Source organism: Triplophysa dalaica, chromosome 9 (genome assembly GCF_015846415.1).
Source record: "Triplophysa dalaica isolate WHDGS20190420 chromosome 9, ASM1584641v1, whole genome shotgun sequence".
Classification (NCBI taxonomy): Eukaryota; Metazoa; Chordata; class Actinopteri; order Cypriniformes; family Nemacheilidae; genus Triplophysa; species Triplophysa dalaica.
The window spans coordinates 3,760,675-3,903,745 of NC_079550.1; the positions used below are offsets into that span (position 1 = coordinate 3,760,675).

The following is a 143,071-nucleotide window of genomic DNA, read 5'->3' on the forward strand; positions in this document are numbered from 1 at the left end:
TGACATCTTTGGCCACTTCAGCTTGAGTTTGTCTCAGATTGCAAGCATGTATGTAACCCTTGATCTTTGTGTGTGTGTGTGTGCGCGTGTGCGTCTGCGTGTTCTGTGTTCCAGTTCCACTTACTCATTATAATTTGTTCTCCAAAATATTCAACACACTATTCAGTTTTAGCATGAAGAGAACAAACCATTTCAGCCTATTAACAAAAACATTTATTTAACAACAGTGGTATGCACGCACAGAAACATACTGTATCTAGCTGAATTGTTAACTTTTTTTAATAATTCATTTCTTGTACCTTCAGTTACAACAATGGTGCACCTGCTGACACGCACACACCCGCTCACGGGAAGGGTTAAGCAGTGATGTCACGCAAGCCCGAAACTACCTCTCCTCTATTTTCACAAACAGATGAGATGAAAAGGAAAAATAAGAACCAGATAAGCAATAATGAAATCGAAAAAACATTAAACTGTGTGTTTGTGTACGATCAGAGAGCACTGTCAAACTGTGCAAAACAGTTAGCCACCCACAGCAGTCGAGTGGATTTCTGAATGAAAGAGTCTCCTGCGTGAGATTTCCCCTCCTACAAGCTTTTGACAATCTGCCAAAAATACGTTCACTTCAGAGATATTCTGCTAGGCAACCATCCAGAGCTGATGGGCAGACCCTGTCTTACCCAAACATGCCACGTCACTTCACATCAAACCATATGCATTGACTCGCATCTCACTGTCAGATTAAAACCGACATCCTGTCTGTCTCTACATGTTCCATCTCACACACACACACACATCTCTCTCTCACACACACACACACACATCTCTCTCTCTCCCCCTCTGCGACACTAGCAGGTGACTCATCGTTCGCCAGACTCTTTACAAGAGGAGTGAAATCAACATGACCAGATCCCACACCCATCCAGCTCTCCCTGACACACGCTGCTGTCCCATGTGTGTGTGTTTAAATGAGACTTTAAATGAGAGAAAGAGACAAAACAAACAAAATGCAATGAAAGAGAGAGTTTTATGTTAATATATTTGTCAAAACATCAGATTAATACAAAGACGCATCATAACAAAGACAGCCCATTGTTTGGTTCTAAACTAGTTATTATCTAATAAAACACGAACTCCTCTGTAGTGCACTCAAAGCGCGCAGCTTTAAACGAAGTATCATCGTTGTTCAGTAATTGACTCTTATTATAACATCACAATCACTGAACTCAAGAGTCCTCTCCAACAGAAGGTCATTATGAGTGGGTTTGCTTTTTTCTCCAGGGGCTGTTTGTCACTGATACATCTTTTCAGATCTGTTGTTAAGCAACAAAGACAGTTGCACTTGTGTTGGCGTACAAAATTGGTAAGCAGTGTTTTTACCATAGAAGATATTATTATAATTATTTTTAAAACATACAAACACCACAGTTAAACCGCGTTTCAATTTACTGAGAGTTTGTTCTAACCCTTAACAATTATGAGAAACAACGAACCTTCCACATTGACATAAAATCATTAATGTCGAGTTTGTCCAGCAAAAAAACCTTGACTAGCCTGGAGCGCGCGCGCGTGTGTGCGTGTGTGTTTGAAACCGGTTTTGCGTATGTTGTCTCAGTGACGCACGGATATAACGGGAGGAGCTGTCCGTGGTGCTGACGCGAGAGATATTTCGCGCACGAGCTCACAGTGCAACACAGCGGCAAACACACCGACAGCGCGAGAGCGATGCGCAGCGCACTCACGTTTCTTCGTTAAAGCAGACCTAGAGCAAAGGTAAGTGGGGTTTTGCTTTTAAACACTCTCAACGCGTTCATTTGATGTAAAATAATGGTCAATCACTTTTCTTTTTTCTTCGGAAACACGTATGGATTCTTTTTTAAAGCAGCAACCTGCTGCATGTTCCCGCAAGATGCACACGTTCCTACATGAACGGCATACAGACGAAAGCAAGGGATTTCCAAACGCGTTTTTCAAAGTTTAATGGCTTTAAATAAGAAGGATTAGCAAAACAAGCGGGACATGACGCAGACGTCATTCTGACGCATCATTTAGGAAAATGAAACATGCATGATTTTATTATTGTGAAAAAAGTCAATTTGCATTTGTATTATAGTTTTACCACAAATAGAATATGAATAAACTATAGTTGCTGTGATAGCTAAAAACATTGTTAATTTTAATACAATTTGAAACATTTCAGTTTACGCTAATAATTCGACGGGAATGGTAAAAACGCCGAGGGAAACGTGTCTTAATTTAAGTCATACAAAACAAACGACACTTAAAAACTTAAAAACAAAATGAAAATGTTAAAAAGCACTGAAGGTTTAAAGACCGTTTGCTGTCCAAGAGCAATGCGGATCCGCGCGCGGTCTCCCGTAGCAACGAGCAATGACTCATTTAGTCTCGGCGGCAATTTAGAAACGAATGAGATTTTCGCTCTCTGAGTGCTCTACAATTAAACACCCATCAACGCAAGAAGTCAAAGATAAAGTCTTAAGGATGAAAATCGAACTTATTCTGTTATCTACACACATGTATTTATTTAATTTTGTCTCTAATTTGTTTATTTATTTGCTCTTAAAGCATAAAAGGCCTCATAAAATACAAGATCAGTCAACAACATGTCTCTGTTAGGAACAGACAAAAAAAATTAAACTCACAATTCACTTCAGCCCTGTAAAGATTTACTATGACTTCAGTCAGATTCACAAATTCTTTGGTAGTATTGTGGCTTTTTGGGTCAGATTTTGTTTGTATGAACTGTTGTTCGATGTAAACAAAATGTGTAAAGATTTCTATAAAACAATTTGAGCAAATCACAATCTCTCTCACCTTTCCTCTTTCATTTCTCAGGTAAATCATGTTATCCATATCCCCTGTTAAGGGGATGTCCATCTTACCCTGCCTACACCTTCTCCCCCTTTTCCTCACTCTTGTTTATGGAATTCAAGGAGCCACATTACGAGAACATCGCCTACGCGAACCTGGATCATATGAACTCGGGTTCCAGCTCCGTCCTCCTCCAAGTGCCGAGATGGTCAGAGCGCTACGCTACATCCAAAGTCTTAGCGAGGGAACCCTGCCCGAAGCCCCTGCGGGCGATGAACAGCCGGTGGACAAAGACATCAAACCACATGACATGGAGACTGTTCGTTCAATGCTCCGACTAGCAGCTCCTGCCCGAGGATCCACGGCGACGGAGAGAGATCTGGAAGAGAGGGAGGATGACAACGACAAAGCTCAACAGTGGTTGCAAGCGGTGCTAACTACACTACAAGAGACAGAAGAGCAAATGGTGCCCCAAAAGATGTCTTGGAAGGTCACCGGGCACACCTCATCACCGCCTCGCCCTCGCTATCCCATCCAGCCGAGACCAAAACAACAGCTGGAAGTGGAAACCTCTAGCGATGAGAATTACGAGAGAAGCTCATTGGGAAATCCGAGCAACCAGAGGCGACACCGACAATACCCGCTAATATTTGAGGAAGACCAAGAACAGCCACTGAAACGGACCAATGAGAACGCAGAGGAGCAGTACACACCCCAAAAACTGGCCACGCTTCAGTCGGTGTTTGAGGAACTGAGTGGAATTTCCACTGCGAAAACCAACAGCAAGCGTGAAAGTGTAGTCGCCAGCAGGGAGGATGATGATGATGATGACTTGTACAGGCAGAGGAAGATGGCTCTGGAGGACATCTTGGGAACAGACGAATGGGAACCTTCAGAGGAGCAAAAAGAGATGGAAGTAGAACAAAGAGAGAGACATAAATTTGATGATGATCAAGTCAAAAGATCTAACCAACCTGATTTTTTCACAACAGAAAAAGAGGAATCCGAAAACATCGCAAAACTTGTGAACTTGCTGAAACTTCTAGAAAGCAAAGAGCAAAAACATGAAGATGTGAACGACGTGGAACAAGAGGAGCAAGAAACGTATAGAGAGGTAGAGAAGAAAGATGCAAATCAAGAGGACGAAGAGGAGCAGGAAGAGGAGAGAGATGAAGAAGAGAGAGAAATCAAGTCTGTGCGTAAAACATTCCCCCAGACTATATCGCAGCTTATAACAATCTCACAAAAGCTCCAGATTCCACCAGCGGATGTGCTCGACCTCCTTCAGAACAACGCAAGGAACTTTAGAATCCCGGCACAGTCGCAAACCCCCACACGCACCTACACACCACACAAGACCTACGCCACTGCACCGCACCAACGTCCACTGCAGACATTACAGAGGAACAGAGTCGCACAAGACATCATGAGCATTCTCGAGCTGGTGAGCGCGGCACAGCAAAACAACAAACCTCCCCAAAGACCCTCTCAAACAAAACCATTACGTTACTACGAGAAGGAACGAGACCTCCCGAAATATGGGTCTCCTGAAACCAGCAGGGACGACTATGATGACACCACAGGCGAGGAAGACGAACTTGCCAGTTTCCTAGCATCAGAGATGCTCATGCCGAGGCGTGCACATCTGATGCCCTCCCTCGAGCAACGATCCGTCTACGGTACGCTCGAACATGCAGTCCAGGATTACTTGGATAAAAACGCAGCAGAAAAGAGATCGGTGGAGCGCAAGAGCACCGCCACGAGTTTAGACAACGAAACAATGATGAGGATCCTGAGATACCTGGAGCCCGAGAGCAAAGAAGAAACGGAGTCTGAGAGCAAAACCATCCCCGAGATGTAGACATGTAAAGACTGATTAAATTTATTGTTTGAAATTCGAATTGTCACATAATAAAGTATTTTGAAATATATATATATATATATATATATAAATATATATATATATAAATATATATATATATATATAAATATACAGTATATACATTCCTCGATTGTGTTTAGTCAACATAGTGTTTAGATTTTTTCTTATTTTGTGTTCTGTAGAATAAAACAGTATTTTAGTAAAAGCAAATAATTTTTTTGTTCAAGTCGTTTTTTCAGTAGCCAACGATGTAAGTCACTGGTGAACATATGAACACACACACACACACACATTTCCTCCAGATATAAGATGTGTTTTTGTGCGTGTGATGAGTTCAGAGGTCAATAAAGCACTTGAGTGTACACTGCCCTCCTCTGTTTGTGTAGTTTCTCAATGACATGCATCGCCCAGTTCCATTCATACGGTCCCATAATAAAAACTTTAAATAAATGCAACTCAGGATCTGCAATAATTTAATTGAAAATCGTGGCTGGGGCTGCTTGAAAAAAACAGACCTGACATCACAGAAAAGTATTTTGAGTGGATCTCTAACCACTTATTTTATGAAGAATGAGTAAGGAATGACTAAGGCATTTAAATAAAGCAGTTTTAGTCTTTTCACCATAGTAATTTAATCAAATGAAATGTGTACATGGATCACCATTCCTGCCAAAGAAACAGGTCGAAACTATAACTCATCCCCCAAATAAGAGGAAATAATATGTGGTTAAAACCAACATACAAACTGCTTACCCAAACCTAAATCTAAACATAAAATCCTAAATCCTGCAATCTGACAGAAATGTTGTGAGGGAACAACAATGTTGACAATGTCTCACTTTGTTGAAAAATGGGGTATATGCACAACAGAGCGATGACGTATTTCCTCTTAAATCTCAGCCAGCTCTCAAATCCGGCGTCCGTAATGTCCATTAACATAGGGAACAATGACGTCTTTCACTCAGTCGCTTCAAGATGTACAAGGGCAATTCCATGCAAATGAGCTTTATACCAAAGGTTTTTACTAAACTACCAGTACAGATGTCAAAAAGTCTGTTAAAAAGTTTTTGAAGGATACATTTTTTTCTGTGCATGATTTTCCATCATCCATTAAGTGCCACTTTCTATATCTTCACATCCATAAAGGTACATATCCTCATAAAGTAACTATTTTATGTTCTATGAAGAGACATCCCTCCTTCATTTGTAAGAATTTTTGCTTCTGGTTTGTGCATCTTAATTAACAGAATTCCTATAAAGTATGTCGTCTCTCAAAAACCATATCCTTTTTTTGTCACATTGATATTGCATGTTTATTTCCCGTTTCTAAACCAGAAAACTCTTGCATGGACTGATATTATTCTGATGTTCAGACTCTAAACAAAATTTAAACAGATGGTTCAATATATTGGTAACAAATACATTCTCTGAGCGTTTTTATGTCACATCCAAAAAGCAAAATGTCACACCCATAATGCTGGAATTTCCCACATAGCATTATGATTAACGACCCTAGTCAAATTATCCAAACATTATGTCATACATCAACAACCCAAAAGGAGAAGCACTTCAAGGGATCCTTCACCCGAAAATGAAAATGTTCCATATCTGTATTAATTTCTTTGTTCTGATGAACAGAGAAATATATTTCGACAGGTTTTGCCACCCATTGACTACTATAGTAGGAAAAAATACAAAGGTAGAATTACCTCAGCGCTAGGCTGCGATTATAACAGAAGTACGTATCGCCCCGTGTGCATATAACCCATTACAATCACTCTATTTTAGCCAAAATACGCAAAAGTGGAATGTTTTGCGGTTTCAGTCCATGAAAAAAGGTTCACATTGATCATGAGTGTCCTTGTTCTGGACTGAAGGTGTGTTTTTCAGTATGTGGGTTTGTTCATATACTCCTCCATTGTCTGCCAAAAAAATAGACAAAACACAAGTTTCCAAATTGGCATAATAGAAAAATAAAGGCTGCACACACAAACACACAAATCTGACCTCCTGAAGAGAATCCGCCTCCTCTAGCGATTTGGCCACAGATGCTTTAGATGTTTCCTGCACCTCTCCACAGATGACAAACTCATCCAGAATAAAATACGCCTTCTCGAAGTTAAAGATGATGTCTAATTCACACACCTACAACAAAACACACACAGCATAAGAACACATGTGTGCACTAAAGGACCACAGTATAGAGAAAATACAACTCTCATCAGTCTTTATATTGACATCACTGTGTGCAAACACATCAAAATCACCAATGAGATGAATGACAATACTGTGAATTATCATAACAAACACACCCACTTCACAATCTTTATTTACAAAACCACCTCTTCAAAACATGTGTATAAGTCAAACACTGTCATGCTCAATCGTGCTGCCCGTTGTGTGTACTATAGGATTTTCTTTGCCATTTTTAAAGTAATTTGCTTTTAATTTTAAACAACACAGCGAGCCAAAAAAACACTCTGAAGATATCAGCAGCGCAATGGACACCAGCCACAGCAGTGTCACATCGTGACAATGAGTTTGGCACAGAAAAGCAAGTCTCACTTAGTTTTCAAATACATCATGAACAGTTCTTACATTGCCGAAGTTTTGATCCAACAGCTCGACGTATCTGTGCAGGAGCTCCAGCGTGATGAGCTCATTGTCCTCCTGCTCCAAACCACAACAGAAATACAGACTCGCATACCTGCACGGCACGACACATCACGAGAAAACAAGAGGAACAGGGTAGGGCAACTTTCTGTTTTATATATATTTCATTTATTTCATTTTTAAGAAACTGTCTCTTTGAAAGAAATTGATACAGGATCATTAAATAGATTTTATGTGTTGTCTGCTTTCTGCTTTCTTGTTATCTCTACCAAATAAATGGTTACAGACAAAATAAAAATCTGATAAAAGTCTGTTAAGGGCCAATTCTGAGAAGATATACATGTAATTGTGTCAATTTCAGCTAAACTTAACCTTGAAACTGGGAATTGGGTTCTTTCTGGTTTTAATGTCACATTAGATGTTAGTCGTACTTTGTCTCTTTGAAAGAAATTGATACAGGATCATTAAATAGATTTTATGTGTTGTCTGCTTTCTGCTTTTTTGTTATCTCTACCAAATAAATGGTTACAGACAAAATAAAAATCTGATAAAAGTCTGTTAAGGGCCAATGCTGAGAAGATATACATGTAATTGTGTCAATTTCAGCTAAACTTAACCGTGAAACTGGGAATTGGGTTTTAATGTCACATTAGATGTTAGTCGTACTTTGTTTTGTGTTAATGGAACTTTTATGGCCAGTGAACTAGACTTTATGTGATTTGGAACATTATTCAGTGTGCTATGGATTGTGAAAGTGTGTGTGTGCCATAAAGAAAGGGCTGGACTGCTGATTATTAACTTCAAAGGTGAAAGATTGTGTTAAACTATTCTACTGGAGAGAATAACAGAGTTGGAGAATTAAAGAGAAGAGAAAGAGATGGAGAGAGGCAGGGGTGACGTCTGACCTCCGATACACAATCTTTAGATCTCTCCACTGTAGGAAGTTGCAGGCCTTGGGAGGTCGTGACAGCACTAGATGTGTGATGTCTCTAATGATTTTCTTCTTGTCTCGATCGCTGAGAGCCGTAAACCATTTCTGCAGTCGCAGTTTTCCCTGACGACTGAATAGCAACAGGAATCGCATCTGCACAAGAGACACACAGACGTCCGTAGAGAGAATCATCATAACATGCTAATGAAATTAGTGTATTTTAAAATGTTTATCTCAATATCAGTTTTTATATAAAATATCAAACAAATGTTCGAAAGCTTTTCTTAGGAAGTAACTTAACTTTTCTGAAACATTTGTGCGATAATAAATAAGCAGCTGGTGTCAAGATGATTTAGACACTAAATACCAATGGCTCAAGTTTGTTTTTGTGTGCATATTTTGGTGGATATTTAACACATTTCAGGACCTCACAGGTATTACCAAAGCATGTATAAGTACTTGAGCCTACAACGTGGTCAAAATGTCAAAGAAACAGTACTAATTAGTCTGTTAAACTATAACTAGAGATACTATTTAAGGGTATCTGCATGCGGACTTCAAAACACACACACCCACAAAACAAGCGCGCACGCACGCACGCGGACGCACGCACGCACGCAATGACATAACACACACGGTTACCAACCTGTCTACATAAGAGCCGATTGCAAACTTCTGTTGTTTTTAAATGAATGATAATATATTAACCATAGCTCAATATAGATCTTAATAACACAATATATAACATGGCTTTAAATATTCTGGCAAGGTCATGGGTTCGATTGCCAGGGTTCTGATAAAACGTATACAAACAAGTGCAGTTGCTTTAAATAAAAGAAAGAAATGCATTAAATGTAAATAAAAATCACAGAATAACCCAATATTTTTAAGAACGCAGTGGGTGGTGACCAAAGTGAAGGTGAAGCAGCACATGCAATGTCACTAGTGTGTTATTAACCAAGCATAGAGATAAAAGTCACATATGCATCATTGTATATTTGATAGGAAATACAAAGGCTCTTGGCTCAAATCGCTATCCCACAGCTTTAAAATAGGAAAAACACACAAAGCTAGTTCTGGCCTGAAAAGTCTTTCTTTGAGATCGTTTCAGGCAAATTTAGTACGAGTTACGTTACAAAAACATTCGCACGCGTACTTGCAAATCTCACCATCCTGACAATCCAAACTTCCGCAGATCTTCTAAAAATTCACGCGTGGATTTCTGCACGGATTCATGTCCAGATGATCAGAGGCCGGCGTGGGTTACTCTCAGCTCGACGCAGGTGCTGTTTTCTCCGTGCGTCCTCACAGGTACGCGACCTCAACAGGTGCGCGCAGAGGGCGTGGCGGAGACCTGTGCGCGCCTTTGATTGGTGGACATCTGATGGGTTTACCTGATCGGGTGTAATGTGATCATATTTTCCACTACAACAAGTTTCCCTAATTTTCACACATTTTTTATATATGTAGCTTCCCTTGACAGGGCTATGTTTAAAATTTGCATCGTATGAGATTATTCAATACCGATATAATGAATTCATAATATTAACATTAATACAGAATAACTGTACCATGCATTTAGATTAATGACAGAAAACATGATATTTAAGGTCCAAAGACTTGACGATTTCATAGACATTATCATTGATTACAATGTGCAAATATAATTTTCTTATTTTATTACATGGGTGTTGTTCCTCTCATCACATGTAGATGGCGGTCTGTGTGGTCCACTCGGTGAGTGGTATGGGGCTCCTCGTGCACTCATGTGACCCCGGTGATGGTTAAAAGCAAGGGCCAGCATCCACGAGCTCAGCGGGCGGACCTGTGCGTCGATTCGGTGTGTGAGGATGTCTCTGTACCGAAACTCTGCGTGGTTTCTCAAAGGACTCACAGAATTCACCAAGTAAGAGATGCACTGCTTTAAAAATATCTTAACACTTCTGAATAACACAGCACATGATTTTTGTGCTAACCTTAACAAACATTAAACATATGCTTTACATATTATTAGCTAATTTGCTTTTAAATAGTTGATAGAGGATAGTTTAAAGAATACACAAAAAGGATTTAGTGTGTTAACTTCATTATTATATAATTCAAGAAGATTTAATTCTTGTTTTGTCCATTCCTCTATTTCTAAGAGAGAACAGGTAAGGGCATGAGAAACAGTAAATTACAAAGGAACTAAATATAAAAAAGGACAAATCAGGAGTAATAATATTTACACAATTATTAAAATATACAATACCACAATAGACAACACACAAAAACCAAGACAATGTATGAATTATAAATGTTATGCAACGAGAAAAGCTGCAGGTCAGATAAAGTGATAAAATAACAAAAGTGATCTTGCAATGCATTATTTAACATATATTTAGGATAAGCACTTTCTGCACATTGCAATAATTATTGTTTTGACATTCAATTTCATTGTAAATCAACCTCCAGTGTGTGGCTGTACAATGTTCTAAATGTTGTATTTAAATGATTTGAATGAATTTAAATAAAAAGAGCCTGACTGCATAACACATCTTTATATTTAAAACAGTATTTTGTTCACCGTGTTCAGTATGTTTTGATGAAATGCTTGATTCTGATTGGCCAGTCGAGACATTTGCAGGCTCGTTATTCCCAGATAACAACCTCTCAAAAATAATTTTGACAGTTCATTAAAAATGTTATATAGTTATATATTTTACTATCATATATGACATTATATTTACAAATGATTAAACCAAATTGCCAGTTCGTGACATTTGAACATTGTTTCTTACCTTACAACCGAAACAACTTTTCATTGTGGAAGGTCTGCATTCGGTAAAAATGAGCAAAAATTATTTCAAATTCACATTTCATGTCCAGTTTTTTCTCATGTGAATATTAGCGGGATAATGTACAAGTAGCCAGATTCTATCGCAAATAAGCCTCTTCACATTGTCAGGGCTTATTTCTGCGATAACAATGGCTGCCCGTACATTATCCCTTACAGAACACGTCATTTTTAACACATCTGAGATATCTTGACAACACACTAAAACTTGTGTTATTTGCTTTGCAAAGTATCCGACTTAATACAACTTAATATAGTATGTTGTTTTACATTACTAACATTGTCCACCTTTGCATCAGTTATTCCTCTAATCCAGTGACCCACTAACGCCCATAATGCCTCACACATCACTCTTAACAGTACATGCATTTACCCAGAAAAGCTTGTTTTCACCCCAGCATCTCTTTGTGTCTCTTTATCTCTCCACCCCGGTGGCCACTGGCCTGGCACGCACGGACAATGCCGGTCTTTGAGCTTTGGTCAAGAGCACAAGGGCCGCTGATACCAGGAGCGCCTGAATCAGAGACACCACTGATGGCTCATGCTCATTAGCTAAGCGATGACGCAAGGCCATACTTCACAAAAGAGATTCTCAACCACTTTTACTTCAGGAACCAGATCTTACACTTGACATTTGTGTTCATACAATGGAAGTCAATGGAGTTTAATATCGTTTGATTATCAACATCCTTTAAAACATATTCTTTTGTGTTCTACAGAAGAAACAAACTCATACAGGTTTAGAAAGACATGAGTATGAGTAAATAATGAAAGAATATTTAATTTCTCTTAAGACACTTGTCTGAAACGTAGGGCTGCATTTTGATTCTCCACCTTGAGTGCGACATTAAAACGTTTCAGATTCGAGCACACTAATATGTGAGCTAGTTAGTCCGCTGCAGTAATTAGGCCATGTTTTTGTGCGCTAAATAGATGTCACCAGGTTCACAGCTGTCACACTTTAAACTCCAGATAATTGCAAAGGCCCGTCACACATCACAACTAATCAACCAATGTGTTCTAGGGGGGCGTTTGTGTCGGAGTCTAAAAACTTTGTGGAGAAAGACCTGGAGACATCGGTGGCTGGCCGGTCCTTCATGATCACTGGTGCAAACAGCGGCATCGGTAAAGCGGCTGCCATGGCCATCGCCAAGAAAGGTGCGTTTGTGATGAGAGCAAACATTGGAGTAACATTAAATCATGTTTTCTTGAGTGATTATTTATTTTGCAGGCAAAAAAATCCATATTGCTTTCTGTATTAGACTTTGAATATGACTTCTTGATCTTGCTTTACATCCAGGTGGTACAATCCACATGGTCTGCAGAAACAAAGACAAAGCAGAAGAAGCCAGAGCTGAGATTGTCAAAGATTCTGGAAACAAAGTATGTGTGTGTATTTGTAAAGGATTTTTGGCTTATGATAAACATTCAATGTACATGATGGGCTGATAAACCGAAGGTTGTAGAACCAAACAGCTACAACCTTTGCACAACCATTTACTTGTGCTCAATTGGTACAAAACCTTATTGAAATGCCTCACGTTTTTATCTTCATGCAAAATATATGTTCACATGCTGGATGTTCTGGTAAAGTATGCCACAATTCTATTTCAGGAAATCTATGTGCATATTTTGGATCTGTCCGAAACCAAGAAGGTTTGGGAGTTTGCTGAGTCTTTTAAGAAAAAGTACAAAACCCTCAATGTTCTGGTGAGCACTTACTCTACACTCCTCTGTTAAACGTTTATATAGATTTAGTCTTTACTACAAGACCAGCCAAAAGAAGTGATGATCAGTTTATTGGTTGATATATTGATTGATGGACTGACAATTTGTTTAATTCATTTGTTTTGAATGAGACAGATCAATAATGCTGGCTGTATGATGACCAGGAGGGAAGATAATGGTGAAGGTTTGGAGAAAAGCTTTGCAAGTAATTCCATGGGTGAGAAAACACACACAAACAGCTCAGGATCATGTCATAGTGTGTAAGAGTTTAATCATCACACCTGATTTCATATGTCTGTGTGGTGTCGTACAGCTGTGTACATCCTCATCAAGAGTCTCATTCCACTGCTGGAGAAGAGTCCTGACCCTCGAGTGGTGAGTAAACCATAAACGCGCACACACACAGAGAGGATGAGAAATCAGCAGCATCCCTATCTCTCTCTCCCAGATAACAGTGTCATCCGGTGGGATGCTGGTGCAGAAACTACGGACAGGGAACCTGCAGTCTCAGAGGGGACGATATGACGGCACTATGGTGTATGCACAGAACAAGGTACACCTATACATCTTTATCATCATCATGTGTTTTTTAAACCCCCCAAAGCCTCACACACAATACTGGAATTAAATAAAACATGCTTCCGACTAATGAGCCAATTTATGAGCCTTTATGACAGGGGTTCTGACTCCAAGGCCCTCCATTCAACAATATTCAAAGGCACCATTCCCACTCACAATAAAATAATAATTGAACAGCTTGTCATTAACTGGAAAAACGTTTATTCATTACATAAATGGCAAAATAATAAGAAATATATTGTTTTTATGTTTTTTAAATGCATTTCTATTGGTCTCGTTTTAGTTATGACAGATCTTGAGGCCCTGAGCATCCACACCAACATCCAACACCCATAATCCTCAATCCAACCCTCCCCCCATCGATAATCACTGTGCTTCTTATTAAATTTCTTTTAGTATAGCACTAAACTGTAGTAAACTTTAAAGTAAAATTTCTGTGTGGTTCAGTAATGTTAGTAGTTTCTTCAGAGTGAGTTATTTTAGCAGTGATTTAAGTGTGTGGCTGTTATTTCAGTGATATCACGCCTAGCACTTTATGTTTTCAGAGGCAGCAGGTTGTGATGACGGAACAGTTTGCTAAAGCTCATCCCAACATACATTTCTCTGTGATGCACCCCGGCTGGGTCGACACACCAAGTAATCACATGCACACACACCTTCGTTTTTTGATCTTTTATTTTAAAATAGCCGCTTTCATCATTGGGACCAAAACATGTCCCCACAAGGTCAAAAATGACTGATATTACAACCCAGTCCCAAGACATCTCGTTGAATAGGCACAACATTTGGAATCTATTGATTCGTGTTTATTGACACGAATTTCCAATTTTTTTCGTCTCACTCAGCACGACTTTGAATACACCGACCGCGTGTGTATGTACACTGCAAAACATTGCTATAGTTTTGCAGCAAGTTTGCCAGTAGCTTACTGTAGATTGATTTACTTTCCTATTAGTACTTTTTCAATTTGGGTTAAACTTCCATTAATCAACATCTAAAAACTTTGACTTTGAGATTCAATATGAGCAAGAAAAGACTGGTCTCAGTACTGTCATTAGCACAGCAACACAGCAAAATTACTTTTTCATCTTGTTTTCTAGTAAAAAAATATTTAAAACGTTTTAAATTACGATAAATTAACATATCAAGAAAAGTGACTTAAGATATTCGATCTTGTTTTATGAAAGAAATTATAAAAAATATGTAAGTTTATGTTTAAAAAAAAAACTGTAAATTAAATCTACAGCAAAGTTTTAAAGTGTACATTTATATATTTATAACGTGATATCAAAAGAAGTCATATCTTCACCCTAAACCCTAAAAGCAAAAACGCGAAAACAAAACAAAGATAAACGGCAACTCTAACCCCCCCACTAAACCCAACGACACAGGGGTAAAGTCAAATCATTACAAAACATACTAATGAGATCATAGGAAATAGGATTGTGTTGATACACTATTTATACAAGTAAAAGATACACTGTATTTAAATACATTAGATTAAAAGTCGTGCTGGGTGACACGAAAAAAGGAGACATTGGTGTCCACGGACATGAATTAATAGATTACAGTTCGTGACAATGTCACAAATTCATGTCAGACTGTATTGGATATTACTACCTGTGTGGAGGTTTTGACCACAAAACGTAGGGTTTACCAGGACCACGCAATCATTTTTCTTAAAACTTTATCTAACATTTAGCAAATTTTAATACAGCTGACTGAGGTGGACGTTAAATACAGACTAAAAACTAGTCAAAGAAACAAGTGATTTATTTGTATGGTCTTTTCAGTAAACTTACAAAGGCAGTTATCTCTCTCTGTAGCTATTGCAAATGCAATGCCTGACTTCCACAGCTCCATGAAGGAGCGTTTACGGACACCAGAACAAGGGGCAGATACGGTCGTGTGGCTCGCTGTGTCTGAGGCTGCTGTCAAGAGCCCCAGCGGGCAGTTTTATCAGGGTGAGCAAACAAGCACCCCCCCACACACACACACTGGCTGTGACCCAAGACATGGTGAGCGGCATCATGTGTGACTGATTTGAAACACTCCTCGGAGGCAGCAACTTTTTAGGGAGCACAAATAAAGGTTTTTATATCGACACACAAATGAGTAAAATATACATTTTTATTTAGGCTTATAAATACCTTGTTTTTAATAAAAGGTTATGAAGCTGCAGTCTTGAATGTATATTAGGTGGCTTATGACTCCTTCGTAGATAGCGCAATGCATTTTGGAACGGAGCTTTCCCAGCATTTCTTCCAGTGGCATTTGTGTTTCAAAATACAGTGAATGAGTCTTTCAGGAGACAAGTATCTGATGAAAGATGCTGATGAGAGAGGAGGAAAAGCAGAGAGATGACAAAGATAATGACAGCAGTTAGATGAAGAATGGACAGAGAGAGCAGAACAATGAGAGAAACTCTGAGATGAGGAGAAGAAGATGAAAGGAGAAAAGACAGAGATTAAGAAAGAGAGCAGTGTTGGCGTCTCTCCAGGGCAGCTGCCGTGGGCGGAGCTTCAGTACCAGACACGGCCGGAGTGAACACCACCCTGTGGCACAGCAAACCAAACAGAGTGGTTCACTTTGTCAATTTATCAAGATGTTTACAGAAAACTTCAGTAAAGAGTTAATATCAATAAACTAAACTCATAAGCTTTGAGATGACACTTGTAAAGTTGACATTTTGTGACGGAATTATTGAATGATTCAAAAAATCTGAGTATTTAGGACTTGGAGCACAATAGAAAGCTTTAAAAAGAGCTAGATGATATCAAATAAAAGGTTCAAACATCTAAAGATCAAGATACTCGCAAAAAAATAAAGGTGCTTCGTGAATGTGCTTTCAAAATGACTTCAATTCTGAAAGAATTGGCTGAATGGTTCCACAAAGAACCACGAACAAACATCTAAAGATCTTTATAGTGGAGAAGAAGGTTCTTTAGACTATAAAAATAAATAAATGTTTTCATATAAAGCTTTGACTGAATGGTTCTTCTATACATCTATGTGATGAACCTTTTGTAGCACCAAAGTGTGCATTTCTTTGTGTATACAAATTATGCAATGCTCTAGAATAATTTCTTGGGTATGAATTGTGCAACATAATTAATCAACTTGGAAGCTTAAATTAGGTCTTAAAAAATGTTTAATCTTATATTTTCACTTGAAAGTGAATGCTAATTTTACTGGTGAAATCTTACTGTTATCAAATGTACAACCAATATGATTAAAACCTCCGGATGACATGACATGATTTATACCGTATTAATCCCTGTGTCTTTGTTTTTTGTGCATTAGATCGACGGATGGTGTTGGCTCACCTTCCTTTGGCCTGGACACACAGTTCACAGCTGGAAGATCAGAAGTTTATGAGCGTGATGGATGAACTGGCCAAGAGCTTCCAGCCTCACTAAATCTGTCCAGCACACAAAACTACAGATGTAGAACACTAACACACAAAGTCCTGTATTGTTTAACTGTCTAATGTGTAAAAGACGTGTGGATGTGCTTACAATAAAAACCTCACATCAACAGTTACATGAAATGACCTGCAGAACTCTGAAAGGTGTGAGAGACTTTCAGGTTGCTCAATAAATTCTTAATCATGCTCAAGCCTGTTATTAAACCGACTAGGTTGATATTTATTCACATTCTCCCCTATGATTGGTTCCTGCAGACACAGGATTGGTTCTTTTCCAACAGCTTACTAGTCACAGCACTACGTGATCAATCTCAGCCAATCGCAGTGCGCTTCTGCTCACACTGTGCCGGTGACTTCAACGAATCAGGTCATTCGGGTGGGAACCCGTTCTGACCGGAGTCACCCCAGCTGTCAATCAATCACTCACAGCCAATCACCTGGTGGTGTCTAGGAAGCTGACGGGAAGGGACGGTGTCACCTGATGTTCCACAGAATGAGGAAGTGATTGTGTTAAAAAAAGAAAAAAATCATTATCTGTCCTGATAATAACATTTAATGACATGTCTGAATAAACAGACTGGATAATTATTAATTATAACATGACTGTACTTTGACACATTTCTTGTCGAGCCTTAATAAACATGTTCAAGGTGTGTTTAATGCGTGTTGGTGTATTGGCAAAAAGGAAAGGGCAAAGGTTATACATTTTTGGTCCATTTTTCATTTATATAATATTTAGTGTATAGTAAATTGTAGTATACATATTTCAGTAATTAGTATATTTTGTTAATGTACACTATAGTATTCTCTAGCATTTACTATAGAAAACTGATGCAGCCTACTTACTACTGTGGTATATGTATTTGCAGTTAATACAGTTCTACGGAAAAAACTAAAGTATACTTCAGTGTTTTTTTGTGAATTGGCAACCGATATTCCCACCAGAAGATATAAAACAACATTAATTTACAATATAAATGGAAATTTCAGTGAAGAATCTCTCGCATAAGGTACAGCGTAGAACTTTAATGTTATATTTCGTTCAATCTCTGGGCTGAAACTACCAGCCGGCATAACAATTACTTTTTCGGCATAACAATTACAGTTTTCATTTTAGTAACATATCCTCATATGAAAAATACAGATGTGTGAGCTTTCCAGCATAAGAACACAAGTACGAATACAAGTATATACGTAGAGAGAAAGAATAATACTTTATTACTGAACTACTGAATAAAGTCTTGGAAAAGGACATAGAAAAAAGTATTTTTTAGTAATTTACAATGTTAGTATTTGATCCTTAGTTTGACAATGTTCTCAACGTATAAAGGCAAAAACAATACTGAGTGTTTGAAGTGTTTAAATGTCAGATGTGTTTGTGATTTCAAGCAGATCGATGTGACTCACCGTAAGACACTTCAGTAAAACTGTAAGGAGACAATGAAAGGTTAAATAAAAATGTCATCCTAACTTTTTTTTTTACCGAAACTAAAAATAATTGTATTATTTAAAAAAGCCTTATTTGGTTCCACGAAGCGTTTTTTTGCATTGTGACAATTTTCTTGCATTTTACGCACATTCTCAGTTCAAATGACCAATGTTACTGTGACACAGCAATGTCAAAACGTGTGAGGTCACCTGTTCTCTATGACATCACAGCAAGGTAATTTGAGTTTAGCAAGACTTGCATTTTCTTCTTGCTCTATTTTCTACAGAAATTAGAAAAGTTGAAGATTCTTATGACAGAAACAAAGTTATTTACAAGTGTCTAATGTGTGACGCATAATAAAATGAAACCCAGACAAAGCAAGTGAAACACACAAATCATGTGTGTACTCTCAGATCATGAACAAACACAGTCTGTGCGATTTAGTGCAAGGAACGAGAGATGCTTGAAGACAATGAGATGCTACAGATGGGTGAAAAAATGTTTGGTTGGAGAGAAAGAGAGAGTTTTGGAGCAGGCTGGAAACATCACTGAACAGTAAACCATGAACAGTATTTACATTTCAAACATTTTTAGAAGCTGCTCTTTAAGTTTCTTTTCAATCGATTTTTACAGAAATACACATTTAATTAGTAATTCACTTTCAAGGTTTTGTAACTGTTTCCCTCATGCCGGTCCAAACTAAAAAAGATGTTTAGCAGAATGTTCAGCAAACTATACTCGCTGAATACCATTTAAACCCATATGTCAGCTTTGTGAGAAGACCATATTTTTACTCATTATTCACTGATAATATATCCAATATGGCATATAGCATGTTTGATATATAAAACCCTTACCGTAATATTTGAGAGCAAATGAATTTAAACATGCTTATCACAGAACATATCTATGTGTAAGATATGATGAGATCAAGGGTGAACATCTTACAATATTTGGTCCACATTAGAGCAAGTAGACATTTTAGGTAGATTCTTCCTTTTTCTTTTCCCTACATTACAGAAATAAGTCGGTAAGTGCTTTATAGAGTGCTTTATGAAAGTAAACACCAGTACATTATTTACTAACCTAATGCATTTTAATCATTAAAAGGCTCCTCAGATTATATATGCTACATTTATCCTCACCTACTGAACCCCAAAACAGCTGTGTGTACATTTGACCTTTAAACTCTATTTACTTTGTTGTCCTTTTGCTGGCAATGTTGAGGAAAAACACCAAGTTTCTCCTGTCATTGTTCTATGCTAGTTGCCATGGAAACATAAGGAACATAAGGGGCAGTTACTATGGGCAGTTGTGGCACTCAAATGAAACTGAAACAAAAAAGCGAGTTAAAGAAGAAACAGGATGCTAGATGAAAGAAAACTCAATAGGAATTGTGGGCAAAAGGAGCATGTCAAACGTCCAAAATGTCAGTAGCATTTTGTTTGTGAAAAAGCCAACACGCAGAGAGAAAGAGCGCAAATATTGTGCTTGTAGATGTACCTTGAGTTCACGTTCACTAAAATCCGTGTGAGAAGAGTCGACAATGACTCATTCAGAACGGTCATAAAAATGTCAACAATACACATTCATGTACACACTTGGAGCTGGACTGTCCGGTGTGGACTGTTAGGTAGGTGAGCGTTTTCATCACGACGACTGGTCCTCAAACAGTCTCTATTACTCGAGTGGGGGTGGTGTTTTCAGGGACAACCAATCAGTAGGGAGAGAATCCTGCCGCTATACTGCTGCCAATCACCTGTGTCATATCCCAGATCTGCACAAAGAGAGAATGATTATTTGGGTGGAAAAATAAACACCCGGTTGAAAAAACACCAAATGCTGGGTTAGTTATGTTTTGATTCTGGTTTGACCAGGTTAACCAGCATTAAAACATACCAAACCAGCATATGCTGCTTTTTTCAACAGTGCATGCAGACATATGCTAGCATGCTAGACAGAATACTAGCATATTGTATATTGAACAATATATACCGTACTAGTAAGCATCACAGTGTGTGAAGCATAAAAGACAGTTGGGTTGCTTTTGATAAAAACACATTGAATTTCAGAATGGAATACTAATGTGTTGACTAATGCATACAGCAATTTGTTTACATCATTCTATCACAACTATCTATTTAACATGCATGTAAATAGTATGCGACGCATCATGAGTTATGGAACAAAAGATTTTTTAAATTTCAGTATAGTATGTTACATTCAATAATAATCTCTACACATCACAGAAATTAAACAAGTAGCATGTTAGTATGCAATACTGAAAGTATACAGAATCACAAAAAATACTAAAGCAGAATAGTGTGTGACCTTTACAACACGATCGCTTCCACACGTGACCATCTGTCCACGGCTCGGGTCCAAGTCCATGTGAGCGATGTTGTGTTTTCCCTCGTGAAACGTGGCCAGAGGTGCTCGACTGCATGAATAAACAAAGATCAAATTCATCAGACTCAATAACACTGAACAACCACAAGAGACAAACAACCTCCTGTTTAGGAGAAACTCAGTTTAGGATTAAAGGCACAGTTCAAATAAAAATTCTTTCATCTTTTCTTCATCCTCATGTCGTGTCAAACCTTTTAGAGTTTCTTTCTTTCGCAGATCACAAAAGAAGATTATTTTAAGAATGCTGATAACCAAACAAACCTGAACCCCATTGATAAACACAAAACCACTGAGACATTTCTCAAAATATCTTCGTTTGTGTTCCACAGAAAAAAGAGTCGCATACAAGTTTTCAACCAGATGAGGAGAGTAAACGATGAAAGGATATTGATTTTGTGTGAAATGACAAAAAACATGACATTTCAACAAAATACAGCAAGTTTTGTCAGATGGTACACAAGAAAGAAAATAATGAACTCACTCTTCTTCTTTGATGGTGTTGTAGCAGTCGTCACACATGCGCACCTGGAACTCAAAGCCCATGATGGGGTACGTAGAGCGTTTTGAACTACATTTCCCACAGATCGCCTTACCACACTTCCTGCAGTGATGCTACAGACAGGACGTGACATGAGCACTTCAATAAAAAAATGAACTTCCTTGGAGTCCAAACATATATGCACAAGTCACATATTTGACACAAACATTAAGAAATAATTAACGGATTCGCATTGGTTTAAACACAGAGCTGAGAGTGCTATGCTCTTACCAGTAAGTACATATATGTCATTTTTGAGCATGCAAGGCTGAGGATTGAGAGAATTGTATTTTTTACATAGCATGGATTGAACTTGTGGAACATCTGCAGGCACAGATTTTGTGTGGGCCAAGTTTCCACTAAAAAATCTATTTCTCTGTGGAGATTTAAAAGGCCCCATTTATTTCCATAAGCCTGTCAGGTGCTGTACCTGTCTGAGGCCGAATGTCTTCGTGTCCCACATCTGTTTAATATTCCAAAAAAATGGCTGTTGGCAATTCTGACACGAGTCGCTGTCCAACCACTGTGGCGCCTGAAACAAAAGAGTTACACAGAAAGATTTACAGAGCCCGTCTCCTTGACATTTCAGTTTATGTCCGTCTCTGGTCCCCATAGAAACGGATGATTGCTTAATGACTGATGCAAGGGTTACGATGGTAACTTGGAGAAAAATCTGTCATTGATCCACACTCATGGACTCATTTAAGAATTGCACGCCTGTGTGTGTAAAAGCACTGTATTAAATTGTGAACTTTCAATTGTTTGTGATTTTTTTATTTTTTTCTGTCGTGTGTGTTTGTGACCTTGTGCAGTAGATGTGGCTTTACTTAAAATAAAAAAAACACCACTTTTACCTATGTTAGTGTTGAACATCTAGTCATTCAATACATAACTTTTCCTTTAGATGACATAAACACACCTATAGTGCCCTGGTTTTGTGCTGGTGGGCTTTGCATGGGGGAAAAAGGTTCAAAACTTCTTAAAAAAATAAATAAAAATCATGATTTGGAGATGGTGGTCTAGTGGGTTAAACCACTGAACTGGTTATCAAAAGGTTGCTGGTTCGATCCCAGCAGCCACCACCAGTGTGTCCTTGAGTAAGACACTTTACTCCACGTTGCTCCAGGGGGATTGTCCCTGTAATAAGTGCACTGTAAGTCGCTTTGGATAAAAGCGTCTGCCAAATGACTAAATGTAAATGTAATGATTTATGAGCTCATATTATTTATAGTTATAGAGATTTTTTGGAATCTTTTTTTTTAATTATTGTACTTTTGCAAACCGCAGGACTATTGAAATGACGCAGTGCTGATGAAGGTGAATATGTTTGTGTGTAATAATGACCTCCTCACGGCTCGCGTCCATATTCCAAACTGTTATTCCTCCATCAGCAGAGCACGACATCAGCTGATGGGTCAATGGAAAATACCTCAACGCCTGGACCTTCTCACTGAAACACACAAGAGCAAACAAGAGAGAATTAAAGGACATTGGCCATGTTTACATGTACCCACTTTTTGTCAATCCGAATATATATATATATATATAACATATAAACATGTACATTTTATATATTGCGAACATAACATTTGCGCAAGCGTGCAGCTAGGGTTGCCAGATTTGCGTAAAACATATCCAGTCTAATGGACATTATAAATTATATAAACACTAGCTCAAACGACCTCGCATAGCCCAAATATCAACATCTGATGAACAGATCTGATGATAACCTGCGGGAAGGAAACAACCGCCAGAACCGTTTAAAAACTTCCTGCTCATCCATGTACTTAAAATGTAGCGGGACCTGGCAACACTGCACACGCTTCTAACATCTCACTTCAAATTTCGTCTCTGAATGGATGTACGATGTCGATATAGTCAGTATTTTTACATTTGGAATGAAAACTAAGTTTTCTAATAATAATAATAATAAAAATAATAATAATATGTTCTCTCATTGCTTTTTGTAATGTTATAAAAGCACACACAAGCCCGGCAGAACATACATGTCTCCATTCCCTTAATTTTGTGTGAGCCATTGAATGGATAAAATATGTTCTTGTGGTGAGTTTTGTGTTTTTCTAATATTGGACGTAAACATAAGATGCACATGTGCAGAAGGTATTTTTAAATCCGACTGAGAAAATACTCTGATTTAGTCGTTTACATGCAAAAACAAATCTTCCTTTTTTCTAAACGTGCCCATTGTGTTGTCACTCGTATGATGGTAGATGTATGTTTTTGTGTGTGTTCTTACTGATGTCCCTGTAGGAGTAACGTGCGTCCCTGTCGACCACCGATGTCCCACATGATGACACTGTGATCAGACGCACCGGAGAACAACCACCTCTGAACCGGATCCCAATATATTGCACCGATACTACCTACAAAGAAAGAGACGGATAGAAAAAAATGAATTTTAACTGAGTGATGTTAAATGGAAACCTCATGTGTGGAAAAACAAGACACATTTGGATGTGTGGTGTTACCTTCATGTCCCTTTAGCGTGGTGATGACAGAACACGTCTGTTCTTCCAGTTTCAGCAGAGTTATCTGACCTGAATAATCTCCCACAAAGGCATGCTGGGTATCACTATCAAATCTAAGCAATTCATCAAGGAAACAACTCTAAACTAATGTTAAATACAAAACAGTTTGATGTTTATTTTAAAATGTGTTTGTTTACAAAATTTCACAATTCTCGGATCTGATGGTAAAACATTCTTTTGAGATCGTCATCATGTAAATCGAGCATGCACATATGCTGAAATTAAATATTTGTGGGGCAGTATAAGGATACTGCAAACAGGACGCCCATGAGCCGAAGCCGTGTCGGCCAAGCATAGAGCCGCTCTGTGTGCTCATCCAGCTGACGGTCTTATCATGACTCGTACTGATCACCCACTGACACTCCAAAGAGAAGAGCAGATCTGACACACGGTTCTGATGAACTGAACACACACACACAAACACACACAAACACACAACACACACAAACACACACAAACACACACAAACACACATGGTTAAGATAAAGATTCAAATACTTTTTAGCAGATCAAACACTGGAGATCATCCAGGTGTTCTATATATAAAGAAAATGAGCATCCCAACCATAGTCTACTACAAGATATTTCAATTATAATATAATATACTTCACAATATTTCAATTTAGTTGTGTTCAACACACACACAAAGGCACTTCTGGTTTTCTGTATTTTGAATGCAGAGATGTTTGTGTGATGATGTCTTGTTCTTACTGTTGCAATCATTTTGTGTAAATGATGTGTGAAAAATTGCAACGCAAAGTGCAACAAATTCAAATAACCAAGTCTACTACTAAAACTAAAGAATACTTTCTCTCACACACAGACACTTTCCTGGCATTCTGCTCTTTTCACCAGACACATTTTCCAGAGCTGCGCTGACTCATCTAGTCATAATCATATTGTGTGTGTGTGTGTGTGTGTGTGTGTCTACTGAGAACTCACGGGGGATTCTTGGCCCCAGGGCATGCTGGGAATCACAAACAAATTGTAAATGATAGCAAGGGGCCAAAATAAAGTACAGTAGTCTGTGTATGTTTCTTTCATAAGAAGACACACAAACACATATCAGAGCTTTGCTGTGAGAGTAAACCTAACCTAACTGGTTTTACCTGGGTATGTTTTCACATGGTTCATTTTGTTGAAGTCTTCAGAGATAAGAAACTCCTGTAAAATTAGACATTATAAACATTAGAAAAAAATACTTAAATACAAAACTATATTTCTACATATGTCTACATTACATTGGGCTCCATAGTTAATACATATACATTGTATATGGCTACATTTCATATACATTTCATTACATACTGTATGACTTGGTTACATAGTCATACAGTTACATTCACTATTGAACTCTGCTCCCCACTGATGCCACTACCCCTCATAACTTTAACTGTAATGCTGCTATTACATTGTTTACATTGCACTACAGGGCTGCCATGCATGACTGAACTGTACACACCAGTACTTCATGTTATCTGCTCTACCGGACTGTTTACACACACATAGCATCATTTGCACTCTATTCTGCTCACTTGCACACCAGGAATATTACACTGAATGCTCATTGCACTAATGGACTACTCTCATAACTGCATTACCTCATCTACTGCACTGTAACTTTCATAACTGCATTACCTTGTCTACTGCACTGTAACTTCAATAACTGCACCAACTTCTCTACTGTACTCTAACTCATCTATTGCATTACTGCATCTATTGCATAACTAACTGCATCTACTCATCTATTGCACTATAACTTCAATAACTGCATTAACTCATCTACTGCACTGTAACCTTAATAACCGCATTAACGGATCTACTGCACTGTAACCTTAATAACCGCATTAACGCATCTACTGCACTGTAACTTCAATAACTGCACTAACTCATCTACTGCACTGTAACCTTAATAACCGCATTAACGCATCTACTGCACTGTAACTTCAATAACTGCATTAACTCATCTACTGCACTGTAAGTTAACCTTAATAACCGCATTAACGCATCTACTGCACTGTAACTTCAATAACTGCATTAACTCATCTACTGCACTGTAAACTTAATAACCGCATTAACGCATCTACTGCACTGTAACTTCAATAACTGCATTAACTCATCTACTGCACTGTAACCTTAATAACCGCATTAACGCATCTACTGCACTGTAACTTCAATAACTGCATTATTGCATCTACTGCACTGTAACTTCGATAACTGCACTTACTCATCTACTGTACTGTAACTGTATAACTGCATCTACTCATGTATTGCATTATAACTTCAATAACTGCATTAACTCACGTACTGCACCGTACCTTTAATAACCGCATCAACTCATCTACTGCACTGTAACTTTAATAGCTAATGTCTGTAACTAATGCACACTCAAGTCACTTGCACTATTGTATAGTCTATATTGTTATCTGTTCATAACCACCTGTACATTAATGTTCACAGTATATAGCCTTCTGTTTATATTGTTCATAGTACATACCGACTGTCACATTTTCATAGTACATGCCCATTGTATAGTATTTTCCTAATATTGTATTCTGTATTTATTCACACTGTATATCCTGCACTTGCTAATTGCACTTCTGGTTAGACCTAAACTACATTTTGTTACACTGTACTTGAAGTTGTGTAATGACAATTAAGTTAAATCTAATCTTATCTAATAAATTATATGTGACCCTATTTTTCTTCATACATCTTCATTACATGACTGCCTATCACATTCATTGATTATACAACTATATTTCATATATATGATCTCAAGACTCCATTTTATATATGACTATATAGATCCATTACATATGAATGTATACTGTACACATGTCTACATCATAAAGGGCTCCATATCACATACGCCTGGCCTGTATTACATGATGAATCTATATTACATACATGTATATGACTATATTTTATACATCTACATTAAATTAGGACTGAACATTACATACATAATATTTGATTATAGTTCATACATCTACATTATACAGTATATGACTTCATTTTATATATGACTATATACATCTATTACATATGACTCTTTACTGTACTTATGTCTACATAATACTTGGATGTATACCATATATGCCTGTAACGCATAATGAGTCTATTACATAATTCTACATTAAATATGACTATATTACATACACCTACATTACATATACATCTGTATTACATATGTCTTTGTGAGATATAACGCTACACTAAACTTAAACGATTGTCATATAATATTAGTCCTGCCACTGTATTCTTGATGCAGTTGTATGAACATAACATGTAAAAAATATGTAATTAATGGGAAAACATTTGAAATGTTTCAAACAACCAGCTTGGAGGATAAACTGTGGCTTTGGCCCTCGGGGGCTGATAAAGTGAGGCTTACCACAACAGCTCCATTGTCCTGCCCTATGAAGATCCGCCTGCTGTCATGGTGATACGACACACAGGAGCAGGGAGCTGGAGGAACACAGTCAGACAAAGAGACAGTGAGAATGAGATTTCATCCACTTCAACAGAGTGGAAAACGGATTGTTCTGACCCCAAATTCATGTGTTGGCTTCAGACAGACGTTTACACAAGGTAAACAGAGTTATGCCACACGACCACTGTGTTTTCATGATTTACTTGAGAAAGTGCTCAAGCTGCATTTTAAACTGGGACAGGACAACATGTCGATTTAAATCCGAATTAATCCTATGAACAATCGAAAAATTGCATTCGGACAGGTTTCGTGAATTTGAGAAAACGGCAGAAATTGGCATCGTGTTGTGACACAGAAGCGTGTTTGGTTGAAACCTGCACACACGCTTGCTGTTGATGGTGACAGATGTTTGTGAGGTAAGAGGAGCTGGCGGTATAGCTGCTATGATAACAGACACAGTTACTATAGTAACAGCACTACACCTTAGTGTGTGAAGACTGTGTATTTTAGCTGGAGTTAATTTATCATACGGCTGCATTTATTATCAGAACAGATTGCTCCAAACCACAGATATCTAGACTAGTGTGTGTGTGTGTGTGTGTGTGTGTGTGTGAAACCCACAGGACACAGTGTGGAAGATGCTGGGCCAATACTGTCCACTGTCTCTCTTCAGCCAAACTCGAATCGTCCTGAGACAAACAAAAAAAGAAGAAATAAAAATGATTATCTCATGACAATAACTAGTAAAAGCTGAGCCAAACCCCCCAAAACACTTCAAAAGAGTCGTAATCATAAGCAAACACAGAAGCTTCTCTCAGTTTCCTCCTTTCAGTTCCTGTGAAAATCTCAACCGTATCACGTGTGAAACTGAACACATCTAGGTCAACAGCGCACATATAACAAAGTTATACCAATAACAGGATTTGTAAGCGCAGAACAGGTGCAGAGACGGAAAAAAGTTAACTTAAACTTTTGGACAATTCAACACGGATAGTTCCACTAACTCATTAAAAACTTCTAGATCATTCTTTTTCAACTTAATTAAACTTTGAGCTGTTTTCTAGCTCATAAAAACTCTTGTTTCCCTTAATGAGCATCAGGAGAAAATGTGTATACCAGGCAGATGCTTCAAATGCGTTAGCACTAAAAAAATGTTTAAGACTGTTAAGAAAAATCAGTTGGAATGACAAATTAGAACAACCATTAGAAAATATAAGGTGACTGGTTTATTATATCTTTATGATAAAATTCATATTACAGTTTATGCCGAAACTGTATCAACACACAATATCATAAACATTACAAGTTTTTCAAATAATCATTCCTTTTCTGATTTCCTTTTTTATGACATATAAACCAACTTAGCAAATTTTGACATAAACAATAAACAGCAACATGATAGGCTATATAGCTATGTGCTACAAAATTGTATAGCTACCTACATGTTAAGCAATAATGATAGTATGAATATAGTCAAGCACCACGTCGAAAGTTTCAAACAACTAACAGATAGTGCTTACATTAAAAACATTTTGATGTCCCATGGTACACATTAACCTTTATTTACAGATGTCACGGTATTATGTTGCTGTACATTTTACTATGTACAGCAAAAATATATTTTGGCAATTATTTAACATAATATATTTTGGCAATTATTTAACATTCAAACAAACATACACTTAATAAATGAAACAAATTATTATATAAAGTGTAAGATCATTGTTTGGAGACAGACTGCGACAGTGCACTCAGGTAATGTAACGTTACGTTACCTGTCCTCGCCGACCGTGATCACTCCGTCCTCTTTTGGGATGAGCACGGCGGCGTTGACTGTGTCGCTGTGTCCCTCAATCTTATTGAGGAGAACGGGTCTGGAGTTCTGAGGCCTAGAGTGGATCTCCGCCGCCATCGCTGTTTTTCTCCTGCCGATGATCTCACGTCAGCTGAGCTCAGACGAACTTCAACAGCAGCCCAGAATACCGTAAACAACTGTCAGAATGCGCACATAAAAACTGGTTTCTATGAAATAACAATAAAACAAAACAATTCCTACTGTGTTTTTGCAGCTGGGTGAAAACATGTATTCTTCTAAAATTTCAACAGGTAATGTATACAACATTTAAGCCTATTTACATATAAATATCAAAAAATAAATATTAATTTATATTAACAAAAGTGTTAAAAAAACTAACACATATGGCTGTACCCATAATGTTAATATGTACGTATAAATAAAATAAAACGTTTTCAAATAATTCACATTAATAGTTTTCCATTATGTCCATATTAATTGTTGATGACGTCAACGGCCTTTACCGTCATTGATTTCAGTGGCACGACGGTCGGACACTGTTCGCTTGGGAAAGTAAAATTAAAACTAGTTTATCTTCGGGTATTTTTTTAAGCTATTTAACGATCTATGGATACAAAGTGCTCAACATTTGTCATGTTTTGCTGTTTTGAAGTGAAATTGTATCGGTGTTGGTTTTATATAATAAGTATGCCCCCAGTGCCTGTTTCGTCAATTTGAGGAGACAAGAATTGTAGGTGAATTCACTTTTTTGAAGAAAATAATTCATAAACTCAAAGTGGTAGAGAATCATGCTCGGACACAACACGGTGAACCATGTGGCTTTCACTCAGGTGTGCATCAGGTAACTAGACAGATAATTGTTTTTAAGGGAATTAAAATATTTGTTTGAACAATGTTCCTAAATGTATTCATATAATATTTCCTTTAGCACATGAAGGACTAAATTATAACATACACTTTTTCACATTTAGGTCAGTTATCACAAACAGAGGCTTTATTTTATTGAGATCATAACATTTGCATATAAAACAATTGAGCTTATTTTGACTGTCTTTACAGGCTCTGGAATGAGACAGAAGAGACTGACGGGAAAAGAAACATGATGAAGTAAGAGCAAGAGCAGATAAGATCACTGACATGTTTATTAAGCTGAGCGCATTCACTTTCTGCCAAACAAGTTAAAATGCTTTATTCTTAGAATAACTAGTGCCAACTGCTTTGACTAAACCGTCCAAACACCAAATTCCTTGCTTTCAAGGTTTCGTTTTCGTTGACATGATGAATTTTTTGGACAAATTTTGAATCAATCAGACATAAATTCTTAATACAACACAACAAACATTTGTAAGTTAACAGAACAATTGAGGCATATATGAAGTCATTTTGAACAAATGAAGAAAGACACAAGGTAACACTGTTTAAGTACCATATTTAATAAAATGTCACTAAATTATGTAAAGCATAGAATTCATAGGAAATGAACTACAACTAAAAAATGAACTAAGGACACTTTAAAGGGTTAAGTTCATGAAAAACTGATTTTATCCATGATTAAATGCTAAACTTGGGTCTCTTGTGCATCTGCCAACTGAGAAAAATTACAAATCATTAGCTTTTTTTATGTGTGCCTTTCTCTGCAAGCCTGTGAGAAAACGAGCGATTCAGAAATCGCTCTCTTAGTGACGTAAGTAGCCGTTCATGTTATAATATTTCCGCCCCTTGTTCTGAACGTGCCCACCCATTGCGCCGCTGCCATTTTGTTTTTGCATGTGTGAAGCAACACCATGGCAAAAGTAGCAAAGCTTATGAACTGTTCAGTTGTTGGCTGCACAGACCAACACAGAACAATGTTCCCAGCCTCACGGGAGACAAGACAGCAATGGATTTATTTAGTTTTCAATGGAACTCATCCACTCTGAACGAGGCAAAGCTGAAAATAAAGACATTGTAAGTACCGGTATTTTTTAAGTTATACCACAGGGACCTATGGCAACTTAAAAGTAAAATGTCACTGCTTTCTGATAGTGAACAGACAAACATGTCACAATGTATGTAAACATGCGACGGGATTGTCCTGTGTGACGTTAATTTGATTTAGAGTAATAGCGATGCGTTTGTCTTGAGTATCTTAACTTCAGAAAATTGTGTATGGTTTGTAAACACGCGACGCGGTTCTCTCTCCCGAATGGGGTCATGACCAGACCAACAGGGACCGGAGTGGCTTTGCGAATGGTCTAGGGGAAACCGGTGTGCTTATCGAAAACAATGTGTTTGGTGTTCAAAGACGAGACCTTGTTTCTCGTTTGCTTTATGTGACCCTACTTTATCGTTTTGTCACTGTAAGCACAGACTCACGTTTTCTGCTCAAAAGGGGGCGGAGACAGCTACCTTGCACTTAAAGAGACACACACCAAAACTAGAAGAAAAAAAAATCACCCCTTTAATACAAATAATAAAAATCGCAATGCGAACAACAATTTAGTTGAATTGTTTTAGTCACAAATTTTGAATGTTTTGCATTTGACAAAAATTATGAACTATGTATAAAACCTTATAAAAACCCAATAGTATAAAGAGGAAAATGAAGCATTAAAAACACTTAAAAGACAACAAGAGTTCTGCGGGTACAGAAGATGCAGTCCTAGACAAAAGTTTATATGTTTGTGTGTGTTGATGCATGTTCATCAATTTTAGATTTTTGCCTCAAGGTTTGTTGATCAGGCCAGCAAACAGAACAGTGCCTAAAAAGAAAATAATACAATATTAAGTATTCATTTCACACTTCTACTGTATCTTTGTACAAAAACCATTGTGTCCATTAGCTTGCCCGTTTAACTTTAGTGGTCTGTGTGTTTACCTGTGGAGTTATGTCTGATGAGGAACAGGAACGGTCTGTCCACACTCAACCATGGAGGAGAAGATCGGGCGTGCAAGATTGCAGCTTGAAAGACAGCGAGATAAGAAAAGAGAAACGCACATATTTTAGGTACACTAGCACAGCTGAATGGTCTTCCTTAATTAAATTCTCTTCACATTTGACCTTAAACAACAGATTATTTTGTTTTATTTGCCCTGATGAAAGACTTATTCACCCATGCAAACCTTTGATTGCCAGACATTGTTATGTGGCTGCTGGGGTGTTCTGGATGGTTTTTAAGACCCTCAAGCCTCTATTTGGCTCCTGGATGTCTCGGGTTCCTTCTTTAACGTTAGTCTATTTTTCATGTAATGTATAATCTGATTACACAAAGATATTGTTCAAGTGCATGAACTCATCCTTGTTGAGGAAAGCAGAAGTTTAATACTTTGAGTAACTTACTTGTTGCGGCAGAAGCTTTAGTTCCATCTTCATTTACTTCTATCTTGGCTTTCTGCAGGGCTTTGGACACATAGACAGGCTCTGAACCTGACACAAACACATACACAAGGTCTTAACACTTGACTCTTTAACCACTGAATAACATTAGCGGAACTGAAGCACACTGCATGTTTGCAAACATATATTTTTAATGACAGTGTAAATCATTTGTAACCCTGCCTACGAAAACAAGGCAAAAGTCTCGAGCATCAAAGTTTGATATCAATCATTAGTTTCACTATGATTGAAATTTTTGAGATGCTCCTAGTCAATATTAAATATAAAAACGATTATATCACAGAATGTTCTTAACATTAGGGTGATTTTATGTAGAAAACAATATATCACAAAATAGACTTTAGCTAGACTTTCACAGGCAGGGTCACGTGTGTTGTTCTTTCTGCATGTGCTTTATCCTTTAGGTTGGATTTGTGACTGTGCACCCCTTCTAGTCAAATATTACTCTCAACCCGTTGTGCTAATAAAAAAAACAAAAACAAAACAGTAGGATAATGGACAGTGATGGCATTACATCTGATCACCACCAGAGGGCTCTATCTGTATGTTGGATTTGTATTGGTTAGTATTGTATTGTTTAAGTTTATATCATATTGAATGCCTAATCTGCTTTAATACATCACCATTTATATACCCTAAATTTTTTTTCTTGCAGTAGCTACCATGATTAAAGGAGTAGTTCACCTTCAAAATTAAAATGATGTTATCATTTACATATCCTCCTGTCATTTTAAACCTGTATGACTTTCTTTCTTCCGCAGAACACAAAAGACGATCTTTTGAAGAATACCGGTTTGAAACCAGGGTGAGTAAATGATGACAGAATGTTTGCTTTGAAGGTGAACTGCTACTTAAAATAATAAATTTACAGCATTTATTAATCTGACATGCATGTATAAACACACAGTAATGCATTATGAGTAAACATTAAAAAAAACGGTATTTTTAAATGAACCTAGATTCATTAATACTGTAAAAACTGTTGTTCATATCCTAATGTTAAGAGATGTAAGTGAAATGTCCTTGAAATCCAACTCAAGGTGGTTAGATATCTCAGTCAGTTCTTATAATGAAGAACATCTGTTTACAGATCAATTTAGAGTCTCTGGATGGTGATTCATATATTCACACTCCGCTGTGAGGTGTGATGTTCACGGTCTTGTATTTCACAGTCAACAACCAACATGTCATTCCTTGTGCTGCATGCTGCAGTGCATGACTAACAGCTGTCACTCACTCATATGTCTGAAATCAGCTTTGGCCTCTTTGAAAAGATCTTTGATTCCCATTGCTGTAAGAGGAGCCTCCAGATCCACTTCTGCCTCAGCTGTGAACCTAAAATGACAAAGAGAGAGAGTTTAGTGGTGCTTGAATGTGCAAATCTTAACTTCATGGTACTAACACATGGTGAGTTCAACAATTCTTAAAAATATTTGGGTCATTGGATAAAGCAAGGACTTTCTTCAGTAGGAATTTGGCTTCATGGTTAGATTGTTTAAAAGGAATTTATATAAACATAATGACTTTTCATAGTGACTTGACAATTCACATGATGAATTCACATTCATCTCCAATGCACTAAAATTCAGGTTTGTTTAAATCCCTAACACTCCATCTGTATGAGCACACGTCATTTATAGGTCCACAATACAAAAATTATTATTTAATAATGTAAAGTCAGAGAGAAAATAAATTAATGACTAATAAACTTGTTTTGACTACAGATGTTTGGCCGTGTCTCACTTTGGCATCAAGAGGCGCATTCTCCTCTGGGCCAGCAGTTTGGTCCAGCTTCGGATGGTTGCTGTGGAAATATGTGGCAACATGGCAGACAGTGGAGTGGCGTCTTCTGATGGCATTGCAATGAACATACTCATGCTGTTGCCATGATAGGGCAGTTCAATCACTGCGTACTTCACACCGTCGGGAGTGCTCGCTTGACCTGGAGAGAGAGAAAATTGAAGCACAGTCAGTTCTGCAGTCCCAGCCATAGATATAACATAAATGTTTTTTTTTTAAAAGCTGAAATTGTATTGTTCAGCTTTACGCAGTTTCTGAAAGTCACTGAACGGCTAACAGCTAACACAATACTGTTTAAATATGTATTCTGCTTGATTTTCGTGACTGTGTGTGAAAGAGTGGTGCGGTTTGAGTGTACTGAACCTGAGCGCATTGTGCTTGTGAAGTATTTAGAGCCAGCGTTTTCACTGCACATGGACACGAACACATAAACAAACACCATTTGCAGTGATCCATCAAAATAAAAGTCCGGTTAACTTGAACAAGTTATAATACACTCACATTTTACCACATCACCCCCTCAAATTTTTAGAATTAGACCACAGAGTGTATTGTTTACATTAGCAAACTGAAGTAAATGTGCTAGTAAAATTGTGCTACTTATCATAAATATTTATACAGATTTGGAACAAATCAAAGGTGAGTAAATGATGACAGAATATTCATTTTTGGGTTGAAGTATCCCTTTAACATTTAGTTTGGTTTTTGGGATCGTATCCCAGTAACCCTGTGAATCTCATTACTGCACACACTCACGCTGTCTATAAATTTTTTTATTATTTTCCATCTTTCTATCTAAATTCAATTAATACGAATTTTAAAGTTTCAGTCCTGTCAGCAAGCTTATGAGGAACTGTTCCCAACCGTTAAAATCTAGCCACATTTTTATAGTATTCCTGTCTTTGGAAAACAAATCCACACATACCCAGACAATGACACGAATCTTGGGTCAAGGAACATTGCCGTCTGTTTGCTGATAACATCTTACCTATGTTAAATACAGAGAGCTGAGACATCATGGGTACTTTGTATGATTTTCCGTCCGCTGCGGTGAAGCTCCTGAGTTTAGTGTATTGCGCCTGGAATCGTGATTTCCACAGGCCTTTAAAGTAGATGGAGTTTACCGCCACTAACCGGGTCAGAGTTGGATCCAACATATCTGGCTGAACAAGACTGGGAATATGGCCTGATAAAACAGCGAAGAATATGCTTGAATTATTATTGAATGTATAATTCAATAAATTCATATAATGAGTCTTAATGAGGGTAAGACAACCAAGCATTAGTTCAGAAATATTATGAATGATGACATCATCAATGGAAGAAAAGGCAGGATTTTATATTTTTTAACTGAAATTGCATGAAAAAATATACAAAACAAATAAGAATTATTAATTTGTTCAAGTTGAATTATAGACCACTTCGCAACATGTAAACACTGGTTAAGAAGCACTTCCATTTACATTTGGATTCATTTTTAAATCTTACATATTGCATATAATTAATTCTTAAACATATTTGCATAACATTTTTATTCTGTTATAATTGTTCTGTTGGTTTTATTTTGTAAAGTTAAAATAATGATAATTCAGTTCACCCAATAATTGGAGCAGCAAGAGAATGAGTAAATGACAATAATACATTTTTTGTGAACTATACCTTTAATTTCATAAGTTTAATAACTTTTAGAACTGTACCTTTGGATTTGTTCTTCCCCCATTCATTTATGGCCTCTGCAGCCTTCTGCGGATCGCTGTAGTCAAGGTTTTGACTCTCACACAAGAAGTTCTCTCTGATGGCTGTCAGAAAATCTTTATGTAAACTGAAACCGCTTTTGGGGAACAGCCCGTTGGCGATCGTCACTATATCAGCGTTGGATTTGGTCGTCAGGGATTTATGGAGTTTTTGCAACATCTTGTACGGACCTACAAGAAACACAAACATTCATGAACAAATTTATTTTCCTTTGAACGCTTTGAAAGTAATTTTCCTACAACTAAGCACTGAAGACCACAACAAAGAAGTAAAAGACACAACTACGCACCCGTCTTCTTGTATTTGAGACCCACGAGTAATTGGCGGCGAGTGTCCCCATGTGCCCCTTGGAGCAGCATGCCCAGAACAGAGGCCATGCCGTGAGGGGACAGCACCACATTCTCCTGAGGTTTATTCTGGACCAGACGCAAAAACACCTGCAGGCCCAGATCAGAACCTCTCTCTCCATATGACGGAGACTGAGACACAACACTGCTTATACAACACACCATCAACAACACACACACGCGCAAAACGACACACATTGTGAAGGACACACAGGCGATTCACCTAAAGGAGAAAGAGAAACACAGTTAAGAGAAACTAGTTTTTCTGCAAACTCAAAGCATTATGTTTTAATAGCACTTTTATCTGAACTCATCTCAAGCAAACAAGACGCAACACAAGAGATCTAACTCCAAAATGTTATTGGATGAGCTGTATTCGCTGTAATTTACCATCCAGAGCCTTCCCAGATGACTGACCCTGTGGCCGGACCTTTCACTAAACACATTATACAACATTAACCAAACAACATCAGAGTCATACCTCCAATAAACCAAAGTTTTTCTTTATTAGATTTAATCAGTATTCTCCTGAGGAAAACGGGTTTCCATGCATCTTTTCAGACCACGTTTGAGCAAACATTTCTCTTTGAAGAGCAGCTTCAAGAAACACAAATTTGCACAGTCCGGCTGTATCCTGGATTAGCTCACACACAGTCCCGTGCTATTGTGTTTCCCATTACAGTCATGCAGCTCAGGAATTTATGTGATTAAAGAGAGAGAGAGTAGTGCTGGTAAATCCTGCATTGTATCCCCATTAAGATAATACCAGTCATTTTGGGGAAAACAGCTTAAATCAAACTAAATCATGTTTATTTATAAAAGCGGGAAAAAAGCATTCTTTGCTTAGGATAGATATATATATACAACACTGACAGCAACATCATTTGAAACACTGAAACTCCTTTCAGTAATCAATGTGTGTGAATACTCAAGACATCCCATTAGAAATGATCTCTGGTTAAGATTTAAAGGGATGACTGAGAAATAATTTACATTATACTTTATATTTACTGTACTGACAACATACAAACCTATAGCCTATGCATTCTTTCTCCTGGCTGTGGCGTCATTCTTCACACTTAATAATTATTTATGCGTTAAATATAGTACATGAATCCATGTAACATACGTCTTCACCATGAGGCTACAACACATTGGTGGATATGACAGTTAAAGATCTGATGTTAATTTAAGGACAGGACAGTTAGTACAGTCCGAGTATACTATAAACAGAAAGAGTAACACGTTATAGTTCCCGATGAGCGCACTAAACTTAGCATCTGTGTTTAATAATAAACTTTAAAAACGCCGTCTGCACACGAGCGGGTGTCTGTAACTGTTACGACAGCAAGTCATCTAAACACATGTATTGTATCCATACATAAAGAGAACTGTTATATCTATCAAATTAACACAGTGAAGACTAACGTTTCATCCGGCTATAAACAATTCCTGCTACAAACTACGCACATCTTTACATTTCACGCTCCAGTAACCAAGTAACGCACCTGGAAACCTTTAGGAATTCTGGTAAGAGTGCTCGTGCCTTCCCGTGAGCGTCCGTGTTCATGTGTTCAGGCAGCCGAGCCACCGTTTATTTCTGTCGGTCCGCAGTGATAGACTCCGCCCACTCATAAATGCAAAATCTACTACCGTAAGCGTTATTGCATATTTATTAGGTGACCCTGACGTCACATGGTGGACGAAATAATAAAGAAGAGTGACGCCTTCTCTCGGTTACGATTCGTTTACGCGCCGAGTGACAGACGCCTACGTCTCCCTTTCAGGCAATCAGACAACAGCACTAAAATAGTCATTTTATTCGTTTAATATTAATGAGCTGAGCGTTTGCTTTGCTGGGAGTGGCACATCTGTGTAAACAGGAAACTGTACCAACGCAAAATGACGAAGATGTTTTAGTGTTGCGTATAAACTAAACATATTAAGAATGCTTAAGTGCAGAGCTCTTATCCAACATTAATACTTTTTTTGATAATAGTGAACCACGGAATAGCGTTTCTTTATGCACGATGCTATTATAGTTACATATAAACTCTATTAAACTATATTATCTAATAATTATTCTAAACCCATGGTATTTTTATCCCAAACAAAAAACAATTGTGAATGGTACCACAATTATGTTTTTTAAGCTTATTTACAAAACATGGCTCTCTTTACAAAGTATATAGGGTAAAACCTCTATGTTGGTATAGGGGTCTGAGAGAGTGTAGTTTAGTTAGTGTAGTGTAGCTTTTTTTTTTAACAACACAGACTAAAGGAAAGAAATACTTTCTCTCCATGTGCACATTGGGTTCAGTGTCATGATGGTTCTTTTGAAAATAAACTCAGTGAGAGGTCCACACAACCCTGCGGTGTGTTTGTGAACAGGATACACGTGGATTTAAATATCACAATACAGCTGCAAGTTTAGTTGATCACAGAAAATCTCAAAACAGTAATTTTCCAAGAATAAACAAACAATATAAAGATAAAGTACTTTATTTTTTGTTCATGTCATCAAGGATGGTGAAAATAATGCTAACTAATAGGCAAATGTTAATTTATTGCCGCCATAAAGCCAAACCATCACATCCTCAAACTCTTAAAATCAGCTTTATTGAAAAAAATTCTGTTTCAAAATATTCAAAGTTGATTCAACGAAAAACAGTAATTTACACTTTTATAAACAAAGACATTCATTGTGAAATCAAGACTTGTCACATAGTCAGATTTCAAAAGAAAGAAAATTCCTTTGCATTATATTAATACCATGACATATCCGAGTCAGAGGAAAAAGATACCTGATTGGTCATTACATGTTACATGATGTGCCAGTCATCAAAGCTGTTTATATGAATGGCTACTTTGATTGTCCATCACTCGGCCAGCCACTTTTGGAGCAGGAGGAAGATGCGGTCCCGTGCCAGACCCAGCTGAGGAAGGTCTTCTGTTCGGGCTGGGTACATGTTAGCACAATGTGCCGTTCCTAAGACAAACAAAAAAACTGTCAATAAAGAGAGACATAACATTTTTAACAGTGTGAAACAGGTCCTATAAAGGTTTGACCTCTGCTCTGACCTTTGATGAAGACTGAAGGAAGATCATCCGTGATGTCCTTAGTCACCCCGAGAGCATGCCAGGGATCAATCGAACCATTTGGGAAAACAATCCTTGTGGTTCTGATGTCATATCCTCCATATTCCTCATTGGTCTGCTGAACTATTTCATCCAATGAGGTGCTCAGATTATATATGTCAGCACACTGCTGCAGGAAACATCTAAAGTAAGAGATATAGGTGAAGACACCGCAGAGGGTGCGTAGAAAAGATGAATTTAAAACTTTACATGACACATTTCACACACTCACTGTAAGGGAAATCCACTGAAGGGCTGGTTTGGTGAATCTGTGCTTTGATAAAATCCAAATTCAGTGCAAGTCTGATACACCCACTGCCGCCCTGAACATACAGCAATAAATTCATTCTTCTTACTTTTAAGATTACTAGAACAGTCCTTTTTGTGATTCAATTTTATATTCTCTTGTTTTTGGGGAAAAGTATGACCGAAATTTCTTCATAACATTCACTTAATAAAATGACATTTTCCAGCTCATGAACAGATCAGAGGTGAAGAGAGGAAAACAAAAAACACCAATGGGTGGAAATGAGAATGAGACACCCAGATACTCACTTCTCAACACAGCTCTAAAATAAAACAGCAAGACTGTACGTAAACAAGAAAAACACACCTCCTTCAGCCGCTGGGCCACTCCAGCTGGTGTTACTCATATCCTGAACGTAGGTTTTGTACTGGACGTCAGTGCAAGACTCAGAGAACATCTCCTGCATCAGACGGACCAGCGCCGCATAACGGTCGTATGGGTCACCCAGGGATGAGTCTAGCATCACACCACACAACACTTTAATGGTGATGTTAGTGCCCCCAGCACCCTGAAACACACAAAGACACACATCTAAATGAAGGTACATTGGAGATGAATTCATATTTTAAAGCTATGGTCTAAAAGAAAAAAAGTACATGAAAAAGTGAATAGTTTTAATGTTTAAAGGGGGTGTGCAATGGAGTTTTGTGCATGCTGACTTCCTTACAATGTTAAACGTACTGTGTTCTCATGCTTGACATGGTCAACTTGTCAAAAGGAGTATAGATGTATGATGTAGTATTTCTGTGCTCGATACACTCCACCAGCTTCCGTTTAGCTATTATCGAACTTGAAAATCCGTTTCGTATCAACTTTCTTAGTCCTTTATTGGACAATTTTTTGGAAAAGCATGCCCACGGGTCAACACATCAGAGTCAGAAAAAAGAGCATGCCCACGTGTCTACCAAGGAGAGCGGCAGAAGGAGCATGCGCACACGTCAACCAGCTGGAGTAAGAGAGAGAGTTGTTTGTTCACTCCATTTCAGTGATGGATGTTATATAAACAGTGGATATAACGCTGGATTTGGAGATCGTTTAAAGCTGATAGATAGAGCAGTCCCAGAGCTAAAAAGACGCCGGATATGAACCGCACACGGTAAGTTAATACGTTTGTATTTTGTTGGCAACGGATGTGCACATAGTTTAGTTCCGCCCACTTACACGTCATATGTTTTCAGCAAAAAAAATCAGGTGTTTTTGTCTTTTATAAATCTGACCAAACTAAAGACTAGGGATATTTGAAGGGTGCGACGGAATACTATTATGCAAGTACTCAAGATAAACATATGCAGAAACTGTCTAGGAAATCCCTAAAGCAGTGGTTCTCAACTCTGGCCCGTGAGGTCCACTTTCCTGCTGAGTTTAGCCCAAACTCTGATAAAACACCTGAAGAAGCTAATTAGTGACTTCAGGAACAGATGCGTTCAATTTAATGTTGGGTTGCGCAGATTGTTTGGCATATCACATTTAAGTACCACGAGAGCGATTCAAATGCGTACCGAGCAACCTGTCCTTTATTCGCTCTCTCAATTAAGTAGCGTTAGATAATGAAAATTACATTTCATCCAGTGTGTTATGTTGCCGTGTTTGAAATTAAGCAGTCTGCCAAGTTGTAAGTCCGAAGGTGACTAAATAACGAAGTTATTGGCTTGTAAAAAATAGGAGTCGACTCCGAATCAGGCAAACGAGACGTGAGCTATTACAGCCGCGTATCAACGTCACTAGAAATAGTCCCCGCCTACGTTTTGCTGGGACTGCCGCGAAAACATCACTCTCTTGTCCCAAAACACTGTCGCTCGTTTGTGATGTGCCAACAAAAACCTGTGTTCTACGTTGTGAAACTAAGTGCGTCTTATTTAAACTACCAAAAGAAAAACTTCTGAGAAAACAATGGTTACTATTCATTTTCAAATTACACCAAAGGAGTATAACCCCAGGGTTTTACTGTGCGTACATCATTTCACCGAAGATTGGTTCAATAATCTTGGCACGTTCACTGCAGGATATGTTAAACGACTATCCTTGAAAGAGGGGGGAATACCAAACTAATTTGGACCGGTTAGCTCCACCGAATCCCAACCTGTAAGTTGGGTTCATCACAACCTTTCCATTCAACTGGGCTCATCAACCATCACACCTTCCAGAAAAGCAAGAAACCTGGGAGTGGTGATCGATGATCAGCTCAACTTCACTGATCAAGTTGCCAGCACCGCCTAGTCCTGTAGATTCATCCTCTACAATATCAGGAAAATTAGACCCTTCCTATCAGAGCATGCTACACAAATCCTTGTCCAGGCTCTTGTCCTGGCCAGACTGGACTACTGCAATGCACTACTGGGAGGACTTCCAGCTTGCACAACCAAACCTCTACAGATGATCCAGAATGCTGCGGCAAGAGTTATCTTTAATGAACCAATGAGAGCACACGTCACTCCTCTACTCATTAAGCTACATTGGCTTCCCGTAGTCGCTCGCATCAAATTCAAGACTCTGCTCCTGGCCTACAAGACCACTACTGGTTCGGCACCACCTTATCTTAAATCGTTAATGCAGACATATGTACCCGCCAGATCCCTACGCTCTGCAAATGAACGACGTCTTGTGGTGCCATCCCATGAAGGTAAAAAATCTCTCTCGCGCACCTTCTCCGGATCTGTTCCACCTATGTGGAATGATCTGCCCACTGCTACTAGATCTGCAGATTCTGTAGCCATCTTTAAGAAACGCCTGAAAACACATCTCTTCCGCCAACATCTGACTGATCTGCTCTGACTCTTTTCTTCTCTACTATTTAAAAAAAAAAAAAATGTATGAATGAATGGTTCAGTATACTGTGTTAGGCTATATGAGACTAGTCCTCTTTTTGATTGCACTTATGCTTTTGTTGTACTTATGCTGTCCTAATTGCTTCCATTATCTACCCCACTTGTAAGTCGCTTTGGATAAAAGCGTCTGCTAAATGACTAAATGTAAATGTAATGTAAATGTAAATGTGACTATTTATTTTTGTCTGAACTTCAATAAATATGTGTACCTTATGTCTGTGTTTAGCTAATGCATTTAACCTTAACATGTACCGTTATTTCTGGGGTATCACAGATTGTTTATCTAGCTATGAACGCGGCTAGTTTTCAATCTATTATCATCTATCTATTAATACTATCGTCTTTGGATGTTTCTTCGTCAGACTAAGACTCAAACTGGCAAAGTCAAATCCCCGCCATTTCTATCTATACACTGTAAATAATATATAACCTGTAAACCGTAAACAAGCAATGATGGTAGGCGTTCAATTGCGACACATAATGAACGCTGTAACAAGTTCAAGGAATGGAAAGGAGGCGGTCATCTGCGAACGTTCAACAACTTTTAATAAAAAATATACAAATGCCGAAAGTAAAACAAAACGAAAGTAAAATGCCAGCAGCACCCGCACAGTCGACTGCCGGCCACTCAAACATAAAAAAACATAACATAAAATCTGTGCCTGGTCCTCTCTCGTTGTACACTCCCATCGCTCATCCTTTTATGCTTCCGATCTCCTCTAAAGAGATGCGATACCAGTGCAACACACCTGACACTCATTATCGTCATCCCTCAGGGCTCTCGTCCCACATTGCTCGTTACAAACACATTTGACCAATCAAAGCAGACTGCACCATCAGAACAATCACTTGATACTAGGCTAGCGAATAGGAGAGGATTAGACGGATGAATCGCGGAACGAATCATTTGGGAGTCAGTCAAGAAGTAAGGTAAGAAAAATTACCTATTATTATGACATAAGTGTTTTTACACCTATGTACATAAATTTGTTGTTGGACACTCCATAAACCAAAGTAGGGCCTTAAAAATCATATGCTACTTACTCTTCAAATGTTATAAAATAATAGATTTGTGCAGCGCCCCATTAAATAGAACGTATCTATTCAAAAGAAGTTGATTTAGCTTGTTCAGGTGTTATATATCGTCCGTATATAGAGTCCGGGCTAAACTCGGCAGGAAAATGGATCTCGCCGGCCAGAGTTGAGAACCACTGCCCTAAAATATAGAATATGTTTACACACTTTTAATACAAGTATTTCCTATACATTTTTAGGCTTTGCATACTGACGACAATGTAGTCAAAGGAATCTCCATTCACAGAGATCCGGAAAGTATTTTTCGAGTCCCAAAATCCAATTGAACAGCCAAAATGTATAAAACTTTTTTTCCCCTGCACTTTCAGTCCTGAAATTCCTATTATAAAAGTAAACACTCAAAAAGAAAAGGCAATTCAGGACAGAAGTTTTGGAGTCTCATAAAATCAGGATGTAGACGGTGATCTGTCAGAACCTGAGGATAAATTCTCCAGAACATTCCGTGATTGGACTCTGGTTACAGAGACACACCTCTTCATCTAAATTCCACTTGAAGGCTCAATACCTGCCTTGATCGAGCCAGGATTGAGTGTGTGTTATTGGCTTGTATTCACAAACCGCATCGGCATTAATCTGGAACAAGAATTCACTGGAATGTGAACAGAGTTGTCAATTTCTGCCTACTCTGATAAAGCATGTTAATCCAAAAACAGAGATTTAACAGATTATTCATAGATAATGTCTGAATCCCAAATAGTTTCCAGCCATCAGGAATAGTGCAGCTATTATGTTAGACAAGACACAGCTCATTTTAGTCAAGTTAATCTAGTAGATTAGAACTGTTCTCAGTAAGACTGAAAGTGCTTGACAGATCCAGATGTGTTCATAAATATGGCTATTATCCACAAATTATATTTTCTCTCTTTCTTTCTCTTTTTCATTGAGTTTACATCATTCTCTCTTCTCTGAAAGTGGATGTAATTTAATCCTTCACTTCTAAAAACTTTGCTATTCTGAACCGCAGCGGTTTATAGGTAATCTGACTCAAAACTGCCTGATGACACATGAGTGGTGTTCATTTAACAGTTCCCTTTGAAGAAATTAATCCACTATATATAGTTTATATTATGGCATGGTTCTGATTTGAAGAACTTAAACGATTTTGAAATCAGTCTAGATATCGATTCATCGCACAAAAACTTTTGATGTGAACAGATCTTTACTTTGCACATCCGTGTCTGTCTCACACACCTCAAATGCCCTGTTGTCCTCATTGTATTGCACTACATCCATGAAATTTCCAGCCAGAGTCTCCAAAAGATATGCAGAGTCCATCTTGGACTGAATCTGTAGCTGAGAGCAAAACCTAAGAAAGAGAATGTGAGGGAAAGACTGTGTAAACGGCGACTATTCAAATATATTCACCTTTGTTATTTACACAGTACATCATTTGCAGAGAAACACACACTCTCTACTTCAACCATTAGACTCCACCCACACAATTAATGACATCATCAAGGCCGGGCAGTTAGTTTACCTAAGAACAGCGCTATATTCTCCTAAAAGCAATCGGTGTTAGAGGATGAATAAATATGTGAAAACAAAAAATATGCAGTATACTGTACATAGTTTAACAATTTTTTGCATGCATGGAATATTTGGAATGACGTGCTTCAATCGCTAAACATGCAGAAATTATGTATACTGAAGAGTATGCAGCATGAATGTATTTAATTCTCAACTTAGTCAGACATAAAAGCAGAAGGTCTGCGGTCTGGATGAAGGCTAAATATGTTTTCTTTCTGTGGGCCGAGATCAGATTGGTGTCCCTGGTCCATGTCAGTGCTATAAAGTGCAGGCAGTATTCCAGGATATCAGAATTCCATCAGAAACACAAACTCTAAGCCGAACGGAACTAAGAAGGCCACTGAGACCAGGATAGTCACAGTCCATTGGCTGGAACTCCAACAGAAAAGGCCTTTTGAGTACTTCCAAAACACACACATACATTCATCATACGCAATCTCATGTTCCCATGCTATTAAAACTCCTGTAATTACCCAATTTCAGGTTAAATAAAACAATCTTGAAATGGTTGTACTTCATAACTCACTCAAATCTCCCTTTTACATACAATTTAAGAATCTATGTTATTCAAATGTTTGTTTTAATAAATCAAAATATTTGAATTTTCAGTATATAAAATTGCTTTTCTGCTGACATTAGCATGGCAATGTGGGGGATTTCCATTTAAAAAAAAGATTAGATTGGATATTATTAAATGGGATGCATGTAGAGTTTAGAAAGCATTGTTATGAATGACACCAAAGTTATTGCTCACCCTAACACACACACTCGACTTACATTCGAGCCTCGACCAAAACAGCGACCAAACATGATTCAGTAACATCATGTTGAAAAATGAGCGCACATAAACACCGCAAACTTTGGATCTTCCTGTCAAAAATGTCCCGATTAAATCTTTCACATATAAATCTGTCCACAGGCTTTCCACACCCTGGATAGCTGAGCTTGTTTTTAAAAGATTTAAAACCTAAAAGATTTACATTAATACATGAAAATTTACACCTTTAGTATTTTAAGCTCATTTAGTATTATCATAGCTAGCTTATCACAGTCCAATCCAATGCCAGCACATGAAACATGAAATATCCAGTTCCGCATGAAAATATTACAGATGTTTGATGCGTTATGAATGCTGTTTTGCTCTACATACAGTTGAAAGAAAAAGTATGTGAACCCTTTGGGCTTACTTGGATTTCTTCATAAATTGTAAAAAGTAAAGTATGTGAAACCCTAGGCTAATGACTTCTCCAAGAGCTAATTGGAGCCAGGAGTCAGCCAACCTGGGGTCCAATCAATGTGATGAGATTGGATGTGTTGATTAAAGCTGGCCTGTCCAATAAAAAACACACACCAGTTTTGAGTTTGCTGTTCTGAAGAAGCGTTGTCTGATGTGAACCATGCCTCGCACAAAAGAGCTCTCAGAAGACCTACGATCAAGAATTGTTGACTTACATAAAGCTGGAAAGGGCTACAAAAGTATATCTAAAAGCCTTGATGTCCATGTGTCCACGGTAAGACAGATTGTCTACAAATGGAGAAAGTTCAGCACTGTTGCTACACTCCCTAGGCGTGGTCGTCCTGTAAAGATGACTGCAAGAGCACAGCGCAGAATGCTCAATGAGGTGAAGAAGAATCCTAGAGTGTCAGCTAAACACTTACTGAAATCTCTGGCACATGCTAACATTTTTGTTGACAAATCTACAATAAGGAAAACATTAAACAAGAATGGACTTCATGGGAGGGCTGTTTGGAAAGATCACACAACGCTTTGTGTGGAGAACAAAAGGCACAGCACACCAACATCAAAACCTCATCCCAACTGTGAAATATGGTGGAGGGGGCATCATGGTTTGGGGCTGCCTCAGGCCCTGGACGGATTACTGTCATCGATGGAAAAATGAATTCCAAAGTTTATCAAGCCTTTTTGCAGGAAAACTTAAGACCGTCTGTCCGCCAACTGAATCTTAACAGAGGATGGATGATGCAACAGGACAACGACCCAAAGCATAGAAGTAAATCAACAACAGAATGGCTTCAACAGAAGAAAATACGCCTTCTGGAGTGGCCCAGTCAGAGTCCTGACCTCAACCGGATTGCTGTGGCATGACCTCAAGAGAGCGATTCACACCAGACATCCCAAGAATATTGCTGAACTGAAACACTTTTGTAAAGAGGAATGGTCCAAAATTTCTCCTGACCGTTGTGCAGGTCTGATCTGCAACTATAGGAAACGTTTGTTTGAGGTTATTGCTGCCAAAGGAGGGTCAACCAGTTATTAAACCCAAAGGTTCACATACTTTTTCCACCCTGCACTATGAATGTTTACATGTTGTGTTCAATAAAAACATGAAAACGTATAATGTTTGTGCGGTATTAGTTTAAGCAGACTGTGTTTCTCTATTGTTGTGACTTAGATGAAGATCAGAACACATTTTATGACCAATTTATGAAGAAATCCAAGTAAGCCCAAGGGGTTCAAATACTTTTTCTTTCAACTGTACATAAATAAAATAACATTTACATAAGACCTAAAACATTAAGCTTCCTCGCACTGTATACTTGTACAGGTGTGCATAACCTGAAATCTTTGGTGATGTTATCGTAGGTTTTTGGGTCATGGAGTCGTGCCACCAACGTGTCCGATGCTTTCTTCACCAGCAGGGGGCACTCCGGGTTTTCTGCTGCAAGCGATCTCCACACCACCTCCAAATATTCTGAAACCACAGAGGAAGATAAATTCCATTACACTATAAGTCAAACACATTTGTTAAAGAAATTTATAAAAAGGGTATTTCATCATTTCTTTTCGTTCATCAAGTCTCCCGATAATGAAGAAAAGTAATAGTACAACCCATCCATCCATCCATCCATCCATCCATTTTCTTCCGCTCCCATGCCCAGACTTCCCTCTCCCTAGACACTTCCTCCAGCTCTTACGGGGGGACATCGAGGCGTTCCCAGGCCAGCCGGGAGACATAGTCTCTCCCCGGGAAGACGTCAAGGGGGCATCCGGAAAAGATGCCCGAGCCACCTCAGCTGTCCCCTCTCGATGTGGAGGAGCAGCGGCTCTACTCTGAGCTCCTCCCGAGTGACTGAGCTTCTCACCCTTTCTCTAAGGGATCGCCCAGCCACCCTGCGGAGAAAGCTCATTTCGGCCGCCTGTATCCGGGATCTTGTCCTTTCGGTCATGACCCACAGCTCATGACCATAGGTGAGAGTAGGAACGTAGATTGACCTGTTAATCCATCTTCACCACGACAGACCGGTACAGCGACCGCATTACTGCAGAAGCTGCACCGATCCGTCTGTCAATCTCCCGTTCCATCCTTCCCTCACTCGTGAACAAGACCCCCAGATACTTGAACTCCTCCACTTGAGGCAGGGACTCTCCACCTACCTGAAGTGGGCAAGCCACCCTTTTCCGACTGAGAACCATGACCTCAGATTTGGAGGTGCTGATTCTCATCCCAGCTGCTTCACACTCGGCTGCAAACCATCATCCGACAAACCATCACGACATCCTCCGCAAAGAGCCGAGATGAATTATGTGGTCCCCAAACCCGACACCCTCTGGCTCCTGGCTGTGCCTAGAAATTCTGTCCATAAAAATTATTAACAGAGCCGTTGACAAAGGGCAGCCCTGCCGGAGTCCAACATGCACCGGGATCAAATGTGAGTTACTGCCGGCAATGCGAACCAAGCTCCTGCTCCGGTCGTACAGGGACTGGATAGCCCTTAGCAAAGGGTCCCGAATCCCATACTCCCAGAGCACCCTCCACAAGATGCCGCGAGGGACACAGTCGAATGCCTTCTCCAAATCCACAAAACACATGTAGATTGGTTGGGCAAACTCCCATGAACCCTCCAGCACCCTATATAGCACAACCCTGCTGTCATTTGTTGCATAAATTACTTGGGGTTAAAAAAATCACTAATCCCAAGTATGCGCTAAAGTAATTGTTTGGGGGAGAGAATCCAAGATGAATAAATGAGACAAGAGAGGATGAGAGGCTATTGTTCTGAAGCAAGAATGATTTAAGCACCGCACACACAAATACACTCAATCCTAAAGGATTATTAGGAACTTCAGAACGACTTCAGAACTGCCTTAATTCTACATGCCATTGATTCAACAAGGTGCCAAGGCAGTAAGGGGCATAAAATGTCACACCACTACACCATTACACCACCACCATAACTGCATTAATGAGAAATTGAACAGGTGTTCCTAATAATCCTTTAGGTGAGTGTAAATCCTCTGTGAAAGAGCCCATTGCCATCGTCACTATCTACTTTCCGTGGAGCAATGCTTGACTCGAGCCAGAACATTACTGCAGAGCAGCGCACCGTCCAATAACCACACACGCTAGACATGGAGTCATCCGGTGCCATTTCATGTCTCACCACAAACATGGAGAGGTTGAGACGAAAAAATATATATTTATCATTTCGGCTGTATTCACACAGAGAGTCTTGTGTCTCTCACAATGACAGGGTTGGAGATACAGTCGTTCATCTATGTAATTAAACCCTTGTATATTTGTATAGTTCTGTACTGCGTAAATATGACCAATACAGGCATAATAACCTCCTACTGGAGACCATGAGCTGTGTGCATGTATGTGTAGGCCAGCGTCAATGTTCAAAGTTGTTTTGTTGTCATGGTGACATTCAGCTGTTATGCTCAGGGATTGAAAGAAAGCAAGACTGGAAGAGAGAGAGAGAGAGAGAGAGAGAGAGAGAGAGTAAAGGAAAGAGAAAAAATAATGAGAAAAAAAGAAGCATGTTTTAAAGGCAAACAGTGTTATTTTTACATTTGTTTTTTATTTTGTATGTATTTGCCTACTAAAGGAATAGTTCATCTAAAAATGAAAATTCTGTCATCATTTACTCCCCTTCGAGTTGTTCCAAGAGCCATTGAAAGAGAGAGTCGCATCAACTCCATTGACTACAATGGATCAGTTTGTTCACAGCAATGGCGTGCATGAAGGCTCTCAATAGTTCCCGGAAGTCAATAGCTACTCATGGTGCTGCGACTAAACTGACCAACTGAGCTAAACTTCTAACCAATTTAAAGACGAAAGCCATTTAATGAATAAAAAGTTAAAGAAATAAATCATTTAAAGAGGATTTAACTTCCTGGAACTATCTGAAGGCTCCATGAATGACGTGACGCTCCAGCGTTTTGGACTTTCGTTGCCAGACCTCTCTCTCTCAATGGCTCTGGTTGTTCCAAACCTGTTTAAATTTCTGATGAACACAGAGAAAGATATTTGCAAGAATGCTTATAACCAGATAGTTCTTGCCCCCATTGACTTCCATAGTAGGAAAAAAATACGATGATAGTTAGAAGTACCCCAGAACTACATTCTTCAAAAAGTTGCTTACAATGAAAATTGTAAAAAGCGCTATATAAATAAAGTTGAGTTGAAGGCAGATGAGAAATCCATGAAAAATATTCTGGCATATGTATTTGGATTATGAAGATGAGGGTATTATTCAAGAGGGTACGTGAGGCATCCACAGTGCTCCGATAGGGCCGATAGGCAAACCGCAGGGGGTCGATTGATTTCTCAACTTGTGAGAACAGTTCCTTGCTTAGAATTCTTTCCATTCATTTGCTCAGGACTGATGTGAGTGGAATTGGGTGAAAGTCATTTAACGATTTTGCATGTGGCACTTTTGGAACTGAAGCAACAATAGTGTTCTTCCATGCCGTTGGAACAAAGCCAATATCCAAAAACTATCCACTATCTGTTGTGTTCAACAGAACAAAAAGTGTTTCTTTCCTATTATGGGAGTCAATGGAGGGAAATATCTGTTTGGTTATAAGCATTCTTCCAAATATCTTTCTCTGTGTTCATCAGAACAAAGAAATTGATACACATTTGGAACAACTTGAAAGTTGTTGATGACAGAATTTTCATTTTCGTCTATCCCTTAAATATTAGTATATAGTGATATTTACGGTGGGTAAAGTAGGTAAATAAGAAGATTATATTTTCTTTTCATTCTAACTAACTATGGTAAACATGCTTTAGTCTTATCCTGAACAATCACTGTGACTGTGTGTGCATTAGATCACCTGGAAAGTTGACTGTTGCGTGTACAGGTGCGCTGGTCGCCACTGCTGCGTGGACTAAATGTGGGTACTTAAGACGGAACCATGCAGCTAGGGATCCTGGGTAAGAGCCCCCAAATGCAACCCACTTGCTATAAGTCAAACCTCGCACTGCTGCTGTGACCGTGCGAAAGTGAGCGAGATCGGCCAATGCCTGCCGACTGCTGAGAAACTGTAGATTGGCATTGCTCAGGTTCCTGATAACACAAAACATTTTATTCATAATAGTTGAATCATAAGAAAAGCTTAAGGCATTGAGCCTTGAATCTTAAAGCTTTGTGTTTGTAGTTCTGCGTCTCAATTGAACAGGTAGATTTCATATAGGAGGGATAGACACAGACAGATTAAATCAAGCTTCATTTTTATTTTTTACGGATAACGATGTATAGTTTAAGGTGTGTGACACAGAGGTTAATGTCTAGGTTCAATAACTAAACAGTTGCTCTGGTTTTCTCTGGGGTCACCCAAAAAGAATAGGTTAGCCAAAAATCGGTCAACATTTATGTTCAAACCCCTGTAGAAACAGTACAGAGGTGACTTGTGTCTAGCACCATCTGGTGTTGATAACCCTGAATGACCCACTCACTCTGTCGGGTGACTCTTCCCATAGAAGCGATGCTCCAGTAACAAACACAGAGCACCCAGTTTCTGAGCGTACAACAGCCAGGTCCCATGCTGCATCCAGGCGGGGTTTGCCGGACCCTCACCTCCGATCATCAGAAACACCGGACCTCCAGGTCTATAGAAGCTGTCATTTATGAAATATCTCTGGAGGGGGAACAAAAAGATTTTATGAACTTCATCTTTCACTGGCTTATTGTCATATTATTGATGGATCAATTTAAGATGTAACATAAAAATGTACATGTATTATTCTAGCCCAGTTTTATATTATACATTATACTACTATCAGTTTTGCTGTATTTCCAGAAGCTATAGGAAAACAAAGATATCCATAGAGAAAGAGAGAAGGTGAATGAAGAAAGAGGAAACAAACAAATGAAGAGGTTGGTTGAAAAATTAGATAAATCTGTTTTAAAAATAAATCGAAAAACATGTTTTTTTAGTGCATTCCAATAAAAGGTCTGATGAACTGTGCTTGTTTATTGTTTTATACTGTTATACTCTACTTATGACGTTTGCATGGTTTTTTTTTATCCAAAAATCATAATCAACAAGTAATAGGCTACTTTCTACCCAGGTTTTGAGGCCAGATCTCAAAATGCTTGGTTTTAATGGGCATTGAAGACACTTTGAAGTAGATGCTGAACCGCTTTGTTTTCACACTACATCAGTATTATCTGGAGACCTCAGGATATTTATAAATGACCTCCCCACATCAGCATTTCATGTGACGCATTCGTAACTGCATGATTTTACTCAAATTTACAGACTTATTTCCCGGATGTGATGGCAAGGCTTTGCGTATGGTTTGTACAGCCTATAGTTGTTTTGCGTTTGATGACATATGACCGCACCTGTCAGCATTTGAGACCAGTGATCGCGAACCGGACAACAGATCACCGCGATCGCGGGTCTCAAATGTTACGAGAGCTTCCATAATAAATAAACAAACAGGAGACTCCCGGTAACTAATGGATATCACCCAGAACCAGAAATAATACCAAAACACTTCAAAGCCTCCATTGTTCGCAAATGGTGTATAAAACCTTGAAAAATTATATACGATCCCACCAAATCACAGAGATGGCGATTCGCTAGGGCTTAAGATCACAGACAACCCCTTCAAGTATTACAAATGACTGAGGTACCCAGGTAATACTAATCTCGTGCGATTAGTGTTCAGGGGACATCAAACGATCTCTAACAAAGCATAGTGACGCATTGTACACAAATTTCTTACTCGCATAAGATTGCTGCGCCATTCTTATCGGATCCAATATTGAAGGCACAGCACTGCTTTTAATTTTTTATTTCATTTTAACTTGTTCACGAAGAAATCCTCGGAGAAATGAAACGAACAAACACTCCATGTTTGTCCCACATGAGCTGGAACGTCTTTAAAAATAAACTGTAACCCTGCATTCCTAATATCGGAATCCGAAGGAAGGTTATGCAGCGATTCTTACACAACCAGGGGTGGCACAATATTGTTTCTATTGGTCCACTGGTTCTATCATGCGCGAACCAGTGTGCGGGGCTAGAGAAGTAGTCCTTGATCTTTATCTCTTGAGGTGGTGGGCGTTTTCAGTCCTGACACTTACATGATGTTCGCTTGAATACGATTCCATCTTATATAACCAAAACTTGGGTTAAAATTGGGATTTTAGTTCATGTCTCCTTTCATATCAATCACACTGTAGTTGCTTGGTTTTGATATGAGCCATAATAACTAAAAAATACAGCTAACTAACACAATAACACAATAAAAAACATGATAACATAATAAATAACATGATTTTTGAAAAGATTTTAAAGACTCTTGCTCAGATTTTGCCCAGATTTTCAGTCAAAAATTGTTGCAGAAAGTCTCAGGCAGTCAGCAGATTTGATCAGTGAATGTGTTTCTATCTGAAACTTTCAAAAATTCTGCAAGTGCATTCAATTCAATTCAATTCAAGTTTATTTATATAGCGCTTTTCACAATGTGTATTGTTTCTAAAGCAGCTTTACAGGGGCAAACAGGAAAAACAGAAAAGTTTAAACATAGCACAGTGCATGGTATTTATACAACGAGTAAGATCATTCTAATAAATAATATCTAATTTCTAATTAAATAAATAAATGAATGAATGCAGTCTCCCGGTGAGCAGGCCAACACTGTCCTGCTGTGGCGAGGCAGTGGCTGACACGCTGTGTATGTCAAGTGTATGTCTAGTTTAACCAAAATCTGTTTGGATTTTTAAAGTCTTGCAGTGTATCCCAGCCATTATACTATATACTGCTGCTGTGGCAAAAATAGCCATATTTTTTGTGCTGCTGGTGTGAATACTAGGGTAGATGCATTTACCATTATATTGCATGGTATTATTACCATCTGTAAAAGTAATGCTTGCATCGCAGTACCTGTTTCCAGACTCGAGTGTCAGCTCCGTTAAAATGGTCCAGTCTCTGGATAAACCACTGATCCTCTGTAGCTTCTGAAACACGCGCGTGACTCTCATATCTGTACATTCGTCTACACATAGCAGTGCGTGAAAAACACAACAAAATAAACACAATTAAGAGAGTCGCTGTGTACTTTTTAGACCTGTTACACTCCAAAGCCATTTTGAAACAGAAATGTGTCATGTGATCATGTGTTTATAATCATGTGATTTACTCGCCTGAATTACGAATCCTACTACAGCCAGTTACTAGATATGGATAATAGGCAGCGAGTCCTTGTTGAACGTCCAATAGTAATGTTCTTTTCATGAAAATGAATTATGTAGACATGTACTTCTAATTCAGTATGATTTTAAATAATAAGAATCGAGCCTTTGCCATAGTATACCCTCCACCACACCCACAGGTGTATTGATTCATTTCATTTTTTTCGTGTACGGTCAAATAAATATGGATTCGGGAAAGTTTAAGTGTTAACAGACAAAAGATGTTTTTATGATGATAGTTCAGTTTTATCTGATCTCTCAGGTCGTGTTGTAGGCAGAAGAAGACGCCCTGTGAAGTTTTGACTCGGCTCCTTACGATTGGTTCAAACACTGAAGCGCTTCCTCCATGGGTCTTTCTTAATTAATTGCTTAAAACATAACAACACATCATTGTCATCAATCTACAAATCATACAACAATAAATACCATCCACGGTCTTTCAGTCCAGTTCGAGTGCAGGGCCTTAAACAAATCCATTGCTTTAGAATTTATGTATTCGATAGATTCTGTTTGTTTCAATATCATATTTAATCTTTTGAGAGAACACTTGCATGGATAAAACCTTGAATCATTTTAAAGGTAACCTCTTAGTCTTTGTGGTTTTATTTTTTGGGGTGTTTAACAATAGATGTTCATGTTTCTAATAAAAAACGCTTTATATTTTACATATTTCAAGTCTATTATTCACCACTGTCCCTCTTCTAACCAAACAACTGGTATTCACAATCGTAGCACAATTCGGTTATGGGTCACTGTTAAACTTCAGGTTCCTTTCGAACAATAAGTTTCTTTCTGTGTTTTGGATTACCCTTAAAATCAAATCAGAAATAGGTTGGATGTTGTAAGAGAATTCTTCTGCAAATCTGGGAGCACAAGAACTAGATAAAGGCATCCAGCTTTTGAACTCATTTATTTCAGGGAAGACGAATCCTTATATAGTGCACAATAAGACACCTGTTACAAATAAGGTATAGAAACTATATGGAAGAAACATCTTTATATAGTGCACCATAAGACACCGGTTATACCAAATAAGGTATAGAAAACATAGCATGTCAGACAAAGAATGTTTAGCTTTAAATAAATCCTCTTCCTCCAGATTTAGCCAGCTGTTCACTCAGCTAGCAGCTATTCATTCTGTGAGCCGTAAAACCATACATAGGCTACACCAGTGGTGTAGTCTACGTGATACGCAGTTATACGCCGTATACCCACTAGAAAAGATCAAGAATTTCAGTATACCCACTTAAAAAAGCGCAAGGTTACGTAACAACATCGTTTGTGTCAGAAAAGTGCGACGCACTGACTTTTTGACACTATCAGTGTTATCGTAAGCCTGCCCCCGAAGCTACCAATAGCATCTGGCTGCAGACGAGATGCACTGTCAGACGCGCATGCGCACTCGTCACATGCACTCTCAGCCGCGCATGCGCACTCGTCCCATGCACGCTCTAACGTCTTTCACGAGGTGAACTGTAAGATTCTATTAATAAAATGTTAAGGTTACTGCTTTTTAAGAGTACCGTGAATACTGGTGGTTCAGTTCAAGGCCAGGTATTTATTATAATTATAGCTGAAATACATTAATGAGCATCTGCACTAATAATGAAAATACATAACTAAATAAAACCTTTTCTTGTACACGTATTCTTCCACCCTAAAATTATAAACAAACTCACATATATACATAAATGTCTCATTCTACAATAAACAGGTGCTTGTTAATCAATGGTTTAATGATAAAGTTTTATTATATAGACATACTATATATATATATATTATAGTTTATATATATAGTTTGTTTATATAAAAATATTTGTTCTAATATTAATTTGTTTTAATATTGCAGGTTAGTTTTGTTGTTTGAAATAAAACATAATTTATTATACAAAGAAACGTGAAGCATTTTAGAAATAATACTAGGGAAGTTGTTCATTTTGTAAAAATAAATCTTGAATAAATCGCATCGTGAGCTGAGTAAATCGTTACATCCCTATATTTGATAGATTTCAACTTCATATTAAATAATTTTGAGAAACACATTGTCTAAAAAATAACTATATAGTGCAGGTCACCTACAAACTTTCCTGTGAGTTTTCAAGCAACGCTACAAAATTAATTTAGATAACGTTAGTTCTTCAATAAATTACTGTATGAAGAACATGTATCGTTAACCAAGTATCATAGATGCGATATATCTACCATTGATTATAAGGATTAAGTTAGGTTTCGAAAACATTATCTTATATATTAAAACGATACTTTACATCTATCTAATACTGTATGAATGAAATCAATATACTTACAACATTCGTCTGATAATGTTAAAGAACGTTTTCGATTATATTTGTCAAATAATTCATAATAACACTTTTACTTCGACTTAATCTTGTATGAGAATAAATAAATAAATAAATTGAATATTTAATAAATATACTTATAATTGGCCTGTAGGTGCATTTAATTCACACACGTGTCTGACAGTGCGTTTGTTTGAGTGCGCATGCGCGGCTGAGACTGCATGTGTCTGAGTGCGCATGCGCCGCTGACAGTGCATCTGGCCTGAGAGTGCATCTGGTCTGCAGCCAGACCCTTCTCCAATAGCATCTGGCGTTTCGTGCAGCTGCAGCAGGTGTTACACATATTGAGCCCGACGAGGCTCATGCGATGCTATAGGCAGGGCCCCCACTCCTCGCGTTAGTGTCCCGGGGTCGCAATGTGCACGCTGTTCGCCCGTGTATTATAGGCTACTTATTATACTTAAGCATATTTGTTATCATTAACAAAACTGTAAGTCATGTTGACACTGTTGGCATATTAAATTGTATCTAACTAGCCAACTTCACAAACGTTAGTTTGTGTGTTGAATCAATACATGAGGGAGAAAGGGAGAGATAACTTATACTACAATGTTTATAATTGTTTTAGATGATAAGAGATGAGAACTCCTTACAAGCCTTGTGAAAGTCAAGCTAGAGACACTGCCAGCAATCTTTAGGTGCAACAGGTGCTTGATAAAACTGCACAAATGTTCATTATTATAGTTAACTATAAATGTCAATAATAGATGCAACTTACACACATAAAGTGTGTGAAAAATCTAGTTATTAGGGACGAGTATCAGAGTTTGATTTTAACCTTTTTTTTTCAATATGACTGTAAGTCTCTGACTTGGCCTTAGTCAAACTAAATCAAAATCCAAAGTTTATACTTTCACAAGATATTCTTTACATTATGTAGTTACCTTGCTTAAAAAACAATAGAACCCTGCCCAAAACACAAGAGATGCAGATGGGAATCAATAGAAAAGGCATAAAATAAAAAATGATAAAGAAATTTGTTTCATAATGGTATTTAAATGGAAACCACTAGAATGTATGTAATTCTATTTTTAGCAGGATGGGTTTATGTAGAAATACTTAATAGCTTTTCCCGTGGATCATTAATGTGCATTGAAAATTGCCAGCTGATAAAACCTGTGCATAGTGACTGTATACATAAATAAAACTCTTAACTGACTGATTTAAAACCAGCAAATCCCACCAGCTGTCATTGGCTATTGAAATCTTGCTTGCAATAAATCTTTCTTGATCACATATAGAGGCATACTCTATCCTTGCATTCGTGAGTGTGGTGGTGCTCATGGGTTGTCGACCTGGGAGGGACTAGTAGGCTGGGGGGGAATCAGAGTATACTCACTACAAAAAACTAGACTACACCACTGGGCTACACGTATTCATTCATTTATGTGGGCTTATTTATCTATGCGGAAAATAATATCTAACAGTCACCATCCCTGACAAATAGGTCATTTTCTCTTTATCAGTTACAAACATGCGGATCCATCGAAGTGTAAAGGAGGTCTGCTAGTGCATGTGCAAACCTCAATCTGTGTTAGAGATCACAAATATTTGTCCTACTATGGCGAGGGACATAACACCGGACCTAATTGCGTCAGACCGGTTATATTAATTAACACTTATAACAGAAGCGTTAGTTTTGCCTTTTTATATTGCATAGATTTGGGATAATAAACAAGCAGAGACATTTGCAAGCAGGACTTCAAAGGATGTTTCAAAGAAGTGTTAAAGAGGTAAGTGCACACACAACATCAGTGTATAAAACAGAACAGCTTTCACAGCCGATGTTAAAGTCGTGGAAGCTATTATTTGTCCGTTGGTTATCTAAGAATGTGTGTAGCTGAATTCTTATAACCAGCTGTAGGACTGTGATGAAAGTGAAAGTAGTCTAGCTCATAGCTCAGTTAAATGTGTAGGATCTCTGATAACCGAACACTACTCCAGTGGCTCTTCCTCTTCTGGGAAGAAGGAAGTATGGTCTTTAGTTTGATTCTAGCTGTTCGCTGTAGACCTTGAAAAGCGAATTCTGACTTCCGGTTCCTGTTTGCATCGCTGCCGAAACCAGATGATTATATTACTTTAAATTAATCTGTCCCCCAAGATTATTATTATAAACACGAGCCTCGTCTAAAAGGCGGAGGTGTCGTTGCACCTTACAATAATTATTTTAGCATCTCCCGGAAGACTAATTTTAAATACAATTATTTTGAAGTCATGGTACTTCTGTATCACCATTCAATACTAAAATCCTTTTAATCAGTAGAAACATACTCACAACAGTCACTGTACAGTAAGCAGAATTAGCCCGCAGCTGTTACATGCATAAGGCCTTAAACAGGTTAGCTTGTTAAAAGGCATTTCTTGTCATTTAATAAGTTGTCAATAACCGAGTAGTGTTCCGCCTTTAAAAACATGACCCAATAAAACAACTCAAAAGCTCCAAAGAATATGGACTGACCGCAGATTCGAACTCCTCTCATTAAAAGCGATATAATAGAGCTGTTATTCGCAATAAAGTGAAAACAGGAAACGGTATTTAGATCGACATTCTACTTCACATGTCTTTCTGTTCATTGGAGGGGCTGGACTGTGTAGAAAAGAAAATCGCCGCATTTTACAACGTCGCAATTTATGGCGCGTGCGCTACAAAACACCGTTCTTTGCGCCATCTGTATGGCTTAAAAACCGTAAAAACCAGGCGTCTTCTGAACACCAGCCATCTGATTGATGACGAAATATGACCCAAACTCCTTCCATACACCTGCAGGTTGTGAATGCGGACGTGTTATCAGGTTCCAACTTTGTCTGAAAGGACGTCCGGGCACGCCTACAGTGGGAATGGAAACGAGAAAACCAACGCCGCCGCACTGGAAGTATCTGGACCCCCCAAGTTTGTGTGACGTGTTCCCAGCTAACAGGGAACGTTCCCGTAACTTTGGCTAACGTTCTCTGAAGGTTCTCTCAAAGTTATCAAAAATGTTCTTGCAATAACGTTTGTAGAACGTTTTCTTAACGTTATCTGCAATTTATAAACGTTCTTAAAACGTTAGCATTAAAAACGTTATAGTTGCATTGTTAGCAAAACGTTCTTAAAACATTTGCTTTGAAAGCGTTGCTATTGTGTTGTTAATGTAACGTTCTTAAAACGTTAGAATTAAAAACGTTATAGTTGCATTGTTAGCAAAACGTTCTAAAAACATTAGCATTGAAAACGTTACCTTTGCGTTGTTAATGCAACGTTCTTAAAACGTTAAGATAAAAAACGTTATAGTTGCATTGTTAGCAAAACGTTCTAAAAACATTAGCATTGAAAACGTTACCTTTGCGTTATTAATGTAATGTTCTTAAAACGTTAGCATCAAAAACGTTATAGTTGCATTGTAAGCAAAACGTTAAAAAAACATCTGCTTTGAAAACGTTACCTTTGCGTTGTTAATGTAACATTCTTAAAACGTTAGCATTAAAAACGTTATAGTTGCATTCTTAGCAAAACGTTCTAAAAACATTAGCATTGAAAACGTTACCTTTGCGTTGTTAATGTAATGTTCTTAAAACGTTAGCATTAAAAACGTTATAGTTGCATTGTTAGCTAAACGTTCTTAAAACATTAGCATTGAAAACGTTACCTTTGCGTTGTTAATGTAATGTTCTTAAAACGTTAGCATTAAAAACGTTGTAGTTGCATTGTTAGCTAAACGTTCTTAAAACATTAGCATTGAAAACGTTACCTTTGCGTTGTTAATGTAATGTTCTTAAAACGTTAGCATCAAGAACGTTATAGTTGCATTGATAGCAAAACGTTCAAAAAACATCTGCTTTGAAAACGTTACCTTTGCGTTGTTAATGTAACGGCCTTAAAACGTTAACATTAAAAACGTTATAGTTGCATTGTTAGCTAAACGTTCTAAAAACATTAGCATTGAAAACGTTACCTTTGCGTTGTTAATGTAACGTTCTTAAAACGTTAAGATTAAAAACGTTATAGTTGCATTGTTAGCAAAACGTTCTAAAAACATTAGCATTGAAAACGTTACCTTTGCGTTGTTAATGTAATGTTCTTAAAACGTTAGCATCAAGAACGTTATAGTTGCATTGATAGCAAAACGATCAAAAAACATCTGCTTTGAAAACGTTACCTTTGCGTTGTTAATGTAACGGCCTTAAACCGTTAACATTAAAAACGTTATAGTTGCATTGTTAGCTAAACGTTCTAAAAACATTAGCATTGAAAACGTTACCTTTGCGTTGTTAATGTAACGTACTTAAAACGTTAGCATTAAAAACGTTATAGTTGCATTCTTAGCAAAACGTTCTAAAAATATTTGCTTTGAAAACGTTACCTCTGCGTTGTTAATGTAACGTACTTAAAACGTTAGCATTAAAAACGTTATTGTTGCATTGTTAGGAAAACGTTCCAAAAACATTTGCTTTGAAAACGTTACCTTTGCCTTGTTAATGTAATGTTCTTAAAACGTTAGCATTAAAAACGTTATAGTTGCATTGTTAGCGAAACGTTCTAAAAACATTTCGATTAAAAACGTTACCTTTGCGTTTTTAATGTAATGTTCTAAAAACTTCACACCCACCACCAGACGTCTTTTTGACGACTTTTTGCAGGTTGGGATAAGCATTACAAAAGCTATAATTGCATTGTTAGGGGGACATTCAAAAAACATTAGCAATGAGTGCCATCGATCAGCCGGACTTGGTTCTGTGGTGCAGCGCCAGGACAGTCCTCATAGTTGAGGTGACTGTACCTTGGGATGAGGTCATTAACAAAGCATTTGAAAGAAAGAATCTAATGCCAACTTGTCAGCGAAGGCTGAAGATCGGAGCTGGACATCGAAAGTGTTCCCCGGTGGAAGTGGGCTACAGGGGCTGTGTTTCCAATTCCACTATAAGGCTGCTTAAGAAAGTGGGGATCAGAGGAAAGACCAAACGAACACTAGTCAAAGAACTTGCCACTCTCGTTGAGAGTTAGGCCACTGGCTCTGGTTGAAACAGAATGACGGAATATGGGCTGCCAAGTGACCACATAAAAAAATAGTGTTGTTTTATGATGCCATATGGGACCAGGGGCTCTGAGCTAACATTAACGGAGCCAGTGGGGCTATAACAGTCTTAGCCAATGGTTTGGTGTATTTGGTTGCGTTCATTTTGGTAATGTGTTGTAATGGTATGCCATACAGGACTGTGGGGGACTGAGCGCGCATTAACGGTTTGGGTAGTCTTGGCCTAATGGTTAGAGAGTCGGAATCGTGACTAGAAGATTGCCGGTTCGATTTCTCAGGGCCGCCAGGAAACGACTGTGGTGCCTTTGAGCTGCTGTGATAGCTGCACACTGCTTCTGCCAGATGACCTTGTAACAACACACCCAGGTCTGATTAATCTGCGGTGGGCCTACCTTGGCTGAGGGTGTCTTGTGATAAAGGGCTGAAACACCCAATGAGGCTGAGGTGCACAACTGACGATGTGTCGCATTGATGGGAACCATACAAAGGGCACTATCAGCAACACCTCACCAAAAGGCATGGTATTGTGATGAAATTGGGACACACAACTCATGAGATGTCTCTCTGATAATGACAAGGAAAGGTAAGTATGCTATGTATTATAATCATTTATGACCAGACACAGAGGATGGCTACCTGACGAACCAGTGCAATCTCAGACATCCTTTCCTCTATTCATATTCTTGACTGCTTCCCTCTGTATAAGGCATGGGAAATGTCTTATTGGGCAATTCAACTGTGCTGTAATGCGATCATAACAACTAGTCCTATTAAGCGAATCTGTCAGGAGATTTCTTTCGCTCATTTTTGCTCATTTTTGCTCATATTTCTGATCCGAAATCCAATTCTCAAAACTACTTATTCAAACTCCACAACATTTCTCAGCAGCGGAAGTTGTAGTGAATGGGAGAGTACCACAAATATTTTTTTCCATTCCCATTTGCTCAAATAGCCAAAAATAGCCACAAAATAGGAAAAAATATAGAACTGAATGCAGTCAGCAGAGAGAATGAAATCAAGTTTACAGAAGCTGCATAAGAAACACCCCCACATTAGCATTAACTAGTTTTTTTTCTTGTAATTTGATACAAAGGCAGTATAATACCAAATATAATCTTATAAATGTACATTAATTTAAAAAATATAAATACATATGAAAAACTTTCAAGGATTAACGATGCTGATGACCGTGATAGTATGGGCGTGGTTTAAGAGAGCACACCACGTGCGTTTTCAAACAGCGGGACTAACGGACGGACGACTTCAGAGCTACTTCGACATTCAGGTAAGCATAGATACATTTGCTGATTCTATGAAAAATACTTTAATAACAATGTTGTTAATCTTCGTTTTGCAGCAGTTACTATTGTTTTAATGAGGTTATGCTTGGGTTAACCGTAGGATTGAATTATCTCGAAAACTGCGGCCGTTATTCACAGAGCTGTTAGCTATAGCTAAAGGCTAACGTTATTTACAACTAAGGAATACAGTCGAATGTCGTTGATAAATGTTTTTGCTAAGGCAATGTTTTTCCCGAAGATTTAGTTCACTCTTTTGATTTATCGAAATGTTTTTCGTTGGAACACTTTCTTGATATTCAAACCAAATCGGCTAAGAGCATCGTCGGTCCTGGAGGGCCGCGTTAGAGTTTATAGCTCCAACCTTAATAAAACACACCCTAAAAAGCTAATCTGTGTATTCGGGATTAACGTTATTAACCCAGATAGCAAGACTTGTGTTTGATAAGGGTTGGATCGAGTTAAACTCTGCTAGCGCGGATCTCCAGTAGCGACGTTGCCTTCAGTGGGCTAAGATTAGATGACCGGATGAACAAGCCGCGCAATTTTACCCAAAGAGTTAAAGTTAGTTTGACGTTTGATATTCATTAGACATTTAGGCATTTGCGCGTGTTATGTTTTCATATACGGTACTGAATCCATGTTTTTATGTTTAATATGATGTACTTCAATTAATTTAACTCTGCCACCGTTTCAGATAAAGTTATCAAACCAACTGTCAAATTATCAGAATATTATTCACTATAACGCATCAGGCTTGTTTTATTTTCAGATTAATTAATTTGTCTGTTTTTTCTCATTTCTTTAACAGTGGCAATTTTACAAAATATATCCCTCATGGAGTCTGACCGGGACTGGGTATGACCATTTTGTTCCCCCCTTTTAGTTTTTTTATTTATTTAAATTATTTTTTATATTTAAATTCAATTATTTTCAATATTTGCCATGTTAAAAACGTCTTTAAAATATTATTTTGCGCAAGGTAGAAAATTGAAACTCTTGTCAATAAATAATATTTTTAACGATACAATAGCAAGACTATTTTGATGCAGTAATGCTCAGTGTTTGAATATTAGTTGTAAATACAAATGAAGAGTTTGGTTTTCAATTTTCAAAAATCATGTTTTTTTATTATGTTTCATTGTGTTAGTTAGCTGTATTTTTTGAGTTAGTATGTCTTAAATCAAAACAAACAAACTGCAGTTTGATTGATATCACTCAATTGGAATGAACAATAATTTTTTTTAAACATAACTTTATTTTGGAATTATTGTTATCTCATTTTGGAACATACTCTTCAAATACTAACTTAAAGGAACACCTGTCCATAACTCTGACTAATCATTAGTTCATAATACTTAAACAATAAAAAAAAATATTCGCTCCTTTTTTTATAAGATCTTCTGCATGAGCAACTACAGTGTTCCAGTTATTTTATACTAAATCTCACCTCACTTAAAGGAGAAGTTCACCCAAAATTATACTTTGTGTGATTTTTTTTTTTTTTACTCACCCACATGACGTTAAACATGTTTATACAACTTCCGGCATCTTTGGACTACAAATAAAGATATTTAGGTGACATCCGAGAAATTTCCAGGCCTCCTCATAGACATCATGGTGCTAGTTTTGCTAAGGTCCAGAAAAGTACTACAGACATCGTCAAATTGGTCCACCCGTGCATTGTGGCTCAGTTGAAATTTTTTGAAGCGACGAGAATGCTTTATGTGCGAACAACACACCAAAATACAGATTTAATCAATATATTCACCTCTGTCTTTTCAGTGTATTCACAAGAGCACTTCTTCATCTTCTTCTTCTTGGATGAGAGCACATTGACGCATGCGTATTAGGTTTGTGTGCCGAACAACGCATGGGGATTGCCCCTATTGGGCATTCTTACTCATAACACGGAAGCGCAACTCTGTGTTTCTTCATGCAGAAGAAGTGCTCTTGTTAACGCGTGGCATACACTGACATTCGTCAGACACTGACACAAAACGGTAGTTTGTTTTGTTTTTCAAACATAAAGCATTCTTGTCGCTTCAAAAAATTCAACTGAGCCACTATGCACGGGTGGACCAATTTAACAATGTATTTAGTACTTTGCTGGACTTTGGCCAAAACTGACACCATGATGTCTATGAGGAGGCCTGGAAGTCTCTCTGATGTCACCTAAATATCTTCATTTGTGCTCCAAAGAAGCCGGAAGTTCTCTAAACCTGTTTAACGTCATCTGGGTGAGTAAAAAATCACACAAAATTGATTTGAACTTCCACTTACAATACTGTTGTCTTTTTGTCGTTCCAGTATCTCCCGACATTCTCTGAAGCTTAGGTCCACTAAGATGTCCGTTGATTGAAGCTGACATGGAGTCACAGTGACATCCTTAAAAACTGTTGTCATGTATAATACATCTCTGCATCTTAAAATATTTCTCTGCATCTTTAAATATTTGTTTTTTTTATTTTTTGTCTATGTTTTAGATTTAAGTGTTTAAGCTGTTTTCATGAAAAAATATTGCCATGTCTACCTTTTTTTTATGAATGTTCTAAATATTTTGAATAATTTCAATCCATTTAAAAATCTTAAAGTTCTTAATTTTGTTTTCTTTTGATTGTTTTTCATGTTTTATATTGATGTGAACTGGAAATACTGTTTGATCTGCAAGTTAATTATATTATAAACTCAATATAACTAAAATATAAAGTATACATTTAATTGATTCTTTGTACATGTCATTGATTTTGTATCCATAGTATCTATACATTTGACCCATACAATGTATTGTTTGCTGTTGCTACAAAGAACCGGAATAGTATTTTTAGTTTCCTAATGTTTTATATAACGTTCTTAGAACATTTTTATAACAAGAGACTGGAAGGTTCTTAAAAGATTTTAATAACTTTCTTATAACCAAACAATAACGTTAATACAATGTTTTAAAACTGGTAGTTTTGAACGTTCCAAGAATGTTTAAACATATTGTTTTTATAATTAACTGTGAACTGTAGGAAAACGTTCTTAGAACATTAATATGATTGCAAATGGAACGTTTGAATAACGTTCTTACAACCAAACAATAACGTTAATACAATGTTTATAAAACTGGACGTTTTGAATGTTCAAACATAAACGTTTTTAAAACTTTATGTGAACGTTAGGAAAACGTTCTTAAAATATTAATATAATGGCAAATGGAACGTTTTAATAACATTTTAAAAAACGTTCTTGGAACATTACTATAATGGAAAATGGAACGTTCTTAGAACGTTAAAACATAAACGTTTTTAAAACTTAATGTGAACGTTAGGAAAACGTTCTTAGAACATTCATATAATGGCAAATGGAACGTTTTAAAAACGTTCTTAGAACATTGTTATAATGGCAAATGGAATGTTTTTATAACGTTTTTAAAAACGTTCTTAGAACATTAATATAACAACAAATGGAACCGTTCTAAAAACGTTTTGAATAACGTTCTTATAACCAAACAATAACGTTAATACAACGTCTAAAAAACTGGACGTTTTGAACGTTCTAAGAACGTTAGAACATAAACGTTTTTAAAACTTAATGTGAACGTTAGGAAAACGTTCTTAGAACATTCATATAATGGCAAATGGAACGTTTTAAAAACGTTCTTAGAACATTGTTATAATGGCAAATGGAATGTTTTTATAACGTTTTTAAAAACGTTCTTAGAACATTAATATAACAACAAATGGAACCGTTCTAAAAACGTTTTGAATAACGTTCTTATAACCAAACAATAACGTTAATACGACGTCTAAAAAACTGGACGTTTTGAACGTTCTAAGAACGTTAGAACATAAACGTTTTTAAAACTTAATTGAAACGTTACAGGAATGTTTTTATAACGTAAAATTGTTAGCTGGGTTTGCACAATCCGAGAGGAGGTCTCAGATAGGATGTAGACTCCAGGACACGTGAGCCTGGAGTGGCATGGACATCCAGACTATAAAATTGGACAAATGTGTGCGGGGAGGACCAGCCCGCCGCATCACACACTTGCTGCAAGAGAAAAACTCTTGCTAAGTCCATAGAAGATGAAACCCCCCTTGTTTAATGAGCTCTGACTACCAGAGGTGAAGCTTGACCTCGCGCCTCATAGGCCAGAGCAAAAGCATCCCTCACCCAATGTGACATGGTTTGCTTGGCGGCAGACTTTCTTTTGTTGTGACTCCCATATCATATGAAAAGCTGCTCAGATTTACGCCACTGGCTAGTGCGGTGGACATAAGTCTGAAGAGCACGTACTGGACACAATAGGTGTAATCTTTCCTGCTCCAACGTCGTGAACGGCAGAGGGCAGAAAGCCTCAAGAACAACCGGATGCACGGTGGAGAACGGAACTTTAGGCAGATTAGCCGGGTGAGGATGCAGAATAGCTTTGATCATCCCAGGGGCAAAAGTTAAACAGGAAGGCAAGGTCAATAGCGCCTGCAAATCTTCGATTCTCTTAAAGGTACAGTGTGTAGGATTTTGAAGGATTTATTCACCAAAATGTAATATATAATACAAAACTATGTTGTGAGTGGTGAAGAAATACCTTACAAAATGTACCGAAATGTTTATATTACCTTACAATGAGCCATTATGTATATACACCGCGGGCACAACCTAACATGTAATTTATCAATGTGCACAGCCATGTTTCTATAGTAGCACTACACGGACAAACTAAGCGCGTTTCGTAAAACGAAGGATGCACGGGACTAGTTCTTCTTCTTCGGCTGTGTTTTGAGGCAGCTTGCAAAGTGACTACATAGAAGGATTAGCAGAAGAAGAGGAAGAACAATAACAGCATTTACTTCTCGTGTTTTTTATTAGAAATATAAACGTTCTTTGTTGCAGTAAGAAGCAAAATTTGCGATAATGGCGGACCACAAGCCGATAGCTGATAGAGTGTCAATCTGATCGTTCAAAAAAGAGAAAATACGATGCAGCAAGGCGAAGTCGAGACAAAAAATGCCAGAAAACCCGAAAAACAACATCGGCGTGGCTTTTCCCAAATGGAGGGCACTCAAGCAGAACAAGGGTTTGCTAAGCGACGCCGAAGTTGGCAGCTTACTGCTGGACCGGTAAGTTTGTCTAATTTCCGCTATATAAGTGAACTCTTTGTTTGATAGCTTTAGCTAATAGATGAGCATGGGCATCAAGTGAGTTTTTCCTTGTTTTTAGCACTTTGTAATTGTACTATAATTCCTTTTTGCATGGCCGTGTGCAAATCAAGTTAGAAATAATTTTTACAATCATAATTTGCATAAATTGGGTGTAAATTATATTATTATACTGCTTAGCTTCTGTGCATACAAATGTGTAATTTAATAATTGATAGGATAAAATCCAAACTTCCAAGTTGCATAGTTTATCAGCAATACAGTGTCAACGAAGATTTGAGAAGATACAATTGATCAATTGGGGTGATGCCAAACGTCTGCTAAGGTTTTCGCGGTTAGATTTCACACCTTTAGCATTAGCAAGCGGTTTCAATAGGCAGTAAATTACGAACCAAGTTACCGTACCAAAAAATGCTATGCAAAATAGGCGAATACATCACTGACACAATGCTAAACTATTAACAATAATAGCCACTATAACGATTACAGAAAATAATGAATTAAGTAAATTTAATTTATTTATTTTTCCTTTGTAAATAATCCTTGTCACTTGACTTGCAAAGGTTACTCTCTGCTGTCTCAAACGATGACATCTCTGTCCTGTGTCCGTAGCTTCGGTCTGTCGTTCGCCTATGAGACGTAGATTGCAATTATCAACACCACCGATAATGGCCGCTATCATTTACGGAACCCTTTTGTCCTGTGACGTCAACCGTAGCTTTTCTAATGGGAGGGAGAGGAGGGTATCGGAGCTGTAGGTTGCAATTTCCTACATCGCCAATAGTGGCCTCTGAAACTTACACACAGGACCTTTAAGAGAGGTGATTTCCATTAAAAAAAAATTTTTTAAGCTCAGAAGCCTGACAGGCGCAGAGTCCATAGGTTTAGAAAGGGGCGCTTTATTGTTAAATCCCATGAAGGGACTGCTTGTCTAGGAGGCATCAGCCACCTCACTCCACGAATAAAGCGTGCGACAAAAGGTTGTTCTCCCACAGATACCCCCTCAATCAGGCTGAAATGTAGGCCACATTAACCCTGAGAGTACCGGGGCTTGTCCCTGAGGACAGTTTATCTTTGTGAAACCAACACTGAAACAATCTGTCAATGAATTGGGTCTGCATGGTGTGCCATGCACCATCTTTCAAAAAATGCTCCATCTAAGGGCGTAGCTCCTTCTAGTGGAGGGAGCCCTAGCACTTAGAATAGTCTCTAATACATCAGCCATAAGTCCAGCACCTCTCAGCTGGTGCCTTTCAGGGGCCAGGCATGGAGGTTCCAGAGCTCGGGACGAAGATGAAACACTGTCCCCTGTGCTTGACACAAAAGTTCTTTCCTGAATGGGATTCGCCCATGGCAAGTTGTCGAGGAGGGATACTAGGTCCGCAAACCAGATTCTGGTTGGCCAATGGGTAGCTATCAATAAGTCGCAAACCCTGTTGACCCACCTTCGCCAGGACTCCCGGGAGCAGAGCTATCTGGGCCATGTGTGGGCCATCGCATCCAGACCCAGGGGAGCTGGATGAGTCAGATAGAAGTAGAGGGGACATTGTGCCATCTCCTGCGTAGCAAATAGTTCCACCTCTAGTGGGTACGACCGAGGGAGGTGCCGAAGACAAGGGGTGTGGCTAGGAGAATAAAGGTGCCCGGTAGGAAAGAGTTGATAGAGTTGTATGTTTCTGGCTGGCAGGAATGAAGGTGACACACTGACTCGCATGTTGATGTTGCGGTGCATAGTGCGTGTCCTGTGAAACACCCGGAAGCGAATATTGGAAAGGTAATTCGCCTGTTTATTAAATTGATTAGGTTGTTGGTTTTAATATGTACGAGAAGGTTTTAATGGTTGTGTATTATAGCGTGTGACTTCCGAAGTGGACGGATGTTCATGCCGGAATCGGAGGAGTTTGTTGGTAGTGACCATGTGCGAGGGTGCACATTGGCGGGTCTCATTGGACTATTGAGACAGATACGAAGGGTTGTTTAATTGGGGAATGCGTGATGAGGGTTTTACTTTGGTTTGGCAATGCCTAACCGTTGCTCTTGTTTATTTCTTATTTTTGGTTTAGGGTTTCTTTTGGTTTCTTTTGGTTTTGATGATGCTTTTCTAGTCCGCCTGATACGGGAGGGTGTCTTGGCCTAGAGAGGAGGCCCAGGCGTGACTAGAGTTGTTTTTGTTTGTTTGTTTGTTTGTTTTATGTTGAGCCTTTCCCACTGCATGGCTGCCACGAGGACGGAAGGTAAACCGCTGTAGGCAGAGATGAGACCTTAATCATTTGTATGTATAGAGTATCTCACCAGGGTTTCTTATGTGATTTCTCATGCTGTGTTTGTGTGCATATTTTTGGTTTCTTTAATTTGATTTGCTGTACTGTGGATGCATTGTAGAATCTCATCTCTGCTGAGGTAATTTGGGGACCGTCCTCGTGTGTAGTATTTGTGTCAATGCCACCAATAAACTCTGGCAAACTTTTACCTGAACCTGTTTTGTGTAAGAGTATTCATTGAAGAGAGTACTGTAACATTTTGGCATAGTCGGCTGTTCTTTGTTGGTGGCATAAAATTAAGTGTAGTGGGAATTTTTTTTTTCTTTTTTTCGGGATAACACGAGCAACAATAGGCTGTGGTGTACTGAGGATAAAACTTTGTGACCGCATCGTGGGAAAAGATTGCAGGTTGCGCTATGGACATCGAGCAGCAAGGACGGGAATTTGATGCATCAGTCTCCCCGGGGACTTCAAGTGGAAATATGGACAATGCCGATTCACCTGTAATGGACAGAGGGCAACAAGTGCTGTTGATTCAACAGGCTGAGAATGTACCAAAGTTCTCAGGGGTTCTGAATGGGACAGATGCTGTTACCATTGAGGAATGGATTGAACTAGTTGAAATGCATGTTCAAACTAAAGCTACGATTAAGGAGAAAGCGTTATGGGTGTATAATCATTTAGAGGGTGCTGCTAGACTAGAGGTTAAATATCTTCCAAAGGTGGAAAAGGAATGTGTGGAAAGTATATTTTGAGTGCTAAGAGAAATTTATGGGTTTTCACATTCTCACATTTTCCTGCAACGTCGTTTTTTTAATCGTAAACAACAGGAGGGAGAATCTATATTAGATTATTCCCATGTTTTAATGACTTTGACTGATCAAATTGTGAAGTCAAACGAATTGGCTGAGGCTAAGTCTCAAAAAGATCTTTGTGACCAATTTTGTGATGGGGTGAGAGATCCCACATTGGGTGTGAGACTAAGAGATCTAGTTTGGTTAAATCCTAATTGGACAATTCGTGATGTACGTAGGGAAGCAGTTCAATGGATAACACAATGTGAGGGACAGTATGTTAAACCAAAGCCAAATTTTCCAATGAGGCTCAGATTAAGGGGTTTTATGAACAGAAGCCTATAAAGCAGTCGGAGTATGCAGAATTTAGAGCTCTAATAGAGGCACAGCAGAGTCAGTTGGAATTATTGGTAAAGGCATTAAGCCCAGTGAAACCGAGTGTTACGGCTTTTATCCCTACTCCTCCCTCTAGAAATAAAAGGGATGGAGAGCGAGTTCAGATGTTTTCGGTGTGATCAGTTGGGTCACATGGCACATTATTGTTCTGCTCCTCCACAGCCTAGGCCGAAACAAGCAGGAAAGGAAAATCTGGCTCAAGAGGGAAACTAGAACCCGCCAGTGTACAGAGCCACACGCTGGTGGGGAAAACATCAGGCTCAGGTATGGAGACAATGCGAATACTTGTAAGCCATTGCCCAGTAGTAGAAGTGAAGTTTGGGGATAGGATAATTCCTTCTTTGTTGGACACTGGGTCAATGGTTACAACTATAACAGAGAGTTCTTATAATATGTTTTTTCCCCAACTTCCGTTAAAAAATTGCTCGTGGTTAGATCTCAGAGCGGGTAATGGGTTAGAGTTACCTTATTTGGGCTATTTGGAATAGAATGGTCATGATTTTGGGTAATTGTATGCCAGGCATGGGCGTACTGGTAGTGAAAGATCCTAAAGACCCACAGATGCAGTCTAAGAAACTAGGAACCCCAGGGGTACTAGGAATTAATGTTATTAAGGGATTTTATCAGGAGTTGTTTCAGCAACATGGCACTAGCCTCTTTGACATTCCAGTTGTACAAGAGTTGTCCTCAGGATGGAGAAGAGCTTTGAGGCATTGCCTGTCATGATCCCGTTCGTGTCTTTGTGTTGTCTGGCTTGGGAGGTTTATGTTTGTTTTGTCGAGCGCGTGCGATCCGTGTTAAGGGGCTAGCACGCGCTCAGTGTCTACGTCATTTTCCACGGCCTCGTGTTTTCCCCGTCAGGGCTTTCCCCTCACCGGTGTCTTGTTGGTAATTATCACGTTCACCTGCCTTCTATTACCTCCCTTTAGAATTACCCTTATAACCCCTCTGTTTTCCCTCATTCCTTGTCTGACTGTTGCGTGTTTTGCCAGCTCAGACTGCCTACTGTCTAGCGTGTTCTAGACGTCTTAGCCTTTGCCTTAGCCTTTGCCTTAGCTTTAGCCCTTGTCTCTAAGCCTTAGCCTTAGCCTTAGCCTTAGCCTAGTCTGGTCCTAGCCTTTGCTCTTCAAGCTATCTACCCTTCTTCGTTTTCTGCTGCCCTGCCTTGTAACCTCTCCCGCTGCACTTACTACAGATCCCGTTGGCGTCCCGGACTGCGACCTCCTGCTTCACCAGGCTCCACCATTGCTCCTGGATTCCACCTGTTACCAGGCACAGCAGATTCTCTCGCCTGGCGAGCTCCGGGTCGAGCCTCCTCCCCGGACCCAGTTCTCTTCAGATTCTCTCGCCGAGCGAGTTCCGGGTCGAGTTTCCTCCCCGGACCCAGTTCTCTACAGATTCTTCCCCGTGGCCCGCAGGGGGTCATCTGTGGTGTGTGTTTTTCCGGACAGTGGTGGAACTATTTGCCTGTTAATAAAACGTTGTTTTTGCCCCGCATTTGAGTCTCCCTTTGTCCACCATGACAGAACGGTCAGACCAACAACACGACTCAGCGGGGCTGGAGCAGCTTAGGACCGCCCTCCAGCAACAGGGCATCATGCTTGGACAACAGTCGACCCGCCTCGCCGCCTTCGCGCAGGAGGTAGACGTTCTTCGTGGTCAATTAGCTACTTTCCGGCTTCAGGTCAACAAGCACCTCAGTGGAGCGACCCTCTCTGGGGAACATTCATCCTCTCTCCCTCGCGGGAATCATGGCGAACCGGAGCCTCACGCCAACAGCCCTCCCCTCTATGATGGGGATCCCAATGCCTGTAGGGCGTTCCTCTCGCAGTGTGCTTTAGTTTTTGCTCTTCAACCGCGCCGATACTCTACTGAGGAGACTAGAGTGGCGTTCATCCTGACCTTGTTGACTGGACGAGCTTGTGAGTGGGGAGTCGCAGTCTGGGAAGCTGAGGATCCCTGTTGTCGTTCGTTTCGTAGCTTCCGGGAGGAGATGGCCAGCCTATTTGATAGGTCAGCACAGGGTGACGAGGCCGCCGCACAGCTCTCTCGGGTCACGCAAGGTAGAGGCACTATCACGGACTACTCGATTCGCTTCAAGACGATAGCAGCCGCCTGCAATTGGAATACAGGGGCTCTTCGCTCCCGCTTCCTGGATGGACTTAGTCCGAGCATCGCGGATGAGATAGCCGCGTTGGAACCCCCCCGGGACCTGGAGGACCTTATTAACGTCTGTCTGCGCATTGAGAGTCGTGTCAACGCACGCCGTCGCCGACGTTCTCCGCCTCCCTCTTGGCGACACCGGGACAGCAACCGAGATGCCAGCCGGGACGTTACCTCTCCCAGTTCTTCCCACAACCCCCCATCAGAGCCAATGCAGCGCGGTCATTCACGTCTTACTCCGAGTCAGAAGCAAGAGCGAGTTCTTCATGGCCTGTGCTTTTATTGCAGGAGAGCGGATCACACGGTGGCGGTATGTCCATTAAAAGCTGACGCCCATCCGTAGAGCGGAGAGTCCGGGTGGGCGCCATCTCCAGATCCTCTCCTACTTCCCACACACAGATGTCTTTCCGTCTTTCGTTTGGACAAGCCACGCACTCCGGCCTTGCTCTCATTGACTCGCCGGCTGAGGGAAATTTTCTTGATGCCTCCACGGCACAAAAATGGAGGATTCCCATCTCACCTCTCCATCGACCCATCTCGGTCTGGACGCTAGCGGGAGGACCATTCACCACTATCACTCACGTTACCCCTCACGTAAGCCTTTTTCTTTCTGGGAATCATTGTGAGAGAATTAAGCTGTACATCCTCGATTCCCCCAATGACCCTCTCACATTAGGGCATCCTTGGTTGTCACAGCATAATCCTCACATTGATTGGGTTAACAGTTCTATTCTTGCGTGGAGCCCTTTTTGTCATGTGTCTTGTCTTGGTCCTGCTCCCTCTCCTGTTTCTGTGTCTCCCGTGTTTCAGGTGGACACTGCTGATTTGGCCGGGGTCCCGGAGGAATATCACGACTTGGGATCCGTCTTCAGCAAGCCACGAGCTACCTCGTTTCCACCTCACCGGCTTTACGACTGCGCCATAGATCTCCTTCCAGGCACTTCTCCGCCCAAGGGCCGCCTTTATTCCCTCTCCAGTCCAGAAAGAGAGGCTATGGACAAGTACATCCGCGAGTCTCTGAATGCTGGACTCATTCGTCACTCCTCCTCACCGGCCGGTGCGGGTTTCTTCTTCGTGCAGAAGAAGGACGGCTCCCTGCGCCCTTGTATTGATTATCAAGGTTTGAACGAGATCACGGTCAAGAATAAATACCCCTTACCGTTAATGTCGTCTGCCTTTGAACTTTTACAGGGAGCCCGTGTCTTTACTAAACTAGACCTACGCAACGCCTATCATCTTGTTCGAATCCGCGAGGGGGACGAGTGGATCACGGCATTTAATACACCATCTGGACATTACGAGTATTTGGTACTCCCGTTTGGTTTGACCAATGCTCCTGCCGTCTTCCAGAGCCTTTTGTCTTTGTATACCTGGATGATATTCTTATCTTTTCCCCCTCTCTCCAGGAACATAACCGACACGTTAGAGAGGTTCTCCAGCGTCTTCTTGAGAATCAACTGTTCGTCAAGGCGGAGAAGTGCGAGTTCCACTCCGATACGGTTTCGTTCCTTGGCCACGTAATCTCCCCTCGAGGCATTGAACCTGACAGTTCCAAGATCAAAGCTGTTGCCGAATGGCCCATCCCTGACTCTCGTAAGGCTTTGCAGCGGTTCCTGGGGTTCGCCAATTTTTACAGGCGGTTCATCCGAGGATTTGGCCAGGTGGCCACTCCGCTCACTGCATTGACCTCCACCAAGATCCCGTTCTCTTGGAATATACATGCACAGGTAGCCTTTGATAAACTTAAGTCCAGATTTGTCTCTGCACCTGTGCTCTGTTTTCCAGATCCCGAACGGCAATTTATTGTTGAGGATGATGCTTCCGACGTCGGGGTAGGCGCAGTTTTGTCTCAGCGTTCCAGTCATGATGAGAAAGTGCACCCTTGTGCTTTCTACTCACACCGCCTCAGCCCTGCTGAACGAAACTACGATATCGGCAACAGAGAGCTGCTGGCGGTTCGTCTTGCTTTGGGTGAGTGGCGCCACTGGTTGGAGGGGGCGTCACAACCTTTCTTGGTCTGGACGGACCATAAGAACTTGGAGTATGTCCGTTCAGCCAAGAGGTTGAATTCGCGTAAGGCCCGTTGGGCACTCTTCTTTGGCAGATTCAACTTTACCCTGTCGTACCAGCCTGGTTAAAAGAACGTCAAACCGGATGCTCTCTCTCGTCTCTTCGAGTCCCCTGGGGGGGAGCCCTCTACGGATGCCATTCTTCCCAGAAGGATGGTGATCGGGGCTCTCACCTGGGACATCGAGAGACGAGTGGCGAGGGCCGGTCGTGGGGTACAAGTGCCAGAGGGGTGTCCAGCGGATAGACTGTTCGTTCCGGCCTCGGCACGTTCTGAAGTCCTCCAGTGGTGTCATTCATCCAAGTTGGTCGGCCATCCAGGAGTTCAGGGAACCGTGGCGTCAGTGCGCCAGCGGTTTTGGTGGCCGTCAGTATCCACTGATGTCAGACAGTTCGTGTTGGCTTGCCCGGTGTGCGCTCAGAACAATACGTCCCGCCGGCCACCCGCTGGTCTTCTTCGCCCCCTTCCCATCCCCTCCCGCCCCTGGTCTCACATCGCTCTGGACTTTGTTACGGGCCTTCCCCCCTCCAGAGGAAACACTGTGATCCTCACGGTGGTGGACCGATTCTCCAAGGCGGCCCATTTCATTCCTCTTCCCAAGCTCCCTTCCTCCCTGGAGATGTCTCAACTGATGGTGGACCACGTCTTCCGCATTCATGGTTTTCCGGTCGACGTCGTGTCCGATAGGGGTCCTCAGTTCACGTCCCGTTTTTGGAAGGAATTCTGTAGACAAATCGGGGCTTCAGCGAGTTTGTCTTCAGGCTTTCACCCTCAGACCAATGGGCAGTGCGAGCGAGCCAACCAGGATCTCGGACGGAGACTCCGCTGTCTGACATCCAACAACCCTAGCTCCTGGAGCCAACAGCTCTCTTGGGTGGAGTAAGCCCACAACTCTCTCCCCGTCTCCTCCTCAGGTATGTCGCCATTTGAATGTTCTCTTGGTTACTCACCCCCTTTGTTTCCCACCCAGGAACTCGATGTGGCGGTTCCCTCGGCTCTGGCTTTCATCCAACATTGCCGTCGCACCTGGACGAGAGCCAGAGAGGTTTTGGCCCGAACCTCCCTGAGGACCAAGGCCGCAGCTGACCGTCACCGGTCCTCTCCTCCTACCTATGTGTGCGGTCAACGGGTATGGCTTTCCACCAAGGACCTACCTCTCCGGGTTCCCTCTCGCAAGCTGGCTCCCAGGTTCATTGGTCCATTCCGTATCGCCAAGGTGGTTAATCCGGTGGCCGTACGGCTCAAGCTTTCCCCTTCTCTTGGTCGAATTCATCCCGTGTTCCACGTATCCAGGGTTAAACCAGTGGTCACATCTCCTCTCAACCCCGCCAGTTCTCGGCCCACCCCCCCTCCACCGCGTCTCGTGGACGGAGCCCCGGCCTACACTGTCAGGAAGCTTCTTGACGTCCGCCGCCGCGGCACGGGTTTCCAATATCTAGTGGACTGGAAGGGCTATGGCGCAGAAGAGAGGTCTTGGGTTCCTTCTCGTGACGTGCTGGATCGATCTTTGGTCGTGGACTTTCACCGGAGATGAGGTGAGCCCCTTCCCTAAGTGCCTAGGGGCGCTGGTGGGGGGGGGGTACTGTCATGATCCTGTTCGTGTCTTTGTGTTGTCTGGCTTGGGAGGTTTATGTTTGTTTTGTCCTCCTGCTTCACCAGGCTCCACCATTGCTCCTGGATTCACCTGTTACCAGGCACAGCAGATTCTCTCGCCTGGCGAGCTCCGGGTCAAGCCTCCTCCCCGGACCCAGTTCTCTACAGATTCTTCCCCGTGGCCCGCAGGGGGTCATCTGTGGTGTGTGTTTTTCCGGACAGTGGTGGAACTATTTGCCTGTTAATAAAACGTTGTTTTTGCCCCGCATTTGAGTCTCCCTTTGTCCACCATGACAATTGCCAGGTTGAAGAAACGATCTTGAACTCACCCGAAGCCTATAAGGTTAAAGTGCGGGGAGGATCCTCAGTGCAGGTGGCAGCAGTGGCTTTAACATCTGTCCCCGTCACATGCCCTAAGGTCCCTTCGCAGGGGCATGTTGATTTTCTGGTGGAGTCGTTGGATTTCGAAGAAGGCGGGTTGCCAGAGGGGTTACTGGTATCGTCAGCATTTATTTCTTCAGAAAATGGAGTGGCATATATACCTGTGACTAATTTTAGCCATTCAGATGTGTGGTTAACACCACGGAGGGTGGTGGCACGGGTGCGGGTAGCCAATGTAGTTGCCGAACAGGCTTTACAGAATGAGTCTCTAATGCCATCTAGGAACAGGGAGAACACAAGTGTTGCAATGTCTCAGCAAGTTGAAGTGGTGGAGGGAGGTTGGAATCTTCCTTCTTTTAACGGGTTAAGTGAGTCTGAACGGTTGCAGGCTAGGGCACTGCTGACCAAGTACCGCACAGTGTTCGCAAAGAACGAATTTGATGTCGGTTGCACTAACCTAATAACACACAAAATTCCCCTTTTAGACGAGACTCCGGAACGGCAGCCCAATCGGCGAATTCACCCCTCACAGTATGAGGTGGTAAGAGCTCATATTAAACAGCTGCTGGATAGTCAAATCATCAGGGAGAGTAGTAGCCCCTATTCATCTCCTATTGTGTTAGTGCAAAAGAAGGATGGAGGCCTGAGAATGTGTGTGGACTATAGACAGTTGAATGCAAAGACAAGAAAAGATGCTTTTCCATTGCCCCGGATTGAAGAGTCTTTGGATGGCCTCACCGGAGCAAGATGATTCTCCACTCTGGACTTAGCCAGCGGTTATAGTCAGGTGGAAGTGGCTGAGAAAGACCGTGCTAAAACAGCTTTTTGCACCCCGTTTGGACTATTCGAATTTAATAGAATGCCATTTGGGCTATGTAATGCGCTGGGTACTTTCCAGAACGTTTGGGTATGTTTGGGTATGTTTGGAGACTGTCGGTACCAATCAGTGTTATTGTACCTGGATGATTTAATTGTTTTTTCATCGTCTGTACAACAACACTTGGTGAGGTTGGAGGAAGTTTTTTGCCGGTTGCAGAGACAGGGCTTGAAAGCAAAACTGTCTAAGTGTAACTTTTCCAGACACGGGTGAAGTACCTCGGCCATGTGGTCTTGACGGAGGGGGTGGCAACAGACCCCGATAAGGTTGCAGCGGTAAGGGACTGGAAAACTCCTAGTGATTTGGCAGAGCTGCGTTCCTTCCTTTGTTTTGCCAGTTACTATCGCAGATTTATCGCTGGGTTTGCAAAGATGGCAGCACCATTACAACAGGTAGTGGCACAGTTAAGTTTGGCAAGAAAGAGGGGAAAGACCCCAAAGAAGCCTATTGACTCATGTTGGAGTGCAGCATGTGATACTTCATTTAATCAGCTGAAACAAGCTTTGATTTCAGCTCCGGTTTTAGCTTACGCCGATTTCCAGAAGCCATTTGTGTTAGAGATGTCAGGGAATACAGAGGATGAGCTATACTTGGGTGTACAGGCGGAAGTTTCGACTTTCCCAGGGTGCTCGGAAATGGATTTGGGTAGGCTGCAGGAAAAAGATCTAGTGATTGGACCATTGATGTCTTATTTGAGGGAGGGGCGGTTCCCCAGCCCAAAGGAGCGAGCAGTGTTTGGGGTAGGGACAAAGGAACTCCTTAGGCAGTGGGAGCGCCTGAAGGGGAAAAATACAGTGATGTATCGTGGTCTGCACCCTCCAGATGGAGGAAAGGGGGTTTATCAGTTAGTTTTACCGAAGTGTTTGCAGGAAGATACACTGTGTAGCCTCCATGATAAGCATGGGCATCAAGGGGTGGAGGGAACTCTGCAGCTGGTGCGGGGACACTGCTATTGGCCTGGTATGACAAGGGATGTGGAGAAGTGGTGTCAGGAATGTGGTAGATGTATCTTGACAAAAGCTGTGCAGCCTAAGGTTAAGCCTTTTTTGGGGAGCGTCCAGGCGAATAGGTCCCATGAGGTTGTAGCAATAGACTTTACTGTATTGGAGCCAGCATCCGATGGCCGAGAGAACGTACTGGTCCTAACAGATGTCTTTTCCAAGTATACCCAAGCCATCCCGACCAAAGACCAGCGGGCTAGCACGGTGGCGGCCGTGTTAGTGAAGCACTGGTTCAATCTGTTTGGTCCCCCTAGTAGGATTCATTCCAATCAAGGCAGAAATTTTTAGAGCAGTTTAGTACGTCAGCTGTGTAAAATCTATAACATTCAGAAGAGTCGCACAACACCTTACCATCCACAAGGTAATGGCCAGTGTGAGCGGTTTGACTGTACCCTGCATGATTTGCTACGCACTTTACCCCCCGAGCAGAAGAGACGCTGGCCGCGGTAGTAACCTCGGATAAAGTTATTTTAAACCCACCTTCCACCTAATGAATAATAAAAACATATAATATAGATAAGTTAAATATATGGTTGACAGGCCCTGGAACCAGAGCATCATTGGTGCATGGTGCCTTTCAGAAAACAATGCACAATGTGCAAATGTTTTGAAGTGAATAAATATATTTGTTGTAAGTGACAGTTTCAAGTTGGTGGCACTACAGCGAGAACTCACAATATCCACAAAACATACAAACCCATGAACAACCACAAGTCTTAATGTGGCTGTCCGTAACATTGGAAACATTGATTTCTGCCATGAATTTGTTGATGATTTTGGCTTTCATCAAACATATTTACATAATTTTGTCCTCACTAAATTATTCAGACTGCATAATATAACTTAAGACTTTTAACTTGAATATTTTGTTCTTCGAGATCTAATACAGTATGATTTAAGTGCTGGCTTAATTATTTTGAGCTAAGGTCAACTTTGTGCTTTCCTGTAGCTCAGTGGTAAGAGCATTGCGTTAACTGTGGGTTCGATCCCAGGGGATTACAAATACCTATGTAAAATGTATAGGATAAAGCAATGTAAGTCGCTTTGGATAAAAGCGCCTGCCAAATGCCTAAATGTAAATGTTGTGTTCTTATCTATCATGTTTATCTTTTGATCATTATGAATAGAGCCTTTGTTATAGTAACTCATCACCACACCTATATATTTATTTAATATTAAAATCACAGAATCCTGGAGAGAAAAATAATGTTTCTAAACCCACAATAAATCATACAAAATATCCTAATGTTCACATTTAACTCCTTTTTTTCTGTTTTACATTATAATCCTATGGAGTAAACAATATTTTCCGAAAAGTCCTGAGGGTTTCTTTAAACGCCAGTGCCGGCGTCTTTTCTGCAGCCAGAGAGTCTTTTACAGTTGAGAAAAGTTCAACTTTTCTTGAAAAAAAACGCCCGACGTCAAGCAACTATTTCACAGTTAACAAGCGAGTAGTTCAATTCAATTCAAGTTTATTTATCAGATTCAGAATCAGAAAGACTTTTATGGCCAAGTATGTTTGCACATACAAGGAATTTGTTTTGGTTACAGGAGCATCCAGTACACAGAATCAGCGACAACACACAGAGAACATCAAACAATAGAAAACAGTTACACAGATAATTTATATAAGGGCCTATGGGTGTAAAAAATAAGAAATACAATACAATAACATAAAGTAAAGCTATAGAGTGTAAAGATATGTGTGTATGTAAATATGTACAAGTAAAAAATAAGAATAGACTATTGCAGTAAAAGGTATGTGTTATATACAGCAGAATTAAATATAATTTACAGAAAAAGTTGTATAAAAATAGATAGTGGATTATCTGCAGGATGTGCATTGATCCAAAGCAGCTTTACAGGAGCAAACAGGAATAACAGAAAAGGTAAAACGCAGCACAGTGCATGCTGTTTATATAACGAGCAAGATTATTCTAATCAATAATATCTAATTAATAAATAAATAATTCAGTCTTCGGGTGACCAAGCCAACACTCCCTGCTGTGGCGTGGAACCCAAACTCCAATGATTGATTAATGGAGAAAAAAAAACTCGGGAGAAACCAGGCTCAGCCGGGAGGGCCAGATCACCTCTGACGTGTCATAGCTGCACTCAGTGACCCCGACCAAAAGCCACTGAGGAAATATCCATGAGGAAGAGGGAGAGCCCACCATCCGCAACCCAGGAAGTCCCACTCGCCGAAAACCGTGGAGGTCCAACCCGATCCCACTCCACAATCGACACAAGAAAACAGAGGAACAACCAGGGAAAATAGTTATGGCATGTTGTAACTTTATTCCTCTGTTGTCCAACATCGACCACAAAACAAGACCAAACCAGAGTCACACAGCCCCAACAATTGAATCCCCCCAACTACAACCAACGAGCCCCTCCACTCCCCGCAAACAATCACCCAGGAACCTCCAATCAGGGCCACTGAATGGAGCTATAACTTCAAACTGCTGACATGTGATGTAAGTTTAACATTAAATACCAAGTATTGCAACTTCAGCATTAATGTGACAAGTAGTCGGTCTTTGCAATTGGTTGGGGATGGAATGGTCTGAGCTGGGATTGTCAGATGGTCGTATTTCTCTTGGGTGGTGGAGGAATTGCCTTAGATGGAGCTGGGATGGTCAGTCAGTCTGCAGCTGTAGTTGGCGTAATCTCCAGTTGGGGATGGTCATATGTCGATCTTCTGGACCAGGCAGAATTTCTCCCTACCTCGGGATACAGAATAATTAGCTTAGCTGCTGTTCATTAACTATGCATTAAGTGAACGCTTGGCTGAAAAGATGTGTATTTAACCTAGATTTAAGTTAGGAGAGTGTGTCTGACTCTCGAATAGTATCGAGAAGGATATTCCAGAGTTTAGGTGCTACGTATGAGAAAGCTCGACCCCCTTTGGTGGATTTAGTTATTCTAGGTGTCATCAAAAGTCCTGAGTTTTGAGATCTTAGAGAGCGTGATGGGTTGTAATGTATTAAAAGCTCTGTTAAGTTATTAGGGGCTAAACCGTTTAAGGCTTTGTAAGTAATTAAAATAATTAAAAAATCAATACGATACTTAATGGGTAGCCAGCGAAGCGATGATAAAACTGGGGTTATTTGATCGTATTTTCTTGACCTGGTAAGAACTCTGGCAGAGTCCCTCTGAACTAACTGTAGTTTGTTTATTGATGATACAGGACAACCACTAAGTAGAGCATTACAATAGTCAAGTCTTGAGGTCACAAATGCATGAATAAGCTTTTCTGCGTCAGCAACACATAAAATATTTCGTAATATGCCAACATTTCTAAGGTGGAAGAAGGCTGTTTTTGTGATATTTGAGATGTGATTTTTAAATGAATGGTTGCTGTCTAATATAACGCCTATGTCTTTAACTGTATTTTTTGGAGTAACAGTTCAGCCTTCAATGTGCAGGTTGTAATCTGAGAAATTCCGTTTACGTGTTTTTGGTGCTAGAAGTAATATTTATGTTTTGCTAGAGTTTAAAAGAAGGAAATTACTAGTCATCCAATGTTTTATGTCTTCGATGCACTCTGCCAGCTTGAAGGAATCATCTGGTCTTGATGAGATATATAGCGGAGTATCATCTGGATAACAGTGGAAGCTAATTCCATGTTTTCTAACAATGTTGCCAAGGGGCAGCATGTATATGGAGAAAAGCAAGGGTCCTAAAACCGATCCCTGACGTAGTCCATAATATACTTGCGTGAGATTTGACGATTCCCAATTTAAATAGACATATTGATATCAATATATTAACGACACACTACAATAGTATTGTGTCATTTCCATCAAGCCCATCATTCTGCGTCCAGTGATTATGTTTACGTTATATTCATAAATTGTCATGTTTTAACATTTTAAACATTACTTGTAACTCAATCGATTGTGATGTTTTTATTGCAACTTTGCATAGAAAGTTATGAAGTTACATCAAGTTATATAACAATTAATTACAAAACTATGTGGATATAGGCAATTTTACAAACAACCATTTGAAGTTAACAACTAAATAGCTAACATTTGATCAGTTAAATGTCCATTTTCACAGTTTAAATCAATTTATGCACTCTGTACGGAATATCATTGTAAGCCTGGAATACTGTTAACCCTTATCGTCTTCTGAACATGTGTGGAGGAAGTACTTTTCCCCACTTTTATAAAATACTATTGGTCCAAAAGACATCAATCAAAGTCTAAACTGTATGTAAACAGGTGCAAATAATGGAAGGGAAGAAAGGAGTTGGGGTCGGCGTGGCTGGGAAAACTTGTAAGAATCTCTTTATTACCAACGTACTTCCGGGTATTCACTTCCGGCTTCAATATACAAATTTCTACACAATCTTTCTGGATCGTAGATTCCTTCTGGTCAGCCTTTTGGACGCAACGTCTCTCGGCTCCGGCACACACACAGGTTTTCCCAGCCGCTCTCTCTCTCCCGCCTCTGGATCTGTCGATCCCTTTTATAGCGTCTCCTCGCCAATTACTAGAACGAGAAGCAGGCGTTTTCACTAAACCGTTGATCTGCCTACTCACCGTCTTTCTCCCGACACTCTCTTCCCGCAGACCGTGCTGAACCACGCCCACTTCTCCACACTAATTTGCAGAATGGATCGGTACAACGAAATAGGTGAATATCCGGTAAGATGACAAAACAGATGGAAACTTATCCGTAGTGTAACCAAGTCTCTCTCTTTATCTTGCTGATAAAGCTGATGATGAATTCTTTTGCAGGCGGGAAGTTGATTCGCTGAGAAGATCGGGATAGTAGGTAGGAATACAGGTACGTATGGTATAGAGTCTGTGTCATGTGTAGACGAGATCAGACAATGAGTGAATGTTGGTCTGTGGTATAACTGGGTGCACTGCTTATGAGGTCCAGGTGATAGTGATTAGTAATCGGGTGACAATGAGCGTGTGAATGACTGAGTGGGCGGAGTGAGGGAATGAGTGGAGTGAGATGGTGATGGAATCCTGACAAGAATGACCACACAAACATGCTTGTCTGGCTCTCAACAACTCAACAAAGTAGGGGTCGCATTTATAATTCAAACAGCATTCTATAACGCTGCATATCAGAATCAGAAGAGCTTTATTGCCAAGTGTGCTTGAACACACAAGGAATTTTCTATTGGGTTGAAAGCATCTAGTACACACATTAAAGTTATTGAAAAGACAAATTAAAAACAGTGTAAAACGATTAAAAAATATATTCATATATAAAATACTATTGTATGGGAAGCCTGTCTAAATATGTTTCTCTGATATGCATTCGCTCACAAATGCTTTCTCTGAAGTCATTGCCAGCTGCCATTTGTAACCACAATGATGCAAGCATTGTTTATGAAAATGCGCCATTGTCAACTTTTACTTGTCAAATGGCATAAAAAAAAAGCTTTTTTCTTCACAAGTCTATTTTATAGCACAGTTTCAATTCTTCATATTAAATCTTTAGTCTAATCTATTAAATGATTTGACTTGTCAGACTTTAACATGTACAGCCAGAATATGACCAACAGCTGCTTTTAAGACCATTACCTGAACCAATTCTAAAATTGGTTGAATCAATTTTTCTGGTAGATCTTTGTTAGACAGTGATAAAACGCTATAGGACCTCTGAGTGTCATGTCACTTAAAACCTGAAAGATATTTTGAGAAATGTCCTGTTGTTTTTTTGTCCAAAGACTGGATGTCAATGGAATCTAATGTTGTTTGGTAAGCGAGATCTAACTTAAAATTTTGACCAGTCCTTCGTTTTGATAGGAGGCTTCACCCTTAGCTGAATGGAAAGCTTCAGTAGAAACGTGCTGAATTTGAGAGGAACACTGACATAGTTTTGTCTGCTGCATTAAGAGCAGCAGTAGTAGATAGTCAAAGCAAAATGTTGTAAATACTAAAAGGGCATTAAAAGGGCAAGGACTGACTTTAAACAACGTTACATAGCACATACAGTAGAAACGTTTTACAGTGCATGTTTCTCCAAACAAAAGCTCATATCATAAATGTTCAATGCAGTTTGTGTTCACTGGAATAGTCCATCTTCAAAAAAACACATTACTCTGATACTGAGGACTGGTTCTGTTTGATCTGATAATATCAATTCATGTTTACTCTCATTCCTGTTTTTCATTCTGATTGTAATCAAACCTGTACTTTATAAACCATTAGGGGAGTGTTACTAACCTCAACTGTTTAAAGCTGCCCTGCAATGGTGTTTCATGCATTCTGACTTCTTTACAATGTTAAACGTTCCGTCTTCTCATGCTTAACATGGAGAACTTGTCAAAAAAACGATTTGGGCATTTTACGTAGTATTTCTGTGCCCGATACACTCCCCCAGCGATCGTACGGTTCGCATATTGACTATAAGCAAAACTACTTCAGATTTACAAAATCTGAAAACAATACATATTATACAAATACATAGCACTACCTGATATTTCTTAAACTTGAAGTGGCCAAACAAAAGATAAAAAGGGGAAGCAAAATTAATAACTGATCAGTTCAATGGTAGTCTTTGTTAGTCTTTAATCTCATGCAAGGAAAAGTAATGGCTATGGGTTTCCTTGCCATATATATGTTGTACAATGTTTGGCGAACGATGATGGATTGCGCAACGACATTCCATCAGAAGCCGCTGATCGGACACGACAGAATAACTCTGCGGATAATACTCATAAAAAAAATAATTTTCCTCAACTTAGGTGTTAAACGTTTTGGTTACGTCTGTAACCTCAGTTCCTGATGGAGGGAACGAGAAGTTGTGTCGAGAACGACAGATGGGGTTCGCCCTTGAGAACCAATCAACTCTGACTACTATAGAAAAGGCCAATGAAAGGAAGCTAGCGCCATCAGGAGGGCCGTCTTACTCGTCAGGTGAGGAAGATCGGAAACTCCGAGGGGCTCTTGGGGGGCCCAGAAAAGCTCCGCCAGGACCCACGTATGGAGTGGAGATTAGGCGGATTCCACCCTCTGGCGCCTCTAAGGAACCTGGTGACCAGGTCTTGCAGCCCTAGAAACTTTCCATCAACTGAGTCGTGATGAGTGGCGATAACGACTACATACACATTCATTGTGGAGGGAAGATGTTAGTCTCCAGTCTCTCCCGATCAAGCACCTCAGTGGGTCTTCTCGTTGAGAGAGACACCAGGACGAGAAGAGGCGCCATCTAGAGGTGTATAACCACCTAGTAGATAAGGCCCTAGCCTGGGTGATGGTCTCCGCCATAGAGGGGGAGTGGCCATCTCAGGATCTTCTCGTCCCGTCTAGAGACCAGACATGGAGGTTCCAGAGGTCTGATCTGGGAGTCCAGAATGTGTCCTCCCCCTGAGAGAGCAGGTCCTCTGTCAGGGGAATGGGTCAGGGGGAGTCGCTGTCCAGAGCATCAACTCTGAAGCCAAGTGCGGTTAGACCAGTGCGGTGTAACCAATAACACTTGGTGCTCCTCCTCCCTAGGAGGCTCCTGGGGGGTGGAAGGTGTGTTTCCGCCCATCCCGTGGTCAGCTGTGCCGAGGGGGCCTCGGACAGGGAGTACCAAAGCGGGTAATGGTGGTGTTGCCGGAGGCTAAAAGGTTTACCTTGTGACGGTTGTACGCCCAGTGAATGTCAAAAGTTTAAACCTTGTTCGAGCGCCAGACAGTATTTGGCCTGTCAACCAACACGAATGAAAAAGAACGTTACTATATTTCAGTCAGACAAATTTACCATTCGTAACCCATTTTTGATGAATAAATCATGAGAAATTTTAATATTTCTGACACACAAAAACGAATGAACAATATATATAAAGGTCTAAACAATATGCACGGTTTCAAAAAATGTATATATTTATATGCACACAATTCAAAATATAACAAATAATTTTCTAAGTAACTGAGGATGCTTACTGTAACGAAATCACCAAACCAAAAAATTCAAAGATAAACGTCTAACTCAAAACATTCAAGAAATCCATCCATCCATCCATTTTCTACCGCTTATCCGAACTACCTCGGGTCACGGGGAACCTGCGCCTATCTCAGGAGTCATCGGGCATCAAGGCAGGATACACCCTGGATGGAGTGCCAACCCATCGAAGGGCACACACACCATTCAAGAAATCAACTCACAAAAAAATATCGAATTTAACTTGGAAAAGAAAAATTAAATGCAAGGCGCAAACTCTAAACTCTAAAGGCAAAACTTTAGTTTTTAAACTAAAGAGAATTTGGGGAGCGAATTCGTAGATGTGCGTGTGTGTGAGCTTTACCCAACAACCACGAATGGCGGAGAGTCTTTTCAGCAAGGTGCATCTCAAGGCAGCAGGCCTTGTGGAACCTCCCGAACTTCACTCGCATTCGCTGTGCCATTGCAATCTCTCCTCAACTCTTCGCATTCTACTTTCTTATAGCGTCATATTGCTTCTCTTCTCAAGGCAGCAGGCCGTGTGGAACCTCCCGAACTTCCCTCGCATCCGCTGTGCCATTGCACTCTCACCACACCTCTTCGCATTCTGCTTTCTTATAGCGTCATCTTGCTTCTCTATCCGCTCCGCTCCACTGCAGTTCAGGTTCCCCTCTGGTAGTTCAAACGCGCCTTATTTCTCCCTTCCGCTACAGCTTTATCTGATTTCAGTAATTACGATATCCCTACATGGGCATGGGCGGGGCCAAAGTTCCGGTCGTCCACAACCTGGGTCTGTCCGAACAGCATCCAAATGAGCTGGACTACGGGGATGGAGTTGCCACTTTCCGCGAGGTGTATACTGATGAGAAAGCGCGTTGGCTGTCTGGTTCAGATGCCCGGGATGTGTGTGGCCCGCAGGGAGCGGATCACCTGTTGATTCCACAGGTGGAGGCGTTCGAGCAAGTCGTGTTAGCCGCCGTGAGCGTACGCCACACTGACGATTAATGTACGCCACAGCTGTAGTGCTGTCCTTGGACCAGCACGTGCTTGTCCCGCACGAGAGGCCACAGCCTCCTCAGTGCGAGTAGCACAGCCCACAACTCTTGGCAATTGATATGCCAGCACAGGCGGGGGTTCGTCCAACGCCCCGCTACTGCGTACCCATTACACACTGTACCGTACCCCTGCAGGGAGGCGTCCATCGTCACCACGACGTGCCTCGTACCCTGCCCGAGGGGGTCCACCGCTCTGAGAAAAGTCATGGAAGATCAAGGGGTTAGGGTGCGTTGGCAGAAGGGCGTCATCCCCATGTGCCTGCTGCCGGTGTGCCACGCTGTCCTCGGAACTCGACTCTGTAGCCAGTGTTGAAGCGGTCTTATGTGCATCAACCCGAGGGGTAGTACCCCCGCAGAGGACTCCATGTGTCCCAGGAGCCTCTGAAATTGTTTGGCTGAAAAAGTGTTCCAGGCAGTTCAACACCGACTGGGTGCGTGCTGCGGACAGTCGCACCATCATGGTGACAGAGTGTTTGGGCACAGGAACCAGAGCCGATGTCGAAGGGCACGTTAAAATGTGGCTAATTGCCACTATCTGCTTCTTCACCGTCAAAAACTGCTGAGCGCAGTCCTCGACGGTGTTACCAACAACCCACCCTGCGAGACGGCTGCATCAAGAACTTGGACTTTCTCTGTGTCACTCTTCTGCGCAAGGTACAGCCGGGGGTGTCTCTCCTGGACCACTACCGTGGAAATCGCTTGACCCAGGGCCTGTGCCGACACCTTGGTCACCCGTAGAGCGAGATCCTGCATTACCTGCATTACCCGGGTCGGCCTTGCCCTCGTGGAGCTCTCTCAACGCCTTGGCCTGGCGGATCTGCAGGATGGCCACGGCGTAGAGAGAAGAGGCAGCATTGCCCGAGGCAGCGCAAGCCTTCGACACCAGTGATGCCGAAGTCCTACACGCTTTGGGCGGTAGGCGTGGCAGATTCCCCCAGGTGGCAGCCGTCTGCGGCACAGGTACACCACAGCCGCACGTTCCACCCGGGGGATCTCGACATAGCCTTTGGCTGGCCCACCATCGAGGGAAGTGAGGGAGCCAGAGCTGGTTTGACTGGAGCGGGCCGTGAGTGGAGCGCTCCAAGTTTTACACAGCTCCTCATGCACCTCCGGGAAAAAAATGCCGCCCGGGTTAGCATGGCTGACATCACTTCTGCTTCCTCCTGAGCTCGACCCCCCTGGGGGGAGCTAGGATTCGTCAGAGTCGGATGCCAGTCTCCCTCCGATGCTGCGAGCGACATCTCATCTACGTCACGCATCGTTTCCGAGTGCTTGCCTGAGGATCCGGACGGTATGCCACCGCCGGTTGGGGAATGTTCAGAAGAGCGAATCGGGGTGCGATCGGCCCGTGAGCACTTGGCTGGCGGGTTTACATTCGCAGAGGTCTCCACATCAGTAACGCTGCAAATACAGGCGGACTTTGGGGCCGTAGCCACCGATGTCACTGCCCGGGTAGCAGACAAAATCGTGGCTGGTTCCCGTAGGAAAACAGCCACCAGAGACCGCAACTTCTGAATGACAATCTGCAGTGGGGTCTGCACCTGCAGTGCGTGCAAGATCTCCTCGATGAGGGTGCCACACCCAAGAGAACAGGGGACATGCCGCGCTGGAGAATGCTCTGTCCTGAAAAGGACCTTTTAGAAAAAATCTCTAACACATCCGGAACCGCCGAGACGCCCAGGGGAAGGTCGCTGCAGGTAGGGACAATCCGCTCCTCTACATCGTAGATCCGGCAATGTAGAAGAAGAATTTGTTGAATTTGTTTTGTTCGTAGTCATGAACGAAGGCTCTGAAGAACAAAAGGTAAATGAATGCTGCACGCCAGCTTCCTTTTATACCGGACATCCGGGGGCGGAGACCGACATTCAAATTTCATTCGCTTAATTTCATTGGCCTTAGTACTCAGAGTTGATTGGTTCTCAAGGGCGAACCCCATGTGTCGTTCTCGACAAAACGTCGAGAGACCGACAGAAAGGGATCTTTAGGTTATTTTCGAACACTGTTTATTTCTGTTTTTCGGATTTCCCTTAAAATCAAATCAGAAATACGTTGGATGTTGTGAGAGAATTATTCTTCAGATCTGGGAGCACAAGAACTAGACATCCAGCTTTTGAACTCATTTATTTTAGAAACTACAAGTCGTTTTATATCTGGATGGTTTCATATGTCCAGGGGTTCACAGAATGACAAAATAAGGTATAGCAGGTAAGACAAAAAATTTTTGGCTTAGAAGGAATACCCACATATAGCCAGAGGGAAAACCCTTCCTCCAACTATCTAGCCAGGAATGTATTCAGTAAGCTTAACAACTTCACAATTCATTAGTATGCAGGCTTGTATTCATTTATGCGGAAATTAAATCTAACATTAGGCTACTTAAGGAGGCAGGCGTGTGTTGCTTAGGTGGCCGATAAAGTGCTGTGGGAAACACTGAAGTAAGATATTCCAGGTAAAACAGAAACTAAATCTAACATTAACTTTGTGAATGTAAAGTCTAACCTGACGTTAGCTAGCTTGCTGGCGTTAGCTAAGAAGAAAAAAGCTCCAAACTATTGTTAACTGTGCTGTTGTCGCCTCTCTCCAGAGATTCCGCCTTTGGTGACATATCAAAAGTATTCCTGGCTCTTACCTTCATAGTGTTACTTTGAGATGCGAGATGTTGGTCTAGTGGGTTAAACTACTGAACTGGTAAATCAAAGGTTGCTGGTTCGATCCCAGCAGCCACCACCAGTGTGTCCTTGAGCAAGACCCTTTACTCCATGTTGCTCCAGGGGGATTGTCCCTGTAATAAGTGCACTGTAAGTTGCTTTGGATAAAAGCGTCTGCCAAATGACTAAATTAAATTACTTCTTGCCCTCTTAAAGCCGAAGTCCCTCAGGCCAAGCTGTCCATGTCGCTTGGCCATGATGCTGAAAACATGTCACTGACGTCAATTTAAAACAAATCGTTGTGTCATTATATGTGCACGTTACCCTCGTCCACAGTATTTAAGCCTATTCTATATTCGCAAAAACTAAATGTTGAAATACTGCTAATATTTACACATTCATTGATAAGATAGCAGGGGATGGGTAGTGGGGATGGCCGTTTTAGAAGGGGGAGGATTTTGACCATCTTTACTTCAACTCGAGTACTGGTTACGCCCACTTCAGTAGGAGGAGGTATGCTGTAAATATGTCATCTAAACTATGCTGCCGAAACTCTCAAGTTCCCTTAACTGTTCACTTTGTGAAACAGCATCTTGACTAATCTCCAAAATAACACGTGGATACATAACTGATGCAAATTCATATATAGACTTCAGGTTCTGTTTGACTGCGTTGGAGTTCACATGTATGTAGCAGCTCATACATCTGCAGACGATTTTAAAAACGCTCTGTTGCAGCTCTTCATGTCTTTCTGTGACATGCTTTTGTTGATATACTCCTCATTTGAAAGTCACTTTGCATAAAAAACCTTTGCTAATTGTATCTGCGTCAACTCTCATGTTCTCAGGTGTGGTTTTATTGGACTAAGTATGATCTGTGCTCATGAGTTGTATTTGTAAGTTAATGCACACACAATCAAAAGATAATAAAATAATTAAAAAAAGATATGCTTTTCAATTCTATTGAAATGTACTGCACTTATTGCTCATTTGAGATTTATACAGAGAGATGGACATTTTTAATGAAGGGCTGAATCATATACAGAGTTTCTAATATAATGTTTGTTAAAACTGAAACAAACATGTCAGCGTACCGAGATTCTGTGTGTTTGCAGTACTCTCTCAAAATGGTTACTGAACGAAATTCTTTTTTGGCTTGTATAGTAACATAAAGAACCATATATTCACAGTTCTTTGTGGAAAAAGGGGTCTCCAGACTATAGAAACATAAAATAAGAAATAGCCTTACTCTGGCTTTGAATTTTCTCCACCTTTATATTTTGAGAGTGTACTTCCCCAAAACTTTTCTAGCAGATATGTTGAAAACTTCTCAAAAATGTAAAGGAAATGAAGCAAAAAAGATATTAAGCGTTGACATTACTTGTCTTAAGGGCACCAAAAATTCTTACAAAATATAGGCACGTGTGATTTTTCTCTTGATTTTGAGCTGTATCTCGACCGCTTTTGTCATTTGCTTTGCTGCTGATCGAGTTCTTTGATCATAATAAAAAACAATACAAATGTGACCTTTAGTAAGGACTCTATTGACAGCGGCGTGTTTGCAAAAAGGGCGTGTGTGCGTACGATTGCGTTAACAGACTAAAAAGAAAGTAAAACCTGAGATCATCTACTGTGAGCGGTTCCCACGAAGATATAGGACGAACCTGATGAGCAATAAACTAAACAATGATTATTTGAAATTATACATGCAGAAAGATTTCTGTAAGGGTTTGTGGCTGTGGTTATTGGCAGGGAATAGAAAATATTCTTAGGTCAGTATAAAAACAATAGAAGTCTGTAATAAATTGAAAACGAATATACTAAATAAAATATTTATATATGGAAGAGTGTTTACGGTTAAGAGCAGGGGGCGGGGTTTAGCGCAGGTAAGAGACTCGAAACGAGGAAGACCAATAACTCATCCTCGAATCGCGCAGTTGAGCTTTGAAATTCAGTCTATTCTTCCATACAGTCGTGCGCAATGAAATCGTTTCAGAAAGACGAGTTTGAGTTTAAATTCGAAACTGAGTCGACAGTAAGGAGACAATCGAGCTCGTCTGAATCTCATCTGAATTTTTGGGAGCGAATGAAGAGCCCGACACTCGAGTTTCCCCCCGGAATCCCACTGCAGGATGGACTCTACATGGACTCTAACTTTTATTTCCAGCACATGCTGATTTCCCCCGACGTGGTTTGGAAACGACCAAAGGTAAATTGACATCTCCTAAGAAACGGCACAGACGTTTCTCCTCTAGTCTCGTTTGTTTCTATTTTTATTTCTATATTTTCAATATATCCACAGTTAATATGAAGAGATGCCAACACATTTAAGTATAAATTTAAGGTCGAATTTAAATAATTGACCTCAAACATTGCCTAAAAACAGGTTAGTTATCCAGAAAAGTTAATCAGTTAATTTGCAGATGTAGATTACTTTTAGGATCACACTATAAGGCCACAACTACAGTGATTCTTACTTCAAACAGTACAGTGATTTATAACATAAAAATAGTTTAACTTTCATGATTTTTATGAAATGTTTATATAAGATGCTGTAGGGTTAGTTATTGAGTAGATGCACACACCACAATAGATGCCCGAGCACAAACTGCCCAGAGAAAAATAATAATAATCAGAATGTTGGAAATTCTGTTCTCTCAGGATGTTTTAAAAGAGCTTCTTCACACGCATTGACTTAGAAAAAAATTGCATTTATTTCTTAAAGGTCCAGTCAGTGAAATCTAGCGGCAATGTTGCGAATTGCAACCAACCCTCACTCCACACCTCCCCCTTCCGTTCAAAACACTATGAAGGCTGACAGAACATGTCGAATTATATGCAAGGGGACCCGCCGTTTATGTAGATAGAACCCTGATAGCTCCACACATACATACGTCTATTTGACATCTGCATTTACATTTTACAGACATCTACAATACATAGTTTGCTCATCTGCAATACATCTCGGAGATGTCTGCTGTCAGATGTCATATAGACATCTAGAAGACGTCTGTAAGATGTTTATGATTTAGAATGGATGTAAAGCAGCTCTTTCTAAGATGTTTAGCAGATGTTTTTACACAGCAGTTCTCCAGATCTTTAACAGACGTATGACAAACGTTCAGACGTCTCCGAGACATAATGCAGATGAGCAAACTATGTATTGGAGGTATCTTGCAGATGTAAATGCAGACGTCAAATAGACGTAAGCCAGATGGATTGTGCTATCTGGGAAATAGCTCATTCTAAGGTAATAAAAACATAACACTATATTGTGTAAGCTCTTTAGACACCTTTGAAGACATAGAATTTCTGTCAATAGATCCTCCAAAAATTACACACTGGACCTGCAATTCATCAAAAACCAAACACACTTTTGACTACATGCTTGAGTGTATATGAATCTTTGGATATTCAAGGAGTACATAAGTAGTGTCACGGACACTCAAGGAGAACCAAATTGCAGGCAATGACACAGGAATCAAGGGGTTAACAAAGGGATTTATTAGACAATAAGAAACAAAAACCCATGATGGGGTATAATTGGAGAGACAGGATAATAAACGGATGTAGACTAACTCACACTAAACTAAACAACACATGTCATAAACTAAACTAAACACGTACTATACTTGACGAATCAAAAGAGGAACACGATCACAAATAAACGGGTAAGTACAAGATACAAGACTTTGGTTACGCCCAGATTTAGAAGCACTCAGCAACGGATACTTGGGATGAGTATCTCCCATGAGCCCACGGGACAGAATACCATGCACTGCCCGCAAAACAGTTTCAGCTGACTTTTCATGTACAATTAAACATGGGGATTTTGTAAAGCTATTGTAACATTAACATTGACCTTGCTTTGTTCTTAAATTGACCGTGTTTTATATTGTGCATAGTTTTAATTCATAGAATTTAAATACGAAGCCTGAGTCTATTTTCTACAGTTGATTTTACGTTTGTGTTTTATATGTATATTACTCACAGATATAACAAAATACATGATAATTATTCACAAGATCATTATAATCAGGTGATATTAATTAACTTTCTCCCTTTACAACTTGGCAGACAGTTTACTTTCAAACACGGCAACATTACTCACTGCATGAAATGTAATTTTCATGATCTCATGTTATGTACTCTTTAAGGAGTTATTGGTGTTTCCGTGTGGAGATGCGTGCTAGGTTAGAGGTGAGGTCGGTGCCAGACCACCGAAAAGATACGAGATCCGGAGCGCCAACGGGAACTGCGGGGCCAAAATAAACTAAAAAACAGGGTAGGCACAGGAAATCAAAGCTATAACCAGAGTAGGACAAAAGGCTGAGGCTGAAAGATAATGTGGCTATAACAACGACTAAGACAAGGCTTTAACAGAGCTAGACAAGATTGTCAGAGGCAGTCAGCATATGCTGTTAAAAAGCAACGGTCTGACACAAGACGAGGGAACATGAGGGACTAAACAGGGAAACCTAACGGGTAGCAGGTGAGATAGAGAGAAGTAATTTTATAGGATCAGGGCTCTAGAGTGCGACCAATTTAGTCGCACATGCGACCTTATTTTTCAATGGTGCAACTAAAAATTATCAGAGGTCGCACCGGTGCGACCAGCCGTTCGAAGGGAAAAAAGTCTCCGCAATTCTGAAAGTCTTCATGTGATTCATCAACAGACACACATCAGGCACATATCGTGGTCTAAACCAATCAGAGATAGTGAATGGCAGACACCCCCTCTGATTGGCCGTGGTCCAGATATTCCTGCACGTGTGTGTACCAGAGGTCGCGTTAACTGAAAATTCTCGAAAAATCGGAAGGCCGTCCATCATTTTGCCGGATCACAATGAGGGCAATTTGTAAATCCCCGTTTCCCTTCAGCGTGATTTGCTAGCGAAGCGTGTTTTCACCCTCATTGTTACGGACTAGACATATGATGCGTTCCGGGAAAACCTGTCGGATATCACGCTGGGACGCGGGAAAGACAGTTCACCTATCCAAGTAAACCACATAACATGAAGAATGGATGAGTATCAATGCACATTTCCCGCCAGTCCTGTGAAGACTATGTCACGCAAAGTTATTTTACACCATGTTTTCGTGAGTTAACAGAGATCCCAGTCTGCAGCACCGAGAGTAAGAAGCCGGACCGCAATTGCAAAACATACAAGAGATGATCAAAAGTCCAGAAACTGCACATGATAAACAACTTAAAACTTGCTTCACTGCTTATTATTTGTTAACCGTAATGTTTGTTAGTTTCCTTGTGTAGTGATAATTGCAGAGCTCTCATTCTTTAAGTGTGCTGCACCATTTTCCTTACTTTCGTTTTATTCAAACGGTTTTGTACAGTATTTTTATAGACTTCAACACTAGGATTATTTTTATAAATTGTTAATAGAGTAAGACTCTCACCACTGTAAAGTGACTTTTATTTGTGATACTGGACTGTTGTGCTTTCAATTTCATCACTGAAATTTAAACACGATTTACTACAAATTCCGTTCCTGAAAATCACAGCGCTTCAGTCGACCTCAGCCATAACTTTTGTTACATACACAAGATATGAGCAAAATAAAAAGTGATTTGGAAAGGGCTTGAATATGCTATCAAAAACTGTAATGGCTTTATTGGGCATTCAGTTGTATCACAATACAACAAGTTCCGAGACGCCAGTACAGCGTGATGATGTCACGAAGATACAAATTACCACCTAATGCCACCTTGAACCATAATGACGGGAAATAACAGATTATGACAGATTTTTTACAAGCATGTCACTGTCAGTCAAAATGACGGACAAAAAAAAACTGTAGCGCAACCTCATGTGTACGTTTGAAAATGCGTGTGCTGCAGACAGAGAGGTGAGCAGCCTAATGCTGTTAGTTAAACAGAGTGGATGTAGCAGCGGATGATGAGAGAAGATGAAAAGAACAATTCACAACTTTTTCGTGAATAATGTTAAAGTTAAAGGTTAAGGCCTCATTAAAGTTAAGGCCTGATCCGTCCGAAAATCAGAAGCAATGCTCTGACACGGAGCCTTCAAGCCCTGGTCCATTTATCTTGAGATCCTTTAAGTTTAAATTTCACTTCACTGAAGCACTTTAAGCACCAACACTTTTTCAGTAAGTTACCTTTCATGTAGATGTGTGCTTCAAATGAAGAACTTAATGTTAAACAGTTTGTAAGATAAAGATTTACAAGTAATTTTTGCCTATGGTCATTAAAAGAAGTGAACTGGTTAAAGCAGGAAAATGTTAAATGCGTTAAATGCGATGCGGTCTAAAACTTAGAGAAAAAGTTAGGCGCACCAGTGCAACCAGTGGAAAAAGTTATTCAAGAGCCCTGCTGTGTGTCCGTCCGTGTGTCTATGTCGATGTGTCTAAATATGTGTGCATTTTTTGTGTATGGAGCTGGAGCTGGACTTCAAAGGATGAAAAACGATCTGTATCCACGATATGACAGCAATAACAGTTTTTAAAATTCGAAGCCAGGCCTCCACCTCAGCCGAAAGGACGAGGGGTATTTAAAAATTGTAGTTACTGGGCAAGAGATCTGAAAAAGGACTCACATCGTCCGGAGGAAGCCAAGTCTCCGTAGCAAATAAGAAGTCGAAATTCCCGGAAATTATAAAGTAATTCAAAATAAACGTCTTGTTCCCCAGCGATCTTGAATTCTCCAAGAGTTACTGACTGACTGTGGAACCTGATGGAACCTGAGGTAATCCTCAGGACACTGGTCAGAGGTGCCGCTGAACTACTCCACCCCACCGTAGATCTAGAAGGCGACACCGCCGAGGCTGATAAGCCGGCTTCCCTGCCAGACAAACAATCTATTGGTATGGCATCACCGATGACGGCGTATACGTCGTTCCTATCCCTTTCCCCGTGGATGCAGCATGAAAGACCATCCCGACCAAACGCTAAATTTAATCTAGCAGCTCTACCACCCCGTTTTCCTCTCCTTCTCCGCTGTTTCCTTAGAGTTAATGCACGCAGCACACAGCATAACCATGCAGGGAGAGATGTTAAGAAGGGAGGTGGCGGCAAGCTGGCAACAGCAACCGAAACGCCAGTGGTAAAGCCACCATCCATTGAGATCCCTATGTTAAGGAACGTCCGGCATTCAAACAAAAATGTAGTCGCAACATGTTGAGCAACTCTATGTAAAATGAATGGGAAAAGTAAACCCAGCGAAGACAAACAAAATACTAAATGAAGGAACAGAAGGCAAGCCATGCACAGTCTTGCTTCTGAATTAAATAGTGATGATTTTAAAATACATCCTATCAATACATCCTCAGGGCTCTAGACTAACTTTTTGCACTGGTTGCACTGGTGCGCCTAACTTTTTTTCTTGGTTGCACCAGCACAAAAGTTAGGTGCACCCAAATTTTAGACCATCATTATTGATCAATCATCACTTCATTATCTCATTAACTTGTTCATGGGTTCAATAGGGAGACATCTAAAATATTCTGTCAGATGGGGCCTGAGGACTGGAGTTGAGAACCACTGGATTAGACCACGATATGTGCCTGATGTGTGTCTGTTGATGAATCACATGAAGACTTTCAGAATTGCGGAGACTTTTTTCCCTTCGAACGGCTGGTCGCACCGGTGCGACCTCTGATAATTTTAAGTCGCACCATTGTAAAATAAGGTCGCATGTGCGACTAAATTGGTCACACTCTGGAGCCCTGCACAGACAAGCATGCGCACTCGCGCATGCAGATAAAGGAGAGAGAAACACAAGTCAAATATTATACAGACCATACATTTATATATGCAATATTAATTATGTAAAACTTCTGAATTCTAAAGCAGCCCCCCAAGCCAGGCAAATAGTGGAAAACAGTATGCAAACGGTGGCGAGGAACCCAAAACTCCAATAGGGAAAAAAACCCAACCAGGAGATTCCAGTTCCCCTCTGGCAAAAGCTGCTGCCTCTGCACAAACTCGACAGTGCTTGCACGACAAGGCTAAATAAAAAATATTTTACTAATAATGTAAATTATAGATTAAAGATTATCATTAATAATCTAATAGCATTTGAAATTTTGTAGTGAAGTCGTGTCAGGTCGGCACATCCTTTATCCAGCTCTATCTTCTCTAATCATAGTACCGAATCTGCACTACTTAGAGTTGTTAATGACATCTTACTTTCTGTTGACTCAGCCGACTCTGTTATTTTAATGCTCCTGGACCTGAGTGCAGCATTTGACACAGTTGGTCATGCCATTTTACTGTCTCTTCTTGAGCACTATATGGGCATTGGTGGTAATTCCCTAGAGTGGTTCAAATCTTTTTTGACGGACAGGACATTTTCAGTTGGCATAGGTAGTACTGTTTCCTCTACAGCCTCCCTTTCTTGTGGGGTGCCTAGAGGTTCCGTCTGGTCTCCCACTTTATATTCGCTTTATATGTTACCCCTGGGTTCGATTTTTAGAAGGCATGGCGTGTCCTTCCATTTATATGCGGATGACACCCAAAGTTTATCTACCGTTTAAGCACACGGATAAGAAAGGCTTGGACTCTTTGCATGCCTGTCTAAATTATTTAAAATCTTGGATGGCCTCAAATTTCCTTTTATCTCGGCTGGACTACTTTAACTTTTTATCTGTCAGTCTACTTTATATAGGCTTCAAATGGTGCAAAATGCAGCAGCCAGATTTTTAACAGGAGGCCGAACATTTCATCATATTACCCCTATTTTAAAGGCTTTGTCTCGTCATTTAAATAAAAAACTTTCCCCGCCAAAGACGAGTTGTTACGGCAATCGGTGTTTGTACTGTTATACAGCAGGTGTTACACACCTTTGGAAAAAGTACAGAGGCTCTGAACCTTAAACGTATATGTTTGATCTGTTTTTAATGATTGTTCTTAGTGTAATCTGGGTGGGGTCTTTGACCAATTTTATTTAATTATCTCAGCTGTTTAATCAAAGTGATGCATTTTTGAAGAAACCTACCCACATCTAAGGGGTGATAAAAAAAGAACAATTGAAGATAGAAGAATACAGTTTCTTTTGTTTGAAAGCTGAGACTCTGTTCTTTCATTTGATATATTGTTTGTCCATAAATTAATTACAGAATATTTAGTGAAAATGTAAAAAAACGCTGGCGCTGGATGGCAAGTTTTTTTTAAAAAGGCTGGCGGGGAAAGAGTTAATGGTCTTGCTCCCTCTTACCTGCCAGTACTAATGCACTGGAACACCTCGGGCAGGTATCTGAGGTCTTCTGACAACTACTCACTGGCTCAGCCAAGGACCCCCCTGAAAGCTAGAGGTGCCTAGACTGTGGAATGCGCTGCTGCCCTACTTGAGATCCTTGTCCTCTGTCCGGCTATTTAAATCTAAACTGAAGGTGTATCTGTTGTCTCGACCCTATACTACTTAGTTATTTGTGTTCTTTTCTTCGTGTTTTGTTTTAGATTGTGTAAAGCACTGTGGTCAACTTTTGTTGTGTTTATGTGTGCTATATAAATAATAAACTTAACTAAACTAATAACACTTTTGGTACCTATTTGTGATATCACCCCAAAATTGACCCACTGCCAGAGCTTTCTGCCAAACATGTGTTTCCCACGGAAGAAAAAGTGTTGTGCTTTTACTGCATTTAAGTATGGTCTTCTTCTACTCTCTCACCTGCAGGAGATCTGCGAGTTTCCTCAGTTCATCGTGGATGGAGCCACACGATTAGACATCTGCCAAGGATATCTGAGTGAGATTTGCTATAATCATGAATCATTAAACCAGTAACAATCTCCAGGTGCTTCAGGTCTAAGTGAAGTGGTTCATAAAAGCAGCTGAGATATCAGACAGATGTGATTTTATGTACAGAAGTGCTTCTCCTGTTGTACTGTGAAAAATGTTTATTTTTGTTAACTCTAAGGTACTACTCATGGGTCCTGAAGCACACCAGGTTTGGAGCAGATGGAAATTCATTAAGCAGAGAATGTTATTGTGTTGTATTGTTGTGTCACAGATGACTGCTGGTTCTTGTCGGCGGTGGCGTCCCTCTCACTATATCCGTCTCTAATGGAACGTGTTGTCCCACCGGGTCAAAGCTTTCAGCAGGGATACAACGGCTGCTTCTTCTTTCAGGTTTGTGTCACATGATAGCAAACAGTGTGAAGATGTTCTTGAAGTTCACATGTTGTAACCGGTGCGTTTGTGTCTGTAGTTTTGGCAGTATGGCGAGTGGTGTAAGGTTCAAGTGGACGACCGATTGCCCATGCGTGACGGTCAGCTGATGTTTCTGAAGTCTTCAAACAAAAACGAGTTCTGGAGCTCATTGCTGGAAAAAGCTTATGCCAAGTCAGTGATAATAGGAGAGACATGAATGCACATCAACAGCCTTTATTTTTTGTGTGTTGACTGCATCATCTTGACCTCATCTCTCTCTGTCTGTCTGTCTCAGGCTGAAGGGTGGATACACCGCTCTGAACATGGGTTTTCCTCATGAGGCGATGGCGGACATGACCGGTGGGATTACAGAAGTCTTTATAGTGGGGTCTCTGCCACGGGATCTGGGCTCTTTCTTACGTCGCCTGCTGCAGAAAGGAGCTCTCATCAACTGTGCCAACTCTCAGGTGTACTGTCTCTTTACGACGCTTATTTAAAGGGACAGTTACCCAAAATGAAAACATCTGTTGTTTCAAACCTATGTGACTTCACTCACTTTTGAGCTAAAAATTAACCCAAAAAGCATTGAAACGCTGCTTAATATGTGAATCAAACTTTTTTCAGAAGAACACTATAGACATCTATCACCTTTCTCTGTCATACGTGTTTTCACAAAGTGAAGTAAATAAATGATCATTCATAAATACTATTTAGTTTTGAGCCCATATGTTGGAATTGAATGCAATATTTGGTTCTGATATTTATCCTGCTGACCTTTTAAGTAAAGGCTGCAGATATATCAGGTGCATGTCTTCATGTTTGTCCTTGTTGTGTTCTTACTAAAAGGATTTTAACTGCATTTTAAGAAAGACAGATTTTCCACCTATTATTTTTGTGTCTTGTGTAGGGTGCTCTAGAGAAAAGCAATGACTTTGGGATTCTGTTCAGACATGCCTATTCTGTCACTGGTCTGGAGACGGTGAGACAAATATTTTACCTATTTTGCTTCACCCTCCTCAGCCATATAATAAAGAAAGAGGGTGTGTGTGACTTCAAATGCATACTACTGTTTCTAAGTACTATGCTCTATGTATGCTATTATACACTGCACATATTTTTTTTTTTCTATGATGCTGATGCTAAAATTTGCTCTATACAACAGAGCACACTGCTGTATCCCACAATGCAATGTGCTTGATTCATGAGCTTCCGTTTCCCGTTGTGTCAGATTCATTTTGAATCATTATTTGACTGTAAAAGAGCTATATTTATATCTGATTCAGACACTGAGGAATGTTTGATGTTTGATTGTATTTTTCAGATACAAACTAAAACTGTTCCTGTTGAGCTGGTGCGGGTTTTCAACCCGTGGGGTAAAACTGAGTGGGAGGGACCCTGGAGTGACAAATCTGGGTATTTAATACACACTGTATGTGTTAATGCATATGTGTGTCCTTGTTGATTTGTTTGTGAATGTGTAATCCTGCTTTAGTTGTATCTTTGTATGTGTTTGTATTGAGGTTGTGTATTTGTGTGTAGGATTGAGTGGTTTACGGTGAGCAAAGAAGAGCAGAACCGAGTGCAGAGAATCAATCTGGATGATGGGGAGTTTTGGTGAGCTGGGTTCATCGCTGATAGGCTGATTAATACACGGGGCGTTTACATGTGGTTTTCACAACCTTGTCTTCTCTATCTCTACCTGTCTGGCTCTCTATTTTCATCAGGATGGCTCTGTCAGATTTTCGGCACAACTTTGACATCATGGAGGTGTGTCACCTGAGCGATGACACGTTGAGTGCAGGCAGTGCCATCAACCGGCCTTGGCACTGCACATCGTATCATGGAAAATGGATCCCTTTTCAAGGTACATAACCACGAATATGTATACATACCCAAACTTACAGATACACCTAATTAATTTGTGTGTGTGTGTCTGTGTGTGTGTGTGTGCAGATCCGCCGCATTACAAGCTCACGTTGCTAAATGAGGACGATGACCCCAGTGACCCCGAGCTAACATGCTCTTTCCTGTTGGCGCTAATGCAAAAACAGACTCGTAAGAGTGGACAGGTGCTGCCTGTTGCTTTGCTGATATACAAGGTACATGTGTGTATTTGTTTATATTTTTGTGTATATTATTATTATTATCTCAGATGGCGCACACACGTGATGCTCTTAAAAATGGATATTGTTTGTGTGTGTTGTTATCAGGTGGGATCTGAGGGTGAGCTTGTGTCCTCACGGGATCTGTCTCACATGATACCTGTGATCAAACACAGTGATGAGCAGCGCCGGGAGGTTGTGTTGCGCGGTTGCCTGCCACCCGGTCATTACATTGTCATTCCTGCCACGTCAGAGGCCAATAGGATGGGAGAATTTCTCCTGAGAGTTCTGACGGAGAAAGGAAACCACACCGTGTAGGAGACGCTCACGCTCACATCTCTGTAGACTGAGTGAGATCAAATGAAAAGCATTCAGAAGTTGTTATTTCTCCTATACATCAACCAAAATCTGAAAGTTTTGCTGAAGTCTCACCTGTGTCTTGGATACTTCTCCTGAGAAAAAGAGTCAGAATGGCAAAAATGTCTCTGTCATTAAAGTTTCAGAAGAGATGTCAACATTGTCTCCAACTGAGATCAGATTTGTCAAGTCTGCAAAGTCAATATTATTGAAGATCCCAATATGAACTCAAACATTTTGCATCAAATTAACTCAAATCCGGATTATTTGTGTTTACACAACTACACTCTCATTTGATTCTCTTTTTATTTATCATGAGATGTTGATACTTAAATGAAACACAACTGAGAACTCCATCCAATCTCCTGAGCTATGAAAGAGCAACATCTCAGCAATAACATACTCCTGCTTAAATGAGAAAGCTTTGATCTCACATTTTTCTGATGGTTTAGTTTTTCAGCATCATAAACTGGATCCGGATTTGACCTGTAAAGTGAAAGTTTTACCTACATTAAATGTTGTTGAATGTGTGTGTTTGCAGGCCTATTAAGAAGCCTTTAACAGACGTGATCTCACCCTCGGAGGTAAAATAATGAATTCATATGGCATCACTGTTTTGATTAAATTTTTATCAACATTTTCGCATTTCTCATTCTTTAATTATATGTATATAGCCATTGTCTCCACGTCTGTCAGGACTCCCATCGATTACTGAAGCTAAAAATCTCTTCATGAAACACTGTACCAAGGTAAAACATTTCATTTGCACATGTAATGCCTAATTTGCAAGATAAAAGTTATGGTTTGTACATGTGTGTCTGTAGGGATCTTTCTGTAGGCCGCTGGATCTGTATAACCTGCTGACAGAGGCCATTGCGAAGGGAGGTGAGAAGTGTGTTTTTCATCTCTGAACTGTTGTTCAGTAGATTTGCATATTATGCATGAAGCGAGAGAATTCAGGGTTACAGTTCCGCTTACAGTTTTCATATTAGTACAGTGAGAAGTGAACTTCTCAGGACGTGAAGTGTTAACCAATGAGGAAGTTTCTTGACAGTTTCTTTTCTCTTTTTCTTTTGGGTCAGTCTTCGCAGGCAGTGAGAAGAAATTGAGTTTGGAGATCTGCAAGAGCTTTGTGGTGCTCATGGACGTATCCTGCATGCTATGTCCTAACAAGTGTACTTGTCACTATGACATCACAGTGTTGATTTTCACAGAAAATAATTAGGTTTGATCCCTTGTTAGAGATGTGCACAGCAGAAATAAAATTTGAAGAGATAGCTTGGAATATTGCCAGTGTCTTATCTCAGTTGCGTGAGGTGTGTGAGTGTGCTGGTTTATGGCGCGTTTGAACAGATTGTTTGGGGATCGGTATGTCACCTTAACTGCACCAATCAGAGCAAAGGAACGGGTCATCTCGACTGGACGGAATTCTTGGCATTGTGGGAAAAACTCACCAAGTGGACGGTGAGGATGTTTCTTTGTTTGGAAAATTAAAGTATATTTTAACATGTTGAGGGATAGAGAGTGGGTTTAAAAAAAAAGGATTTCAAAACACTGTGGTGTTGTGTGAGGAGGAGTAAACCCAAATTCATTGCTTCACCTTTAACCTCTGATCTGTTCACTGCTCTGCTGTGAGTTTGTCCCAAACACTGACCTGATGGAAGAAAAATGCAATGCATATTACTTTATATGCACACTTTTTTTCCAAAGCTCTTACAAGGTTTATATCAAACAGTCAACAATGCAAATCATTGTTTGATTCAAATTTATTTCCATATTGTCTTTTACAATATTGCATTACATCAAAGCCGTTTAACAGTAAATACAGGGAAGTGAGGAACAGACGAAAATGAATAAGAACAAGAAAAGATTGTGCCACTATCTGCTTTTCTGTCTGTTTGTTTTCTAGGGGATTTTCATGACAGTTGACAAAAACAAGAATCACACGCTGGAGTACCAAGAAATCCCACAGGCTCTGACAGCAGCAGGTGAAACTTACATATTTATATAAATGTACACACACACCTCTAATTTAACCTTTTTTGTGTTAACACACCTTGCTGTCAGATGTCGGTTCATTCATGTGTTGTGTTTCTCTGTGGTCATCTGCTCTGGTCTAGGCATAAAGGTGGATGATTTCATTCTGCAGCTGATCAGCCTGCGTTACACAGAGCCAGATATGACCGTCAGTTTCCCAGGATTCCTCTTCCTGCTCCTCAAACTGGACTGCATGATCAGTAAGAGAACAAACACAAATCAAAGAGAAATGAACACTTAATGCACAACTGTAAAAAATGTGCCAAAATGAAAAAATGTGGCTTTCATTTGATAAAAGATCAACAAATGATGCAATGAAATGTATTTGGCAGCAGTATGCATATTTGTGTTTGTCTTTTTCAGCCAAGTTTCGGTCCTTTGATATTGTGGGAGTGGGAATGATTACAATCAACTGTCCACAGGTAAAAAAAAACCTTCAACACAAACACATTGTATTTTTCCTTCCTGTAAAGTTCTTTGATGTGTGTAATCCAGCACTTATAATTCTTCGTAACTGATTGTGTTACATGACAACATTGAGTTATGAAGCTGAACAGATGTATCGTATGTAACATCTACATTTAAAATATTCATGATATCCTTCCTTTTTATTTGTAGTTCTTGACAATGACCATGTACAACTGAAGTCATACCAGCTACATTCCGACCAGCTGTTGGAAACTACTGTACACAACATCTTCATCTGGTCATGTTCCCGCCGAAGTTTCGGACTATTAACCTTAGTTTACATGTCAGGGTCTACAGTAAATCACATAGCAGATGAAAGTGCATAATAAATGTGCTTCACTGTATCATTTTACTATGAAAATGAGGGTCCTTAACATTCATTTCTGCACGTTGACACGAGTTTCTATTTTTGTTTACATTTTTTTATTTCTGCATGTTTATCTTTTTTTTTTCCTCAGATTAAATAAAATCACAATTGTGTACGTAAAATAATGAATTTGATGATGTGTTTCCCTCCTTGTCTGTGCCGGTGACCTGACCTGTTCATATGAGCCCTCCTTCACAGCATATGACAGAAAATTATGTAGTGAATTCAATGAGGAACAGAATTATTTAAACACTATTCGTCATCAAATATGTAAGAATTATCATGAGCTTTGATCACAATTATAAGTAATATATTCTCCACCACCCTTTGTAAGGGAAACAAATATCAACCCAAATTGGGATGAATTTAATTAATAATGATCAATTATAATTACCTGGATCAAATTCATGATTTGGGGAAATCACTTAGCATTACGAGCAGGTAGCAAGAATCGGCATGTTTAGGGACTCCGTTTTATGAGCATGAACTACAAACAACATCACATGTGAAATAAAACAGGAGTTTATTACCTAGACTAGACACATACTAATCTAACATACAAACACATACAGTTAAGCATTGGAATAAGGTTGAAGTTGAAGCAGAGAGAAGAACAGAGCATAGATTAATGGCAGTATATGATATTCAGAAGATCAATAGCCTGAACTATACATCAGTTTCTTCTTGTAAAGCACCTTTGTTAAAGGATTAATGTTGCCCTGTGCATCCATTAATAAGACAAAGTTTGATACTTGCACGTCTTGCCCATCACAAGAAAGAAAGTGTCCTGATGCAGTTTGTTAATGCTCCAGGTGATCTTGGGTGAAAGTGATCATAGAGAACCAGTTTTATGCAGAGGATCTGTATCTGCAAAGAGGAGGCCGCAGCCTGGCACAAATTTAAGAGTTAAAGGTGAAGTCTTCTTCTAGTCCATCCTTTGGAGATGCAGAACGCAAGGAGATGCAGAACAAACCCCCACAAACTGCACACCTGAAGAACAACTCCTAAAAACCTCCACCAACACACACACTCACTCTAAAACAACTCAAAGAGACTCTTCTCGTGGTCTCTTTTAAACTGTAAGGATGTCACATCCTACAGAGGTGACTGATCCAATCAGGAGATGGGAATTTTGGAGGGAAAGTTAGTTGTCTTTGTCTCTTAGATGGTGTTTTGCATGTGAAAGCTGATTGGATGTTCACTAAGAAGACTTCTAAGAGTTTGATAAAACTAATATGAAAAGAGTTGGCAAAACACAACAAACATCAACATTAAGGATATCACAAATGTAGCTCATAGACACCAAACATGAGTTACTGAAATGAGTTACTACAAATCTAATAATTCCAGTAGTTAAACACACATTCATGGATACTTTGGATTAATGTTTAAAACAGACATAACAACAAGAACATTAATACATGGAAATGTTACAAATAAATATATGTACTTTTCCATATAAATGCATTTAGGATTGTATGTCTGTCTCCAAAGTGAGTAAAAAGAGTTCAGCTCCCTACATTCCATTCAGTCGTAAAATACTTCTATCTTGATGGATTGGTGTGAGTTGCTATGGTCACCAGAGATCTTGTACTGCCCTTGGTGTAAATTGCAGATTGGGGGTAGTTCCCCAAGCAACTAGCTCGCCGGTGGGGTGAGGGGCGTAACTGCAATATTTAAGAAATTTAATTAGTTATTGCGTGTCTGATCGGTCTCAGGTACTACAATTATGACAAGTAACAAGATTTAGAGCATGTCACAGTACAGAGACTGCTTTGATCAGAGATACAAATGATCTGCTTTTTGCATCTGACCGAGGTTGTATTTCTTTATTGGTGCTGCAAGACCTTAGTTCTGCATTTGACACCATTGACCATGGCACACTCCTACATAGACTCGAAAATTATGTCGGCATTAACGGAATAGCATTGAAATGGTTTATGTCTTATTTATCCGACCGTTTTCAATTTGTGGCAATAAACAATAAGGTGTTATGCAAATCGCAAGTCCAGTACGGTGTACCACAGGGCTCAGTCTTAGGGCCTCTGCTTTTTGCATTATACACGCTACCTAGAGGAGATGTAATAAAGCGACACAGAATTAACTTTCAATGTTTTGCTTATGATACTCAACTTTATATATCCTCGCAGTTCAACAGAAGAATGGAATGCATAGTCGATATAAAAAACTGGATGAGTAACAATTTCTTATTACTGAACACGGACAAAGCAGAAGTGTTACTTATTGGACTGAAAACCGCCGTAGGTAGCAACCAAGAATACTGCTTAACTATTGACAGATGCTCCATAAAACCCTTCTCATTAGCTAAGAATCTTGGCGTTCTATTGAATAGCAATCTGTCATTTGAGAGGCCATGTATTTTACAGTATTTTACAATATAATAATTTTTCAACACTTGTAAAATTGCGTTTTCCATTTTAAGAATATATCTGAACTACGTCATTTGCTGTCACTGTCAGATACAGAGAAGTTAATTCAGGCATTCATGTAATCAAGACTAGATTACTGTAATCAACTGGTAGGTGGTTGCCCTGCAGGCTTATAACAGAAACTCCAAATGGTCCAAAACGCAGCAGCTTGAGTTCTTACACGTACAAAAAGTATGAGCATATTAGCCTGGTTCTGTCAACCAATTAACTCTAAGATGTTGCTTATTACCTATGAAGCCCTACATGGTTTAGCTCCGCAGTTTTTGAGCAAACGTCTATTGTATCACAGTCCTTCACGTGCATTACGCTCTCAGGCATCCTGTCAGTTGGTAATACCTAGAATTTCAAAATCAAGTTCAGTTGGTAGATCCTTTTCTTATCTAGCGCCTAAACTTTGGAATAGTCTTCCCTGCACTGTCCAGGAGGCAGACACACTCTTTCAGTTTAAATCTAGACTAAAGACTCATATTTTTAATCTTGCATACACTACACTTTCATAATATAAAAACTGATGTACTTGTTGCATCAAAGAGTGCAGAACAGTACTCTACTCTCAGCCTTGTCTCATTGTTCCATGGTTACCGCAGGATGCCGTTCATGCCCAGACCTGATGGCAGTGTGGAGAATGGGAAGCGGTGACCTGACAAGAGATGATAGAGCTGGATAAAGGATGTGCCGACCTGACACGACTTCACTACAAAATGCTATTAGATTATTAATGATAATATTAAATCTATAATGTACCTTATAAGTAAGTTTATTTATTTATTTTATTTAGCTTTGTCGTGCAAGCACTGTCGAGCTTGTGCAGAGTCAGCAGCTTATGCCAGAGGGGAACTGGAATCCCCTGGTTTGGCCTGGTTTCTCCTGAGTTCTTTTTTCTCGATTGGAGTTTTTGGTTCCTCGCCTCCGTTTGCATACTGTTTTGCACTATTTGCCTAGCTGGGGGGGCTGCTTTAGAATTCAGAAGTTTTACATAATTAATATTGCATTTAGAAATGTATAATCTGTTTAATATTTGACCTGTGTTTCTCTCTCCTTTATCTTAAATGTATGCTTTCACTTTGGGTGCGTGTCTGTCTGTGTGTTGTGTGTGTGCGTGTGTTTGTCTGTGTGTCCGTCCGTGTGTGTGTCTTATGTCGATGTGTGTAAATATGTGTGCATATTGTGTGTGTGGAGCGTTTGTATTTGGGTATGTCTGTCTTCTGTGTTTTTACCTTTCTCTTGTTTTAACAGGTATATGACTTAGTTGTTTTGCTTATAGTCAATGTGTCTCATGTACAGCTGCTTTGTAACAATGGAAATTGTAAAAAGCACTATATAAATAAAGTTGAGTTATTGTGCACTATATAAAGATGTGTCTTCCCTGAAATAAATGAGTTCAAAAGCTGGATGCCTCTGTATCTAGTTGTTTTAATCCCAAATCTCCAGAAGATCTACTTGCTCATCTATTTCTGCAAACTTTTATGAAGGGCCGATCACAAATCATACCATGCACACTGTTGGGGTTTCAGGGACTGAAGTTATTTGTCACATGACACCTGCAATTTAGGTAAAGGCCCTTAATCATCTGCCTTTCTTTCCCAAATTTGTAATTACTCCAAATTCACTATCTTTTGGGCAGATATCTCATGCATAAACTTAGCATTGATATTGTATTTTCAGACAACTCTGTTAATTTTTGTGCTTTCAGGGTTATCGAAATGGCCGTTTTGACCCAAGAGCATAGTGACAAACCACGTCCTGTTTCTTATTTGTCCAGACAATTAGACCCAATGGTCTATGGAATGCCTGCATGTCTTTGTGCTGTGGTGGCGGAGATGGTAAGAATGGCTGAGAAAATTGTTTTATCACATCCTTTGATTTTATACACCACTCACCAGATGGGTTTAGCACAATTTGAAGACACAGCACATGCCAACCCAGAGGAGGTCTGGGTATGAAGCAGGGCCGGATTGGGACTCATTTTCAGCCCTGAAGTTTCATGCCTTAGACCGGCCCACTTTAGTTCACGACTGACTAGATTTAAATAATGATAATTAAAACCTCAGAATATAAGTCTGCAATAGCGCACTGTTCTCTACAGCCTTTTAATTCATTGTATTTTTCAAAAATATCATAATTTCCAATTCAGTGAAAATACAGTAGCCTAAGTTTTGCTTCACAGTGAAGATTTATTAGAACAGTAAATAGCAGGACAGTATCAGAATCTATTTCTTTAAGAATTAGTGTTCATAAATATCCGAACATTGAAATGAGGAAAAAAATCTAACAAAAACATAAAACAAAATAAATTAAAAAAGATTAAAAATAAAATGTATTGCACTGTCTAATGACACTATAATTTCTTTTTCAATGATACGGCTGCTTTACAACTTCAAATATTTTTCACAAATATGAGAACATTAGTTAAATAATAAAAAAAGTATTGCACTGTTATCTGACTTTTGTTCACAGTGTAACTTTCTAATGATTGTTTCATCTATTTTTCCTCTGAATAAACGCCTGTTTATAGTCGAGCCTGGCTCCTTTCCGCGAGCCTCCGCTGTCCACGCGCGCAACTCCCCAAACGGACGAGACGTTTATACTTGACGCGTTTGCCGTTGAGATATTCTTTGAAACAACAGTGGGCGCACAAACGAAATCGTCCTGTAAATCCGCAGGAAGTAGAAGAAAAGTAGGAATTTTACCGGAATTACGTCAGATCATTCAGAACGGCGTCTTGCGAGCAGCTGCTCGACAAGGAAACGTAGGAGATTTTGTGTTGTTACTACTATCAAAAAAAAGGGCTAAAAAGGAGATGGAATATTCACCCGCTGCATGCCAAAAATCGTGGAGATGTAGAATACATCGCTCTTGTGAAGGAGATGCGTGTGATGGACGTTGAAATGCATTTCGAACTATTGTTTGTTGATTTAATAAATTTTTTATAAAAAAACTTTTTGTCCAATCTTTCTTTTCTGTGCATAATGCAGACACATTTCTACATATTGTTGGTTAGGGACTGCTAAATGTACATTGCCATAGATTAACCTATTGGATGTCTTTATGTTATATAAAATGAGAAGATATAAGAACAGTTCAAAGAGCAATGTTTATAAATATTGTTTTATTCTGAATACAATATAAAACAGACACACTGATGATTAAAGATGTCTGTACAGGGGTATCTGTTAAGTCTAAATCTCTTCAAAGCTTTCATGTTGACTGCGGCGCTGCGCAAACTGTTCGCTCGAGTCACAAAAAATGTTGAGCATCCGGCCACGCGAAATGAGCTCGCGCTCACCCAAAGCTTACCGTCTGGTCGTCTTTATTTGTTTTGAGAAAAAATGTGGTCAGCTTAGAACATTTGGCCGCGTCAGTTTCCAGAGCTTTCTTCTTTTTATTCTGGCCTTTTCAGCACCGTCTTTGCGCTTTCTGTTATCCATTTTTATTTCTGACGGTTTTCTATTTAGAGCAACTTGCAGTGTCGCTGTCGGGGGCGGGGCCAGGGAGTCAAAAGATAATCACGTCATCATTAACCCTCAGGCTGCACTCTGAGTGGGGCTGCGAAAAAACATTAAATAAAATAAATTTTACTGCGGTAAAATAATAAATATAAAGATTAGGGCCGCTGTGAGTGCAGGCAGCCTAGGAACAATAGCATCCACATTTCAACCATGCCATGACAACACCGGCCCTCATTGCCAAAAAAACAGACCGGCCCACCGGGAATTATCCCGGTGCTCCCGATTAGCCAATCCGGGCCTGGTATGAAGCAAACATACAGTTAAAACTAAAAAATTAACCATTAAGCCCACTTTGGTTTCTAGCCCAGCAATTCAGTCACAGTATGGCTGTATCCACATTGATAACTGAAACTGTACCTTATGATTGCATGAATGATATTGAGCGCTCCACTTCGGGCAGGGTCCATCTGAAAGATACGCCCCTGGACAGGGGGGGAGCATTTATATATAGATGGCTCATGTTCAAGACCATCTGACCATCTGTATCTGTGTGTGTGTGGTGAGGAAGGCGTGACAAGAGCCGTTGGGAAATCTCAAGGAGGAAACCGTGAGCATAATAGGACGAGCGACGGGACTGCTGACGAGAGAGGACCGGGCCCGGACATGTGTTAAGTTTGTATTTATGTTCTTGTGACCGGCAGTCGACCTTGAGGTGGCTGCCTGCCTTTTTGTTTGTTTATTTTTAAGTGGTTTGAATGTTCGCCAGTTCCCGCCTCCTTCCTTCCCAACTATTGAATGCTTGTTACAGTGTGGATATGCCATTTTGATACAGGAGGGTGAGAGGGTGGAGGCATATCGCCTGAACCATAACTCGGCACAGGCTGCGGAAATAATTGCATTAGCAAGAGCCTACGAGTTAACAAACGGCAAAAGAGCTACCATCTATACGGATAGCAAATATGTGTATGGGACCATTCAAGACTTCACCGAACTAGCTGTAGTGAAGGTCAAGGGACATGTGTCAGGAGATGGACCACACGCTGTTGGCAACAGAAATGCTGATGAAATGGCCAAATGGGCCATGGAACATGCAGAGTTTTCCCCATATCAGAGAGCGCTGAGTAGAAACAATGATGTTTGCACATGTATCATGCGTTCCTGACATAGATTTAAATTTTTTGCAAAGTCAACCAAACAGGGAGTTGTAAAACATTGGGCAGAAAATGGATGAGGTTTGAGAGAGATAAAAATGGTAGAATCGCATTACCAAAGCTGTCCTTGGTAATATTGATAAGATATTACCACTGTATTTTGCAGTTCGTCTAAAGTTACACAGATGAATAATCGACTGTATTGTATACAGGATACAGCAAAAATGGTCAAACTAATTGTTGACTCGTGTTTGATATGCGCCAAAACAAACCCTCACAGAAAAACGCCACACAACGCGTTACCGTTTCCAAAAGCGCCTTTTCAGTGCCTTCAAATAGACTTCTTTTCCCGTGGGGGAACCGAGATATCTGGGGCCAGCTGTACTTATCGCGGTAACGAGAACTTGAGTGCTAACGGATCATGAACCGCAGTGGATTCACGCATCAAGGCTGAAGCATCTTCCAACATCCGCATCACCAATTGACACTGTAGGGCCTAAGAATCCTACCCAAAGTGTGTGACAGGGCACTGGTGAGAGGGCTTGTGCCAGACAGAAGATCCTTGCTCTAGTAGTGGGCGAGGGGGCTGCCTGTCGGCTGAACATATAGCCTGGGCAAATTTTGCCCAATTTATAGCCTCCCGATCACCTCTGAAGGTTCCCCTGTTCCACATTTGAGTCCAAATTGTCCAATATGTCAGTCATATTTCTGGTATTGATCCTGCAATGATGATTTGCAAAAGCAATTACATTAATAGATGAAGATGATTCATGGTTAAACCAGGACGATCCACCACATTCATATGCCACAAACATGTGGTGGAGATTGGCTACTTATGTTCCAGATAATGATACCCATCAGGGTTGCCAGGTCCAATAAAAATTTCCAGCCCAATGGCAACTTAAAACCCGCCCAAAACTAATCAAAACTAGCCCATCTTTCTCGTGTCCAATCACAGTTGACCACTGTGTGATAACCACAAAATGCATTAAAATATATGTTTAGCGTTACTTTTTATTTATTTTACTTTAGTCTTGTTTATATTATATTAGCTTTGGCTTGCTTATATGTATTGCATAGTATTACATACTACACCCTGCACCTACCATATATGAACAAATTAAGATGACTTGTACTTACATTTTCTGCTCATTTCACTGCTCTCTTCTCATTCTTATTTATTCACTGTTATTCTGTCAACACACAAGCATCAATGTATTTATATTTGTATTTATATTATGTTATGTTCGCCGGCGGTCGTCCGTGAGGGGCCGCCGGCTGTTATATTCATTTATTAAATGTATAAAATGTCTTCCGGTTCCCGCCTCCTTCCTTCCATTTTATTGAGATTTGTTACAGTGGTGTCGAAACCCGGGAGGAAGGAGTCGGGAACTGGCAAACATTTAAACATTTAATAAAGTAATACAACAGCCGCCGGCCCCTCACGGACGACCGCCGGTGAACATAACATAATATAAATACAAATATAAATACAAACATAACATAAGTTCGGGCCCGGTCCACTCTCCTCGATGGTCCGGTCGCTCGTTCCTTTTATATGCTCCCATCTCCTACGTGATTCGAGCCCGGTGTGCGCACAGCTGGCGCGAATTCACAATTACTCACCGGACTCGAACCACGGTCTCGCCCCGCCAACTCTACCACAGTTGCCTTCTTTTTTTCAGAACTTTTATTAAACGTTATACTGCAAAACTGTGCTGCCTCCCTTTTATTACAGCTTGAACAAGAACTATGTACAGTCTTAGGGGTGTTTTCTTTTATAAATCTGTGCTCTCCTCTCTACCCTCTTCAGCCGGTGTTTAATATATTTCAGAAGTAAAGAGGGATAGCTTGCTTGGTGATGGTTTAAATTCATGGCAGCAGATTTTTCTTCTTTGCATATAAGCTTGGATCCTCATTATATTTAGCAGAGAAGTCTGCTCTAACCTGTTCCTGAGCTTCTCCTTTATTAGTGACATTTGGGAAAAGGCATGCTCGACTGCTGCATTGCTGAATGTTAAAGCAAGAAGACACAATGCAAAATTGCCAAGTTCTTCAAAGCTTCTGTCACCTGCAGTATCTGTATACCCAGCGACTTCTATCCAGAAGTCCTCAGTTTTGGTATCCTCTTTAGTTTCCCACTCTAGAGTATGAATTATTCTCCATTGTTGCTCTGCTTTTCCTACATCTCCCTTGAAGAGGTAGAAAAAAGGTAGATCATCAAGCATTGGCTTGCTCAAAGTCACAACATGTCTTGGTGACAGGAATTTGAGTGTAGAAAGTCTCAAGATATGGAAGGAAGGAGTCGGGAACCGGCAAACATTTAAACAAAGATTTAATACAAATAATAACAGCCGGCGGCCCCTCACGGCCGACCGCCGGCGAACAAAACATAAATACAAAACACGAGAACATAAATATAACCTTAACATGTGTCCGGGCCCGGTCCTCTCTCTTTTACGGTCCGGACCGCTCGTCCCTTTTATATGCTCCCACAGCTGGCGCTCATTCACAATTACTCACCGGACTCGAACCACGGTCTCGCCCCCCCTACTCTACTACAGAGAGCCTCTAATTGTTTCATGTTGTCTGGAAGTCTCTTCCTAATCTCCTTAGATAACTCCAGCATGTAGTCCCTGCACCTACGTTTCATGTCCGGTTCTGCATGTTCGCTTATTCCCTTTGATTCAAGCAATGCAAGGCGGTACTGGACCCCAAAGTCTACTGCATTGAGGGGCAAAAGATTCTCATTAGAAAGGTTAAACTCCATTACGTCTTGCCAGTTCTGAAATGTCTTTGGCAATGCTATACGTTCAAGAAGGGACTGGTAAAATGTTAAAAGTTCGTAAGGAGTTTTGCAGGATCAGGCTTGTCAAGCTATTTTATTAAATCTGTTTAGCTCAGACACAATCGGTTGGAGGAATTTTAGGTAAATCAGGTTTTTTATTTTGTCACTGTACATTTGGTACAGCAATTCTGCAGCATAGCTTCTCTCACTTTCTTTTGTCAACTGGAAATGCAACTTAAGCTCATCATACTGTGAAAGGACACGTTTGACACACTCACTGATAGAGAGCCATCTGGTGTCAGATAGTTGCAGAATCTTTAAAGACTTCTCATCTACGTTTATGGTTTTGTACAGTTCTGAATATTTTTGCTGATGCTGGGTAGAATTTGAAAACCAGCTATGGCTTTCAAGATATGGCTTGTTGATCTTATAGATCTTAACTTTGAGTGCAGTTTCACTAGATCTCTCTCCGTCAGGAACAAATTAAACCTGGAAATATCAACTCCGTTGTGAGTCAATCCTTTAACCCAACCACCAGGGAGATATAGAGCTGAAGGGAAGAACAGCAGGCAGGAGACGAAGTGATGTTAAATAGACAGAGAAATTATTAATTGAATAATCTCAGTCGTGTGTTGATGCTCAGTCAAGCTCTGTCAAACTTCGTCTGACTAGAAACAGATTCAATATGTGTTTTTAACCATTCAAGATTACAGTATCAAAACATTGTCTCATGACATTATTATGAACCTTGAGATGGAGACCCACGGATACTCATATCAAGTCACAATACAACTCCCAACGAGGTTAAACAATAGGAAAGTACGGAACAAATAATATGAATAGAAGTGATTAATAAAATAAATGAATGAATACATATGATGAATATTGTAATAAATGGGATAAATGAAATAGAATAATAAAATGAAATAAACAAGAAACAAGTGTATGTTTCTATCAAGATCTATCACATGTACTCTACATTTCTGGGCAGGACACTGACAGCTTTAGATGCACAGAGCTGAAGAGAATGGCACACACACTTTATGTAAACAATATGAGGATTACGGTCACGGAATTTCTGTAGCACTGAGTTATGTTGCCCACACATAGTGTTACATCCCATCTGTTGCAAGACCTATGCAATTAAGTATGGACAGTTTGTTGTCATCCAGGAATTTGAACAAAGCATTTGCTATGGTGAGTGAATCACCAGATATTATATGTATCATTCCTGCAAAGGTGCTAATAATTTGTGAGAGCTTTTTGCTGTAATATCTGATGACTATGCTCGTGACAACAGTGCTCTCATCAATGATAAAGAGAGTACGGTCCACTTTCTACAGTCAGGTCCATAAATATTGGGACATCGACACAATTCTAACATTTTTGGCTCTATACACCACCACAATGGATTTCAAATGAAATGAACAAGATGTGCTTTAACTGCAGACTGTCAGATTTAATTTGAGGGTATTTACATCCAAATCAGGTGAATGGTGTAGGAATTACAACAGTTTGCATATGTGCCTCCCACTTTTAAGGGACAAAAAGTTATGGGACTGAATAATAATCATAAATCAAACTTTCACTTTTTAATACTTGGTAGCAAATCCTTTGCAGTCAATTACAGTCTGAAGTCTGGAACGCATAGACATCACCAGACGCTGGGTTTCATCCCTGGTGATGCTCTGCCAGGCCTCTACTGCAACCGTCTTCAGTTCCTGCTTGTTCTTGGGGCATTTTCCCTTCCGTTTTGTCTTCAGCAAGTGAAATGCATGCTTAATCGGATTCAGGTCAGGTGATTGACTTGGCCATTGTATAACAGTCCACTTCTTTCCATTCAAAAACTCTTTGGTTGCTTTTGCAGTATGCTTTGGGTCATTGTCCATCTGCACTGTGAAGTGCCATCCAATGAGTTCTGAAGCATTTGGCTGAATATGAGCAGATAATATTGCCCATAACACTTCAGAATTCATCCTGCTGCTTTTGTCAGCAGTCACATCATCAATGAATACAAGAGAACCAGTTCCACTGGCAAACATACATGCCCAGGCCATGACACTACCACCACCATGCTTCACTGATGAGGTGGTATGCTTAGGATCACGAGCAGTTCCTTTCCTTGTCCGTACTCCTCTCTTCCCATCACTCTGGTACAAGTTGATCTTGGTCTCATCTGTCCATAGGATATTGTTCCAGAACTTTGAAGGCTTTTTTAACTGTTGCTTGGCAAACTCTAATCTGGCCTTCCGGTTTTTGAGGCTCACCAATGGTTTACATCTTGTGGTGAACCCTCTGTATTCACTCTGGTGAAGTCTTCTCTTTATTGTTGACTTTGATACAAATAAACCTACCTCCTGGAGAGTGTTCTTGATCTGGAACTGTTGTGAAGGGTGTTTTTTTCACCAGGGAAAGAATTATTCGGTCATCCACCACAGTTGTTTTCCGTGGTCTTCCAGGTCTTTTGGTGTTGCTGAGCTCACTTGTGCGTTCCTTCTTTTTAAGAATGTTCCAAACAGATGTTTTGTCCACGCCTAATGTTTTTGCTATCTCTCTGATGGGTTTGTTTTGTTTTTTCAGCCTAATGATGGCTTGCTTCACTGATAGTGACAGCTCTTTGGATCTCATCTTGACAGTTGACATCAACAGATTCCAAATGCAAATAGCACACTTGAAATGAACTTTGGACCTTTTACCTGCTCATTGTAATTGGTATAGTGAGGGAATAACACACACCTGGCCATGGAACAGCTGAGAAGCCAATTTTCCCATTACATTTGGTCCCTTAACAAGTGGCAGACACATATGCAAACTGTTGTAGTTCCTACACCGTTCACCTGATTTGGATGTAAATACCCTCAAATTAAAGCTGACAGTCTTCAGTTAAAGCACATCTTGTTCGTTTCATTTGAAATCCATTGTGGTGGTGTATAGAGCCCGAAATGTTAGAAATGTGTAGATGTCCCAATATTTATGGACCTGACTGTATATCGTTCAGAGCCGCGCAGTAACTAACCACCTCAACATCCCGGGAAAACGAAGCACACGTAATGATGACGCAAGTCGCAAGGTTAAACGTGCCCATTCACTCACGTTTGCTGCGTTGTTCCTTGGGTTGCCAGGTGTTCCTTACTGAGATAAATACACGGAAAACGGAACAATTAATTTTTTTTGTTAAATTTACATAAAAAAAAATAGTTTCGGCCGCGGCACATTTTAAAAGTAGCCCAAAAACACGCAAACCCGTGAATGATTTTTTCCCGTGGCAGTATTTTAAAAATAGCCCAATTGTGCGGGAAACCCGCGACCCTGGCAACACTGATGGCGATGGACATTTAATCAACCAAGGAATTAAGAACATCACAAGAGCAGTTGCTGAGATGACCTGCCGAGAGAGAAATGGAGATGAACGGGACTGGAGTTTCCAGCCTTTTCCGTAAAATCGAACATTGGCTGATTTTAAATGATGTTTAATTAACAAAGTTCTGGAGAAGCCGAAGATAATAATCGAACCCCACTGGTTTGCCATTAGAAATCACGACATCTATCCTAATGATGCTTCATTATCAGTTTGAGAAAGCTGGAGCAAATAATCAAACTAGTTTGCTATCAGTAATCATGACATCTGTCCAATCAGCTCAAGCGAGCATCCTCATAAATAAGTTCAAATCATTACCCCTGCTTTCATTATTATTATTTGCATAGGCGAAACTCCTAAATCGTTATAATTATATAATGCATTCTGGGTTTGCTTTGCTTATGGCCCTGTATTATGGCTTTGATTCGCCGTGTGATTATGAAAGGTTACCATGTTGCTCAGGCAAGACTAGGGGATAAATGACCATGAATCCGGAAGTAATCTAAGGCTCAGATCGGATGTGGTCCTTATTAGATTATGAATTTTCCTTATTATTTCCATTTCACTGTTTATTATGGGTACGGATAAATGGTAAGTCATAAATGACTTAAATAGGCCAACTGAGTTTGAAGACTTGTGAGATCACCTTTTCAACCTATTACGTCAGCCATTGGTCTTAGGACTCAAGGTATGAAAACCCTCTGACGTTATTGCTGAACTAATCGGTATTATGTTGAATACAAGTACATATTTGGAACTCTCCTACTTTACCTACTGTTATGTTCAAATCCGCTTATGTTGCCTTTTTAACATTTATGTTATATGCTATAACATATGACATTTATAGGCTATAAATAATCATATTTATTTATTTTTATTTTAACATATCCTAATCACTGGGAGCTTTCCTGGGCAGCAGTGTCTAGAGGAATGTATCGCCAGACGTTTTTGGAAATAGTGTTTAGCCTGCTGCTTGCCTCAGGGAAAAGGACAAGTATAGGCTTCATTTATGTTTAGGATATGGGATAGGGAAAAGGACACCTCTACATTTTTGCAACAAATGTTCACCTTTGTTCACTTAAGAAACAAACATTGCTCTGTACTTTATCACAATTATTGGTCCATTCCAATCTCAACTCTAAAACTTGTGGAACGGCTACATTCATTCACAAAAGAATGCAGTTTAGTGTAACCATTGTCACTTCAGACCCACAAGGACAATTTGTAACGGTTTCTGGGCTTCTCTATCATAAGCCTGTGTATGTGATCAATATCTATGCCCCAAATTGGGATGATGATAAATCTATGGGGAAAATAATTTCATTAATTCCAGATTTGAATTCACATCGATTGATATTTGTTGGCGATTTAAACTGTGTAATAAATCCAGTGTTAGACCGTTCCAATCCTAAATCTACAAACCTGTCTAAAAAGGCCAAGCTAGTATCAGCCTTTTTGGACCAAATAGGAAGTGTTTACCCCTGGCATTTTTTTTTCCCACAAAGCAAGTCCTTTTCTGTTTTTACGTCTATACATCACACGAATAGTAGGATCAATTATTTTTTTATTGACCATAATCTTCTCCCCTTTGTCACAAACACTGAATACTCAACTGTAGTTGAATCAGATCACACCCCTGTAATTTTAGACCTTGCATTCCCTTCTTACATATTAGAACGTCCCTCTTGGAAATTAGACAGAAATCTTTTTGTGGAATTATATCCCAAAAATTAGATGACTTTTTAGATTCCAACAAAACCGATGACACCCCATCCTCTCTTTTGTGGGAAACATTAAAGGCAGTAATCAGGGGTAAAATTATATCGGGTTCTGCTAGAACAAATAAGAAGAAAAGATTTAAAACAAGAGGAACTCATTAAAGCAACAGATATGGTGGATTATCAGAAGCCTACTTTATTTCTTCCTCCACCGAATTATATAAAAAGAAGCTGGATCTTCAAACTCAATATAATTTGTCATCAACTGAAAAGATGGAACATTTCCTATTAAAATCACTGGGGTATGTCTTTGAGCATGGCGACAAATCTAGACGGCTATTAGCACATCAACTTAAGTGCCGCCGCGCCTTTTCTCAACAGATTCCAGAAATTCATAAAGATGATGGTGAACTAACTAATGACCAATGGGAAATTAACGAAACATTCACCTCATTTTAATCAAATCTGTATATGTCAGAGATAACAAATGACAGCCCTGACATGAATTTTTTTTTCAATAATCTCCAAGCTCCTTCTATAAAGACAAGACATGGGGCCGAGACTGAGCTCCCAGTAAAAGGTATAGAAATAATAAATGCAATTAAGGCAATGCAGAATGGCAAGGTACCTGGCCCTGATGGGTACCTTATAAAGTTTTATAAAAAGATCTCTAGTAAATTATCTACAATTTTACTTGATATGTTTAATGACTCTTTATCACATGGACTGAAGCATCAATTACCCTATTGCTAAGATAACACAGAATGCACCTCATATCGACCCATCTGCCTCCTAAACTGTGACGTGAAGATCTTGGGCGAGACCCTTGCCTTAAGCTTAGAAACCACAAGGCATGACGTGATCTCTGCTGACCAGACTGGTTTTATTTGGGGGCGTCATTCATTTACAAATATCTGCCGACTATTAAATATTTTTCACTCTCCTGTGCCCAGTGCGGTCCCGAGGTGGTTATCGCGCTTGATGCAGAGAAAGCCTTTGATAGGGTAGAATGGGGATATTTATTTACATGCAAGAAATTTGGTTTTGGTTTTATTTCATCTCATGGATTAAAATCTAATATACTTTACCCATAGCCTCAGAACAAATGGTAGGTGTATCTCAGTATTTTCAGCAGTCAAGAGACACCCGTCAAGGCTGTCCTATCAGTCCACTGCTATTTTCCCTGGCCATAGAGCCCTTGTCTATTACACTCAAATCCTTACCCTCGTTAAGTGGAATCAGGGGCGCTTCCAGGAATTTTGGGCCCCATGACAAAAAATCTAAATGGGCAGCTGTTGTCACCACATCTCTAGGACCTAACTGTTCAACCATCAAAAACTTTACATAACTCTAATTAAAGGCTTGCAACTGTCTTGCTTCTTTAAGTTCAACACTAGTACTAGAACAATATATACTGCTGGTGATTTGTACATAGATGCTAGTATGCAGTTGACTATTTAATGCAAGATTAAAAGCAACCATAAAAAATGTGCTAAAGGCTATCTCAATGTATTTTTATTGTAAAATTTGACAAAATGGAAAATTCTCTTGACAAAATTATTATTAATTATTATTATAATTATTAATGAAAGATAAAAAAAAGAAAAACGAACAAACTTAAAAATTAACATCATCCTCTTAAAACAATGAAAACGGCAGATTTTATTTACTTGGCTGCACATATATGCAAACAAGAAAATAAAGTGGACATGTATAATGGAATTTCCACACCAGGGTTATTATAGTGCTAAACATTTCCCTGCACTGATTAAATGGAGATTAAATGTAGGCTAACACTAGTCTGTAGCTAGTTAGCTTACTTCACTAGGGACATAAAGCCAACAGGTTAATACCAGTCGCAGACAATAGGCCAGTGGTTCTCAACTCTGGCCCACGAGATCCATTTTCCTGCAGAGCTTTCCCCCCAACTCTGATATTAAACACCCGAACAAGCTAATTAGCGTCTTTTGAATAGATGCGTTCAAAGTAATGCGATATCATCGTTTATCATCGTATGACATTAAGTATTGCAAAAGAGATTCAATTGCAGATTGCTCGGTACGCATTTGAATCGCTCTCGCAGTACTTTAATGCGATATGCCAAACACTCTGTGCAGCCCAACATAAAGTTGAGCGTGTCTGTTCACTGATTAGCCTCTTCAGGTGTTTTTTTATCAGAGTTGGTGCTATACTCTGCAGAAAAGTGGATCTCGCGGCCCTGAGTTGAGAACGTCTAGGTTACGTCTGTAACCTCACTTCCCTGATGGAGGGAACGAGACGTTGTGTCGAGACGACAGATGGGGTTCGCCCTTGAGAACCAATGAACTCTGACTTCTATAGAAAAGGGCAATGAAATTTGGCAAATGAAATTTGCATGCCTGTCTCCGCATTCATTTACCTATTGTTCTGAAGCCTGAGAGCCTCTCACGACTGCAGCAGAGGACGATACGTGTTGTGGCATAAGGGAGACAACGTCTCGTTCCCTCCATCAGGGAACTGAGGTTACAGACGTAACCTAGACTTTCCCTTTCTGTCGGTCTCTCGACAATGTGCCAAGGGGAATGGGAGATTCTGAGATCGGTATGCCATTGTGACGGCATCCACGATCCAGTGCTCAACTCAACTCAACTCAACTTTATTTATATAGCACTTTTTACAATTTTCATTGTTACAAAGCAGCTGTACATGAGACACATTGAATACAAGAAAAACAACTGAAGGCATATACCTGTAAAAACAAGAAAAAGGTGAAAACAACAAAATACAGACATACAAATGCTCCACACACACAATATGCATACATACTTACACACATTGACATAGACGCACACACGCAAACACACTCGCACACACGCACAGTGAAAGCACACATAGGAGAGAGAACCACAGGTCAAATATTAAACGGACTATAAATTCTAATATGCAATATTAATTATGTCTAACTTCTAAATTCTAAAGCAGCCCCCCCGGCCAGGCAAATAGTGCCAAACAATATGCAAACGGTGGCGAGGAACCCAAGACTCCAATCGAGAAAAAAAACCTCAGGAGAACCCAGGCCCAACCAGGGGATTCCAGTTCCCCTCTGGCAAAAACTGCTCAACAGTTCTTGCACAACAAGGCTAAATAAAAAATAAATAAACTTACGAATAAGGTAAATTATAGATTTAAGATTATCATTAACAATCTAATAGCATTTGAAGTGTTGTAGAAAAATCGTGTCAAGTTGCCGTGTCCTTTATCCAGCTCTATCATCTCAGCTCTTGTTAGGTCATCGCTTCCCATTCTCAGCTCTGCCATCAGGTCTGGGCATGAACTGCATCCTGCGGTAACCTTGGAACAAAAAGACAAGACAAGTGCGCCAGCCTCTGCTTGGAGACAGCCTTCCCCTTCTGCTGTCCTCCAAAACAGACAAAGAGCTGGTCAGAGCTCCTGAAGCTCTGTGTGCTATGGGGCCCTAGCCTATGCAATGGTTTCCGCCACAGCGGGGGGTAACCTGCTCAGGGTCTCCTCGTCCCGTCCAGAGACCTAACATGGAGGTTCCAGAGGTCTGGTCTGGGATGCCAGAACGTGCCCATCCCCTGAGAGAGCAGGTCCTCTGTCAGGGGAATGGGCCAGGGGGAGTCGTTGTCAAGAGCATCAGCTCCGAGAACCAAGTGTGGTCTGGCCAGTGTGGCGCAACCAGTAACACTTGATGCTCCTCTTCCACTCCTCTTCCTCTTCCCTGAAGGAGGCTCACTGGGGGTAAGGCGTACTTCCGCTTGTCCCGCGGCCAGCTGTGCGCCAGGGCATCTGTGCTGAGCGGGGCCTCGGACAGGGAGTACCAAAGCAGGCAATGGGTGGTGTCGTGTGAGGCGAACAAGTCTACCTGTGCCTGACCGAACAGCACCCAAATGAGCTGGACTGCGCGGGGGTGGAGTCACCACTCTCCGCGAGGCGTATACTGATGAGAGAGCGCGTCGGCTGTCTGGTTCAGTTCGCCTGGGATGTGTGTGGCCCGCAGGGAGCGGATCACCTGTTGACTCCACAGGAGGAGGCGTCGGGCAAGTCGTGATAGCTGCTGTGCGCGTACGCCACCCTGGCGATTGATGTACGCCACGGCCGTCGTGCTGGAATCCACAGGGGGGGACAGCATAGAGTATCTTTATATACGCAGATGATTTATTACTGTTTGTATCGGACCCTGTTTCAAGCGCCCCACATGTGATCCATATTTTAAGGATATTTGGTGCTTTTTCTGGGTACAAATAGAATTTTAGTAAAAATGAATGTTAACCTGTTAATAACCTGGCTCTTCAAAAACAAGACAATGCCCTACCATTCCAAATGTTTAGGAATGGCTTTAAATATTTAGTAATTAACATTACAAGGGGTATGCAAAAGCTTTACCATGAAAACTTCTGTCTGCTATTTGAGAAAGTCAAATCGGACCTGAACAAATGGACACTTCACCTATCTCTAGCAGGAAAAGTGAATGTATAAAAATGAATGTCCTCCCCAAATCTTTTTCAGTGTATCCCACTTTATCTCCCTAATCTTTCTTCAAATCTATTGATAAGGTGTTTGTAGTAGAGTAGGCGGGGCGAGACCGTGGTTCGAGTCCGGTGAGTAATTGTGAATTAGCGCCAGCTGTGCGCACACCGGGCTCGAATCACGTAGGAGATAGGGAGCATATAAAAGGAACGAGAGACCGGACCGTCGGAGAGAGAGGACCGGGCCCGAACTTATGTTAAGTTTATATTTATGTTCTTGTGTTTTGTATTTATGTTTTGTTCGCCGGCGGTCGTCCGTGAGGGGCCGCCGGCTGTTATATTACTTTATTAAATGTTTAAATGTTTGCCGGTTCCGCCTCCTTCCTTCCTTTTAATGAATCTTATTACAGTGTTCATTTCATTTATATGGGGGGGACCTAGAATACGACTATGACTGTTACAGAGGCCTAAAATGGAGGGTGGCTTAGCTCTTCCAAATCTTTGTCATTATTATTGGGCCTCAAATGTAAAAAAAATCATGCACTGGCTTCACACTCCTGATACAGAATGGTGCCATTTTGAAGCTGCATCTTGCATTTCAACTTCTCTTAGAGCCCTGGTCACCTCCAGCTTTCCCATCTCAATGTCTCAATACACCAACAATCCAGTAATCATAAATACCCATAAAATAATCTTTAACTTCCAGCAGGTCTACCAGCCGGCCTTCCAGCCGGTGTCCCCAGCCTTGTTCCTCCCAGGACTTCAACTGATAAGTCACCTGGGACTCCTCGCTCTCGAGCGCACCCTCGGGCTAAGACTTCCCCACCTAACCCTAGCCCCTTTGGACTTCCCTCTGTGTACTCTTGTGTTCCCCCACCCCCCTCCCTTGTTTTTTTTTATTGGCACACCCGAACCCCATCTTGGCCTCCTACATGTTACCCTTAGCTTGTTTTGTGCTGTGTGGCGTGGGACCAGGAGCTGACAAACAACTGTTGCTGACACTTTTGAGCATCTCAACCGTTTTCAGAAGAGGCTAACGTTAACTCTAGTTCCCTTTCTGTCGGTGTCTCTACGTTGTGTCGAGAACGACAGATGGGGTTCACCCTTGAGAACCGATCAACTCTGACTTCTATAGAAAAGGCCAATGAAATTTGCCGAATTAAATTTGCATGCCGGTCTCTGCCCCGTATGTGCAGCATTCATTTTCCTTTTGTTCTTCAGAGCCTTTGCTCATGACTACGAACAAAACAAATTCAATGAATTCTTCTACTTCTACATTGCCGGATCTACGCCGTAGAGCAGCAGATCGTCCCTACCTGCAGCGACCTTCCCCTGGGCGTCTCGCCGGTTCCGGAGGTGTATAGTGATTTTTTACAAAAAGGTCCTTTTCAGGACTGAGCATTCTCCAGCATGGCATGTCCCGCTGTTCTCTTGGGTGCGGCACCTTCATCGAGGCGTTCCTTGACACATCTTGCCTGCACTGCGGGAAGATTGTAATTCAAAAGTTGCGGTCACGGGTGGCTGTCTTCCTACGGGAACCAGCCACCATTTCGTCTGCTACCCGGGCTGTGACATCGGTGGCTACGGGCCCTGTATTAGCAGCGTTAGTGATGTGGGGACCTCTGCGAACACAAACCCGCCAGCCAAGTGCTCACGGGCCGATCGCACCCCGATTCACTCTTCTGAACGTTCCCCAACTGGCGGTGGCATACCGTCCGGATCCTCAGGCACGCACTCAGAAAACGATGCGTGACGTAGATGAGATGTCGCTCGCTGGCATCTGACTCTGACGAATCCGAGGTCCACCCCCAGCGGTCGAGCCCAGGAGGAAGCAGAAGTGATGTCAGCCGTGCTAACCCGGGGATATTTGGTTCCTGAGGTCGGAGCGTGGTGCAAACCTCGCCCACCCCGGGTGCCATTATTTTCCCGGAGGTGCATGAGGAGCTGTGTAAAACTTGGAGCGCTCCACTCACGGCCCGCTCCAGTCAAACCAACTCCGGCTCCCTTACTTCCCTCGATGGTGGGGCAGCCAAAAGCTACGTCGAGATCCCCCGGGTGGAACTTGTGGCTCCGGGGAGAACAGAAAAACTCTGTAAGTAAGTGGGCGCCAGGCCCTGAAAAGGGTCCGGCTTTGGTGACGAGGCAGGAGCCGTCCCATACCGACCGATCAGAGCCGTGGCTGTGAAGGGCAGGCCCGATGTTGTTCTCCCTGGGGTCTTCACGTCAGTGTCCCTTCTTGCGAGAAGGTTGCTGATGGGGTGGAGGTTTTCCCCCTCGACCTCCGCTTCCGGGGTGCCGTCTGTGGGGGCAAAGGAACCGGAGCCGATGTCGAAGGGGTCCTGGGCTGCCGGGAAGCAGACGTCATGCGGGATCTCGGAGGCCTCTAGGCGGCTCAAAAACTGCTGAGTGCAGTCCTCGACGGTGTTACCAACATCTATAACACATGATTTTAGACTCATTTGCATTAATCATAACATTAATGTTAGGAGAACGGTACCGTGACGTTAGGGGAACGTTCCCCTAATGTTAGTACAAAGATAGGGGGACGTCCCCCTAACCTACAGGGAACGTTCTATTAATGTTAAGAAAACTTTCATGGAAAACCAACAGGGAACGTTAACATATCTGTTCTGGGAACCATGCACTAACCAGAACGTTCTGGGAACCAAAAATTGTTTGCTTGGTTTGCTGTGATTTTCACTGTTCCTTCACTTAAACTTGCCCAAAGAAATAAAAAAAAAGTTTACCACATTTTGTTCTGGGGACTTAGAAGCTTCTGAATTGTAGGAATAAAACATAGCCTATCATAAAATATCAATACGTTACCATAATAAGTGACAAAAAGTATTTATGATAAATATGTACGATTGTACAATACTGTATAACCCTCCTATGACAATTATAAAAAACAGAAATCACAGCATTATATATTGTTTATATATTTCATAGAAAATGTATTATACAATTATTTAATATTTAGTCTACTATACATAGAGCCACAGAAAAAAACTAAGAGACCATTCCAAATTGTCTTTTTAATCATCATTGTTGGATGTATTGTGGCCATTCCAATGTCTGTTGAATTTTAATAAAACCAAGCAGCAATGTGGAAGACTGACAGCATGACAAGAAAACTATGATAAAAATCCAGACTGGCGTGGGCAGGCCATTGGCCAATCCCTGTTGGCATTTTAGTTTTATCTCTGAGATGATAGGTTCTCAGAATCAAACCCCAGTCTGTCTCTCAACACAACGTCCAGAGACCGACTGAAGGGGAAAAATGTTTCCTTTTTGTAAACATCTTATCAGTAGTTCACAGAATGAAACAAAAACGATCATTTGACCTAAACACATATCCAGAAATAGTACATTTTAAAATCATAAAAACATTTTCTGAAATGGTCTCTTATTTTTTTTCACGGCTGTATACTATATATATATATACAGTAGATATATTTATATTTTGTATATATTATATATAATTTGCCATGAAGACTGTGACCCCAGTGAAAAGGTCTTTGGAAATATGAGATCTACAAAACTTGAACCTAAAATTAGCATGTTGTTTACTTCAGCAGTATTTGGGCATGTGACATATTGCAAAGTCTAAGCACTGTAAACACAGGATGACAGAAAAAGAGAAGGGTTGCTACAACAAGAGCAACACACATGAAACAAATAATTTTCATGCAATTTACCAGAATAAATCCGCTTTTGGAATGGGAGGAACATTGGGAAAGAGAAAAAGAACACCGAAAACAGATGATAGAAGAAGGAGGAGAGAAGTTTGAAGAGGAGAAGAGGAAACTTAAATGGATTATGTCCTACAATGACAGCAGGATAGGAATTATAAAAAAGCAGAAGGAAATAGAACAAGAAATCATACAGAGGTATCATAGACAAAGTTACCCAGAAGAGATATTCCACACTCTAGAGGAGATGAAAGTGAATAACGTCCTCACAGACCTGGTTCTGAGCACAGAAGATGGGCTGACCATTCATGTTCACTCCCTTGTCATGGCTGCAGTAAGCTCCCTAATCCAGCAAAAAAATAAACAAAGGTGTAGAGGAGAGAGGGAGATGTTTCTGAGATTCGCTCATGAGGTACATGGTTTGGGGTTGGTTGCAGTGGTGGAGTTTGCCTACACTGGAGTCATCACTACCACAAGCAAAAACAAGGCACAGATTAAAATTACAGCTCAATTCCTTGGGGCGCCCAGGATTCTGAAACTTTTGAAAGTTGAAGAAGAGATAGAAGAAGGTAACAAAGAAAAACAGAAAACCAGCTCAGCAGAAGAACAAATGAAGGTCAGCTTGCAGTCCATATGTCAGTTATGGGCTGAGAGAGTTGGATGTGATGTAGAGCTGGTTGTTGAAGGAATCGTTTTCCATGGTAAGAAACTGTGATTTGTAATGCATGAATGAAGTTAAACTTGTGGGTCATTGACACCTACTTTTTTGGTGGGTAAGGACGCGTGAAGACTCTGCCTATTAGGTTGTTTTCTTTGTGTCACTCGTGTAAAAATAACAAACTTTTTCCGCGAGAAATTAAGACTGTGGAACGTGATTGTTCGCATTTGGTGTGAACACAGCATTATTTTAGTGACACGAAAAACATCAGGCGTCGCCCAATTTGCATCTATTCGCGTCTTTGTATTTACTTTGTATTTTATTTACTAGCGCAAATCGCTCAAGGCAACACTACAGAACTTTTGCTTATGGTTCCCACATGTGGTTGATAAGCGCAATTGTCTTTGATCAGTGTCATAAATACTATCGTTGTATAAGCTGCTCCGTGGGCAGTGCAATACATGTGAATTTGTTGACCAAGCAGAAACCGCTGTTACATCATGTCAGTTCATAAACTGTGCATGTACTGAGGCACTCTTTTGGCTCTTGTGGGATATACTAATAGCTCAAACTAGATTCTGAGGTATGTTAGCAGTTAGCGCATAGCGTGCTATCTAATTTAATGTTATGCTTGTGAACAATGACTACCAAACCACAATACATGTCTTATGTTCAAAAGTGTCTGATTACTCATTTAATGCACGTAGACTAATGATATCGGTATCTATTGTTACTATAACTTTTGACCATAAAACATTTATTGTGGTTTGATAGTCATCGTTGACAAGCATAACACTAAATTTGTGAGGAGGCACGATCATGCTACGCAAGCTATTGAGACCCGGCAAAATTACATTATCTCTAGTCTACCTTACGGTTATAAATATGAACCAGTAACGTTAGTGCGCCAATAAAAAACCTGAGCCTAATAACTAATAAGCGGATAACTAATAACTCCGCACCGATCTAAGCGGGCCTCGAACCGGGTCAGTCCGGTATGGTAGTCGGGCGCTCTACCGAGGAGGCTGAAGACCACAGTCTCTAGCATCTGTCGCTAGATCGTCCTTGACGTCGGGGAGTGAGGTTTACGTACTGCACAGCACTTCACTAGCTTGCCTCCGTTACACATATAAAACTTTGACTTACAAATCCAGTAGCAGGAAGGCTAATGTTAGTCCATCAGATATTGATTCGTGTTCGGTCTCATGTATGATCACTCATTCTCTTTTCCATTGTTTTTGTGCTTACTCTGCCATGGTGATGGTTTGGAGACTTGCGTTGAACTAGATCATTTCTTCTTATTGTTAGCTGTTGGCTAACTTCACCCAGGCTACGAGTAAAACGTGACGTATGCCGTAAAGCAAGGCGATGGGCGGGGCTTGTGAATCTACCCACACACCAAAGTTTCAAGTGTGATTTCATTCATGATAAAGGGCTGCTTAGGTTGCAGCACCAGTTAAATGAGTTGTATGAGAAACTCTCTATTGTTGCTTTAATTTGCGTTTCGTGTGAACCCAGCATTACAGTTTTTTTTATGCCTGCATTAACTGAATTTAAATTTTTTCCTTTAATCAGCTCACAGAGTGCTTTTGACCGCCAGCAGCAATTATTTCAGAGGCATGTTTACCACTGGAATGAGGGAGAGTCAGCAAGAATCTGTGTCTCTGCTGTTAGTTGGGGCCGCTGAGTTTGAGGCCCTCCTTCACTGCGTCTACACTGGGGCTTTAGCGCTCGGATGGGACTGTGTTTTTGAGTTTACCTGTGCTTCTATTCAATTCCAATTTGAGCCAGCCCTCTCACTCTGCCTTAACTTTTTACAACAGGAAATTGATGTTCTAAACTGTCTGGATGTGGCATCTTTTGCAGACGTCTATGGGATGGCTGATTTAAAAGAGCTGGCAGATGATTTTGCATTGAGCCATTTCCAAGAACTATCTGCCACCCCAAAGTTTCAGGACCTATCCGCAGAAAGGCTCATGGAGTTCCTCCAATCCAATGCACTATCTGCTCCCTCCGAGCTGACAGTTTTCCGAGCAGTTGTCACTTGGGTAGAGGAAGATCCTGCAAGAAGACTTCAACACTCCGAAAAGCTAATGAGTGCTGTTCGTTTTTCATTTATGACCTTTAAAGAATTTCGAGAAGTTCGTGCTGTAAACTTGAGCATGGAATGCAGGGGGGGAGATAAGGTTGAACTCTACAAATCTGCACTTAAAGAGTTTGCATGTGACGACTCAAACTCTGTAGCACAGCAGCATCGTGTACGCTACCCTAAAGATGCCCTTGTTTTAGTCGGAGGTGATCAACTGCATCCAGACACAGGTCAAAGACTTCCCAGCAAGCAACTTTGGTTTGCTAACTCTCTCAGGAATGGAACAGGACTTGTAAAGGAGATAGAATGGAGAATGCTGGGAGAAATGCCAGATCTGGCTAGATTTAGACATAGTGTTGGGGTACTTGGTGGGAAATTATATTTGTCAGGAGGTTGCCACTTTTATGCCAAGGCTGATACCTTAAAATCTTTTTTCAGGTAATCTGACGTCTACTCAAATACCTCTGATATTATTAACACATTACAGCCTTGCCTTAAACATTGGAAATGTCCAAAAGTACAATGTACCCAATGCTACCATGCATCATTTATACAGCATAGTGGCCAAAAGTAATGTCCAGTGGGTGATGCTGCCATCCTTATTTTCTGTTAGAGCATAGACAAATTGAGATAAAAAAGCAAAAATATGCTATAAGATATTTGGGAATATGGGTTTTATTAAAATATACTAATTATAAATTGGAAAACAAGCAATAAGATTGATAATATGAGCTAATGTGTTGTGTTATGAATAAGTCACAGCTGATGGGCGTTTATGGTACAAGACAGCACTAGCCATGTACTGCTTTTATAAAACATTTACCACACAATATAAATATAACAGTCAAAAATAGTTACTGATTGACCATGAACAGCCACAGATTAATATATGTTGATAAGGGTGCACGCTGTGTCTCATTTCGGAACCTGTGTGCTTTGTAGGACATACTGTCAGAAAGGTAAACAGCAAATAGCGTGTTGCAATGCTAAAAGCACACATATATCTGGCAGACATCTGTTTGACGTCTGTATTAACATCTGCAAGACATCTGAAATACATAGTTTGCTCATCTGCAATACGGCGATGTCTGTGGATCTGGAAAACATCTGCTGTTTAAAAACATCTGCTAAAGATCTTAGAAAGATCCATGCTAAATCATAAACATCTTACAGACATCTAGATGTCTACAGCAGTGTTTCTCAACCCTGGTCCTTGAGGACCCTCTTCCAGAACACCCCCACAACTTGACGTCAGCTCATGGAGTGATTTGACTAAAACCGCCCAAATCTACACGCAGGTAATGAGGTCGGTCTTGTACATGTCATTATACCGTCGCAGCCTGATGTTCCAAATATTCGAAGAGGCGTTACATTTCCGTGCAGTATTCGACCAATCACTTTGGACTAGTGAGCTGGGCAATCGTGGCACACCTCGCTTTTTAGAGAATTAGACATGGTTGAACGGAGGAGCAACTTTACTCTGGTGGTGCTTGAAAATGTCCTGTATTCTATTGGAGGAGACAAGGACATCAACACAAATCTTGACAGTGTGGAACAATACTCAATAAAATCAGATTTATGGAGGTAGGTAACTGAAAACAAGAAAACACAACAGTGCCTTACAACTCTTTCTGAAAGATTCTGAAACTACTTTTTCTCCTACAATAAATAGGTTTACTGTAAGTGATAAATGGTGAGCAGTCCACTAATGTGATGAAATGATAAGAATGACATCTACTGGATCTTGGGAAGCAGAGCATCACCCTGAAATTGTTCTCATGATGTAGTTTAATTATGATGTTGAGGTTTAGATAATGTGGAATGCAGACTTTTGATATCTTACAAATGATGGCAGAGATAGACAAACTCTATTGGACAAACATGTACGAAAACAAGAGAAAAAAATATATGAAGGAGATTTCAGCAAAAGTGCTGTCTATTGAAATCTAAGCTCTATTAAAGAGAACTAACTTTTGGCTTTTTTGGGGGTCAGCTTGACTCATCCTTTAGACCAAGCCCTGAGCGGGCATACTGCCACAGTTTGGGGAGGTGAGATCTTCATTTCAGGAGGCTTCAACTCCAAATATAAATGTTTGGCATCAATGTTCCTCTATCACCCAGCAAGAGGAACAACTTATCTTGCGGAGATGACCAACGATCGAGCTCAGCATTGCATGGAGGGCCTGAAAAAACATTTATACGTAGCTGGTGGAGTGTGCAACCTTCGGAAGTTCTACACAGACCAGATGTCTTGTGAAATGTATGATCCTACACATGACATTTGGACAGTGTTCGCCCCTCTATCCATTCCCCATGTCGGAGCAGCTTCTGCTGTTTTGGAGGAGAGGCTGTACATTTTAGGTGGTTATTGCCAGGAGGACTATAGCGAGGTCAGGCTTGCTCATCGCTATGACCCTTTCACTCAAAGATGGGAGACCATGGGCAAGATACTAGGCCCTGTCACAGACACTCGGGCATGCCTCCTTCATCTGCCCACTTTTATCAGAAAATAAGAATATGGATAGGTGTTTGCCCCATTACTATAAATGATTTATTGATGAAAAATGATTTGTGTTCTTTTTTCAAATATAACTTTCTGTTATGTTATAGAAATCTTTTGCACTTTTAACTTATTTCTATGGCCTCTGATGAAGCATTAAATAAATATTTTTTTAAGGAGGTGTATGCCCTGCATGTAACGTGTGCTGAGTTTTACCTTTCCTTTTGAGCTTTGTGATAGTACATATGTGTCAAATAATATATAATTTCATTGTGTCAAGTAATTTCCCTTTTCCCTTGACAAAAGTAGTATACTTCAAGTCTATTTGATTAAGTATACCTAAGATAAAATTAAAGTATAATTTTTAGTATATTCTATTGAAATGTGAATGAACTAGTACAATAGACGGTTTTAAAGTGACAGCATAAACAAATATTACTGCGCATGCACATGTTCGTGGGCTGCATTTAACCTCTGGTACATGTTCACAAACAATAGTGTGTGTAGACGATTTCTGATATCAAGCAAGTGTTACGACCCCCCCCCCCCCTCTGCCTACCTTAGGTTTTTTCTTTCTCGCCATTGCACGGGCAAGATGGAAATTAAGTGACTTGATTAAACAATTAGTTACACCTGAGTTTTGTTTGTGGGAATACCTTCTGTCCGAATAAAGAGTGTGGATTAGCTCTCTTTGGGAGAGGACGTTTTATCTGCCCTCTCAGTTATTTTTCTTTTCTTGATTGTTATATGTTTTGTAATCTTCAACATGTCTAGTTTATTTTCCATTATACGAGAAAGCCTGTTTCTTTTGTTGCCCCCTAGCTGGGTTAAATTATATTTCCTTTTTGCTTTATACATTTTAATAAATTCAATTTTGTTAAAAACGTATTTATGTTTTCTGACTCCTTCTTTATGTTGCGGTTTGAGTAACGAGCTAAGCCGTAACACAAGAGAAACCGAGAAGAACCGTTACTTGGCAAAACTTGTCTCTCCAGTATTTTGAATTTAGACTGCAATTCCAAGCTGAACCGCCAGATGCCAATGTACCATACGGTTTCTATAAATGCGACAAAACTACAGCACCCCTTCAACAAATGTCTTATTTTATAAAATGATTTATTATACAATAAAACAGTCATATTATTTAATATTAACATTAATTTAATTTAAGATAAATACTTTTATTATTAGACACAAGCCAAACAGACAAGAAGTTAACTGCATTCCCGCCGCACGTGTCCAATGAAATGGTCTATACTTGTTTTATACTATTTTAATGCTGCTTGGGATTAAATTGGTCTGTAAATGTCTCAAGACATGTTATGATGATTATTGTTGATAACATAAATACTTGTTTGTTAAATTCATGCAGATTTAAAAATGTTGTTAAATGTAATGTTTCAAGAGAGTTGTTGATTTCAAATAGTTGCTATATGTTGCCACGCAGGACGTGGGCTGACACCCGTCTTACGCGGAGGTTGTAAAACCTTGCGAAGGTGTAGGGCGTAGCCCAACCCGCAGCTCTACAAATATTTGCCAGAGCGGTGCCTCTTGCCAGTGCCCAGGAGGTGGCTATACCCCGTGTGGAGTGAGCCCACACTCCCAATGGCCACGGGAGATCTTGTGATCGGTATGCCGCCGTGACGTCATCCGCGATCCAGTGCGCCAGTCTCTGTTTGGAGACAGCCCTCCCCTTCTGCAGGTCCTCCGAAACAGACAAAGAGCTGGTCATAGCTCCTGAAGCTCTACGTGCGATCCAAGTAGAGGCATCCTGGACACATCACAGATGGGGTTGGGTCTTCCTCCCCAATGGGCGGCGCCTGCAAGTTCACCACTTGGTCCAGGAAGGGAGTCGTGGGAAGTTTGGGCACATATCCGGGCCACGGTCTCAGGATAACGTGAGAGTTGCCAGGGCCGAATTCAAGCCATCCGAGGACACGGAGAATCCTTGAAGGTCCCCTACCCTCTTGAAGGAAGCGAGCGCCATCAGGAGGGCCGTATTATTCAAAAGGTGAGGAAGATCGGAACCTCTGAGGGGCTCGAAGGGGGGCCCAGAGAGGCCCTCCGGGACCACATTAAGGAGAGTTTAAACTTTATTTGCCCGGGCAAGCAACATGGTATATTCAGAGTTCATCTGAAGTGATCCAATGAATACACATCTGACTCCATTTTTTATACATTGTTTTCAAGTTGTTATCACAGTTTAAACCAATCATGTGTGCATGACATCATCTTCTTCCAATCAGGTTTCATATGACATCACCTTTTCATTAGCCCGTCCCTCTAGTTCCGGCCTACCATATTAGGATTTAATCGTAGCGTGCACCTCTCAAAAACAGGTGCCTCTTTATCTTGACACTTTTCGGGGGGTTTCGGATTATACATGATTTACACTTGTTTTTTTTTAAATTAGCTCATTGTTTAGCGACCATGAGCCACCCTGTGTCCTTGGTTGTATGCACAGTAAATAAACTTAAATAAACTTCTCTACAAAAGTGTGTAGGGTGTACGTCTTAGTGTTAAAAGATATTTGCTGTGTGTGCAGATGTTCAAGTGTTCAGACTCATAACATTAGCTTTGTTAAAATGAGCTCACTGTTTAGAAATACCAGCGTCCATGACTCTATGCGACAAACCAAACTTCCTTATTAATAATTATGTGTGGTGTACGTGCAGTTAAGATAAGCTGTTTGTTGTTTATGCAGGTGTTCAAGAGCTCAGACTTATAATACATAAGGCCCAATATTGTTTTAGAAGAATACATGAAACCTATAACTAACTAAATGTATCATTTTATATAAGAAAACTCAATACTATAATAGAAAAACCACCATATAATCCCCTGTTTGAGGCTGACAAGCCTGACACTCCAACGAAATGTTATTCTTTAACAGGAAATTATAGACTATTATAAATTGTAACATGTAAAATATTTAAAAAAAAATCAATAGTGCTCAAACAGTTTAATAAATTTTGTGCATTCAGTTAATGATAAAATACTTAGGATAAAGAACTACGTTAGATGAAATGATACGTAGGTTCAAATGATACTTAGGTTACAAGCAAGCAATATACATGTAAAAATCCTTCCACCCTTCTGTAAATACTTCATAACATTAGTATTTCTGTTTTTAACCCTCTAATATGCATCAGTTTCTTGACCTTTTTTAGTCAATAGTATATGTGTGACCATTATTCATGCTATGTTGTGATACAGCATAAACAATCATCTGACTAGGAACAGTGGCTGCATCTGTTCGTTGAAATGACTTCATGATACATGGCCAAATGCATAACGTCAATATAATGCATGCAATAAAGCAAGCCGCAATCAAAACAAAATGTTCATGATAGTAAACACACTTGTCATCCAGTCCCAATTCAATTCTTCTTAGTCAACCTCAGATTTGGTGAAAGTCTCAATCATTAAAGAGATGATCTTCCGTCCTTGCCGATGAGATGTTCATTCTTCTCTGGAATATAGGTGCCACAGGTTTGTCCAATTACTGCAAAAGTCCTCCTTTCGCATGTGTTAACTGGTCCAAGACCAGGCGATTTTGCAAAACTGTCAGTCGTAGTCCACGTAGCTCTTCCTTAATGGCTTTTATTAAAATGTTTCTTGTGTTCATAAATGATGTAAACTCAAATCTGGTGATCTCAACTTTATTCATTAAAGAGCTGACTCCTAACATTGGACTAAAAGCAGCTGAGACTTTCTCCGCCACAGTCCAGATGTGATGATTCTTTGGCAAGGAGCTATCAGATAGGAAATCAAACAATCCTCTTCGTGTCCTCTGTTGTCGTGTCATCATTTCATGTGGTATGATGATCACTCATTCATGTAACTTTATTAGGGAACAAAGTCCTGTCCAGTTATAAGTACACTCAGTACCCACACAGCCAGTAGTTGTTTTGTATGATTCCAGCGCCTCTTTTGTCCGGAACATGTATAGTAATTTGCTGCTCCTGTTCTGCACTTTTCTCAGGCATCTCAGACACGCCTCTCTGGTAGTGCTGTTGGTTGTTGTCTCCACATAGATATGTGAACACTTTTGTCTCAGGGTTCTTCCCAAGTGATGACATCTTGTAGACCTTACGTAACATATCAGATTCTCCGAGAGTCATTTTAATTTCTTCACAGTTCTGATTAGACTGAACACTCTCAATGTGACTTGCTTATTTAAGCAAGATTTATATCCTCTTTATATTGTCTGCCCCACTGGCAGGAATCGTATAATAATAATGCATTTTATTTCATGGCGCCTTTCAGAACACCCAAGGTCACCTCACAAGCAATATACAGGTCACTACATAAAACAAAACACACAACGAACAAAGAGCATATACATATAAAGTCCAATAAAGTCTCAATAAATCATGTTAAAAGGTTAAAAAAAGCCTGTTGAAAAAGATATGTCTTGAGATGCGTTTTAAAAATCAGCAAGCATTCGCTATTGCGAACATCAAGAGGAAGAGAGTTCCATAGGCGGGTAGCAGCATAACTAAAAGATCTTGCACCCATAGTAGTAAGTCGAATCCGAGGTACCACAAGAGAAATTAAGGATGAAGATCTGAGTGCACGTAATGGAGTGTAAACATGAAGAAGTTCAGTAAGATATTGTGGTGCAAGATTATGAAGTGCCTTATAAGTGAGTAGCAAGATTTTGAATTCAACTCTATGTTTAACCGGAAGCCAGTGCAATTGCTGGAGAACTGGAGAAATGTGCTCAGTATAAGGTGTTCTAGAGAGAACACAGGCAGCAGAATTCTGAACCGATTGAAGCTTAGGTAGCAATTTGGAGGGAATACCTGTGAGAAGAGCATTGCAGTAGTCGATACGTGAAGTGACTAGTGCGTGGATAAGAACTGCAGTATTACTATTTGAAAGAAAGGGACGGAGACGGTTAATATTGCGCAGATGGAAATATGCAGTCCGCGTGATATTGTTAATTTGAGCTTTAAAAGATAGTGTGCAATCCATGATGACACCCAAACTTTTAACCTGAGAGGACGGACAGATTGCAGTATTGTCAACGTATAGGGAAAATCAATTAGATTTAGACACAACAGATCTATTGCCAACAAGCAGAGCCTCAATTTTATTGCAATTTACCTTCAAGAAGTTTGCTGAGAGCCAATCTTTAATCTCAGCTAAACAGCTTGACAAAGATGGCGGAGGAAAAGGATGAGGATGGCTGTAGGTTTAGCAGACAGGTAAAGTTGGGTGTCATCCGCATAACAGTGAAAATGAATGTTATACTTCCTTATAATATAGCCAAGAGGGAGCATATAAATAATGAAAAGAAGCGGGCCCAACACCGAACCCTGGGGAACACCAGTGGTGACTGTAGATATTCTTGAATAAAAACCTTTTAATTGAATACGCTGACTGCGTCCAGATAGATATGACCTAAACCAAGACGAGCAGTGCCAGTAATACCAATGGAAACTAACCTGTCAAAAAGTATCTTATGTGAGACAGTATCAAAGGCAGCGCTCAAGTCAAGAAGGATAAGTATGGTTAGAAGCCCAGAGTCTGCTGCCAACAGTTGATCATTGGTTATTCTGACAAAAGCAGTCTCAGTACTATGGTGGGGACGAAAACCAGATTGGAATTGTTCATACAAGTTATTATTGGAGAGATATTCATGAATCTGAATGGCAACACACTTTTCTATTACCTTAGAAATAGATGGTAAATTTGAAATTGGACAGAAATTGTCAAAATTCAATGGATCACCCCCAGGTTTCTTGAGTATGGTACCTACGCAGCACACCTCACTTTCAGTGTGACTTGCCCCCAAAAGCAAGATTTATATCCTCTTGATATCGTCTGCACCACTGGCAGGAGTCGTATGTACAATCTCTCCGCGTACCTACTCGGCACACTTACACTCTTTCATACACACAATCAGGCACACACATTTCTTGAGATCTGGATACCCTAAAGACTTGGCAACCTGGGGAAATTTCTAACATTAAATTTTGTTCAATTTAGGAGAGGCTTTAAGAGGACAAACGACATTCTGAGTTTACCTTTAGCTGACCGCACAAAACATATACTATAAAGCAAATATGCTCACCTGTTTTAGGGCCCTTTTTTGTGCGATCAGCTTGTCTGGTTCACCCATCACAATCATCAGCCACAGGCCTTCTAACCTGGATCACGTCAGGGTCACCAAATATGTTGTGGCGAATCAGCTTTCCATCTTCAGGAAGAAATCTCAGAGACAAGGGTTCCAAGGTGCCAAGAGTTTAAACTTTATTTGCCCGGGCAAGCAAAGTGGGATATTCAGAGTTCATCTTTGTATTCATACTTTGTAGAATTCATACTTGTATTCAATGTGTCTCATATACAGCTGCTTTGTAACAATGAAAATTGTAAAAAGCGCTATATAAATAAAGTTGAGTTGAGTTGAGTTGAAGTGATCCAACGAATACACATCTGACTTTTCAAGTTGTTATCACAGTTTAAACTAATCATGTGTGCATGATATCATCTTCTTCCAATCAGGTTTCATATGACATCACCTTTTCATTAGCCCGTCACTCTGCGCTCATAGTTCCGGCGTACCATATTAGGATTTAATTGTAGCGTGCACCTCTCAAAAACAGGTGCCTCTTTATCTTGACACTTTTCCGGGGGTTTCGAATGATACATGATTTACACTTGTTTTTATTAAAAATGAGCTCATTGTCATTATTTTATTAGCGTTTAAAGCATTAAATGGTCTGTCTCCTTGCTATATATCTGACATTTGAACTGAATATAGCCCCATTGCTTCTCTTCTGTCATCCAACCAGAGTTTACTGTGTATCCCAAAGTGTAGGTTTAGATCTAGTGTTTATTGTGCTTTTTCTGTTCCTGCCCCCGGACTTTGGAATGCATTGCATTAAAATAAGTTAAGAAATGAAAACGATGTTGTGTTATTACAGAAAACGGCAGCTCCACTATTCCCTTGTATGTCCTTATAGTCGACCTTTCCCCTCACCAAGGAAGAAAATTAGGGAGAAAAACAAACAACGAACGTTATTATCATCTGCAACAGATGGTTGTTGGATAGTTCCTAATTTTTGAATGCCAGCACCTTCAGTATTTCATAAGACTCTTAATAAAAGGACGCTCATGTTTTTAATGTGTTAAGTTTAGATGGGGTACAGCCTCTGTTATTTAACCTGTTTTATTGCCATTGTTTTTGTCATGGTTCTACCATTTCTGTTCAGGCTTTACCAGCCTTGGGGTAGAACCATGATTTCATTTTTAAATTTCAATTATTTGTTCTGCTTGCCACTGTTCTATTTTTAAGTAGCAATTATTAGATTTGCTAGTGAAAAACTTGACTTGGTGGCTTGGTACTTGTGTCATCCTTTTTTGTGTTTCTGCTCTAAAAAAAAAAAATTATGTCCTTTCGAAAACATTTGCTTATTTTATATATTCTTTTAAAATAATTGTATTAATATTTTTTAATTTTATATTTTATTTCAAGCGAACGTGTGTAGCCCAAAGGACAATATTGTGCAATAAGGAGTAAGTTAATAAAGAGCTATGTTCTGTCTTTAATTCTTACAGCAATCCACCATAAATTTATTTCACAGCATGAATAACGTAAAATTACAGTAAATTACTGTCGTCTCAGCTTTTTAGTATTTTTCCGATATTTTACAGAACAATTTTTACAGAGTAGCCTTTAGCAGGCAGTGCACAAGTATTTTTT

General features: G+C 40.2%; 8 protein-coding genes and 2 long non-coding RNA genes across 13 annotated transcripts; 6 read left to right on the forward strand and 4 right to left on the reverse strand.

Annotated features, from left to right (window-relative positions):
• The first annotated feature begins 1,625 nt into the window (after positions 1–1,625).
• Positions 1,626–5,075, forward strand: scg2a (secretogranin II a). The gene is made up of 2 exons (XM_056757093.1): positions 1,626–1,773; positions 2,857–5,075. Exon 2 carries the CDS (start codon positions 2,864–2,866, stop codon positions 4,691–4,693), a length of 1,830 nt encoding a protein of 609 aa, XP_056613071.1. The 5' UTR covers positions 1,626–1,773; positions 2,857–2,863; the 3' UTR covers positions 4,694–5,075.
• Positions 5,076–5,307: 232 nt separating this feature from the next.
• Positions 5,308–9,984, reverse strand: ap1s3a (adaptor related protein complex 1 subunit sigma 3a). 3 transcript variants are annotated; one of them, XM_056757075.1, is made up of 6 exons: positions 9,943–9,984; positions 9,428–9,652; positions 8,233–8,411; positions 7,313–7,421; positions 6,722–6,859; positions 5,308–6,636 (listed from the first exon to the last, which is right to left on the reverse strand). In XM_056757075.1, exons 2-6 carry the CDS (start codon positions 9,428–9,430, stop codon positions 6,601–6,603), a joined length of 465 nt encoding a protein of 154 aa, XP_056613053.1. In that variant the 5' UTR covers positions 9,431–9,652; positions 9,943–9,984; the 3' UTR covers positions 5,308–6,600. The 3 variants fall into 3 exon arrangements, with proteins under 3 accessions (XP_056613053.1, XP_056613054.1, XP_056613052.1); XM_056757076.1 differs by having other exon boundaries at positions 9,415–9,652; positions 9,943–9,983; XM_056757074.1 differs by lacking the exons at positions 9,428–9,652; positions 9,943–9,984 and having other exon boundaries at positions 8,233–8,450.
• A 63-nt stretch (positions 9,985–10,047) lies between these two features.
• On the forward strand, positions 10,048–17,481 carry dhrs12la (dehydrogenase/reductase 12-like a). 2 transcript variants are annotated; one of them, XR_008907481.1, is made up of 11 exons: positions 10,048–10,164; positions 12,119–12,252; positions 12,395–12,477; positions 12,709–12,804; positions 12,958–13,039; positions 13,136–13,197; positions 13,271–13,375; positions 13,947–14,037; positions 15,228–15,365; positions 16,705–16,972; positions 17,084–17,481. XR_008907481.1 is itself a non-coding variant. In XM_056756619.1 (10 exons), the coding sequence occupies exons 1-10, from the start codon at positions 10,109–10,111 to the stop codon at positions 16,818–16,820; spliced, it is 963 nt and encodes a 320-aa protein (XP_056612597.1). In that variant the 5' UTR covers positions 10,048–10,108; the 3' UTR covers positions 16,821–17,481. The 2 variants fall into 2 exon arrangements, 1 of the variants encoding a protein (XP_056612597.1); XM_056756619.1 differs by having other exon boundaries at positions 16,705–17,481.
• Positions 17,482–18,023: 542 nt separating this feature from the next.
• Positions 18,024–29,148, reverse strand: wdfy1 (WD repeat and FYVE domain containing 1). Its single transcript, XM_056756618.1, has 12 exons — positions 28,965–29,148; positions 27,811–27,878; positions 27,151–27,224; positions 24,863–24,917; positions 24,005–24,155; positions 23,694–23,806; positions 23,462–23,588; positions 22,549–22,654; positions 21,635–21,736; positions 21,148–21,278; positions 20,589–20,697; positions 18,024–20,034 (listed from the first exon to the last, which is right to left on the reverse strand). Exons 1-12 carry the CDS (start codon positions 29,099–29,101, stop codon positions 19,975–19,977), a joined length of 1,233 nt encoding a protein of 410 aa, XP_056612596.1. The 5' UTR covers positions 29,102–29,148; the 3' UTR covers positions 18,024–19,974.
• Positions 29,149–30,417: 1,269 nt separating this feature from the next.
• On the reverse strand, positions 30,418–37,945 carry serpine2 (serpin peptidase inhibitor, clade E (nexin, plasminogen activator inhibitor type 1), member 2). The gene is made up of 9 exons (XM_056757531.1): positions 37,792–37,945; positions 36,226–36,506; positions 35,879–36,106; positions 35,170–35,367; positions 34,125–34,323; positions 33,619–33,716; positions 32,325–32,411; positions 31,863–31,946; positions 30,418–31,746 (listed from the first exon to the last, which is right to left on the reverse strand). The coding sequence occupies exons 2-9, from the start codon at positions 36,479–36,481 to the stop codon at positions 31,709–31,711; spliced, it is 1,188 nt and encodes a 395-aa protein (XP_056613509.1). The 5' UTR covers positions 36,482–36,506; positions 37,792–37,945; the 3' UTR covers positions 30,418–31,708.
• LOC130429127 (uncharacterized) lies at positions 32,420–33,610 on the forward strand. Its single transcript, XR_008907540.1, has 3 exons — positions 32,420–32,942; positions 33,143–33,186; positions 33,472–33,610. It is a non-coding gene; the product is annotated as an uncharacterized LOC130429127 (long non-coding RNA).
• A 938-nt stretch (positions 37,946–38,883) lies between the features above and the next one.
• prss16 (serine protease 16) lies at positions 38,884–54,529 on the reverse strand. Its single transcript, XM_056756947.1, has 9 exons — positions 54,324–54,529; positions 51,883–52,064; positions 51,261–51,493; positions 47,754–47,889; positions 44,840–44,954; positions 40,035–40,236; positions 39,654–39,744; positions 39,365–39,564; positions 38,884–39,272 (listed from the first exon to the last, which is right to left on the reverse strand). The coding sequence occupies exons 1-9, from the start codon at positions 54,525–54,527 to the stop codon at positions 39,163–39,165; spliced, it is 1,473 nt and encodes a 490-aa protein (XP_056612925.1). The 5' UTR covers positions 54,528–54,529; the 3' UTR covers positions 38,884–39,162.
• Positions 54,530–63,211: 8,682 nt separating this feature from the next.
• Positions 63,212–65,734, forward strand: LOC130429179 (uncharacterized). Its single transcript, XR_008907548.1, has 3 exons — positions 63,212–63,288; positions 64,113–64,159; positions 65,612–65,734. It is a non-coding gene; the product is annotated as an uncharacterized LOC130429179 (long non-coding RNA).
• Positions 65,735–93,317: 27,583 nt separating this feature from the next.
• LOC130428849 (calpain-1 catalytic subunit-like) lies at positions 93,318–107,111 on the forward strand. The gene is made up of 20 exons (XM_056757127.1): positions 93,318–93,788; positions 101,231–101,300; positions 101,565–101,683; positions 101,763–101,896; positions 102,000–102,171; positions 102,612–102,683; positions 103,026–103,117; positions 103,244–103,318; positions 103,429–103,568; positions 103,658–103,803; positions 103,915–104,120; positions 104,705–104,747; positions 104,838–104,912; positions 104,988–105,048; positions 105,246–105,310; positions 105,559–105,627; positions 106,073–106,151; positions 106,284–106,400; positions 106,564–106,622; positions 106,819–107,111. The coding sequence occupies exons 1-20, from the start codon at positions 93,561–93,563 to the stop codon at positions 106,843–106,845; spliced, it is 2,049 nt and encodes a 682-aa protein (XP_056613105.1). The 5' UTR covers positions 93,318–93,560; the 3' UTR covers positions 106,846–107,111.
• A 22,945-nt stretch (positions 107,112–130,056) lies between these two features.
• LOC130428911 (kelch-like protein 33) lies at positions 130,057–136,017 on the forward strand. Its single transcript, XM_056757205.1, is given in 4 exon segments — positions 130,057–130,811; positions 132,344–133,295; positions 134,241–134,441; positions 134,851–136,017. Coding segments are annotated over 4 exon segments (2,397 nt in total). The 5' UTR covers positions 130,057–130,087; the 3' UTR covers positions 135,371–136,017.
• Positions 136,018–143,071: the final 7,054 nt, after the last annotated feature.

Excerpts from the sequence above, each read along its gene's own strand:
- scg2a (XM_056757093.1), top strand. The coding sequence starts at position 2,864 with ATGTTATCCATATCCCCTGTTAAGGGGATGTCCATCTTACCCTGCCTA.
- ap1s3a (XM_056757074.1), bottom strand. The coding sequence starts at position 8,450 with ATGATTCTCTCTACGGACGTCTGTGTGTCTCTTGTGCAGATGCGATTC. Across the intron at positions 7,422-8,232 it reads CTAAAGATTGTGTATCGGAG|GTATGCGAGTCTGTATTTCT; the intron begins GTCAGACGTCAC and ends CGTGCCGTGCAG. Across the intron at positions 6,637-6,721 it reads AGGCGGATTCTCTTCAGGAG|ACAATGGAGGAGTATATGAA; the intron begins GTCAGATTTGTG and ends TTTTTTTGGCAG.
- dhrs12la (XM_056756619.1), top strand. The coding sequence starts at position 10,109 with ATGTCTCTGTACCGAAACTCTGCGTGGTTTCTCAAAGGACTCACAGAA. Across the intron at positions 12,478-12,708 it reads TCAAAGATTCTGGAAACAAA|GAAATCTATGTGCATATTTT; the intron begins GTATGTGTGTGT and ends ATTCTATTTCAG. Across the intron at positions 13,376-13,946 it reads TGGTGTATGCACAGAACAAG|AGGCAGCAGGTTGTGATGAC; the intron begins GTACACCTATAC and ends TTATGTTTTCAG.
- wdfy1 (XM_056756618.1), bottom strand. The coding sequence starts at position 29,101 with ATGGCGGCGGAGATCCACTCTAGGCCTCAGAACTCCAGACCCGTTCTC. Across the intron at positions 22,655-23,461 it reads TTACTCCTACAGGGACATCA|TGAGAAGGTCCAGGCGTTGA; the intron begins GTAAGAACACAC and ends TGTGTGTTTCAG. Across the intron at positions 21,737-22,548 it reads TGGACGCGAGCCGTGAGGAG|GCGCCACAGTGGTTGGACAG; the intron begins GTCATTATTACA and ends CTTTTGTTTCAG.
- serpine2 (XM_056757531.1), bottom strand. The coding sequence starts at position 36,481 with ATGTGTGTCGTTTTGCGCGTGTGTGTGTTGTTGATGGTGTGTTGTATA. Across the intron at positions 36,107-36,225 it reads TCTCAAATACAAGAAGACGG|GTCCGTACAAGATGTTGCAA; the intron begins GTGCGTAGTTGT and ends TGTTTCTTGTAG. Across the intron at positions 31,947-32,324 it reads TAAAGCTTCTGCCGCAACAA|CTGCAATCTTGCACGCCCGA; the intron begins GTAAGTTACTCA and ends CTGTCTTTCAAG.
- prss16 (XM_056756947.1), bottom strand. The coding sequence starts at position 54,527 with ATGGCTTTGGAGTGTAACAGGTCTAAAAAGTACACAGCGACTCTCTTA. Across the intron at positions 52,065-54,323 it reads ACACTCGAGTCTGGAAACAG|AGATATTTCATAAATGACAG; the intron begins GTACTGCGATGC and ends TTCCCCCTCCAG. Across the intron at positions 51,494-51,882 it reads GGGAAGAGTCACCCGACAGA|GAACCTGAGCAATGCCAATC; the intron begins GTGAGTGGGTCA and ends TTGTGTTATCAG.
- LOC130428849 (XM_056757127.1), top strand. The coding sequence starts at position 93,561 with ATGAAATCGTTTCAGAAAGACGAGTTTGAGTTTAAATTCGAAACTGAG. Across the intron at positions 104,748-104,837 it reads ACGTGATCTCACCCTCGGAG|CCATTGTCTCCACGTCTGTC; the intron begins GTAAAATAATGA and ends ATATGTATATAG. Across the intron at positions 105,628-106,072 it reads AAAAACTCACCAAGTGGACG|GGGATTTTCATGACAGTTGA; the intron begins GTGAGGATGTTT and ends TTTGTTTTCTAG.